General features: G+C 58.3%; 5 protein-coding genes across 31 annotated transcripts; 3 read left to right on the top strand and 2 right to left on the bottom strand.

The window, feature by feature from the left end:
- The first annotated feature begins 741 nt into the window (after nucleotides 1-741).
- On the top strand, nucleotides 742-17107 carry MBD3 (methyl-CpG binding domain protein 3). Of its 3 annotated transcripts, none has more exons than XM_048288040.1 (8): nucleotides 742-812; nucleotides 5095-5151; nucleotides 7143-7302; nucleotides 9399-9536; nucleotides 11545-11635; nucleotides 12528-12705; nucleotides 13905-14102; nucleotides 15250-17107. In XM_048288040.1, the coding sequence occupies exons 1-7, from the start codon at nucleotides 757-759 to the stop codon at nucleotides 14095-14097; spliced, it is 873 nt and encodes a 290-aa protein (XP_048143997.1). In that variant the 5' UTR covers nucleotides 742-756; the 3' UTR covers nucleotides 14098-14102; nucleotides 15250-17107. The 3 variants fall into 3 exon arrangements, with proteins under 3 accessions (XP_048143997.1, XP_048143998.1, XP_048143999.1); XM_048288041.1 differs by lacking the exon at nucleotides 742-812 and adding an exon at nucleotides 1132-1235; XM_048288042.1 differs by lacking the exons at nucleotides 742-812; nucleotides 5095-5151 and adding an exon at nucleotides 1140-1235.
- An 8712-nt stretch (nucleotides 17108-25819) lies between these two features.
- Nucleotides 25820-37749, top strand: MEX3D (mex-3 RNA binding family member D). Its single transcript, XM_048287537.1, has 3 exons — nucleotides 25820-26105; nucleotides 26151-26305; nucleotides 36336-37749. The coding sequence occupies exons 1-3, from the start codon at nucleotides 25846-25848 to the stop codon at nucleotides 37586-37588; spliced, it is 1668 nt and encodes a 555-aa protein (XP_048143494.1). The 5' UTR covers nucleotides 25820-25845; the 3' UTR covers nucleotides 37589-37749.
- A 9330-nt stretch (nucleotides 37750-47079) lies between these two features.
- Nucleotides 47080-52319, bottom strand: LOC125318006. 5 transcript variants are annotated; one of them, XM_048288340.1, is made up of 4 exons: nucleotides 50638-52319; nucleotides 49867-49926; nucleotides 48607-48696; nucleotides 47080-47795 (listed from the first exon to the last, which is right to left on the bottom strand). In XM_048288340.1, exons 2-4 carry the CDS (start codon nucleotides 49884-49886, stop codon nucleotides 47093-47095), a joined length of 813 nt encoding a protein of 270 aa, XP_048144297.1. In that variant the 5' UTR covers nucleotides 49887-49926; nucleotides 50638-52319; the 3' UTR covers nucleotides 47080-47092. The 5 variants fall into 5 exon arrangements, with proteins under 5 accessions (XP_048144297.1, XP_048144298.1, XP_048144299.1 ...); XM_048288341.1 differs by having other exon boundaries at nucleotides 49867-50742; nucleotides 52211-52319; XM_048288342.1 differs by having other exon boundaries at nucleotides 49867-50723; nucleotides 52211-52319.
- Nucleotides 52320-57343: 5024 nt separating this feature from the next.
- On the top strand, nucleotides 57344-61717 carry LOC125317652. The gene is made up of 8 exons (XM_048287535.1): nucleotides 57344-57355; nucleotides 57438-57617; nucleotides 57720-57814; nucleotides 58343-58520; nucleotides 58723-58998; nucleotides 59079-59255; nucleotides 59387-59444; nucleotides 59522-61717. Exons 1-8 carry the CDS (start codon nucleotides 57344-57346, stop codon nucleotides 59866-59868), a joined length of 1323 nt encoding a protein of 440 aa, XP_048143492.1. The 3' UTR covers nucleotides 59869-61717.
- UNC13A (unc-13 homolog A) lies at nucleotides 61455-100698 on the bottom strand. Of its 21 annotated transcripts, XR_007200178.1 has the most exons (47): nucleotides 97375-97420; nucleotides 95687-95716; nucleotides 95261-95360; nucleotides 94912-95029; nucleotides 94607-94730; nucleotides 94360-94433; nucleotides 94226-94280; nucleotides 93472-93507; nucleotides 92730-92940; nucleotides 92147-92272; nucleotides 90131-90736; nucleotides 88442-88535; nucleotides 87431-87474; nucleotides 86026-86113; nucleotides 85009-85014; nucleotides 84650-84721; nucleotides 83781-84000; nucleotides 83023-83250; nucleotides 82707-82848; nucleotides 82152-82321; nucleotides 81598-81713; nucleotides 81331-81494; nucleotides 80436-80598; nucleotides 78301-78369; nucleotides 78100-78189; nucleotides 77813-77947; nucleotides 77404-77537; nucleotides 76878-76963; nucleotides 76517-76643; nucleotides 76339-76435; nucleotides 76083-76226; nucleotides 74862-74945; nucleotides 74554-74631; nucleotides 74190-74278; nucleotides 73909-74061; nucleotides 73653-73776; nucleotides 72211-72216; nucleotides 70512-70550; nucleotides 69505-69534; nucleotides 68347-68403; nucleotides 68085-68165; nucleotides 67816-67963; nucleotides 66696-66752; nucleotides 65349-65441; nucleotides 65112-65271; nucleotides 64367-64836; nucleotides 61455-61465 (listed from the first exon to the last, which is right to left on the bottom strand). XR_007200178.1 is itself a non-coding variant. In XM_048287772.1 (46 exons), the coding sequence occupies exons 1-46, from the start codon at nucleotides 100597-100599 to the stop codon at nucleotides 64548-64550; spliced, it is 5379 nt and encodes a 1792-aa protein (XP_048143729.1). In that variant the 5' UTR covers nucleotides 100600-100698; the 3' UTR covers nucleotides 63022-64547. The 21 variants fall into 21 exon arrangements, 20 of the variants coding, with proteins under 20 accessions (XP_048143729.1, XP_048143723.1, XP_048143725.1 ...); XM_048287772.1 differs by lacking the exons at nucleotides 61455-61465; nucleotides 97375-97420 and adding an exon at nucleotides 100578-100698 and having other exon boundaries at nucleotides 63022-64836; XM_048287766.1 differs by lacking the exons at nucleotides 61455-61465; nucleotides 86026-86113 and adding an exon at nucleotides 86273-86351 and having other exon boundaries at nucleotides 63022-64836.
- Nucleotides 100699-110224: the final 9526 nt, after the last annotated feature.

Below are 110224 nucleotides of genomic sequence, written 5' to 3'. Positions count from 1 at the left end.
TGATCCCTGAGGGTCCCTTCCAGCTCAGGATATTCCAGGATTCTAAGTTACTGCCAACTGAGGACTGGAGGAATCACTGGCTATTGACGCAAACCAAGTTTAATGTCAGACCACAGCAGTGGCTGGAGAGAGCAGACGCACTCCTGTGTGGACACCCCTGCTGTAAAGTCCGACACTGATCCCTTCCCGGCTGCTGCTCTAAGCAGGATTCTTAACAAAAATCTAACATATCATTCATTAAAGGAGAATTGATTCCTCTGACTTGCTTTGGGAAGGAGGCTGCCTTGCGGTGCTTGGTGTTTTCCAGCATGTGGATACTGGAATGGCGAGGAACACGAGCTGCCGGAATTCAGCTGCTGGGTGGTGCCTCATTCCCAAAGCTGGGGTTCCCAGGTGGGTATTCCTTGGCAGCGGGAGGCAGACACCTCTCCTGTCGGTACCACAGTGGGCAATTTGGCCACTGCAGCTGCAGTAGCTGTTGGTTTACACGCTTTCCTGAAGAACTTTTCATTGCTTTGTCTTCACTCCAGCTCCTCGTGTGCAGATTTTCCCCTTTTTTTGGGTTTTTTTTGGGGGGGGTGGTTTTTTGGTACGCTGCTGTTGCGCGGCACGAAGCCCGCGGACCCCCCGGGGGCAGCCCCAAAGGCGAGGGGCCGGTTCTCCCCCGGGGCTCCGGGCGGGTCCGCGTCCCCGGGGCGCGGGGCGGGGCCGGGGGTCGCGGGGCCGCCAGTGCGGCCGGGGCGGGCGCGGGGGAAGATGCCCAAAGCGGCGCTGCCGGGACACCGGGGGGGCCCGCGGCGCTCAGCGCTGGGGTAAGGCCGGGACCGCGGGGGTTCGCCGGGGGGAGCGGGGCTGAGAAAGGGGGGGTCCCACGTGGGGGTGGCGGGGGGAGGGACTATATGCGGGCGGAGGGATCCGGGCGCGGCGGGCGGTGGGAGGCGGGCGGTGGGTGGAAGGGGCGGGCGCGGAGCGGCGGGGGCGGGCGGAGGGAGCGGCGCGCACCGGGCGGCGGGAGCGGGGCCAGGGTCCGGCGGCGCCCGCGGGAACGGGACCGGGAGCGGGACCGGGACCGGGACCGGGAGCGGGACGAGCCGGGGCCGCGGCGCCGCCTCCCGGGGGCAGCGGGGAGCGCGGAAGAGCCGGCGGCGGGAGGAGAGCGCGGCGGCCGGGAAGAGCGGGAGGCGGCCGGAGCCAGGCGGGAGCGGGCCGGGAGGAGCCGCCATGGAGCGGAAGAGGTGGGAGCGCTCGGCGGGGCCGCCCCGGGCGCGGGGGGGGCCGCGGGAGGCCGGGCCGGGGCTGCAGCCACAGGTGGAGGGGAAGGGAGCGGGGAGCTGCCCCGGCGTAGCCGCGGGGGGGTCGGGGATGCTCGGCCCCCCCTCAGTGATGGGGGAGCGCCGTGAGGAGCCCCCGCGTCCCCTCAGAGCGGCTCATGCCCTGCGAACGCCCGGGGTTCTTTATTCTCAAATGAGCAGCCGGGGTGTTGTTTCTTCTTTCTCGGGGCTCGCTCTGCTGCTTTTTGGGTGTACTTAGGAATTTTGGGGAGGGAGCGTCGGCTGCTCGCGGTGGTGGCCCCGGGGGCTCGGGATGCGCCTTCCCGGGAGTGTGGCTGTGGGGGAGCACATGGCCCGGGAGCTGGAGGGTTTCTATTTATAGCCCTGCATGGCTCATATGGCTGTAGGTGGCCATATGGATCCTCCCCGCACCCGCGGGCTGAGGTGTGAAACTCGGGTCCAGCGGGAGCTGGGAACGCAGCAGGAGTTGTCCCTGTGTCCTCACCTGGCCCTGCTTGTCGGGAAAATCCATGCCATCAACTTCTGCATCTGTCACAGAATCCTCACAGGATGGCATCTCATTCCACCCCCTGCCATGGGCGGGGACACCTTCCACTGTCCCAGGCTGCTCCAAACCCGGTCCAGCCTGGCCTTGGACACTGCCAGGGATCCAGGGGCAGCCACAGCTTTAGCTTCAGGTTTCATTTTTAGAATCAGATTATGGTTGTGAGAAAAGGGTGAGTGAACCAGAAAATGCCATTTTCGAGAGCGTGAAGCTGATTCCGCTGCTGCAGCTCGGAGGCTGAGGGCAGGATGAGACCACCACCAGCAGCAGCTGAAAGCTTCCAAGATCCCTGTTTTTCCCAGAACTTGTTTGTAAAGTTGTAGTGTCAGAGCTGAACTTTAAAAAAAAAGGGGAGAGAGGAGAAGTAGCATGTTTTTATTCCCAAATTATTATGGGTTTTCCCTTTGTATCAATTTGGACAGAGATCAAAGGTAGACTAGAGCTTTATTGCGCTAGTTTTTGGTTTCTGTTGCATTTTGCATTACCTCAGAGTGGCAAATACAGGTGTGGCAGTTCAGTAATGCCTGTGCAAGTTCTGCCTGTTGTTTACCTGGGTGATTGTTCTGTCCAGCTCCCGGGGATCTACAGACACAGGGGGGGTTTGTGGAAAGCCCCCTGTGAGATGTGTGTGTGAGCCAGTCTCTGGCTGGAAATTACACCTTCCTCGAGGTGTGAGTACCTGGGCAGGTTTTTAAAACCAGTCCTCGAACCTCATCCTTAGGAGGGTTTCTGACTGATTTGGTGGGACTTGTGGGTTGGATTCAGAGTGAGCAGGAAAAATGCAGGATTTCAGGAAGAAAACTGTGTCAGGGATTTTGTCAAAGTGGCAGAGTTGTCTTTGAGAGAGTTTTGGCTCTCTTCAAACTCAGGGTTCCACACGGAGGAAGGAGAATTTAGTGCTGCTATGTGGGGCTCTTTTCTTCAGAGTGTTTTTCTCCTGAAGGTTTGATGACCAAGTGTCAGAAATTTGGGATCGCTGCTTGTCTCTGCCTCAGGTTGTTGACATCACTGTGCTGGGAAACTTCACACTCTTGTGTGAAACTTATTTTGTTGAGAATTCCTTACCTTTGCAGCACAAATGTAAGAAGTTGGAAGGGAATGTTTTTAACACTCCCCCAAGGATATTTTGATCTTTTCCAAAAAAAATTGTGGAGCAGAATGCTTTTACTGAGTCTGTACTTTGCTTTTCCTCTGGTGCTCTGGTTTGCCTGCAGGGAAGCTCATGATTTCTTCTCATGAGAAGGAAACGGCCTCAAGTTGCACCAGGAGGCGTTTACGTTGGGTATTAGGGAAATTTTTTTCATGGAAAGGATTGTAAAGGATTAGGACAGGCTGCCCAGGACAGTGGTAGAGTCATCATCCCTGGAAATGTTCACAAAACAAGTGGATGTGGCACTCGGGGACGTGGTTTAGTGGTGAACACGGTGGTGATGCTGGGGTGATGGTTGGATTTGATGATCTTAAAGGTCTTTTCCATCTGTAACAATTCCATGATGCCTGAGTTGAGCCCTACAGAATCATCTGGTTGTATTTGTGTTTGTCCCTGCATTACAGAGCTGCCACTTGGGCTCTTCTTTAGGGGTGTGATGCTTCTGGAAATTTGGGAGATTCTGTGTGTCTCGAAGTGCTTTGGGATTTTTGGGTTTTTTTTTTTGGTATGGTTGGAGTCCAAGTTGCTGAACGAAGACCCCCGCACCCCGTTGCCCTGCGGGGCAGGGAGCATCATCCCTTGGGAGCGTCATCCCTGCCACGTGCTTGGGACAGCCCCGGTGGGAAGGGGCAGGTCGGGTCCGAGGCTGCTCCAAGCGGAGCCCCGGGATGGGGCTGTGCATGTGTGAGGGTGTGGGGTGGGCTGTGGCAGCTGGAGGTGTCGCCCACCTGGTCTGGCATGGTTTTATGGCTGTGCCAGCCCATCCCAGCATAACCCAGCTGGAGTGTGGGACCCCGAGGCAGGGCTGGGTGTGGATGCTGCATCCAGGGATAACGTGAGGATGCTGCGAGAGAGACGCTGACAGTGGTGGGTTGTGCAGTGTCCTGGGGTCCCCATCTCCCTCGGAGCACTGTCGGGGGGTCCTGCAGCCCTCCAGGAACCCCTGGTGCCGGGATTTGCCTGGAGCAGAGCTGGGGAGAGAAGTGAGAGGAGGGAGCAATGGAAAGCAAGAAGGAGAATCACTTTGTGTTCTTCCCCTGCCCCATCCAGCGAGGAAACGAGGCTCTGAGTGTCTGCTTTCCATGACCCTTTTCCCCTGGGTTATTCCTGCCTCCGTTTCTTCCAGAGGAAGGCCGTGGCTGGGTTTGCTCGGGGTTTTTTTTTGTCTTTTGTCCCTTGCTTCCCAAGTTGTGCAGATCCTGTGCAGGCTAAATGGGAGAGCGGAGGGGAGGAGACTGTGATGAGGGAGGAGGGGAGAGGGCCTGGGCAGCCGCTCTCTCCTTAAGGATATAAGGCAGGAAACAAAGGGTGAGCTGCACATGGAGAGCAGGGGCACCTGGCAGGCCTGGCCCTTCAATGGGCTGCCCCGAACGCGGCTTAATCCGCACGGAGAAGTCTGGGAATGAGAGCCGGGGGTGGCTCGGGGTGGGTCCCAGCAGCCAGGTCTGTTTTGTTAGCGGGAGCCAGGCGGGCCGAGCGATAAAGCCCCGGAGCTGGTGATGGACGAGCATGTAAAATCCTTTGCAACTTGTAAACTCCTTTGCAACTTGGCCGTGTCCTTGTCTTTCACACTCGGGGAACTGTGACAGACCCTAATTTGGGAGCCCAGGATCAATCTAGGCTCGAAGCGTCGCTGCCTGGGGGGATGTTCCAGAGCAGAGGTTGGGGTTTGCAGCTTTGTACCAATATGTCTCATTTCTGGGCCTCTTTAAAATCTCTGTGCAAAACCAGGAGTTCAGGAGGAGTGGCAGGAGGTAAATTCTGTGTTTTGTGACATTTGAAGGGCGCCTTAACAGGGCTCAGAGTTCCGTGATGTTGGGGGAGTTTCTGTGTGTCCTGGTGTGCAGCCGGAATCCTGCTCGAGGTTTGGGTTCCTCTGGCTCCCCCCACACCTCTGACCCTCCCAGGTGTGTGTGGGTGCCCCAATGTCCTGCATGGTCCTGCCAGGGGGTCCCCAGGAGCTCCAGGGCACCCCACCCCTTCCTTTCTCTGTCACCTTTTGGTCATAGCTTTGCTCCCTGATCTGCTGTTGTCCCAGAGAGCCTGGGGATGATCCTGCCTTTTGCAAGACCTAATCAGAATAAAAGTTTTTCTTCTGAACATTTCAGTGCTTTTCCTTTGGGCCAAGCTTCCCCAGGAAGAGACAGGACTCTCAGTCACTTCAGGTGGGTTTTTTGAGACTCTGAGCAGCTTTTCAGTTCTTCATTGCAAAATGACCACAGCACATACTAAACACACAGAGATGGAGGGCTCTGTTCACTTAAAATCCTGTCTTTGACTGTACTGACTGTTCTGGAAGTTACTCTGCACTTAAATGCATTATTTTTAAACCTGCTAAGACACTAAACCCTAAATTGGAGCAGCAGATCTTGGAAGAGGAAGCAGTGCCATGTTCTTCATGCAGCAGGAGTTTCTCTTCCTGGCTTCACTGGCAGTGACAGCTCTGTCCTAAAGCTGCTGGAGTTGGTTATTCCTCTCTCTGGATTGAGGCAAATAACTCCCTTTATAGTTTGAAAAAGTGATTCACAAATCTGAGGCTGGACACAGGCTCTGTTCCTGGCTCCTTGGTCCTACTCTGTGTTGTCTCCTGACCCAAGTGCAGCTCCACAGGGTCCAGCTGAGGAATAACCAGTGAGGGAGTGTTTCCTCCTCTCCCTGCCCTCCAAAGATGGATTATTTTCCTCAGCTGGTTCGTTTGCATGAGCACTGGGCTGTGTGAGCAGTGGTGGTGGCAGGGAGGAGATCCAGGCAGGATAAGCAGCTTGGGAGCACTTGGAGCCAGGAGCTTCCTAAGCAGATGCTGTGTGGGATGACCACAACCTTTCAGTCTTAAGTCCTTTGAGAGACTTCTCCAAATTTCAGTTTTAGTATAATTTATATGAAATTTATCTCAGTTTTTGGAGAGCTTTTAATACTTTGATTCTTTCTGGGTTTAAGGGTTTTTTTAATGTATTTTTTTTTTCATGCACAGTCTTGACTTGGCCTAATTGCTTTGTCACTGTCCTATACCAGAAATTCTCTGCTTATGCTGGTTTTCCCCAAACAAAGCTTCAGGGCAGCAGACAAGATGTGAAAATAGACTTTTCTTCTGTTTTGTTTTGTCTCTGTTACGACCCTGGTGAGGTTGTCAGTATCTCACCAGTGTGAGATAAGGTGGTAACTGTCATTTTTGGTCTTAAAATGCCTTCCAGCCCATTAACCTGTGATAGTGTGATGGATATACAGGGAATGAGCTTCTCCTGGATGGGAGCTAGGATTGAATATGCAAGTTGCAAGGTGGAGCAAACCAGAAGTGAGAGTAATTGAGGGAATAAAGAGGTGTTATGATGCTCACTGAGAAGGTGAAGAATACTTGGTGCGTACTATCTGTACAGTCCTACACTGCAGCCATAGCACACTGGCTTATTTTTGCTTTATGAATAAAAAAATAGCTTATGATGTTGGATTACTTAAAAACACCCACAAAAAAACTCCAAACGAAACACCAATAAAGAGTTGGAATAATTTGTGCCTACTCTCCAGGTTGAGTCTTTGTGGAAACCCAGGTGTTACAGAAGAAACTCTTCCCTTTTGCCATTAAAGGAAAATTTTCCAGGTTTTGACCTTTATCTTTGCATCACTTTGTAATTCTTTGTTTTGCAGCTTGTCAGCAGTTAACTTCTGCTTTTCTCCTTTCCTGAAGTCTTCAGGACGCTACAAAAGACATAGAATCAAACCTGAATGTGCTGTTCAAGAGGCAGGGAGAGGAGACAAGGAGCATTTGTGGTGCTGGTCAAATGCAGCAGTCCTGGGAGAAGAAATTATACTTGAAAATGGGCATTTGCTATGAGAAACAACTGAATGAAAAGTGCATATGTGCTGAGATCCCCCCTGATGGTTATTGTGTGAATTATGCTACATGTGTTTACCTGATCTGAGTCTTCCTCTTGACATATAAAAACATTTTAACTTAATTTGTCTGTTCCACACGAGGAGGAGTTAATATGAAAGCAAAACCACGCATTTTAGAGTTGAATGTGAGCTTCATTCTTGAAAGTTCAGCACGTGTTTTTCAGGAAGGAAATAAAAATTCTCTCTCCTGAGTTGCACAGGCGCTGCTGTGGAAGTGCAGAGGGTTCTGGTTTCCCTCCATGGCTCTTTGGTGTGTTTTTTCCAGCCCCAGTGGGAAGAAGTTCCGGAGCAAGCCACAGCTGGCACGTTACCTGGGCAGCTCCATGGACCTGGGCACCTTCGACTTCCGCACAGGGAAAATGCTGATGAACAAGATGAACAAGAACAGGCAGAGGATGCGCTACGACTGCTCCAACCAAGCCAAAGTAAGACTGAGAGGCAGTGGCGCTTCCCCTCCCTGCTGTGGGACTGCCAGAGCAGTGTCTGGGAGAGAGGGAAAGTGAAGCATTTCATAACTGAAGTGTGAACTTGGAGTTGTGTCAGAACAGCTCTGTTGGTGGGGGTTGGACAAATCCCAGGGGGTTGGTGCCATGGAGGAGAGTTGTGGTACTGCTCAGCCTTCTGTGTAGAAGGGCAGGGAAGAGACTGTCACCTTCCTCAGTTGCCAGCACAAGGAAGGCATTGACCTCTGGGAATGAGTCCAGAGGAGCCCCTCTGCTCTGGAGCCAGGCTGGGAGAGCTGGGGGTGCTCACCTGGAGAGGAGAAGGCTCCAGGGAGAGCTCCGAGCCCCTTGCAGGGCCTAAAGGGGCTCCAGGAGAGCTGCAGAGGGACTGGGGACAAGGCACGGAGGGCCAGGACCCAGGGAATGGCTTCCCAGTGCCAGAGGGAAGGGCTGGATGGGATCTTGGGCAGGAATTGTTCCCTGGGAGGGTGGGCAGGCCCTGGCCCAGGGTGCCCAGAGCAGCTGGGGCTGCCCCTGGATCCCTGGCAGTGCCCAAGGCCAGGCTGGACATTGGGGCTTGGAGCAGCCTGGGACAGTGGGAGGTGTCCCTGCCCATGGCAGGGGTGGCACTGGATGGGCTTTGAGGTCCCTCCCAACCTAAACTGTTCCAGGATTCCCTGATCCCCCTCCTTGCAGTGTGAGCTCACCTCTAGCATGATCTCCTCTAGATCCCCACATCTCCTGGGGCTGTGCAGCGGCTCTGCCCTGCCCTGGCCTTTGGTTTAAGAGGAGAGGAGGGATGTGGGTCCGCAGGGATGAGGAGATGCTGCAGCTCCTGCCAGTGACTCCTTGGAGCTCTCCCAGGCTGTGCTGGTGACTCAGCTTTGGAATTGATGGAAGGGGAGGTGGCATTTGGGGCAAAAAACGGGAGAGGGAAGAGGACTGTGAGGCCTATTTGTAGAACAAAATAAAAGATTCTCTAGCTGGTAATTCAGATTGTTGAGGTGTAGTCAGGGTGGCAGTGGCAGGCTCCCTGTCTGGATTGATTGTCCCAAGTCATTCCTAAGCATCTTCATCGGATGCTAAAATCTTTCTCAGAACCCCAAAGCTGCTGTCCATGCACCTAAACACCAAATGTGGAAAAGGTACAATGCTCATTTTTGAAATACATCAGCCAGTCAAGAATCATCATCACGAGAGTGCTGGGAACATTTCTTGCAGCCCTGGGTGCTGCAGTGATATTTTGAGACCTGCCTTGAGGCAGAGACCAGCAGCTCACACACCTCTCAGGCTAAAAATTCTGCCCAAAACTCTCAATAAATGTACAAATGTTATCACTGGCTTCTGAATGGATTAGCACCCAGATGGTTCAGAATTATATTTGTCCTGAATACATCTTTTCTGCATCTCATGAATAAATCTGTGAAGCAGAAGTGGTGTTTGCATCCCCGAGAACAAAGTGTGTCCTACAGCCATTCCAAGAGTTGTGTGTTAGATTTTGGGGATGAGGAGCAGTCTTCCTATGCTCTCCCTAACAGAAAATGCAGTTGTGTAGTGCAAAATTGATCATGAGCTTCATTAAAAGCTGAGCTTTGTTCAGAACCAAAGGTAAAAAAAGGGATTCAGCCTCCAGCTGTGTTGGTTTGTTTATTGGTCACAAGTGGATTTAAAAGGAATGGTTTGGAGTGGTTTCTGGATTCAGAAAGCAGCCTCTAAATTCCTGTCTGTAATGTTTTTATTTTTTAAAAAATACTGTGTTGTAATCCTCTGTTTTAGTGATTACACGTGGCTTCTTCTGACTCCTAAAGTCATTAAAAATGGGAGTAAAACTGATGGGTATGAACTAGAATGGGAGGAGGCTGCTATGTTAAACAGAATGAGTGGAAAACTTTGATAGGTCTAGGGCAAGATTTGAATTTAGTTATGCATTTTTAGCAGCCTAACTTGTATAACTTGAGATCAGACAAGATTTCAAGCCCAGGAACTGTTCCTTGCTGCACATCTTCGTGGCTGTAGTAGCATTTCAGCAAATTGAAACTATTTTTGTGGGCTTTTCCTTTTCTTTTTGCTTGAAACAGGGCAAGCCTGATTTGAACACAGCCCTGCCTGTGAGACAGACAGCCTCTATCTTCAAGCAGCCCGTCACAAAGATCACAAACCACCCCAGCAACAAGGTGAAGAGTGACCCCCAGAAAGCTGTGGACCAGCCCAGGCAGGTAAGGCTGAGAAACTCCTGGATTTGCTACTGGGAGGATCCCAAAATAATCTGCTTCAATTGTGTGATGCTGAACAAATACTTCCTGGCAGTTCCTGATCTCTGACACTTCAGAAAAACCTGGTCTTTCAGAAGCAGTGGCTTGCAGGGCCCCCAGCTCGTACATCAGAACAAGCCCCATTGCCAGTCTCTAGCTATGGGCTCTGTGCCCTGGGATTTATAAACTCCAGCCTTTGGCTAGATCACAGTTCTGGGGTAGCTAAACTTGAATTTCCTTAATGCTGAAATTAAATGTTATCTACAAAATTATTCAGACATTGTAACCACTTCAGGGGACACTTAGGTTTAGAATCACTGTCAAACGTTGTGATTGTGTAAGAATTGCGTGTTCCATTAAATCCATGTTCCTGCGCAGACCCCATCCAATGTGGTGTTACTCTGCCAGTAGAAGATCATAAATTCACTTAGAATGTCATTATTAATACAAAATCAAAGCGTTTTTCTTACCGTAATGTGTATTTGCAAGCAAGAGTACACACCAAAATTAAAGGCAAGGGTGCTCAGGACAAGGAGAGGCCCTGGTAAAATAAGCTGTACTGGTTGGAACACTGGCAGCCTTTTCTGAAAACTTCAAGAACCACATTTTGAAGGCAGTTTTTAAGAATTACATAAACCTAGTTCAACTTGAACCTCCAGGTGTGAGGTAGAATTTACCTGAAATGGACTTGGGTGGGATTTTTTGGTGGTTGGGGTGGGTTTTTCTCTGTTTTTTAAGCAGGCTGGCAGGGACTTACCATGGTTTCCTAGGGAAGTAGAACCTGTATGTTCACAGTGTTGTTATTCCTGCAGTTTTTATAGTTAAGGCAGCAAAAGAGAACACTCAAGATAAAATTCCCTCTCCAAATTCTGAGCTGGATTTGTGTTCCTGTTTAAGATACTTTACTGGACTGCAGAATATTTCAACTTTTGCTCAGCAGACTCCGGATGTTTCTGCAAAACTTGAAAGCAGTGCCAAGTCCCATCATGCACTGGCTTAAAAATCCCAGAATCCCAGAATTCTTGGGGGCTCGAAGGGATCTTAAAAATTATCCCATTCCACCCTCCTGCCATGGGCAGGGATACCTTCCACTATCCCAGGTTGCTCCAAGCCCCGGCCAGCCCGGCCTTGGGCACTGCCAGGGCGGGGGCAGCCCCAGCTGCTCTGGGTAACAAAAAAAAATCACCTGTTTGAAAGGCTAGAGAACAGGCAGCCTGTGCTTGGGCTGTGCCCTCATTCTCCTTTTTGGAAAAGTCACGTGGGGTCAGTTGCACTTGGATTTTGACAGGCAGGAAAAGGGGGTGGGATGTGCCTGGAGTGTTTGAGGTGAATTCTTGATTTCTCAAAACCTTGATAAAAATGTGGTTTTTTGCAAGATAGTTGATCCTCCAGCTATTCAGTGATCACCCTCCTGCACCAGGTGCAGAGTTGAAGGTGTAGCAAGGTGATGTATTTGGCTTTCTACCAAACCAGACATTCAGGTGCCTTTAAGCTTGGGGAGAGCCTGTGACTCAAAATCTGGTAAAGAACAGACACAGGGGAAAGGACTAAACTGATGGAGAAGAAGAAAATAATAATTTACCTTGAACAGAGTTCTTGCATTCCTTAACTTTCTGTGGGCTATGTAGGAGAGAAATAGGGTGTAAAAAAGGCTGTCTCACACTGTGGGCTCGTAGCTGAGGTCAGCAAGCCTGGCCTTGATGCTGCAGCTCAGAGCAGGGAAGGTACCAGGCCCTGGAAGAAAAGAGAGTTTTTCAAGGCAGCAGACTGGTACAGAGGAGTTGTGGGGCTGATTGGCAACGAGGATTGTTCCTGCTGTTGGATGTGGCACGTCCCTTCTGTGGTAAATCCACACTAAACTGTCCCCAGCACTGCTGTTCCCTCTCTGCACAGGAGCAGGGATTTTGTGGAGTTGTCAGTTCTGTTTCTGGTTGTGCCAACAACCACCAGTAACCACCTGCTTTGACTGCAGCTCTTCTGGGAGAAGAAGCTGAGTGGACTGAATGCCTTTGACATTGCAGAAGAGCTGGTGAAAACAATGGACCTTCCCAAAGGGCTGCAAGGTAATCAGAGGGTGCCCCTCACTTAGGGCTGGCATTTTGGCACCTGGCAGCAGTGAGTGAAGGTGCTGAGGATGAGCTCCCTGTTCCCAGAGCCTGGCAGGGCCGTGGCCATTCCTGCTGCAGCAGGAGCTGTAGTGCTTTGCCTGGGGGCCCCAGTGCCCTTTGTTCTGAGGAAACACTGAAGCAAAGCTTCTCAGCTTTTGGGGGGATTCACCTTCCAGAAACAGCAGAGTGTCCCAGAATGCTGTTTGGGTTTGGGTTGGAAGGGACCCTGAATCTCATCCAGTGCCACCCCTGCCATGGGCAGGGACACCTCCCACTGTCCCAGGCTGCTCCCAGCCCCAATGTCCAGCCTGGCCTTGGGCACTGCCAGGGATCCAGGGGCAGCCCCAGCTGCTCTGGGCACCCTGGGCCAGGGCCTGCCCACCCTCCCAGGGAACAATTCCTGCCCAAGATCCCATCCAGCCCTGCCCTCTGGCACTGGGAAGCCATTCCCTGGGTCCTGGCCCTCTGAGCCCTTGTCCAAAGTCCTTTTCCAGCTCTCTTGGAGCCCTTTAGGCTCTGGAAGGGGCTTTGAGGTCTCCCTGGAGCCTTCTCTTCTCCAGGTGAGCACCCCCAGCTCTGAGCCTTGTTCGAGCAGAATGGAAGCATCTCCCCAATGTGGTGGTTTTTATTATCTTCTGGTTGTAACAGAACGAGGAACTGCTCTAAGTTTAAATACCCTTGGAGAGCTGCACAGGTGCTGTTGGAAGCATTTAGGTCTGGGATTTATGTCGTGTGAGCTTTCAAACTGACAGCCTGTGCTTTGCCATTAAAATTTCATTCCCATTGTCCTGATTTCCCACTCCCTGCCTGGGGCAGTGCTGCTTATGGATTTCCCTCCCCCTCGCAGGGGTTGGCCCCGGCTGCACGGACGAGACTCTGCTCTCTGCCATCGCCAGTGCCCTGCACACCAGCACCATGCCCATTACTGGCCAGCTCTCTGCAGCCGTGGAGAAGAACCCTGGGGTGTGGCTGAACACCTCGCAGCCTCTCTGCAAAGCCTTCATGGTGACAGATGAAGATATCAGGTATGAACTGGAAGTAGCACTTGCTGTCCTGGAACCAGGTTCCTTATGCTCAAACAGTGCTTTGCTTTTCTTTCTAAAGGTCTGATGGAGCGCTGTGGCTTGGGAATTAATTTGAATGGCTCTCTAGCAATAGAGTAGACAAAAGTTGTCACATTAAGCTGTCATGTGCTTAAAGCCCATTTTTTTTCATTTTGGCCATGCTCAGGTACTCTGGAGTTTCAGGCTCACGATTGTTTTTCATGTCAAAGTTTCCTTTTATTGACAAAAGTGTCTGAGTTGGGGTAGCCTTGACTGAGGCACCTCAGAGCAGAGATGGGATTGGAGAAATCCTCAACAGTGGGATTGGGTTCTCTTCACCTTCCTCTGTGTCAGTAAATGAATTAAATAAAATTTATGGATTGACCAAAGGCAAGCCCTGCCTGCTGTGGCGGCAGGGAACAAAGATGCAGTTTATTCTGCTATAGGTTGCTTTAGTAGTGAAATATTGTTAAATCAGGACTGGTCAAACTCAGCTTTAAGTTTTTGATGGAGAACTGAACATACCAAGGGCCTGCAGCATGCAATTTGCATTCATTAAGTGTTTAAAGGCAGTCCTTGCTTTGACTGCTTGATAAATCTTTTGGAATTGCAGGATGACTTTTCTGTGCTTGATTTAGACATAAATGACCAGGAAAAACAGTCAGTTTATAACTTTGATGTCCTGTGGCTGAGCTGAAATAGGAGCCCCATGAGCCACTGATTGTTGATCACTTCTTTGCTGTGACTTTGACTTCTTAGGGTTGGGGCTCAAAAGGAAAATGAGCAGAAAGAAGTGGCCTGAAACTTAATCTTCTCCAGTCTTATTTTTGAAAGCCTGTGCAGGGTAGGCTGACTTGTTAGATATTAGTACTCGGAGTTAAAAATTAGCAATAGGCTAAAGAAAAAAAAGTCAGTTGCTAGATGAGCCAAACTTCAGCCAGAAATCAACAGATGCAGGACTCAGGATAGAGAATACTGGACAAATTTTTAAAGTGTTTTTCATCTTCACTTCCAGTGCAATGCCAGGCGGGGTTTCTTTGGGGTTTTTTTTGTTTTACAATGGAGTTCTTAGAGGCCTTTTGCAGTCCGTGCTTGTCTGGTGCTGGAGGGGACTGGAGACTCTTTTCCCTTGGCAAAGGCAGCCTTGGGGGCTGATGCTGGGTGTCCCTTGTGTTGGGCAGGAAGCAGGAGGAGCTGGTGCAGCAGGTGAGGAAGAGGCTGGAGGAGGCCCTGATGGCCGACATGCTGGCCCACGTGGAGGAGATCGCCAGGGATGGGGAGCCTCCCTCGGAGAAAGAAGGAGCAGAGGAGGAAGGAGAAGAAGAGGAGGAGGAGGAGGAGCAGGACCATGACCAGGAGATGGAGAATGTATAGTCCAGGTAAGGTGATAGTGCTGTGTCTCACCTTAAACACTGGGGACAGGGAGATTTTGGGAGGAATCTTAAATATTGATGAATCTTTGCTTTTTAGCCTGTGCTTTGAAAGGTGTGGTGGCCTTGGGTCAGGAATGGGGAGGTGGGTGTGAGACCCCACCTGCAGAGCTGCCCCAGCCCTGGGGAACAACATCAGGAGCACGGGGAGCTGCTGGAGCCACTCCAGAGGAGGCCACGGAGCTGCCCCAAGGGCTGGAGCCCCTCTGCTCTGGAGCCAGGCTGGGAGAGCTGGGGGTGCTCACCTGGAGAGGAGAAGGCTCCAGGGAGAGCTCCGAGTCCCTTGCAGGGCCTAAAGGGGCTCCAGGAGAGCTGCAGAGGGACTGGGGACAAGGCATGGAGGGCCAGGACCCAGGGAATGGCTTCCCAGTGCCAGAGGGCAGGGCTGGATGGGATCTTGGGCAGGAATTGTTCCCTGGGAGGGTGGGCAGGTCCTGGCACAGGGTGCCCAGAGCAGCTGGGGCTGCCCCTGGATCCCTGGCAGTGCCCAAGGCCAGGCTGGACATTGGGGCTGGGAAGGGTCTGGAGCACCAGGAGTGGCTGAGGGAGCTGGGAAAGGGGCTCAGCCTGGAGAAAAGGAGGCTCAGAGTTCAGCCCCAGCTGTCTCAGCCTGTCTCCATAGGAAGGGTTCTCCAGCCCTAGGATCAGCTTAGTGCCCTCCTCTGGAGGCTCTGAGACAAGAATCAAGAATGTGGTGGGGGGGAAAAAAGGGACTTTTTAGGATGAATAGCAGAAGAGCTCCTTTGGAGGGAATGGGGATTTCAGGTAGGAGGAAGATTGATTTTTTTAAGCAATCCTTGGAGCCTGAAGGTTCATTATAATGTGTGATCTGCTTGGCTTTTGGGAGATCCCATCTTACACCTGGGCCCTTTTTTCCCCATTTTCCTGTATCACCAACAGTAGCTTTATTTGGACAGTGAATACCTTGAATTCCTTTCTGCTATCGAGGTCTGTCAACAGGCAGGAGCAGAACAGACTGCTGCAGGTGAAATCCAGGAGATAAGGACATGGATGTGTTGTGACAGGGGGATTTCTTCTTATAAGAAAAGATATAAAAATTCTTTTTGACTTGCAAGTTATTTTTTTCCTCTTTCAGGGAGTTCCATCAGAGAATTCCCAGTATAAACCCACTCAGCAGGGTCAGCACAACCATTCACAGAGCCAGGAGTGCACCACCAGTCCAGCTGTACCCCAGAGCCTTTGGATGGACTTCAGGAAACGTGGAAGCTGAGGGTTCATTCATTGCTGGGGACTTTGGCAGATGGAACTTGACTAAACTCTACTCCCTTTCCTTTTTCTAAAGGGGTAGGGTGATTGGCAATGCAAAAGTGGGAGGGGATAAAGGAATATCACATGGTGGGAGGGAAAATCCTAGGAACTGAATTTGCTGGCTCTTTTTTTATTTCTTTTTTTTTGGTGTTATTTTTTGTGGGTCAGTGCTGGGTGATACGTTTTTAAGCTTTTCTATCAAAGTACTTTTAATGACCCACAGAAACAATTTTCTCTCTAACCTGAGGGAGGGAGATGCTGTTTCACTCCTTGGCTACTCTGCTGTGGGCTACCTGTTTGTACCTGACTGTAGGGAGGTCATTTCATGTCGTCAGTGGTTCATTCCATGTGTGAATTCCAGTCACTGAATTGCCATTTCCTCACAAGACCACATTGGTCTTGGAAGTGTAGTCTCAGAGCTGAGCTGCCAATGCCTCTGCCACCTGAGCTTGGGTGAGGAGGGGAAGTTGCACTCGAGGACTTGGGCTGCCAGCTCTGGGAATTGGGGATTTTGGTTATTCCACACCACGGTTTGGATACAGAGCTGTGTGTGTCCAGACATCCTGAACAGAGTCTTGGAGGCAAATATACCCAACCTGAGGTATATTTTACTTGGGTTTAAGTCCAGTCAGAAGGACTTTCTCAACTGGGGATGGAAGGATGACTCATTTCTGACTGATAATGAGGAAAACTTCCTCCTTTTTCTCTTCTGGTGCCAAGAACCTGCCCTCTGTTCCTCTGTGTGGAGGGAAGGGGATCCATTCCAACAGGTGTGGCTACACACCTGCTTTTGTGTGCAGTAATGTTCTGACCTCTTTAAAAAAAAAAAAAGGAAAGGAAAAAGGTTGATTTTTCTATGATTGATATCTAAAAAACGAATTTAAAGCTTTTTATTAAGTATTGAATCTTTCTTATTTGCATGTGCAGTGAAGTGACCAGCATTTTGTGTCAAAAATTGGACTGATGTGAAACCTGCCTTAATGTGTTTATAAGTATTTGGCTTCACCATGGGTACCTTGATTGATTCCTCAGTCTCTTCCAGTACATCTTTGAGCATATTGGGGTAACTTGTGGCTAAAAATGGATTTCTCTGGGAAGGGAGACAAGGAGAGGGGAGAAGATGAGAGTTGGTAGCTTGGGGAATGTGTTGACTGGGTTGCAAAATTTATTTTAGTCTTAGGGTATCCATTGCATAATCTGTGTGTGGACGTCTTGGCTGAGAGAACACTACAAAGTGGTGGATTAAATATTGTGCCACCAACCAATTGTACAAGTTGTTGGTATCCCATAACTTGGGGAAGAAAGTAGCTCCCAGAGCCTTTATTGTGTGAGAAAGATTAGCAGGAACAGCCAGGGGCCAGGGAATTGCCTTGGGGAGTAGTGCAGCTTCGTGATCCCTGAAAAATATCCCTTGCCAAAGTGATTGATCCTGTTCGCACTCTTTTCTTAAAGGTTTGAAAACACAGACTTGGTTGATATTGCTCATTTGAGTACTGCAAGGAGACTGAATTGTACTCTGCTGCTGCTCTGCCAGGTGCTGCTTTGGGGAGCTTTACCTGGCACTGCAGGCAGCAACCATTATTTTCCTTTCTGAACAGTCTGTTACAGTTATTACTCTGTAAATCTGTCCTCTTGTAAGTCATGGTGTTGAATTAAATGTTTCTCACAAAGAAAAGGTTCTTCTAGTCTGCCTCAAGCCCTTACCTGGAGTTTTGTGCTCTGCCCTTTCCACTTCTCCCAGTGGAGATGCTCTGGGGGTTCTGTTGAAGTCCATGCTGAGATTTGGATCTTGAATCTGGGGAATGCGGAGGAAAACTTGAAGAAAGCAGTTCATTCTTGCTGCAGAATCCTCTCCTGTGCCCTCAGCAAGGGAGAGGCTGCCAGGGTGTCCCATCTCTTGGGCAGGTTGGTGATAGAGTCACAGAATTGTTAAGGTGGGAAAAGATCTTTAAGATAATAAAGTCCAACCATCAGCCCAGCACCACCACATTCACCACTAAACCGTGTCCCCAGGTGCCACATCCACACTGCTTTTGAACGCTGCCAGGGGTGGTGACTCCACCACTGCCCTGGGCAGGGTAACTCTGTCTGTGAAAAAACTAAATAAATAAAATTCCTACTATCCAATGTAAAGCTCTCCTGACTCAACTTGAGTCTATTCCCATATGGCCCTTTGAAGCTCAGTGCCAGCAGTTCACATCCCACACCAGAGGTGTCCTTGTGGCCAGAGCAATCTTGTTCAGATGCTGTGTCTTTTTTAAAATTTGTTTCATATCTGGTGGTGTCTTCATCTACTTTTACTTGAATCTAAACCTACCCTAAGTGTAGGTAGAACCAAACACCAGTGATTGAGATCTTGACACTCATATTTTGACACACTGAATATCAGGTTTAAATTGCTGCCAACTCTCTTGTTTTCCCCCCCACTGCTTTCCCTGTCCAGCTCTCTTCCCTTCAGTTTACAAAGTTTATTTATGTTTTCATTGATATGGAGGAGTTGCTTGTGCAAAGTGCCAGAAAGGGGCTCAGGACTCCTCTCACAGCCAAACAAAGTGAAGTAACTTTGCCTGCTCACCAAGGTAAGGAAAACAAGCGTTTCTTTTCACTGACCGTGATGTCATTTTCACGTTGCTGCAATAACAACTGGATTAGTTTGTCTTAGCTCTGGACATAACTGACAGGCCGAAAGTGTCTGCCATCATCAAATCTATCCCCAGGGTGGAGAAAGCAGCTTGCTTGAGATATAACTTGTTAAGCATGTGATCAGTAAATAATGTACTTAAAAGCAGGTGAGTGGAATTGAGGCAAAGCTTGTATTTCATTAATTAATATCCTCTTCTGCATAGGATGTTGGTGGCTACAGTTTTTTCCTCTCCACTTTGTTTTACAAACTTAAAGATTTAAAGGGAATGTCATTTTCCTGCTGTTTGGGGAGTGTTATTTCTACTGAATTCTAGCTGGATGAAATTTTGTGCAAGCCATAGGATGAATTGGAATGGATATTGGTGCAGTCTGGATTTGGCCAGCAGAGCTCTTGGAGGTGGTTCTGCCCAGGAAAAGTTGGCTCGATTCACATCTGAAATTGAACTTGCTGAACTGGCTGTTGAGCAAGGAAAGGGAGGAGTTGTGTTGCTTGTAAACTGAGCACACCAGGAAGGGAAGACAGTCGGGGATGCCCTGGCTGGACTCTGGGAATGCAGGCATGTTAAACCCTGCCTCGGGGGCTCTGATGTCATGGCTGAGAGTTTGGGTTGGAAAGGACCTTAAAGCCCATCCCATCCCACCCCTGCCATGGGCAGGGACACCTCCCACTGTCCCAGGCTGCTCCAAGCCCCAATGTCCAGCCTGGCCTGGGACACTGCCAGGGATCCAGGGGCAGCCCCAGCTGCTCTGGGCACCCTGGGCCAGGGCCTGCCCACCCTCACAACCAAGAATTCCTTCCCAGTATCCCATCTAAATACTCGTTGCTGCTCTGTGGGATATGAATGAAGCAGGACGCCTGGAAGGACTCCTGAGTCATGTGCTTTTGTCTTGCTTTAAGGAGGGACCATTCTGTCTGGACTGATACTCCTGGTCCTTGGAAAGAGCGTGGGATAATGTGTTTAAAGGGGGAGGAGGCAGGAGAATGTTTAATGAAGAAAAAGTATTTTTGGTAATAACTCTCCAGTCAGGAAATCCTAGTTAATTGGGATTATGTCCATGAGAACAATCTCCAAGAGTCCAGATGCCCATGCAAATACTTGGATAATACCACTTCTTCCCTATCACATAAAATGCATATTCCTAGCTGTTGTCATTTGGAACAGGAATTTCTGCATCCCCTGGAGCTGCTCCAGACTTTGGGGTCGGTTGAGGTTCCCGGTGTTGCCTATTTTACCTCCCTGCTTTAATGAAACACAGACACGGGAAGGTGGTGTCCTAATTCTGCAGCACAGAAAATAATGTCCTCTATGGGCTGTAGTGAGCTAAAAACTCGGATTTGTTCTCAGATTAGCAGGGATCAACTTGAATTAATGAGGGAAAACCTTTCTCCCCCTCCTCCCCAGGCTGATCCCGTGAGTAGCTGGAGTGTAGGAGAGAACAGCACAGAACAGTGTGTGCTACATGGTATTTACAGTGACAGAACATTTGGGAGGGTGGGGAGAGAAAAACGTTTTGAACTCCAGAATGACCCACCAAATGCACTTGGAATTGTCAGGGCATTGCTTAGCAATCCCATTTACTATTGCTAATTTGTTACCAATACCCGTAATTGCTGCTGACTAACTAACAACACTAACTACTAGTAAGGAATAATACTGACCTCCAATGGGAAAGCTTTTGGTCAATTCATTAAATAAATCTCTGAGTGGGTTTTTCTTACCTCGCAGAGTCACAAATGGCAGTAGTTGGAGACTGCACGGATTTGGGCAATGAGTGACCTGAAGTGGTTTGGCTTCAGTGGCAAAATTCAGAAAAGCTTCACTGTAGGAATCTGGTTTCATTTGCTTATACAAATGAATAGAATCCCAGAATGGTTTGTGTTGGAAGGGACCTCAAAGCCCATCCAGGGCCACCCCTGCCATGGGCAGGGACACCTCCCACTGTCCCAGGCTGCTCCCAGCCCCAGTGTCCAGCCTGGCCTTGGGCACTGCCAGGGATCCAGGGGCAGCCCCAGCTGCTCTGGGCACCCTGTGCCAGGGCCTGCCCACCCTCCCAGGGAACAATTCCTGCCCAAGATCCCATCCAGCCCTGCCCTCTGGCACTGGGAAGCCATTCCCTGGCTCCTGGCCCTCCGTGCCTTGTCCCCAGTCCCTCTGCAGCTCCCCTGGAGCCCCTTTAGGCCCTGCAAGGGGCTCGGAGCTCTCCCTGGAGCCTTCTCCTCTCCAGGTGAGCACCCGCAGCTCTCCCAGCCTGGCTCCAGAGCAGAGGGGCTCCAGCCCTTGGGGCATCTCCGTGGCCGCCTCTGGAGTGGCTCCAGCAGCCCCAGGCCCTCCTGATGTTGGGGTCTCAGAGCTGGACACAGTGCTCCAGGTGGGGCAGAATCCCCCAAGCTTGAGCTTTTGGAAAAAGGTGAATCCTAAAAAGTTCCTGCATGTTTTTGTTTGCAAGATGAGTGCGCTTCCATGTCCTGGATTAGCCTCCTGGGCACATTTGGTGGGGTTTAGTGATCTGAAGGGCTGTAAAACCTGAAAGTGTGGTGTACCAGCTTTTATTATTTCATGCTTTTGTCTGATCTGCAATTAATTCTTAGCTTTCCATCAAGTTGGCTTCTCCACAACTCCAAAGTCATTACCTGACAGCTCAATTCTTCATTCATCTAATGCATGAAAAAGAGCCCTTTGCTAATGGCTTCCCCCAAGGTGCCTCTTTCATGTCCTGCTGTAGGGAGGGAATCTCTGAAGGTGCTGTGATGGGGATGCCAAGAGGAACAGAGGAAAGGCTGCTCGGCCTGAGGGATCACAGTGGGCCAGGCTTTGGTGACCTCAGTTGGAGCTTGTGCCTCTACTGCAGCTGTGGCACATCACGGTGACATTGAGCCTCATCACCTTGAGCTGTCCCCATATGCTGTTCCCTCAGTCAGCGACTTTGTGGGATGATTGATCTCAGGCTGAGGTCATCTTTCAAGTTCCAGATCTTGTCAATCCGTCTGGCTCCACCCACATGCAGTGATTCAGCTCCTGATGTGCTGAAATATTCCCTTAAGCCTTCCCACACAGAGTAAGGGCTTTTTTGTGGTTCTGCTCGGAGCTGCAGCACCTCTTCTGTGCTGTGCTCCAAGCCTGTGCTTTCTGCACGGTATTTGCATGGCTTGGAGAGCTGCAGAAAGTAGAGATTGACCTCCTAAAGAGGAGGAGAGCAGCTACAATCGTTCTTTAAAAGTATTTTTCCCTCTAAACTTTGGATGTAATTTTATAGAATTTGGCTAATATGCTGTGATTTAGGCAAATGTTAAAATACAGAGAGCAGCCCTGGGGAGAAGGACTTGGGGGTGTTGGTGGGTGAGAGGCTCAACCTGCCCCGGCCATGGGCACTGACCCCAGAAACCCCCCCTGTGCTGGGCTGAGCCCCAGCGTGGGCAGCAGGGGAGGGGGGATTCTGCCCCTCTGCCCCGCTCAGCTGAGACCCCACCTGCAGAGCTGCCCCAGCCCTGGGGAACAACATCAGGAGCACGGGGAGCTGCTGGAGCCACTCCAGAGGAGGCCACGGAGCTGCCCCAAGGGCTGGAGCCCCTCTGCTCTGGAGCCAGGCTGGGAGAGCTGCGGGTGCTCACCTGGAGAGGAGAAGGCTCCAGGGAGAGCTCCGAGCCCCTTGCAGGGCCTAAAGGGGCTCCAGGGGAGCTGCAGAGGGACTGGGGACAAGGCATGGAGGGACAGGACCCAGGGAATGGCTTCCCAGTGCCAGAGGGCAGGGCTGGATGGGATCTTGGGCAGGAATTGTTCCCTGGGAGGGTGGGCAGGCCCTGGCCCAGGGTGCCCAGAGCAGCTGGGGCTGCCCCTGGATCCCTGGCAGTGCCCAAGGCCAGGCTGGACATTGGGGCTTGGAGCAGCCTGGGACAGTGGGAGGTGTCCCTGCCCATGGCAGGGGTGGCCCTGGATGGGCTTTACCATCCCTTCCAACCCCAATCAGTCTGGGATAATTCTATGAGAACTGTGGGGGTTTTTGGTGGGTGAGCAGGAGGGTTTCCCTGTCTGTGTTCACTAATCCCATCTTTAGGGGTTGATCTACAAAGGTTGGTCTCTATTGCAGAACAAATATTCCAGCTTGGATCTTGCCACTTCTGCCACTGCACACTTGACCTGGAATCAGCAGCAATTGCAGAGTTGTTCCTGGGGGAGTTGGGCTCATGGATCTGTGGTGGCACTGATGCTCTGCTGAACCTCTGCTGCTGTTTCTCCATGTAGGAGACACCTGAATGAGCTGTGACACCTGTTGTGCTTTAGTTCTGTAATTCCCTCTCTGTACATGGAATTGTGTTGTTCTTTTTGGGGACATCTTCTGTAGATTACAGAATCCCAGACTGGTTTGGGTTGGAAAGGACCTTAAAGCCCATCCCATTCCACCCCCTGCCATGGGCAGGGGCACCTTCCACTAGCCCAGGTTGCTCCAAGCCCCGTCCAGCCTGGCCTTGGACACTGCCAGGGATGGGGCAGCCATGGTTTTAATGGTCAGACATAAATGATTACAGGCAGTATAAACAGCTGGGAATGCTGGGACATGGGGAAAGCACCTGGACCGATGGGCTTGGAAGCAGCAAGCAAGTGCCTTCTCTGGGTTTAGCAAAGTTGGTTCTTCTGCATGGTCATGTTTTGATAATGAAATAGAGTTGTGCTGAACAACTTCCCTGGTTTGTAGACTCATTTCCTCTGTTAATGAGAGACACAAGTCTCTTTAAGAACTGCTAATTGCTCAGGTTAAAAAAACCCCAAAGGCCACTTGGTGTCATGCCTGGAATTAAGACTCTCAGAAGAAAGTGTGAGCTAGTTCTGCTGAAAATGGAACAGATCAGAGGCACAACATCTACAAACCAGGTTTGCCAAAGTGCTTAAAATAACAACTGGCAGTTTCCCTGGGTGTTGTTGGACTTGACGTAGAAATTTCCCAAAAGGACTGAGAAAGCACAGAGAGACAAAAATGGCAGTGTTGGGAGTGCAGCTCCCGAGGGGACTTGGAAAGCCCACGTAAATCACACATCAGAGCTGGTGATGTGGTGGCCTGTGGTGGCCAGGAGTGTGTTTAGTGTTGGAGCTGCAGCAAGGACATCCCTAAGGAGCCGTTCAGGCACAAGTGCACTCCTCTTGTATTGCTCGAGGTTGCCAGAGCTGGTGTCAGGCATGCCTGAGTTTCCTCCATTATCTGGAAACAGAAGGAGCTTAGAGAGGAGGGGTTGTACTCTTCTGTCTCAAGTTATGGAAACCCCACTATTTTGTTTCAACTTACTATGTTAAATATTCTGGGAAGTGGAGGGGCAAAGGGGGGGATGTCTCAAGATCAGACCTGGATTTCCTGTGTCTTTCCCTGGAAGAGAAGCTTCTCTCCTCAGTGGGTGCAAACCCTCATGCCAAAATTGGCTGGAGCTGTGTCAGGGCTGGGCATGGATCTCAAGGAAAGGTTCTTCCCCCCGAGGCTGCTGGGCACTGCCCAGGCTCCCCAGGGAATGGGCCCGGCCCCGAGGCTGCCAGAGCTGCAGGAGCGTTTGGACAGCGCTCTCAGGGATGCCCAGGCTGGGGTTGTTGGGGTGTCTGTGCAGGGCCAGGGGCTGCACTGGATCATCCCTGAGGGTCCCTTCCAAGCTGGGATATTCAAGGATTCCATGCAATAATCCTGGAGCCTGGCAGCTCTCTGAACAGCTCATGGCATGGAGAAGGCAGGTCTGTAGTGGGAGGATTCCCGGAGCTGAGCTGATGCTGTTGGATGTGTGTAAGCACAGGAACTGGGATGGATATGGACACATCTCTGTGAAATTGAGCTGTTTGGGGAGAAAACAGAAGTTGCTCCAGCTTTCTCTGCAGCAACCAGACAGAAGGAAAGGGCTGGTGGGAGTTCACAGCTGAGTCCTCTGGAAAGAAAGCAGGAGGAGAGGAAGAAAAGGCAAATCAGGAGGAGAAGCAGCTTGTTAACTGTTTTCATTAAACTTTTTAGCAGCTGGAAGACGCTGGGTTTAGTTGTCAGGTGAAAGGAGGGGAAAGAATTAAGGAGACAGTTCCTGGTGGCTGTTGCCTTGCTGGAAAGATCCCACAGAAGTTTCAGGTTTCTTTTTCAAAGTATCAGAATGTGAAAGTCTCTGTCCGTAGAAGAGTCACCAGCTGAAGGGCAAAGCTTGGAAGCACAGGGCCAGCCCATGTGCCTTGTTTTGGGGCCATGGAGCAGCAGGAGTTAACGTTTCCTGGGATCTGAAATGGGAACAGAGTGGGTGGATTGAAGGGGGGGTTTCTAGCCCAGACACTGATGGTTCTTGCAATTAAAAACAATCCCAAGACAAATGGTTGAATTAATCCCAAAGACAGTGATTGGGAAAGACAATTATGTGTAAATGGAGAAAATTAAACTTGAGTGTAGAGCTGTGGAATGGGAATGTCTGGGCAGGTGCGTGAGCTGGGAATTGCTCTATGTTTTTCTAGGGAAGGAGTGCAAGTCCTGGCTGTGGAAGGGCCCTGTAAAGCCGTGGCCCAGCTGAGACAAAGGGTTTGGAGGCAGCAGCTTGGCAGTGAGCCGTGGGGGGGACATCCATGGCAGCAGGGCCCTGCTGTGGTGGTGTGATGTGGAAGGGGAGTGGGAGCCCTGGTCTCGGCGCATCCAGGCTGCCGAGGTGTTTGTGGCTCTGTCAGGCACAACCAGGTGACGCTGCTGCTGCTGAGCGTGAACGGCAAAACGGGGCTGGAACCGGACGGTGCCTTCCACCCCAAAGTGCTCCGGGACTCTGTGCAATAACCCTGTGAAACAGAAGCGCAACATCCAAGGGGAAATGGTGGGGGGAAAGACAGCGATTTTATGTTTTCTTAAGTTTAGTAACTCGGGGAGAAGGAGGAATCCAGCGGTCGCGGAGCGGGGCTGTGCCACAGCTCTGTCCCCGAGTGCGCGGAAGGGGCGGAGGGAGCGGCTGCCCGGTACCGGGAGGCGCTGCCGCTGCTGCGGCGCTGGCGGCTCCGCTCCCTGCGGGGCCGAGCGGTACCCACTGACCTGCTCGGTCCTTTCTGCCGAGGGGCGGTGGCACTGCCGGGCTGTCCCCTCCGAGCCGGTTGCCTCCCGCCTCCCTCGGTTTCGGCGGCGTTTTCCAGGCAGCTCAGCCCCGGCTCCGCGATGGGAGCAGTCGTGTCTGAGCTGCGGATGGGGGGAGGGTGACGGTGCCGTGCGCCGGAGATGCTCGTGGCCCCCGGGGATGCTCGAACCCCTCGGGATGTTCGATAGCCCCCCCTCGGTGGTCGGGGTCCCCTTCGGATGTTCGGAACCTCTCGATGCTCAGAACCATCTGCGATGCCGGAGTGCCTCTGGGATGCTCAGTACCCCCTGCAATTTTAGGAAACCCTTCCGGGGATGCTCGGAACCCTCCGGGAGGTTCGCAGCTCCCCGGGGGGTGCTCAGAACGCCGCTCCGATGCTCGGACCCCTCCCATCCCCCTGCGATGCTCAGGGCCCCCTTACCCCACACTCGGACCCCCCCCGGGATGCTCAGACCCCCCCAAACGCTCGGAGCCCCCGGGCTGGGGCGGGCCGGGGTCGCGGCTCCGCGGGGAGGGCGGGGCCCCAAGGGCGTGGCCCGGTGGGCGGGGCTCCGGCGGGGAGGGGCCGGCCCGGTGGGCGGGGCCGTGGCGCGCATGCGCGCGGCGGGCGCGGCCCGGCCCATCGCCGGGCGGGGCGGGGGGCGCAGGGAGGCGGCGGCGGCGGTCCCGGGCAGCGGCACCGCCCCGGCCCCGGCCCGCTGCGCTCCGCGCCCGCTCCGCGCCATGCCCGGCTCCATGTACCAGCCCGAGCCCGGGCAGCCGGCCCGCGGCCCGCCGCGCTGCCTCACCCTGCTCAGCCCGCCGCCGCCCGCCGGGCAGGACCCGCCGCCGGAGCCCGAGCCCGGCCGGGAGCGGGAGGGGCCGCCGGCGCAGGGCGAAGCCGCCGCGCTCAGGTTCGCCCTGGACCAGCTCTCGCTGCTGGGGCTGGAGGGCGCGGAGGAGCCGGCGGGGGGCGCGGGGCCGGGCGGCCTAAGGGAGCGGGAGCGCGGCGGCGGCGGCGGCGGCGGCTCCCCGGTGCCGGCCCCCGCCCCGGCCGCGGGCGCCTTCGGCAGCCTGGCCCCGCCGCTGGGGCCGCCCGCGCTGCTGCCCGAGCCGCCGGCGAGCAGGAAGAAGAGCGTGAACATGACCGAGTGCGTGCCCGTGCCCAGCTCCGAGCACGTCGCCGAGATCGTGGGCCGGCAAGGTAACGCGGCGTGGGGACCCGGCGGGACACGGCGACCCCCCTTTCCCTCGCGCCGGACCCCGCGATTCGGGGCAATTTCGGGGCTTTGTCTCCGTGCGGAGGCGGAAACTTAACGGCGGCAGATCCCACGGCCCCGAAAGTCGGCCGCGGGTCCCGGGAGCTGCGCTCCGCGCTAGTCCCACCGAACTGCCTGGAAATAGCAATTAAACTCCATCGGCCCGGGTGGGATCACGCCGGGTGCCCACGGAGAGTTCCCGGGAGCCACGCGAGTCCATGGGAGCTGCCAGGACACGGAGCGAGGCGAGAGCTTTGGTTTCATTGTAGTTGTGCCTCTGCCCACTCCCCTCCAGCTCCCTATCTCAGACCCGGCGTGTAAACGGTGCCCCTTATCTCAGACTTCGTTTACAAATCCTACTGATAAATCCGATATAAATGGTCATTAACGCGCTCGTTTGTAGGTGGCCGGAGCTCCGCAGGCGGCCGAGGAGCCCCTCGCACCCAGCTGTCACAAAAGGACGCCCCAGCCCTCGCCGGGTGGGTGTGCCTGGAGTGGGCTTTGTCTCCAGGACATACCAAATAAACCAAACTTTCACCTTAAAAAATCAAAAAGAAAAGACCCCAGGGCGGAGGAATTAAGGAAAAGGAAAGGAGCTGCTGCCCGCAGGGATCCCGGCAGGAATCCCCTCGCAGGGAGCGTGACCTCCGGGGTGTTTTGCCCTTGTGGGGTCTGGCACCCCAGCCGTGCCCTCGCCCCGCGGCTCCCACTCCTCCCTGTCCGGGGGGCTGCGAGCCGGGGGTCGGGGGGCTTTTTTTCCAGGGGGGAAGCGGGGAACTGGGCAGCCTCATTGTTCTCTTTGTTAGCCAGAGCCATGCTGTGATGAGCGCGGTGACATCATGCTCGGCGCTTCCCATTGGCCTGCGCCGCCTCCCAGCCGGCCCCGCTTCCCGGCCTCCCAACTTTCCGAGCACCCCTCTCCGGTCCCACCGCCCCGGCCGGGGGTCCCCCCGGGCTGCCGGACCCCGCCGGGCCGGGCGGGCGGCGGGGCAGAGCCGGAGGAGCGGAGCGTGGCACCGCGCCCTGCTCCCGAGGATTCTCCTCCTCTTCCTCCCGGGCTGGATGGAGACCTGGATTTGGTGGCCTCGCCGCCGGGCTCTGCGGAGCCACGGGCTCCGGCAGCGTGAAACCGAACCTGTGCCGGAGGCTGGGCTCTGCTGAGAAGCCCTGGTTCTGCCAGGGGAGGAGGCCGGGGGAATGGCTGCGTTGGCCCGGGAGCTGCCGGTCGGTGCCTTTCCCTGGGCGTTTCGGTGTGGTGAGACCCCGGTGCTGCACCTCCCGCGCCCCGAGGAGTTGGGTGCACAGCCAGGTACCTGCCCAAGCACCCTGGCGGAGTTTGGCTGCTCGCTGAGCTCCACGGGCTCGTGAAACTTTTGCAAAAATTATTACACCAGCTTGAGGAGGGGTGCTTGGGGGGCACCGTGTGGGGTTGGAGGTGACCTGGGGCCGGCTGTGAGCTGGAGCTCCGTGCTGCAGCCCCAGCCCGTGGGCAGGAACAGCCCTCTCCAGGGGTTTCCTCTTGTGTGTCCTGCCCCTCTCCTGGTCTTGGCCTGCTGGGATGCAGCGTGGTGGCCTTGCACTGGATTTTTGGTGAGGAGGGGCACTCAGCACCCTCGATCACACGGTGGGGTGGGATGGTTGGGCAGCACGGGGCTGGCAGCAGTGTGTTTGTGCTCCAGCTGCTCTCCAGTGCCACTGGCCGCTGGATTACACCAAGGATGCTCAGGTGTAGCCTGAGCAGGGGCAATACCAAGGTTGTTCCCCAGGGCTCACACCCAGCAGAGCCCTTCTCACTCACCCTGTGCTGCCTCCCGGGTCCTTCTGGTTCCCAGATCCCCCCTGCGAGTCTCCCTCAGTTTTGGCAGCCCCGTGGCAGCGGGGTCTGGCTGTAGAGCTGAGCCTTGGGGTGTTTGGCTGGACCATCATCATCGTGGTGACCAAATGTGCCCTGCTGGTGACACTGCAGGGCTGGGTTGGGTCACCCAGACCATGTCCCTGTCGCTCTTGTCTTTCCCTCACTGCCCAGCCTGGCTGTGACCCAGGGAGCAGAAGTTTGTGGTGCCGCCACGCCTGGAACACAGGAGGGGATGAAGATGTGCACCTCAAGTGCCCTGGAAGGGGCTGGAGGTGGGGCAAGGCTCAGGATCTCTCCCCACACACCGTGTGCTGAGGAGCAGCTCCTGGGGCACTTTGGGACCCGCCCTGCTTTGCCCAGACCCAGCTGCTGTGGCAAGTGGGGACCAGGGAGGTCCTGGCAGCCAGGACCGACACACGGATGTCCTGTCCTATGCAGGCTGAGGTGGGACACAGGCAGCTGGACACAACTTCTCCTACTTCTCCTTTTCTTCAGTTTCTCTCCTCCAGATCCCCTAATTTCACCCTTTCACAAAGAGCAGCAGCAGCCCATCAGGTAAATCTTTGTTCTCTAAAGCAAACTGGTATTTTCTTGCCTGAGCTGGAGGAGTGTTTGTCATGACCCCATGTCCAGATTGGCATTGGTGACACCACAGAGCAGCATCTGCCCACTGGCATCCGTGGCTCCTCTTGCAGCCGGGATCTGTGGCTCCTCTCCCACACGGCTGCGTGGCCGGGCGGGATTCCCTGGCCATGCCTTCGCCTGCAAGCCCAGTCATGACTCCTGCCGTGGGAGGGACCATCTCCAAAAGGTGCTGTGGGCACCGATTGCAGCGGCGTGGGCTCCTCTTGCCATCCAGCAGCGAGAGCCATGGGGATAACGGGAATCAGCAGGAGCAGGGGGCAGGTGTTGGAGCTGCCCTGGCTCTGGCACGTGGGCGCTGTGCTGGTGTGGATTCCTGCTGTCCCAGCAGCGTCTGCTCTGCCCTCCCACACCAGGTGCCTCCCATGGGATGGAGCCACAGCTCCTCTCCCCATCTGTGACACTCAGGGACTGTCACAGCTCTACAAAAGGAAAGTTGCTGTTTATAGAAGATGCTGGGATGCTCGAAGGGGAGATCCTGGGAAGGATGGCACATGGCACTTCTCGCTGCTAGAGGATGGCTGGCATTCCAGTGCTGGGAGGATGCACAGGGTGACCGTGGGCCTCTCTGGGCCAGCCTGGGCACCTGTAACCTTGCCATGGATCACAGGGGTGCAAGGAGTCCTCTCATTTCAGAGCCCTGGGTTGCTGCTCTGTTGTCTCCTGCCCACGGTGCCACGTCCTTGGAGGCACCTGGCACATCCTCCTGGCTGCCTCCTCCCAGCTGGGTTGTAGCAGAGCTGGGAACTCCTGAGCTTGGTCACACAGATGGGTCTGGTTGCTGCAGGATCTGCCTGTACGTCTGAGAGCTGGCACTGGCTGCACACTGTGTCCCGAGGAGAAGAGCCCAGCCTCCCTGCCCCGCTCTTCCCAGTGTCTGGAGAAGAAGCCAAAGTGTGCTGTGCTGGCTTCCCGCAGCAGGGTGAGGGATGAGCTCGTTCCTGTGTGCAGAGCTGGGAGGGAGCGCTCAGCATGAGGGAGAGGAGCTGTGATGGAGGTGCAGCATTTTCTCCTCCACGCCTGGCCCCAGTCTGGGCCCATCCTGTGTCATTTGCCGGTAGCAAAGAGGACCGGGAGCTCCAGAACTCTGGGTCAGAGGCCAGGAGATGCTGCAGAGCTGGGGAAGACGAAGACCCATGGCTAGAGCACTCCAGGGGTGAGGCACCAGTGGGTTCCCAAGTCTGGGACAGAGCCATCCTCCTGCGTGGTGCCACCAGAGGCTCCTCCAGAAAAGCTCTGCTGGTGCTTTTTGGGTTTTACCAGCTCAGAGCTGGGCACTGCCAGCACAGACCTCCTCGGGCAAGCAGAGATGTGGTCTCGGCAAGGGGATGAGCTGGCTCTGTCCTTGTGTGCAGGAGGCACCTGATGTGGGAGCAGAGGCTGCCTGGGCCATGCCAGGATCAGGGCGTGGATGAGCTGCGCAGGATTCGTCACCTCCAGCGTGGTTTTTGGAGCACAGAGGATCTTCCCAGCCCTCTCCCCCAGTGTTGTGCTGGTTTTCAAGGGCTCTTGCAGTGGTCTCAGCCCTGATCTGTCTGGGGCTTCTCGCAGAGGGCCAAGTTTTCTTTGGTGATGCCAAGTGAGGATGTTCAGGGAGAGCAGCTGCCTTTTCTGGGGTGCTGCCTCCATCACCACATTACCCGGGGAGAACCCCCTGGGATTCTGTTCCTTGTCAGAAGCTGCCAATGTCCCATCCCAGGGCAGGTGGGATGGGTGCAGGCAGGGCAGTTTTGCAGAGTGGAGTGTCATGGGAGCCATGTGGGATGGGGAGAGGGTGAAAGAGGAGGGTGTGGAGTTGGGACAGAAGGTTTGGGAGGAGTGTCCTGCTCACCCCCCGTCGGGGCTGTCCCTGCAGGCAGAGCTGGGTGTGGTGGCACGGGGGGGGGCTGTGATTTGGGGGGTGGGGTGAGACCTCTGGAACGCAGGGATTTGCTGGCAGCTGAGCGTGAATGAGTTTGTGCCCACAGGGACTCAGAGCTCCACCAGAGAGCTGTAACACAGCAGCTGAGCCGCTCTCGGGCTCTGGTGTTCAAAAGGGCTGTTGGGGCTGAAGCATCCCTGGGTCTGTCCCCTCCATCCTGCCCCTGGATTTGGGGTGTTTTTATTTGGATCTTTAAAGCTGCTGTGGTGGGGACTTGCAGCAAAGTCAGGCACTTTGTTCTGCTCTGTTGCCTTTGGTGCTGTGCAGCAGCCCTTGGCTGGGGGAATGTGTGGGTGCCACCTGGTGCTGCTGGGCTGAGGTCTGGCACTGCCTGGGCTGGGGGCTCGGCAGCACTGCCAGGCAGCTCCAGGTCCTTTCCACAGCCCCCTCCAGCCTGACCCTGATCCTGCAGCAGCTTCACAGGGATGTGGCCGTCCCGGATGGTGTCACAGCGTGCTGGGGTGGAGGTTTGCAGGGACTCATCTGAAATGGCTTGTACTGGTCTGGGTCATTCTGAGCACAGGAAAGATGTGGAGCTGCTGGAGCCACTCCAGAGGAGGCCACGGAGATGCCCCAAGGGCTGGAGCCCCTCTGCTCTGGAGCCAGGCTGGGAGAGCTGCGGGTGCTCACCTGGAGAGGAGAAGGCTCCAGGGAGAGCTCAGAGTCCCTTGCAGGGCCTAAAGGGGCTCCAGGAGAGCTGCAGAGGGACTGGGGACAGGGAATGGAGGGCCAGGACCCAGGGAATGGCTTCCCAGTGCCAGAGGGCAGGGCTGGATGGGATCTTGGGCAGGAATTGTTCCCTGGGAGGGTGGGCAGGCCCTGGCACAGGGTGCCCAGAGCAGCTGGGGCTGCCCCTGGATCCCTGGCAGTGCCCAAGGCCAGGCTGGACATTGGGGCTTGGAGCATCCTGGGACAGTGGGAGGTGTCCCTGCCTTGGCAGGGGGTGGCACAAGATCAACACTAAGGTCCCTTCCAAACCAAACCATTCCATGACTCCCCCAGTTGCAGTTGCTGGTTAAAGCACCAGTTTGCACTTCAAGTTCCTGTGTCTCTTGGGGGCTCAGCCACGAGGTGCCATCCCCCCTCCTGAGCACGGGCAGGGGCAGCCCTGGCTCAGCCGCCTCGGGGGGTGCAGGTGTGCTGGGGGACAGCAGTGTCCTGCTGTGAGGTTGTGTCTGCCACCAGTTCCCGGTGTCCCGGAGCCACTGCTCACTGTGCCGGGCGGGGTTCAACACTCCCTGGATCCCAGCCTGGGGAGGCTGCTCATCCTGCCCCTCCTGCCCCTCCTGCCCCTCCTGCTCACTCCGGGCTTTGGGACCTTTGCCCGGGAGTCCCTGTGGCCAAGGGGTGTCTCAGGAGGAGTTCAGGCCTGGGGACAGGGCAGGACAGATTGGTGCCCTGCTGTGTCCCGGTGCTGGAGGCTCCTCGCAGGCAGAGTTCCTGGTGCTGGTGCCAGCACATGGCCTCAGGCTGTGGCTTCCCTGGCCACTGCCTCCCTTCCCAGTGTTTCCTGGTGTGGTTCTGGGACAGGCAGGGGGTGACCCCACATCCCCATCCTCCCAGATCTGCCATCCTCTTCTCCTACCCCTCCCCTGGGAAAACCAGCTCCCACCCCGGCTGTGTTTGGTGCCATCCATGGCCCTGGCATCATCCAGCAGCCACGGGTTGGGGGCATTTTTCCTGCACTGCTGGTTTGAGGAGGGTGGAACTGGCCAAGCCAGGCACCCTTTGATTTTTATCCAAGGTTTCTGCCTTTGTCCCTGTGAAGAGCTCATGGGAGCAGCCAGACAAACTCTTCCTCTCTGTGGTGCTGCCGTGGCATCATTTGGGTGCTGCTGGTGTGAGGGAGTGGGGTGAGGAAGAGCCTCACTGGGCCATGTCCCCCGTGGGATGTAGCTCTTGAGCAGCTCCTGTGTGCAGCTCCTGGAGCTGCCAGTGCCTTTGCATCCTGAAATTGCCACTTGATAAGGGTTGGGATGGATGTCAGGGAAAGGTTCTTCCCCCTGAGGCTGCTGGGCACTGCCCAGGCTCCCCAGGGAACGGGCCCGGCCCCGAGGCTGCCAGAGCTGCAGGAGCGTTTGGACAGCGCTCTCAGGGATGCCCAGGCTGGGGTTGTTGGGGTGTCTGTGCAGGGCCAGGGGCTGCACTGATGATCCCTGAGGGTCCCTTCTAACTCAGGATATTCCATGGTTCTGTGATGCTGCAAAGGATGAATTTGGGACCTTGGGCATGAGGCTGGTGCCCATGGGAGGCACCAGCAGAGCCTCTTCCCACTGCCCTTGGCTTGTCCTGGTTTGCCAGGCGCTGGAGCGCGGGCAGATCTTACAGCAGGTACCAGGATAAATCTGGGAGGGGAACATGGGAGGTGCAGGTGCCTCTCCCAGGACAGCCCTGTAGGAGCTGGCACCTGATAATGGCTTCAGTAAATGTCACATTTGATGGTTCTGCCCTGCCCCAGTCCCTGGGCTGTTGCTTTACCATGTGCCCCAGCCATAAATCCACCTGCCAGGGGTCAGTGGTGCTGAAGAGCCTGGCTGTGGCAGCCAGGGCAGCTCCTGCTGCTCACTGACTGAAGTTTTTCACTTCTGGTCATCCACGAGGTGGAAGCACAGCACAGCTCCTGTTCTCCCTCTGCTCTCCGGGTGCTGCTGCAGAGCCTGGATTGATTTACCTGCTTGGGACAGAGCTGGCTCAACTTCTTGTGCCATTCCAGCCCTGGCTGAGTCACAGAATCCCAGAATGGTTTGGGTTGCAGGGGGTATTAAAGCTCATCCAGTCCCACCCCTGCCAAGGCAGGGACACCTTCCACTGTCCCAGGCAGCTCCAAAGCCCCAGTGTCCAGCCTGGCCTTGGACACTGCCAGGGATCCAGGGGCAGCCCCAGCTGCTCTGGGCACCCTGTTTCACTGTGACTCTGGCTGGTTCCAGGCACCTACCAAGGCTGCTCCATCACTGCCCTCCACAAGTGGTCAGGGGAGAGAAAATACAGCAAAGGGTTCATGGGTTGAGATGAGGGCAGGGAGAGATCCCTCACCCAATGTTGTCAGGGGCAAAACAGACTCAACTTGGAGATACTAATTGAATTTATTATTAACAAAATCAGAGCAGGACCGTGAGAAGTAAAATAAATCTTAAAAATACCTTCCCCTTACCCCTCCCTCCTTCCTGGGCTCTCCCTCTTCCCTCCAGCAGCACAGGGAGATGGGAATGGGGATCACAGTCAGTTCATCCCACGTTGTTCCTGCTGCTGGAGCCCTTCCCCTGCCCCAGTGTGAGGTCCCTCCCACGGGACCCAGTTCTCCACACACTGTCCCAGCCTGGGTGCCCCTCAGTGTCACAAGTCCTTCCAGCAAACCTGCTGCAGCGTGGGCTCCTCTCTCCATGGGTCTGCAGCTCCCTGCCAGGACCCTGCTCCAGCTCAGGCTTCCCTCAGGGTCACAGCCTTCATTGGGCATGCCCCTGCTCCAATGTGGGCTCCTCCTGGGGCTGCAGGTGCCTCTCTGCACCCCTGTGGACTTCCACAGCCTTCACCATGGTTTTCCCTGCAGGGAATCTCAGCTCGGGCGCCTGGAGCAGCTCCTGCCCCTCCTCCTGCCCTGCCCTGGCTGTCTGCAGAGCTGCTCCTCTCACATGTTCTAACCCTGCTCTTCTCTAGACCCAAGGACAGCTGCACAACACCTTTTTTCCTTCTTAAATCCCTGATCCTGAGGCGTCTCTACCGTCTCTGCTGGGCTGGGCCTTGGCCAGTGCCGGCTCCATCCCGCAGCCGGCTGGAATTGGCTCTGCCAGACGTGGGGGAAGCTTCTGGCAGCTGCTCACAGAAGCCACCCCTGTAACCTCCCTGCTACCGACACCTGGCTACAGAAACCCAATATCCCCACCCTCCCAGGGAACAATTCCTGCCCAAGATCCCATCCAGCCCTGCCCTCTGGCACTGGGAAGCCATTCCCTGGGTCCTGGCCCTCCGTGCCTTGTCCCCAGTCCCTCTGCAGCTCTCCTGGAGCCCCTTTAGGCCCTGCAAGGGGCTCGGAGCTCTCCCTGGAGCCTTCTCCTCTCCAGGTGAGCACCCGCAGCTCTCCCAGCCTGGCTCCAGAGGGGCTCCAGCCCTTGGGGCATCTCCGTGCCCTCCTCTGGAGTGGCTCCAGCAGCTCCACATCTTTCATGTGCTGAGGCCCTTCAGCCTTCTAGGCCGCTCCTTCCCCAGCCTCACAGCTGGAAGAGCAGCCCTGCCCTTCCTCAGGGAGCGTCTGGGAAGAGGAGGAGGAGGGGAAGGAGTGCCCTGAGCCGTTCACAGAGGAGCCAACCAGGCACTGGCAGCTGCTTGGCTGTGCCCGGAGGAGTCGAGCTGTTTATCCACAGGGATCTGCAGCAGCATTTGCCAGGGACAGGGACAGGCTCAGGGCTCCGAGTGAGCACCCTCCATCCCTGCTGGCCCCCAGCTTTGTGTTGGATGCCCTGCAAAGCTCAGGGGTGGGAGGGGACAGGCGGGGGTCACTCTCTGCTGTGTGCCAGTGGCCGGTGAGCTCCGGTCGCATTGTGCCTGGTTCGCAGGGACTTAATGAAGAGTGGATGCAATTAGGGCTGGGGGTGCAGGGAGTGGGGCTGGGCTGGCAGCCACAGACTGCTCCTCAGTGGAGCCGAGCAAAGTGACCCTGGAGGAGACTTGGGGCCTTTTGCAGCCCCGGAGGAGAGCGGGAGCCTTCATCTGGATGATGCTGCCAGGACCTGCAGCCGGAGCCCGGCAGGGCCGTGCCCGGGGCCGTGCCTGGGGCTGTATGGGGCGAAGGCAGAGCTGGCAGCACCATCCTGCAATCCCACATCCGGCCATGCTCTGCCTGCTGAATCACGTTCCTCCTGCGGGGGAAGCAGGACTCTGCAGAACAGGGAGAGCAGGAGCCCCGGGAGCACCCCTGCCCCGGGAGCACCCCTGCCCCGGGAGCAGCCCTGCCCCAGGAGCACCCCTGCCTCAGCCCAGGCACTGGGGATCCCTCCCTGGGGACAAGGAGGGGAGGGGGTGGGTGGCTGTGCCCCCTGCCTTGGGGAGCTCCGGCTCCCCTCTCACTCCAGGAGTGCATTCCAGGGCTGTTGCTCAGGTTCAGCTGCTGGCTCAGGGGTGTCAGTGCACCTGCAGGATACAAGCAGCTTTTCCTTCCTTTCCATCTTGACGTCTTTTTTTCCTTGTACCTCCTTGAACACCTCTGGAGTGAATCCAGCTTCTCACCCACTCAGTGGCCCCTCTGGCTGCCTGCCCTGGCACCTCTGCCCATGCCTGTCCCAGCCCTCTGGCTGCATCCTGCTGATCCTCAACCCCTGAGAGTCAGAGCAGTGCCAGGAGCCAGGAGAAGCCAGGGCAGCCCCCCAGCACGGAGCCATGAGCCCCATCTGCCTCAGAGGCAGGAGGGACTCCTCTCTCCAAGGGTGTCCATGCTGCAGGTGCAGAGCCAAAGGGGCCTGCTGGTTCCTGCTGGTCCTTTGTGTCCCCATCCTGGGTGAGCAGAGGGTCACTGTGAGATCTCAGCGTTGATGTGTCATTTTCCCCCCTTCTCGTTGCCCTGCAGGCTGCAAAATCAAAGCCCTGCGTGCCAAGACCAACACGTACATCAAGACCCCAGTCAGGGGCGAGGAGCCCGTGTTCATCGTCACCGGGAGGAAGGAGGACGTGGAGATGGCCAAGCGGGAGATCCTGTCAGCCGCCGAGCACTTCTCCATGATCCGGGCCACGCGCAACAAGGTCAACGGGCTGACAGGGGCCCTGCAGGGGCCCCCCAACCTGCCGGGCCAGACCACCATCCAGGTGAGGGTCCCCTACCGCGTGGTGGGGCTGGTGGTGGGGCCCAAGGGCGCCACCATCAAGCGCATCCAGCAGCAGACGCACACCTACATCGTGACGCCCAGCCGGGACAAGGAGCCCGTGTTCGAGGTGACGGGGATGCCCGAGAACGTGGACCGGGCGCGCGAGGAGATCGAGGCACACATCACCATGCGGACAGGCTCCTTCATCGACGTCAACGCCGACAACGACTTCCACTCCAACGGCACCGACGTCTGCCTCGACCTGCAGGGCAGCGCGGCCGCCCCGTGGGCCAAGGCCCCCCACCCTGCCCAGCGCCCCTCGGCCACGCTGCGCAACGACAGCCTCAGCTCCCTGGGCAGCGGCTCCACCGAGTCCTTCTACAGCGGGCGCGTGGCGGCCGCCAGCCCCACCAGCCCCTACAGCACCTTCAGCGAGCCCCCAGCCCCGCTGGGCTCCGACGAGTGCGACTTCGGCTTCGACTTCTTGGCCCTCGACCTCACCACGCCCACCACCACCATCTGGTCGCCCTTCGAGCGCTCGGGCAACCCCCTGCAAGCCTTCAGCAGCTGCTCCTCCATCAACAGCTCGCAGAGACGCAACAGCGGCCCGGCCACGCCGCGCCACTCGCCCACCCTGCCCGAGAGCGGGGCGGCGGGGCTGGAGCACCCCTCGGCGCGGCGCATCCCCAGCGACCCCGCCGGCGCCCTGGCCTGGCTGCCCGCCCAGGGCTCACTCTCCTCCTTCTCCAACAGCACCGGCTACTCCTCCTCCTCCTCGCTGCCCGGCAGCATCTCGGCCGCCTCGGGCTCGCCCACCGACTCCAGCAGCTCGGATGGGCACCGCAAGAGCTCCCGGGAGTGCATGGTGTGCCTGGAGAGCGAGGTGATGGCCGCGCTGGTGCCCTGCGGCCACAACCTGTTCTGCATGGAGTGTGCCCTGCGCATCTGCGGCCGGGCGCAGCCGCAGTGCCCCGCGTGCCACGTGCCCGCCACCCAAGCCATCCACATCTTCTCCTAGCCCGGGGGCTCGCCCGGCGGCCCCCCCCTCCTCCACCCCAACACCACGGCGTTTTAAGGACTTCAAACTGTTTAAATCGAGCTTTTTATTTAATACCAGATCCGATGGGCGCACGGGGCGGGGAGGGGGGAGAGGCGGCGGCGAGGAGCTGGAGAGGCGCAGAGGGCACGGCGGGGGCGGGGGGAGGCCGAATCCGGGGGGTCGGGAGGGTGGGGGCGAAGGGGCCGAAGAAGAAGACGAGGATGAGGATGAGGAAAGAGGGGCGTGAATTCTGCAAGGAGGAAACTCCGATGTTTACAGAATAGCTTTAACTCTTCACCTGGCTGTGGGGCTGGGGAGGGAGCCCGGCTGTTCTCCACCAGTCCTTCCCAAATACCAGTATTCTGTTTGCAAACTGAAATAACCAGAAAGAAAAGGTCCGGTTGCACTTTTTATTTTAGGACACGCAAGGGTTGTCTTTTATTTTTTTAAAATCATTCTATTATTATTGTAATAATTTTTTTTTTGTGGTTCTTTTTGTATGTAGTTATTTTTTTGGATGATTCTCAGTGGTTCTATAAATATATATATATATATTTTTTTTTTTTTTTTTTGTAATGCAGGTCTATCTTGTATTTTGCCAATGTGAAAACTGCCCAAAAATGTGTGATGTGAGGTCAGGAGGACAAGATGGAGGGGGCACAGTTAACACACCACGTCACAAAAACCAGACAGATTTCTATCTCCATTTTATTTTGTGGTTGGTTTGGGGGTTTTATTTTTTTGTTTTGGTTTTTTTTTGTTTTGTTTTCTTTTTTTTTTTCTTTTTTTTTTATTTTTTACCTCTTTATGTATATGTAGGGAATTTATAGGAAAATATGTACTTTATTGAATAAATTTTAAAAACTAAAATATATTTTATTTTAAAAAGAAAATAACGGACCTTTAACCTTACATGGCTAAAGTACTGATTATATATTTGCTGAGCTGACTTGACGGTTATGAAAATTGTATCAAGAGTTTTATTTTTTGACTTCAAAGCCTTCTTAATAAAGACTTTTTACTATATATGAATTCTTGTGCTACCCACGGTGTCTCCCTGCCTGGAGCCTCTTGGTGCCCGTTCCCATGTCCTTGGGCCCAGGGAGAAGAACAGGTGCCAGCCTGGGGGCCGGAGCAGGAACCAACGGGGACATCTGCCACCTCCCACAGGTGGATCTGTCCCTGCCCAGGCTGGGTGACCCTGCTCTGGGTCTGCCCTTCTCCTTGTCCCCACAGAAAAGCTCCTGTTCCAGCCACTGTGGTGCTGCTGGACAGGTCCCTGTCCCAAAATCCATTGGTGCCCTGGGCTGAGCCCCAGCGTGGGCAGCAAGGGAGGGGGCATTCTGCCCCTCCGCCCCGCTCAGCTGAGACCCCACCTGCAGAGCTGCCCCAGCCCTGGGGAACAACATCAGGAGCACGGGGAGCTGCTGGAGCCACTCCAGAGGAGGCCACGGAGATGCCCCAAGGGCTGGAGCCCCTCTGCTCTGGAGCCAGGCTGGGAGAGCTGCGGGTGCTCACCTGGAGAGGAGAAGGCTCCAGGGAGAGCTCCGAGCCCCTTGCAGGGCCTAAAGGGGCTCCAGGAGAGCTGCAGAGGGACTGGGGACAAGGCATGGAGGGCCAGGACCCAGGGAATGGCTTCCCAGTGCCAGAGGGCAGGGATGGATGGGATCTTGGGAAGGAATTGTTCCCTGGAAGGGTGGGCAGGCCCTGGCCCAGGGTGCCCAGAGCAGCTGGGGCTGCCCCTGGATCCCTGGCAGTGCCCAAGGCCAGGCTGGACATTGGGGCTTGGAGCAGCCTGGGACAGTGGGAGGTGTCCCTGCCCATGGCAGGGGTGGCACTGGATGGGCTTTGAGGTCCCTCCCAACCCAAACCCTTCTCCATGCTCATCATCCTTCACCTCACTTGGGCACCCCGTTGTCGCTCTGTGCCCAGCTGCACCCACTCTCCGTGTGGCACCCGGTCACCAGGGTTTCATTCTGCCCCTGCAGGGCTGGTCAGGCCACTCAGGCGAGCGGGAACAGCAGGGATCCAGGGCTGTGGGGACACGCGAGCAGTTGGGGGCTGTGGAAAACGGGGAGCTACAGACAGGGGCACCCCTGGAGAGCAGCACCCATGGGCAGTGGGGGCCCAGGCAGTGGCACCTGTGGGCAGTGGGGACACCCAGAGGTGTCAGAGCACCACCAGTGCAATAGCCACTGGTTTCCATCATTACTGGGGTCCCTGTAATGAGGAGAGTGGGGGCTCTGCTGTGGGGCTGCGGTGGCGTGGGGGTCCTTGGGGTGCCTTGTGTGAGGGACCTGGAGGGGCCCTAGGTGCCCTTGAGTGAGGACAGTTTTGGGGTATCCTAACCAGGAGAGGCGTTGGCTGCCCTCGAGGGGCTCTTGGGGCATCCCAGGTGGGAGGAGAGTGAGAGTTTGGGGTGTCCCGTGTCGGGGGTGCCTTATGAGGCTTCTTTGGATGCCCCAAGTGGGGTCTTGGGGTGCCTCTAATGGGGACCCTTGGCTTGTCCCGAATAGAGGTACCGGAGCTGGGAGGGGTCTCGGGGTGCTGCAGCAGGGGGGGACCAGCCCCAGCACCCCCAGGAGTTCCTCTGGCCTGGGGAGGGGCTGGGGGACAGAACGGGGGGTAAAGAGGGGCGGGGAACATAATCCCCGCCGCCTCCAATTAGCGGCAATTAACGGCCATAAAGGGCTGCAGGCGGGGCAGGAGGAGGACTGGCAGCGGCAGTGGCGGGGGCGAGGGTCGTGCTCTGGCTACGGGGGACCCCATGGCTGCGAGGGACCTGTACCAGGGGCCCGGGGGTCCCACCCGCGGGGCTGTGAAGGGAGCTGGGGGGGCTTCACCCCCTTCCCGCGGGTCTAGGGGGCTCAGTGCTGACCTGAGGGGCTCCACACCCTGCAGCCGTAGGGGCTGTGGTGGCTTGGGTGTCCCCTGGGTCACCTCTGTGCTGGTGCTCAGCCTGGTGGCCACAGGTGATGACAGGGTTTGGTGTCACCTGGGCACCCAGCTGTGCTGCTGCTGGCCCCACTCACCCTGCTGCTCATCCCCTGCCCCCGGCCCCATCCTCTGCCCTGGGAGCTGCTCCAGCAGCATCAAGGACCGTGGGCTGGCAGCAGGATGGGCCTTGGCTCTTTCCTCGTGCTGCTGTGTCACACATGATCGCCACAGCCACGGGACAGCCCCAAAACACGGCCCTTCCTCCCGGTGTGTACAGCATGAGCCTGGGGCTGGGCGGTGCTGGAATCTCTTCCCCATCCATCCTCACAGAGTGAGTGGGATCCTCATGTCCTGTCCCTGAAATGTCCAAGGCCAGGTTGGACAGGACTTGGAGCACCCTGGGATAGTGGGAGGTGGCCTTGCCCATGGCAGGGAGCAGAATGGGATGGTTTTTAAGGTGCCTTTCAGCCCAAACTATTCTGGGATTCTGTGGGGATTTCTTGGACATGAACCCAAAGTTCAGCCCTTCCTTCTCCCTTCCCGGCCTACTCAGTGCTTGGGGATGGCGCTGAGGACCTGGAAATGTTTGCTGCAGCCAAATTTGCAATCCCTGAATTTGCAAAACCAGCAAAGAGGGGCGGTTCTTCAGGGGCTGAGCTCTGCTCTGGACAGGGACAGGAGCCCAGGGAACGGCTGGAGCTGGGTCAGGGCTGGGCATGGAGCTCAGGGAAAGGTTCTTCTCCCCGAGGCTGCTGGGCACTGCCCAGGCTCCCCAGGGAATGGGCCCGGCCCCGAGGCTGCCAGAGCTGCAGGAGCGTTTGGACAGCGCTCTCAGGGATGCCCAGGGTGGGATCGTGGGCACCTCTGCCAGGAACAGGGGCGGCAGGAGCAGGTTCCCTGTCCCCAGAGCTCAGGTCATCCCTTGCCAGCTTGGGGCCAGGTGCTCACCCTCTTGCCAGCTGACCGGGTGTCTGTACCAGGGTTTGGAGGTTTTTTTGGGCCAGTTTTCACCTCTCTTCCCCTGTGGTTTTGTGCTGCTTTGTTTGTGCTGAGTGTGGGATCCTGCTCCCTGTGGGGTGGCTCCAGAGAGGATTGTTCCAGGTGTGAGGGAAGTGTGAAGTCCTTCAGGAGCTGGGGGGACACACCCGGGTGCTGGGTCCCGTGGCTTGCCCTGCCCCTGGGCTGCCTGTCCCAGGTGAGAGCTGTGGGAAGGGCTGTGGCACTTGGCTCCAAGGCTGGTGGCCAGATGCTTTCCTGGCTCGTGGCCGTGGCTCTCTGCAGATCCCTCTCCCCTCTGTGTCCCACAGGGTGCCCGGGTGTGGATCTCCAAGCCCCTGGAAGTCTGGAGGGCGGCAGAAATAACCAGCGGCTACAGGGAAGGAGACGCCGTTCTCCACCTCTGCCTGGAAGATGGCTCCGTAAGGGTGGAGCTGTGCAGTCCTGTGGGTCCTTCCTGTGCTCTCCACAGAGTCAGGAATCCCCAGGAGTGGGAGATGGCTCACTCTGCATCCCAAACTAGCCTGGGCTACTCAGCAGGCCTGGGGGGCTCACACACTGACTGGACATGGCCCACCTGGTACCTGAGCAGGTGCCCAGAGCCTGCAGCGTGTGTGGTGCCCCTTGTCCCCTGGCCGCCTGGGGAGCTGCTCCTCACTCCTGCTCCTCCCTGGCTTCGCAAAAGGCCTCCAGCTCAGCTGAGGCTGGCTGGGGAGGGATTCCTGGTGACCACCAGCCCAAGTGTGGCCTGTAGACGGAAGCCCTCTGGCTGTGCTGCTCCCACAGCCCCATCCTGCTTTTGTGGGGCCACCTGTCTCTGTTCAGCCCTCCTTCTGCTCCATCACCATCCCTGCAGGCACTGGCCCACCCCATCAAGCTCCAGCTGCCTTCTCTCTGCAACCCCGACTGCCTCTCGGGTGCCAATGACCCAGTGGCCCTGAGCGACGTGCACGAGCCAGCCGTGCTGCACTCGCTCTGCCGGCGCTTCCTGGAGGCCAATTCCATCTACACCTACTGTGGTGAGCCCTGAGCCCCCTCCTGCTCCCTGCCCTGGGCACATGCCCTGCTCTATGTCTTGGTTTGAAAGACAGGATTCTGCTAAGGAAGGCAGAAGTCTCCCTTGGAATGGCAGATGCGACCCCCCTTCCCTCTGAGTTATTATAATTTTTAAATCAAGGGGCTTTTAGGCAAAGATGTGGGAAATAGGAATAACAGTTCTTTACTGTTATATATCTCTATGTGTATAACCAGTCAAACAAACAGCAATAACTCTGGCAGTAACAGCGAACAATCACAAACCCAGTGCCAGCCTTCTCGGCTGTCGGGCCCTTTCCCCTCGGGTGCAGTTCCGCTCGCAGCCGGCAGGGGCGCTGGCGGCTCCCGGTGAGCAGGGCAGGTGCGATGGTTCCCCCGCGGCTGCAGGGGGCGCTCCGGAGCGAGCTCGGGGAGCACGCGGCACCGGTGCCCCGGGATCCCGGGAAGGGATGGAGCAAAGGCTTCACAAACCCTGGGCAGCCGATCCCGGTGTCCGGCCAGACCCTCGGGAACAGCAGGCTGGAACGGCAGGGACGAGCACAAATCCCGGGTGGCAGACGAGATGTATCCAAACTGCGGTGGGAACCCCCCGGAGGTCTGGGCAGGCAGGGTGAGCAGGGCTACAACGCAGCGAAGGCTCGAAACAACGGCAGGGGCAGGGCGGCCACGGCCCAGCTCCCAGCGGGGCAGGGAAGGTGGGCTTGGGATCCCAGGGTTTCTCTGGCAGAAGGAAAAGCAGCTGAAGAAAGCAGCTTCCTTCTCCACCCAAACGCTGGGGACTGAACTGTCCACACACCCAGGTGAAACAAAAGAGCAGCCAGATGCACCCCACTGCAATGGCTAGCTCTTTTGTTTTTCTGAAGTACTCAGAAGTTTGTCCCCCTAGCAACACGTATGGGGAAAATTCCTTTAACAGAAAAAAAAACCAGGAGAGTTCCTGAAACCCCAACAATATCAAAGACTGCTTTTTTAATATCCCCCTTCATCCTTGAGATGCACCCTGGTTTGCCTTCTCAGTCCCATTCTGAAACAGGCAGGCCCCTCTGAAAAGGTACCACTGGCGAGTCCTCCCTCAGGGAATGAAAAACTCACCTTCCATCTGCCAGTGGTACGCGGCCCACATCCTCTCACCCATCAGAAAGACTTTTCCAGATGCCATCATCCTGCACTACATGGATGATATACTAGTTTGTTCCTGAGATCAGTCCTATTTAGACACTGTCCTAACTAAGACAATAAAGGCTATTGAAGACACCGGATTTGAAATCCGTGAAGACACGATCCAGTGAACCTGCCCTTGGACCTACCTGGGACCCTGAATTGGCGAGTGGACCGTCGTACCCCAACATCTCACCGTCAAAGATAACCCAGAGACCCTCCGCGACCTCCACCAGCTCTGCGGGTCCATCAGCTGCCTGCGTCCACTGCTGAGGATCACGACAGCGGACCTCGCACCGCTCTTCTATCTCCTCCGAGGCAGCGATGACCTTGACTCACCCCGTGCCATCACTCATGAGGCCAGGAATTCCTGGACGAACGTCCAGGAAGTGTTATCTTCCTGGCAGACACATAGGACTGACCCCACTCTCCCGTTCCAGCTCATTGTCCTGGGTGAGTCACCCAGGTTCAGTGCGTTAATTTTTCAGTGGGACGCTGCACAGAAAGATCCACTCCTTACCATCGAGTGGGTCTTCCTACACCATGAGCCTATTAAGACCATTACAACACGTCAAGAGCTGATGGCTCAGCTCATTATAAAAGCCAGGGCGCACCTCCGCACCCTTGTGGGGTGTGATTTCACACACATTGACCTCCCATTGACCACTGGGGTTCTGGACCATTTTTTCCAGAACAATGAGCACCTCCAGTTTGCCCTTGACAGCCACACATGGCCAAATTTCCATTCACCAGCCTAGTCATAAGCTGTTTAATTTGGCTTTCCATTTGGCCCTTGGCAGCCACACATGGCCAAATTTCCATTCACCAGCCTAGTCATAAGCTGTTTAATTTGGCTTTCCATTTGGCCCTTGGCAGCCACACATGGCCAAATTTCCATTCACCAACCCAGTCATAAGCTGTTTAATTTGGCTTTCCATTTGGCCCCAAAATCACTCCAAAGTCAAACACCCCTAAAGACCCTGACCATTTTCACAGATGGCTCAGGGGCATCACAGAACTCTGTTATGACTTTGAAAGGTTCAAAGACGCAGAAGTGGGAGTCTGACATCGATTGTTCAAGGATTCCCGCAGATTGCAGAGCTAGCAGCTGTTGTCAGGGCTTTTGAGAGATTCGAAGAGCCAATTCATCTGGTCACTGATTCGGCATATGTGACCGGTGTAGTTGCTAGGGCTGAACACTCCTTGCTAAAGGAGGTGTCAAACCCAAATTTACACAGGTTGCTTTCAAATTTAATTTACCTCTTCTCCCACCGAAAGCCACCATTTCATATAATGCATGTGAGGTCACACACCGACACCCATTGCAGAGGGCAGTAGAAGAGCAGATGCCCTGGCCATGCCTGTGCAGACTGCTAACGTACCTGACATCTTTGCACAGGCCAAGAGGAGCCACGGCTTTTACCATCAGAATGTGCCAGCCCTCATGCACATCTTCCACCTACCACGCGACCAGGTGAGGGCCATAGTGGCCACATGCCCCAGCTGCCAGCAGCACTGAGTTCCATCACTGGGCTCCAGGGTTAACCCCTGAGGACTCAACAGCCGCCAGTTGTGGCAGACAGATGTGACCCACTATCCGGCATTTGGCAGGCAGAAATACATGCACGTGTCCATTGACACATTTTCAGGAGCAGTGTTTGCTTCAGCTCATGCAGGAGAGAAGGCCAAAGATGTCACCAGGCACTTTCTCCTGGCATTTGCCACCTTAGGTGTCCCGGAACAAATTAAAACTGACAATGGCCCTGCCTACACCTCCCACAAACTCAGGGATTTTTTCAGTCAGTGGGGGGTGAAGCATGGCGCAGGCATACCAAGCTCCCCTACAGGACAGTCAATTGTTGAAGGGGCCCACGGCACCATTAAGCGGGTCCTAGATCAGCAGCAAGGAGGGACAGAGATCAGTTCTCCTATTGAGAGGCTCTGTAAAGCCCTTTTCACGATAAATTTCCTAAACTGCTCATCCACAGAGCCAAACCCCCCTGTATTCTGGCACTTCTCCAATTAGGCCCGAGCTAAGCTGGATGAGAAGCCGCTGGTGCTGATCAAAGATCCTGAAAGCCAACAAATACTGGGCCCTTTCCCTTTGATAACCTGGGGGAAGGGGTATGCCTGCATATCAACACCATCAGGCCTGAGGTGGCTCCCAGGCAAGAACATAAAGCCTTACACTGGCCCAGCAAACACTGCTCCCAAAGACACAGCCGTGCCTGGAGCCGATGCAGAACAACCCAAGGACCAAAGAAACACAGCCCGGAGACGGAGACAATGCAAATCTTCACCGCAGACACTGACCTGCCATCCCACAACCAGAGCTGTGACCGGATAAGCTTACAGCACTGACATGTTCCCATACCCCTGTTACCATTCCCCTTTTGTTCCTAGCTTCTTAGCTAATAAAGAAGGGGGAATGTAAAGAGGGAGGGAATGGAAGGCCGCCCCCCAAAATTGCAAATTTTTAACTCTGTTTAAAACTCTAGCAGAAACACCTGCCAACCCATACTCCATCAGGAAACCCAGCATTTGTCCCACCACCACCCTCTAGATGTTCTTGGTACCACTGGCAGCAGAGGCTTGAACTGTACTGCAGCCAAAAAGAGACCCTGGCAAAGACTACCCCCTCCATGAGAAAATCCATACCAGTGTCCAGAGAAAAAATCCCCTGAAGGATTTGAGGACCTGTTGGGATGATGGGTTGTGGGTGTTTCTGATTGGTTTTGTTGTTTAATGTATAATTGGTTGTTTGGGGTGTTTGGTTCTGGGATCTCTGGGAGAGGCCTCTTTAATTAATACAGAAAAGAGGAGTTGTGATGGCAGATTGACCAGTGGTACAAGAGACAGAGCGAGTTCTTGGTAAGACAGTCTCTGGTGCCAAACACTTAGCGGTTATGGTGAGGGAAAGGAGCCTCTCCCAGGATGTTCTGTTATGGTAGTGTACCCCAGTTCTGCTTCCCCAGCCGGCTCCTGGTGTTGGCCACACCCCTGTACTTAAGCCTGAGCTGCCACGTGTTCGGGGTCATTTGCCTCTGGAAACCTTCACAAGTTGTAGCAATAATCTGCTTTCTGTGGAACTCTACGCAAGGACCCTTCTCAACTCCTTGCCGTCGGCTTAATATTACTGGGGCCATCCCTGCGTCTGTGTGCTCACACATGAGAGCCATGGGGCTGGCTGGGACCCCAGTAATACCGTGTCACCTTCCAGGTGGGTCTGTGGGGTGGCACAGGGATGGGGCTGCGTGGGAGCCCCAGTCCTGGGAGTGGGAGGTTGTTCTTTCTGAGCATCCCCAGGGGATGTGACCCCAGTGCTGACGAAAATCTCTGCTCGCTCAGTTGGCAGATTTACCGGTCTCTGCTCTGGAAAGCCTCGGGCTGCCTAGAGATGGCACGGGCAATCCAGCGGCTCGGCAGCTCCGATACGCGACAAGTGACAGCTGTAAAGCTGTCATCAAAGCAGAAGCAAACAGTAGAAATATAGCCCAGACTCCGTGCCTGTATTCCTGTTTTCTTTGTTCCTCCTGTCCCAGGAGAGACGGGAGAGTCTGTTCGCAGAACGAGAGGCAGGAGCAAGAGGGGCAGGGCCAGCTGGGATCGCTGCTTTATTCGGGGGAAGGGAAAGGGGAGAGCAGGGGGTGGACCCGTGGTAACCAGCCAATCGGACTCTGCTTCGGGGGAGTCTGTGCTACTTTCAAGTCTTACCCGCGCTTGGAACAAAGGGGATTCAGAGCACATGGCAGGGACAAGTCCGGACATGCCTGGGCAGTCCCGGGGCCGGGCTGCACTTCTGGGCAGGCAGCGACAGGCGTGGGCAAGGGTCACCCACACATTGTTTTCTGGCATCAGGGGTAACATGGTAAGTCCTTGCTCTGTCTCAGCTTGAGTCAGGACCATCCACCAAATGATCCACACCATCATCATCTTCTGAAGGTTGCCCGTTGGTTTGTTGGTCCACACCGTTGTCATCTTCTGAAGGTTGCCTGTTGGCGCTTTTAATGTCGCAAATCCGGGCGAACACACCTTACAGGTACCCACCGCACAGCGGTATCTGTGGAAACACAAGCATACCCGCATACGTGACAAGGTCCCATGGGCCTTCCCACTCGTTAGTGAGCAAATCTCGTACCCAGACTTTCGCTCAGGGCAGGTGCGTTTCGCCTGAAGACTGCAACGAGAAGGAATGATTCAAAAGAACAGGATTATCAGAATTTGGTGGCACTGTAAGACAATTAATTGTGTATAAAGCTTTTGCCAACCGGCTCTGTGGGGATTCTCCAGTCATTCCCCCTTTTTGTTTTTCCAAAACACGCTTCAAAGAGCCATGAGCACGTTCAGTAATAGCTTGACCAGTGGGAAAATGGGGAATACCAAATTTATGGGTTACACCCCACTGTTGTAAAAACCTCTGCATCTTCTGTGAGACGTAGGCAGGACCATTGTCAGTTTTTACAGAGGAAGACACGCTCAAAACAGCAAAAGCCATTTGCCAGTGGGCGATAGCATCACGACTTTTCTCTCCTGTATGTATGGACGCCCACATGGCAGAGGAGAAGGTAGCGACAGAAACACGTACATATTTGTATTGACCGAATTCAGCAATATGGGTAATATCTGCCTGCCCAATTTGCAAGGCTTGCAGACCTCTGGGGTTAACACCTGCCGGTAACGGCGCAGCGAACCCTTGACAATCAGGACAAGAACTGATAATATTACGAGCCTCAGCAGAAGTTAATGAAAATTCTTTCTGCAAGGCATGAGAGCCTTGGTGAAAGAAATCATGCGAGGCTTTAGCTTGTGCTAATTTGTCAGGTTGAGGCGTCCTCCATGCAGGGTTGGCCAATTAACAGCTCTGGCATTACCTTCCACTATAAATCCTGGCAAACTGGTGTGGCTCCTTATATGTAGAACATAATGGGGAGGGACTCAGTTCTGAATTGCACACCACAAAGCTTTCAACAGTGAAAAAAGAACAGCATTATTAACTTCCTTCAAAAGAGAGCAATCAAGACGCTGTGTAGTATCTGCAACATAAGCAGAATCAGTAACGAGATTCAATGGTACATGAGAGAATTGCTGGAATGCCATGGTCACAGCCCTTAATTCGACAAGCTGGGCAGAGCCTGACTCGTGGCCTTCCAGCATCTGCCACCCAGACTCATCCTTCCAGGTAAGGCCTTTCCTGTTCTTCCTGATCCATCAGTAAAGACAGTGGGTCCTTGCAGCGGTACACGGCTGTTTTTTGGCCGCAAGGACAAACTGGTTGATTTTGCCAATCGTAATAACTTGTGGCTGGGCAAATGGTAAGCAATCTGCCCAGAAAAGTTTTGCAATGCACTCTGCAAAGGAGCACAAATTGCAGAACTCCATTCAAAATATTCTTGCTGAATAGGAATTACAATTTTTGCAGGATCTTTGGCCATCAACTGCAGGCACCTCTGCCGGCACTTGATAATCAGTTGGGCAATGAGCTCAAACAGCGTAGATGCTGTTTTCTTAGGCTGGTGAGGCAAAAAGACCCATTCTAAAATGTGCAAAGGATCAGGCCATTGATCACCCCGCTGTGCAATGATGCCTGTAGGATGGAAATCTGGAGCGACAAGAAACACAAGGATATCAATGGTGAGGTCCACCCAGTAGACCTGACGCTTTGAAATCACTTGCTGCACTTCTTCCAGTGCTTGTTCTGCTTCAGGGGTTAACTTCCTTGTCGAAGTTAACTCTGGGTTCCCTTTAAGGATGTTAAACAATGGGGATAATTGTGCTGTGGTCAGTTCCAAATAGGGTCTCAGACAATTTATGGTACCCAAAAGTTTCTGTGCATCATTCAAAGTCCAGATTGATTTTTCAAACTGAAGATTTTGTGGCTGCACAAAAGTATTTTCACTTCCAGATATCTCCAGGGTGCCTGACGTTGCACCTTTTCTGGAGCTATCTGCAAGGATAATTTTGCAGTGCTTTGAGCAGATGTGGTTGGATTTGCAACAGCTCATCTTTTGTAGGAGTTGCTACCAGTATATCGTCCATATAGTGATAGCAACAGGCTCCAGGGAACTGTTCCCTAATACCAGACAAGGCTTGTGCAACATACCATTGACAATTGATTGGGTTCTTTTTCATACCTTGTGGCAACACTTTCCATTGATATCGTTCCACGGGTTTTGCATGATTAACAGATGGCACTGTAAATGCAAATTTTGGAATATCTTTTGGATGCAGTGGAATGGTAAAAAAACAATCCTTCAGATCAACAATCAATATGTCCCACTTAGCAGGTATCATTGTGGGGGATGGCATTCCAGGCTTTAAAGCACCCACACTCTCTATTACTGCGTTAATTTGACGCAGGTCATGGAGCAATCTCCATTTCCCTGATTTCTTTTTGATCACAAAGACAGGTGTATTCCAAGGGCTCATAGAAGGTTCAATGCGCCCTTGTTTTAATTGTTCCTGGACCAATTCATGAAGGGCAACTCATTTTTCTTTTGGTGGGGGCTACTGGGTTTCCCAGATAGGTTGTTCTGTAAGCTACCGTAGCAGCGGTGTAGGGTGCTTCATGCCCTTCTGCACAGTGGCCCCAGTCAAAAATTCATCCCCACTTTCACCCCCCAGGCTGCCAGATCATCTCATCCCCACACACTGAGGGGTGCTGCAGTGATGTAGGGACGGACAGCGGCTATTTGTCCTTCTGGGTTTGTGATCAACACAGGTTTAGTACTCAAGTAGCTTTGTGTAGAGCCCCCAAGGCCAGCAACAGCAGACCCCACTGGCATTGTAGGCCACAAGGGAGGCCATGCAGTGGCAGATTTGACAGTGACATTGGCTCCTGTGTCTATCAATCCCTTGATGGTTATATGTGATGGAGCCATGCCTTGCACTTCCAAAGTACAAACCATTCTCTGGTCAGAGATGTTTTGAGTCCAATACACTTGAGGTAGCCCCGTTGATCCGAAGCCTTGATCCCCTCGTAGTCTGGAATCTGGTTTTGGGACACAAGACTTAAAAGGCACAAGTTGAGCAGTACGAGTCTGAGCAGGTATGGTAACAGGAGGACTGGGGGTTGACACCATAGCATATATTTGTCCCATGTAATCAGCATCCACAACCCCCAGATGTACAAAGATACCTTGCACTGTCACACTCGAGCTCCCTATTAGCAACGCACTGAGCCCCTGACCCATGGCTCCATGCGCTGCTAGGGAGGCTTTGTGTACCTGCTGCGAGTCTAAGATGACTGTGCTGGCAGTGGAAGCATCCATGCCAGCAGCTCCTCTTGTCCACCCGGTGGGGTGGTTGCATAAGCTCGCATGGGGTGTGGCCCCTGGGAATTGTTTCTGTCAGTGCGTGCTTCCCTTTCGCGCTCTTCTTCCCGCTTCCCTGGTGTGTGAGGGGCTGCCCATTCGCATGGAATTTAGATTTGCAGTGCTCTGTATAACGTCCTGGCTTTGCGCACTTAGTACAAAGTTCCACCCCAGGTGTTCCTTTCGGGTTTTTTGGCACACTTGATAATTGGTTCTTGTGGGGACACTGAGCTTTGGTGTGACCTTGTTGTCCGCAGCTATAGCAATGATGCTGTACCTCCACTGCAGCTGCAAGAGAGTCTGCTAGCATGGCCACATGGTAGGGAGCACTTCCTACCTTGGAACAAGCATGTATAATCTCCTCCAAAGAAGGAGAGTCACTCGGCAAGAGATCTATGGCTTTCCAACACTCACCATTCGCATTATCCTTTGCTAACTGCAAGAACATCTGCTCCCTTGCTGTCGGATCCGCTATCTGTTTGCCTAAGGCATCCTGCAGGCGATCCAAAAATTGCATATACGGCTCATGTGCACCCTGCTTTATCGAGGTGTATCGTTGTGTTGGTGAGGACATATATGCAACCTTCGTAAGAGCCTGCATACCCAAATCACGAGACTGAGCTAAGATAGAAGGATGCAGACGAGCGTGTAGCTGTGGGTTATCCAAAGGAGGGAATCCCAGCAGCTGAGTCACGCCTGCTCCGAAACGAGGATCATACGGAGATAATTTAAAATTGCTCATTGTCATTGCTTCAGCAAATTGACACCAAACAGACTCAAATGTTAAGTACTGAATTGGAGAGCAAAACAATCTTGTTATTAGTTTCACATCAAAGGGAGTCAGATCTTGTGCAGCTAAAAACGACAGCATCTTTGCTACGGCTGGGGATGCCAAACCATGCTTTGTAGCTATTTTGCCCAGTTCCGAAAGCACTTGCCAATTAAACTCAACGTATTGATTTGGTCCCTGACCTCCGCTTCTAATGACAGGGAACGCTCCCATTGCCCCCTCAGAACTCATTTGATTGTTCAGAGCAAAAGGATGCCCAGGCATAGGAATACAGTCTGCCAGTTCGAAGTCTCCTCTGAGACTTGTTAGTGCTTTGATCTGGTTCCAAAAGCTTTCCGGGTCATAAGCAGATACTGTTAGTGAGACTGGTTGTACCGTGAGCACGTGTTCCGGAGGATTTGCGGGTGTCACGGAGGGAGTATTTCCCTTGCTGGGGTCCCGTCCCAGCGTCTTGCCCGTATCGGTCACCGGGCGCCTGCGCCAAGGGCTGAAGGCTGATCGGCGCATGCGCGAGAGGCGCAGCGCAGGCAAAGGCCGGTCCATTGCAGGAAAAGCGGGGGAATCCACAGCAGGGGGAGCCTCTGGCTTCGGCTCGCCCTCTCCGTCGGACCAGAGGTCATCGGGCAGGGGTGTATAGAACGGAGCTGCCAGACCAGCGGGACCGGGACAGTCGGCCCCAAGGTCCGTCCTTCCTTCCGCCGCTTCAAGTGAGGGCGCGGTGCCGCCACGCCCCACCGAGCTATTGGAGATGGTAGCGCCCGGCGCGGCCCCGCCCCACCCCGCCGCCAGTACCGGCGCGGAGCGGCGGTGGAAGCGACCGGCCGGGACGGGGTGCACCTGGCGCGGAGCCGTGTGGCACTGCTGCCCCGTGTGGCGCTGCTGCCCCGCCGTGTGGCGCTGCTGCCCCGCCGTGTGGCACTGCTGCCCCGCCCCGTGTGGCACTGCTGCCCCGCCCCGTGTGGCACTGCTGCCCCGCCGCCCCGTGTGGCGCTGCTGCCCCGCCGCCCCGTGTGGCGCTGCTGCTCCGTGTGGCATTGCTACCCCGCCGCCGCCCTTGTGCGGGAGCGGCTGCCCCGGCGCCGCGGACAGGGCGGGTGGCTCTCGGGGCAGGGGAGCGGCGGGCTGGGGTTGCTGGTTGCTGATCGCTGTTGCGGTTCCGGGGCAGGGGTCGGTCTGTTGTAGGACTCATTAGCGGCTCGCAGTTCGATGACTCAGGACACGGCCCAAAGGCGGTTTCTGCCGGCGCCTTTGTCTCTGTGCCCGGGTTCTCACCGGCCCCAGCGGCTTCCCCTGTTCCCTCCTGTCTCTTCTGCGCCTTCGCTTTATCCTCCGCATCCGCGGGGTCCCGCGGTTCTAAGTCCCGTTCCTTTTCTACCGCTTTTAAAGTCTCCAACACCGCCCTCCAGGTTGTGAGCCGAGTTTTTGCAGCCTCATCACCCCGGGAAGCGAAATCAAGAATTCGCAGTCCAACTTTTTCCCAGGTTGCCACCTTAAAGGCACCCACAGCAATAAAGTTTTTAGCATTTGTTTATCATACTTAATGCCTCGTTTGTTTAGCATGAGCGTCCATACATTTACTGTAGCTTTTTCTTCTTGGGATATTTGATTCCCCATGGTCCCCTGTAGCCTACCTAGTCGTCCCAAGGCTTTTGGCACTTCTCCCCAGTGCTCTTTGGCTGCAGAGCTCCGTCCCCTCCGCTCTCTCCCGGCGCTCAATTTTCTTGCAGTTCCTCGCACGCCGCACCGGGTGTCGATGTTGGGGCAGTCACGACACGCGCGGACAGTGCCTCGCATAAAGTGCAGAAGAGGCTTTTATTAAACAAAGCAGCCCCTTTTGTACACTTTTTGTATGTTGTCATTTGTGTTACAGATTCATTGGGTGCTAAACTACTACAATAGACTTACGGGCTACTATCAACTAAAACATATAGTCATTGGCTACCTGTGGCATGAGCATTCAAGCATTCAGAAAAATAACAGGTGTGGATATGTTGCTGTTTTTCTCCTGTTTTTTAACTTTCATGCTTCTGTTTATACTATATCCTCATGGATAAAAACTAACTGCTTTTCTTCTCACGGGCTTTTCTCACGAGTAGAAGTTACCCATGTCCAAATGAAGGTCTGTGAAGGCTGCAGACCTGCTGTTGGCCTCAGCACTGAAGGGCACCATCGTGAAGCAGATCTGCAGCACTGCCCTTGGGAGACTGCTTCAAGTAAGGGTCCTGCTTTGGGGATGCAGCTGTGATACCAGAGTGTCCCTTGCAGGTGCTTTTCCCCGTGTTTTGGTGCCCACTGAGGCACAGAAATGGGTGAGCTGGGGATGAGCTCCGCCTCAAGGGAGGCGGGATGGGAAGGATCCCTCCTGGAGGAGCCTGGGCAGTGCTCTGTCCTGGGACTGACTCTCCCTTTGCTGCAGGACCCCAGCAGGTACGAGTATGGGCAGACCAAGGTGTTTTTCCGGGCTGGCCAGGTGTCCGTGCTGGAGGAGCTGCGTGTCCGGAGCCCGCGGGCAGCCGGCACCCAGCTCCAGCGGCACCGCCGGGGCCGCGCTGTGCCCGCAGCGGAGCGGGGACACGGCTGGGGACAGACGGCAGCGCTGCCGGCTCTGGGCTGGGCTCTGACACGGGTGTCCCCATGGGGTGGGGCGCAGGCTCTGCCACCCCCTGCCCAGGGCTTTGTCCTCCCTCTGCCTAAGGAGCCCCCCCTTGCCCTGCTCTCTGCCCTCTCTTTCAGGCTTTGCTGTCCCTTCTCTGGGCTCTGCCACCCCTTGCTCAGCTCTGTTTCCTCTATAGGCTCTGCCACCTCCTGTCTAGGCTCTGCCACCCCTTGCTCAGCTCTATTACCGCTGGCCTGAGCCCTAGGGTATATCACCATGTCCCGCAGCCATAGGGAGGAGGAGGAGAGAAGATCCAGCAGGCAGGAATTGTGCAGCAAGATTGATTTATTTAATTCTTTTACAAACTCTTTTATAGACTTTTTTCTTCATAGTCTAATTGGACAAAGGATCAGCCACCCCTTGGGGTGATTGGCCAAAATCCTAAAACATCCATTGTCAAAATATTTTTCTAGTATACCATAAACAAGACTTTTCAAGGTTGCAGGTGTTTGGTTGTTTACAGAACTCTGCTACCTCTTCTGCGTGAGAGAAAAGTCTCTCACGGACTTAGAAAATGGCAAGAAAATCCTTGCTAGCAGCATTTTTGTATCTACACAGCTCTGTCCCCCCTCCAGGCTCTGCCACCTCCTGCCCAGCTCCCTGTTCCCCCTCTTGGCTCCCTGCCCAGCTCCCTGCCATCCCCACAGGTTTGTGAGGATGCTGCGGAGGACCAGGGCTGCCGTGGTGCTGCAGAAGACCCTGAGGATGGTCCTGGCCCGACGCTCGTTCCTGCACCTGCGCCAGGCCGCCGTCACCATCCAGGCCTTCGCCCGGGGCCCATTTGCCCGGTGCCGGTACCGAGAGGTGGGAGCCCAGCAGGGCGGGGGGTGCCTGACTCCCCTCCGGGGGTGCCGGTGGTGCCACCGCCCTGTCTCTGCCCCTGCGGGTGGTGTGGCACCACCAGGCCGTGCTGATCCAGAGGCTGGCTGGCCCGGAGGTGCTATGGCCACGTGTGCAGGGCTGTGCTGCTCCTGCAGAGCTGCTGCCGCCGGGCCCGGGTGCGACGGGAGCTGAGCCGGCTGCGGCTCAAGGTGCGCTCGGTCAGGCACTACAAGCAGCTGCACAAGGGCATGGAGAGCAAGGTGATCCAGCTGCAGTGCAGGCTGGACAAGCAGGTGGGTCCCAGGGGGGTCCCAGGGGCAGGGTTTTGTGCTGACCACCTCTTACCTGGCCCTGGCCCAGCTGTGTCCTGGGCCTGGGGCAGGAGCTGATTGCCTGACGTGGGTCCCCAGGAGAAGCGGTGCCTCTGGGCTTTGTTCCCAGGTTTCTGTGCTCCTTGGGACGGGTGGGGCACTCCCCTGGGTGCAGCCTCACAGCAGTGTCAAGTGCTGGGGACAGTCCTGGTGTGACATGTTCCACTCTGCTGCTGGCAGCATCCCTTTTCGCCATCTGGGTTTCTCTGCTCTGACTGTGGCTGCTCCAGTTCTGGGGGTGTCTCTGGAGGACGAGGGAGGTGGTGTGATCCTGTCTGGGAGTTGGAGGAAACAGGGCAGGGTAATCCCGCTGTGAGGACCAGCCTGGTGGCGGGGAAGGGACCCACACGTGAGCTTTGCCATGGCTTTAGAGCCCATGGGGGTGGCAGGTCAGGGACAGCTGCTCTCCCAAGGCCTGAGCTCTGGAGGGGGAGGATTCTATGGCTCAGGGCTCCAAGGAGATGATGGGAAATGGGGTCTCATTACAGAGGGGCAGCCTGAGTGCACGGGGCTCTCAGTGCTGTGACACGTGGCGATGTGTCCCTGCCCCTGTTCCTGACCCTGCCCCTGTTCCCAACCCTGCCTGGTGCTCTGTCCCTCGCCCCACGCCCAGGAGAAGCAGCAGCTGGTGGAGCAGCTCTCAGGGCTCAGGGCTGCCCACGCCAAGGAGCTGCAGCGCCTGCAGGATGAGTTCTGGTGGCTGCAGGAGGACACAGCTGGCAATGCCCAGGTCGAGCAGCTGGAGCAGCTGGAGAGGCACAGCTGCCTGGGCCTGGAGGTCGAGGAGCTTAGGGAGGTCTGTTGGGGGATGCTCCTGCTCCTCTGGGGCTCCATAGGGCTCTCCTGGGAACATGCAGTGGGAGTCCACTGGGCAGGGCTCAGGCTGTACCTCCCTTCTGCCTTCCCGCAGCGCTTGGTGGAGATGGAGGCTGTGCAGCTGCAGCTGGGGGAGGAGAGAGATGCCCTGATCCAGCACACGTTGGAGCAGTCAGGATCTGGAAGGCAAAAGGGGTGCTCTGACCCCCTCATCGCCCGGGGTATGAGCAGGTCCTGCAGGCAGAGGCACATCCCCTCTCCGAGGGGTCACGGCGTGGTTGTCCCCACTCCCCTCTGTGTCTGTCCCCACAGAGCTGCACCAGCAAATGGCACGGGAGAGCCAGGGGCTGCTGTGGGAGCTGGAGGAGGAGCAGGAGCGCTACCGGAGCCTGGAGCAGGAATACGCCCACCTGGAGCAGGACTATGAGACCCTTCCACAGGGTGAGGGCCCGGCCCGGAAATGGGAGCCTCCCGGCAACCCCTTCCCTGGCTCCTCATGCGGAGTGGGCAGTGCTGGCTGCTCTGCTCTGGGAGAAGTGGATTCCCCAGTTCATCTGCTGGGGGTCCCCAGCCCAGGTGCCCTCCCGAGGCTGTCACTCCTCCAGGGGATGTGGCAGCAGAGGATCAACCTCGTCCTTCTCTTCCCCACTTAGCAAAGCACCTGGAGACGATCCCCTTCCTCAGAGAGCTTCCAGGGCTCCGAGAGCAGCTTCTTGTCCTCCTCTGTGTCCACGGCTCCCTTGAGAGACGGCTCTGACCTGCAGGCTGAGGCCAGTGGGGACACTGGGGACAGTGTGGTGGGGGTGACAAGTGGGCTGTGCCTTCCCTTGGCTGTGAGGACAGATGTGCCCCAAGGCAGCTGGCTGGGGGCTGGTCCCCTCGGGAGGGCTGTCCCCAGGATTCACTGGCTGCTCTTTCAAGCCCTGTCTCTGCACAGGGGCTGGAGGAGCCACAGCCTGGTAGTGAGACCCTGAGTGGTGTGGGGAGCCAGGACCCCTTGGAGAAGTCGTATCTCCTCCCCAAGGAGGAGCTGGCTCGGACCTGGGAGGAGCTGCCGAGGTTCAAGGGCTCATTGCAGCTGGAGGAGAAGAAATGCTTGGAACTCCTCAAGTGCAGGGTGAGCTGCTGCCCCGATGCCATGAGCAGGGCTGGGTCCAGGCTGTGTCCACGCTGGCAGGGCTGGGTCTGGACTGGTCTCACCCCGTTTTCCCCTGCACAGAACACAGCGGAGATGCCGGGACCGGGCAGGAGCTCGGGGCAGGTGGTGGGCGATGACCTGAGATACGCCTACGATGCAGTGCAGGTTGCCAACAGGTGAGTGTGCTCCCAGGGAGATGGTCTCAGCTGAGGCTGGCTCCCCCATGCTGCTGGTGGGGCTTTTCCTGGTGTTTAACCAGCTGTGGCCCAGCTTGTGGTGCTGAGCAGCTGCAAATCCTCTTTGGAGCAGCCCCATCCTCCCTCGTGAGAGGCAGGCACCCAGCTGGGAGTGGGGCACCCCTGACTCCCCTTCCATCCGCCCTACCCAGCTGTGTTTTCCTGGATGGGGCTGGGGCATCCCACCATGCTCAGAGCATCTCTGTGAGCAGGTGGGATGTCCTGGACTCCACAAGAACCTCCTGAGCGCTGGTGGAGCCCGTTCCTGGGCTGTGCCACATGTGCTCCGTGCTCAGAGGGGAAAGGCTGGGGCTATGCTGCCTCAGGGTGCCTGGGCAGGGGCTGAACCCCAGTTCTGCAGCTTCTGGGGGGAAAGCAGCTGCTGCTTCTGCAGTTCTGCCTCCTCGGCAGCCTCCCAAGGGCTGGGGTGGGGCTGTAGTGCCTCAGTTTCCCTGTGCTGGTGTGCAGGCTGCTGGTGAGCCAGCTGAGGGAGGAGAAGCAGCAGAACGAAGAGGAGGTCCAGGGGCTGCACCTCGACATCTGCTCCCTGAAGCAGCTGAGCCAGCAGCAGGCAGCCCTGAGCCAGGAGCTGCAGGGCCAGGAGGGGCTGCAGTACCACGTGCTGCAGCTCGAGAAGCAGAACTGGGTAAGAGGGGCTGGGGGACAGGAGTGGGTTTGGGGCTGACCCCTTCCTTGCCGTGGGATGAGCTGCAGTGACTCCTTAGGGAGCGATGTGGGAGCCCTGCTGTACCCCCAGCTGGGACACAGAGCCCCAGAGCAGAGCCTGGCTGCTTGAGGCACCACCCAGGGTTTGTGAGCCTCTGCGATGAGCTTTTTGTACCCTTTAGTTGCTGCCATGCTGGAGAGCGAGCCCATCCAGGGCTTGTCCTCCCCCTGACCCCTGGCCATCACTGCTCCTCCTCAGCCTCAGCCCCTGCCCACTCCCTGTCCGAGCTGCTGCAGTGCCTGGGCTCTTTCCACGCCACTCTGGACCGCCATGGGCTGGCCCCCAGAGTGGGCCACCAGGCCCTGTGCCAGCTCCCCTTCCTCATCAGTGGCACCACCCTCAACTGCCTGCTCCTGAGGAAGGACGCGTGCTCGTGGAGCTGTGGCATCCAGCTCAGGTCAGTCCCCGAGTGGGGCACGTGTCCCTGGGGGTGGCGGGAGGTGGCCCATGCCCTGCCCTGAGCCGTGTCCCTGGCAGGTACAACACCAGCCAGGTGGAGCAGTGGCTGTGGGCGCAGGGGCTGCAGCAGAGCAGGAGCTCTGTGAGGAGCTGGAGCCCCTGGTCCAGGCTGCCCAGCTGCTGCAGGGGAAGAAGGTGACAGAGGAGGACGCCGGAGCTCTGTGCAGCCTCTGCACGGTGCTGACGCCCCAGCAGGTACTGGGAGGGTTGGAGCTCTTGCCTGCTGGGCATCCACCTTACCCTGGGGCTCCTGGGACCAGGCTGTGCCCAGAAATGCCAGGATGTGCCCAGCCCTGCCCTGTTGACGTCCCCGCCCTCTCGTGCAGGTTGTGAAGCTCCTCCGGGCGTACACCCCAGCCGTGGGGCTTCAGCAGCAGCGTGGAGGTGAGCGGGGCCCGGGGGCTGCCCTGCATGGACACCCCCACGCTGGGGCAGTCCTGATGTGACCATTGTCCCCACAGAGGTGGCTGCAGGACCAGTACAGTCCAGCTCCTGGTGGACACCAGCCACCTCTTCCCTGCTCGCCTGCCTTTCACTGCCTCCCCGCTGCACCTGGATGAGCTCCACATCCCTGAGACCCTCAGCCTGGCCTTCCTTGGCCACTGCTGAGCCTGGGGCTGCCCCTGGGCTGCTGCCAGTGCCCCATTTCAAGGTGTCTGCACCCTCTGAAGTTTGGGAAGGCCGTGAGGGCAGGGGTTCAGCATCTTTTGACTGTGAAGTTGTTTATTTATTGAAATTTGTGTGCCTTGTTTGTGACACAGGCAGGGCCCCTGACAGTCCTGCACTGGGGGAGTTGGCCACGTTTTAATCCTTTGGAGTTAAGAAAAGTCTTTGCAGGTAACTCTGGCATTGAGGCTGTTTGCAGGGCGGTGGGAGGGAGCTCTTTTGGCCCCAGAGAAGGGGTGGGCAGCAGGCTTGGAACAGACTTACCTGCTTCCTGTGAAGACAGGGAGCATTTATTTGAATGACCTGGCTTAGCTGATGTCACACAGACTTTAACTCCTCAGCCTGTTCGGGTTAGGAGTGTTGGCAGGAGTCATGGAGGAGCAGGAGCCTTTCTAGAGAGGTTTGGGCTCCTCTTGAGAAGGAGTCAGTAATTGTACACTGCTCCCTGAACCACCCGTGCAGTTCCAGTTAAACACTGCCCCTCAGCCTCCTGTCTCAAGGAATTCCTCTGAGGAATTGCAGTATCTCCTGAACACAAGCCTCCCCTTTCTCCATAAACAGGATCCATTTCAGGAGTAGATGAACCAATCCCATGAAAATGCTGTGTCCTGGTCTTGAGTTACAATGGCTTTGGGAACATGAGGACTGGGAGGTGCATGAAGGTGGTAGGATGAAGTGGCATGAGCATCAGGGCTCAGAGGGACTTGAATTTAAGTTCAAGAATCCAACTGTTTTCCATTCTGTGACTGAGGTGAGATCTGGTGGTGGGAAGATGGACCAGTAATACCCAGTCCTGCTCTCTGGCAGTGGAAGCCATTCACCCTTGTCCAAAGTCCCTCTCCAGCTCTCCTGGGGCCCCTCAAAGCACTGAAAGGAGCTCTGAGGTCTCCCTAGAGCCTTCTCCAGGCTTAAAGGAGTCTGGTTACACCCAGTCCGTTTTCCCACTCGAGGTGGGTTTGGGTTTTCCAGTGCCCAGCATCACATCCCAGAGCTCACAGACCAAGTGGCCACCAGGCTTGCTCAGAGCTTCACTTGGACTTCCTGAACAGGGTTTGAGGGCAACTCTCTCATTATCGTCCTGCTCACAGTGGGCAGCTGGTGCATAAATTATTACATTTTAAAAATCCCCTTTTTGTCTTTACTCTTAAATATATTGTAATACAAATACTAACTTGCCATGACTTCAGCAGGCCATATTCTAAAATAACTGATTTTTATGTACCTCAGGTCCTAATTAGTTCATAGAATCATGGTTGGAAAAGACTCAAGTCCAGCTCTCAACCCATGTTCACCACTCAGCCACATCCTCCAGTGCCCCATCTTTGCAGTGTTTGAATGCTTCCAGGGATGTTGATTCCACTCTGGCCCTGGGCACCAAGGCCTGACCCTGCTTTCAGTGAAGAAATTTCCCTAATATCCAATATAAATCTGTCCTGGTGCAACTTCAGGCCATTTCCTCTCATCCTGAAGCTCCCTGAAGCCTGGTACTGAGAGCCGGTGTGTCCATCCCTGCGTTTCAGAGCCTTTTGGTTTTATTGAGGTACAGATCCCAAAAATTAGTGCCTTTTACGGCTTGCAGGGAGCCCTCGGGGATGGGAGTGAAGGGCAGCACTTGGTTTCAAACTCCCCATGATATTTATATAGCTGCCAAAAGGCCCCCAGGGTCACGATTCTGCCCTCCAAAAGGCTCCTGGATCAAGGTCCAGTCAGGAAGATCACTCAGCATTTACCCTCCCAGCCTCAGCTGGGGGGAACTTGTTTAAATTGTTGTTAATTGACTCCTATGAAGATAATGGCAAATAGAAATAAACCTTAAAATAACTTCCTTCCACCTCTCCTTTCTCCTCAGGCTCAACTTCCCTCCCAAATTCTCTACCTCCTCCCCCAGAGCTGTGTAGGGGGATGGGCAATGGAGCTTGTGGTCAGTTCATCACCCCTTGTCCCTGCTGCTCCTTCCTCCTCCTTCTCTTCCCCCGCTGTAGTGTGGGGTTCCTCCCGTGGGTGCCAGCCCTCCATGAACCCACCCTGGCTGGATCCCTGAGCTTCTGCCCCAGCACAGCCTCTCCACGGGGTCAGAGCCACCGTAGGGCAGATCCCCCTCTCTGGGCAGGCTCCTCCAGGGGCTGCAGGTGCAGCTCTGCTCCCCAGGCACCTCCGGGGCTGCAAGGGCACAGCCTGTGCTACCGTGGCCTCCCAGGGAACCTCTGCTCTCTTTTCACATAGGCACAGGAGCCCCATGTGAAATTATGATGATTAAAGCTAATTAATTAATCCAGGAACCCTCAAGAAATGTTGTATCCACCATGGATCACTGGAAAGGGATGAGCCCAAGAGCCAGGATGGGGTTGGACTTGGGCTTTAAAGGTCCCTTTCAGCCTAAGTCATTCCACAATTCTAGCAAAGCCTGGTGGCAGCCCCACAATTCTCAAGGGTGAAGCAGGACTGTGCCAGACCCCAGGAACAGCCCCAGCTCTCTCTGTAGGTCATCAGGGCCCTGCATTCATCAAATTACATCAATCCAATTTAGTGAGAAAGTGTTTCGAGGGACTGTGCCAAAAGCCTCACAGAAGTCCAGGGAGGTGCCAGCCACAGCTCATCCCTTCTCTGCTGAAAGAGTCACCCCAGCATGGAAGGCCACGAGAGCAGCAAGGGATGGGTTTGCCCTCAGTGAGGCTGTGCTGGCTGTCCCTGATCACCTCCCAGGACAGGTCTGTCCCAGCTCTGCAGCTCCTCCCGAGGGGAGGCGGAGGGGCAGGGGCTGAGCTCTGCTCTGGGACAGGGACAGGAGCCCAGGGAACGGCTGGAGCTGGGTCAGGGCTGGGCATGGAGCTCAGGGAAAGGTTCTTCCCCCCGAGGCTGCTGGGCACTGCCCAGGCTCCCCAGGGAATGGGCCCGGCCCCGAGGCTGCCAGAGCTGCAGGAGCGTTTGGACAGCGCTCTCAGGGATGCCCAGGCTGGGGTTGTTGGGGTGTCTGTGCAGGGCCAGGGGTTGGATCAATGATCCCTGAGGGTCGCTTCCAACTCAGGATATTCCAGGATTCTGTGTTCTGTGATTCCATTTAACACCTATCCTTGGTGCAAAGGCACCCTCATGGAGCAGCAGCAGGGACCATCCCTGGGCTATTGGTCCTTGGAGCTGGTTAATCTTGGAGCTGGTTAATCTTGGAGCTGGTTATCCTTGGGGTTGGATATGCCTGGTTTTCACTTTAAAGGTGGAAGTGCTGCACTGGGATGGGAGTGGGGCTGGGGGGGCCCCCAGGTGCCTGTCCCCTCCCAACTCCCCACAGGAGCCACAGTGAAGGGTGTGCTTTTTAATGTCAGTTATAATAAAATATTTTTACAGAGCCCAAAAAATTCAAAATAGTGCAAAACATCTCACTGTCATGCATCCATGGGAGCCGCCGCCGCCGGCGGGACAGACACACAGGCATCGGTGACACCGTGCTACAGGAGCAGAATTGGTCAGTTCAATCACATGCCAAACAGGACAGTCTGGGGAGGGGGCACAGGGCCAGGGGCACCACGGTCGGGGTGCGGGGCCGAGCCCCAGCCTGGCCGTGCAGGAGCAGCCGGTAGAAAAAGGGTGTAAACATTGAACAGAAACGAGAGAGGAAAGTGAAACCCTTTGGTCCCAGGCAAACCCTCTAGAAAAAGGAGCGTGGGGGCCGGTTGGGGTACCCTGTTTTGGGACGGGAGGGGGCTGAGAGAGCTGTATTGACTTGTGGGGTCATGAGGCCGCTGCCTGCCCCAGGACTCGGGGCAAACTGGCCGGCTGGGGTGGCCACCCCACCACCACACACCCAGGCCTCCCAGGCACTCGCACGAGACATGCACACCACTTACCACACAGAAATGGTGCTCACTGGGGAACTGGGGGCACAGAACTGGTGCTTACTGGGGGACTGGAGGGAGGGGGTCTCTGGGGCGGGCTGGGACGGGTTTTGCTTGGGCCAAGGAGATCCCGTGGGCTGCACTGCTCAGGGATGCTGGTCCCCACCGGCCAGAGCAAAGAGGAATGAGTCCCTCTGCCCTGGTGCCCCCAGCCCTTGCCTCCCCCCAGCCCTGGCACCTTGTGGGGGGCAGTGGGGCAGCCCACGGTGGCAGCAAGGCAGGGAAGACAGGATATGGGCCGGGGGCTGCTCCCTGCTGCTCCCGACCCTGGTGATGCTGCTGCCAGCCAGGGAGGGGGGGACCCTGTGCAGGGCACGTGGGGGCTGCACCCGCCAACCCAACAGCCCCAATAGCCCTTCCGGGTGCAGGACACAGCCTGTCCAGCTGCCCTGTATGTACAGGTATTTACATATGTACAGGTGCTCAGGGCTGGGAGCCGCCCTGCCCTCAGGGCACACCAGGGATGGCGACAAGGGGCCATCGAGCTGTGCCAGCCACTCACCAACACCCGCACATGGCACGAGACACACACACCCTCCCCAACCCTTTCCTTGCGTCACTCGGTGAGGTTTGGGGCTGGGTGGGACAGTGGAGGTTCAGGGATGGGCCACTGGGGTTCCTCCATCTCAGACAGGCTGGGGAAGGGCGAATCGCGCCCCTCACCCAGGCTCGGGTCCAGCCCTTTCCTGCAGCCCCCCAGCCCCAGCACCTTCCTGCGAGGCAGGACGGGGGCCTGGCTGTGCCCGGCACCGCGGTCACCCAGCCAGCATGGCCAGGGAGGGAGGGGAGGGTCTGTCACTGCAGCCACGGCACGCCCTCCCCAGGGCCGCGACGGCGACTCCTCTGTGGCCACTCCTATGGCTTATACACGGCTGGAGGATTCTGTCAGGGGGCCGGGAGCAGGGGGCGAGGGCTGGGGGGCCCGAGGAGTTTAACTGCTGCCCTCCTCGGCCGAGCGCGTGTCCGACTTGAGCTTGACGAACTCCTTGGCCACCTCGTCGTTGTTGCGCTGGGACAGGATGCGCAGCACGGTGAGCCCAGTGTCGTCCATGTGGATGCGGCGGCCCAGGGGCAGCCAGCAGGCGCAGCCAGGGCGCTGCAGGATGTCCCGCAGCTGCAGCACGGCGATGCCCACGGTGCGGTCCTCCCGGGCGAAGCAGTAATCCTTCACACACACCTGCAGCTCGTAGCACTCGGGGCCCGTCTCCGTCCCCAGCGTGCTGAGGGGGGACAAGGGATGGGCAGTGTTGGGGTCACACTCCACCCCTATCCCAGCCCTCTAACAGCCCCTACATGGCTGCTGTCCCCACCCATACCCCTAAAAAAGCCTTTTCCTTTTTACTCCTTCCCCCCCTCCCTGCTTTTACCAATGAGAAAATACCTAAATCATCCCATTGAGGATTAGCAAACTCACTGGGAGACCCCAGAGGTGCCCACATGCGGGGGACACGTCCCCCAGCCTGTCCCCACGTCCCCAGCCCGCGGTGCCACTCACAACTGGAAGCTCTCGTTGTACTTGGGGGCCCAGCTGTTGTTCTTGGATTTGGTGGCGAATTTCCTCTTCTTGTCACTGAGGTGGGGCCCGATGATGTTGACCTCGATGAAGGGCCGGAAGATGCCCGACGTCTGCCACTTGAGGTCATTTGCGGCCACCACTGCGAGGAGGGGACAGGTGAGGCTCACGGAGCACTGTCACCTGCCAGAGCCCAGCACCCTGGCCAGCAGAACTCACCTTTGACGGTGACTTTGTGCTCGCCACTGCTGGGGTGGGTCAAGAGCTCCACATGGATGGACACCTCCCCAACGGGGTCATCCACGCCAGAGCCTGTGACAGAGGGAGGAGATGTAAGCGCCTGTTCTCCCCGTGCTCCTGACATCCCCTGCCCAACGCTAACCCCACTGAGGAGGCAGGTCACCCACCGCGGGGTGTGGCCCAAAGGGCTGTAGGCACAGCAGTGTGGGTGCAGCAGCTGTGACGGACATGGCAGGACACTCTCAGCACCAGGCTGACTCTGCCATCCCACCGCTGTGAACGCCCCCTTGCCCAGGCAGGGCTGAGGGGCCTGTCTGGAATGGAGCAGAGGACAGTGGCCCAGCTCCCCCTGCTCTTGCCACAGAGGGGTGACAGTGTCATGGGCACAGCACTGGGCAGGAGGGATCCGGCCAGGGAAGCCACAGCCCTACCAGTGTCTCGAGGCTGACCTGCCCCCTCGTACCCCTCCACCCCAGGGACCACATCAAGCCCAGGGGTCCCCGAGCCTGGGGACCTTGGGTGACCTGTGACCAACAGGTCAGCTGCCCCCCACGCCACCCCAGAGCTGTGCATGCACCCATGGTGAAGGATGGGGTGCAAGGCAGAGGGACAGAGGCTCTGATGGGGCCACGGAGATCCGGCTCAGTGGAAAGCCCTCAGGGTGGGAAGGAGGACGTGTCCCTGTGTATCACCGAGGGTGCCAGGCCGGAGCGAGGCTGGCGATGGCACATTCCCCTCCATGCCCCTGGCCCCCGCCCCCCATGCTGAGCTGGGATGGAGGCGATGGCGGCTGGGGAGGGGGGCTGGGCATGGAAGGCCAAGCGGGGGTGCAGCCCCGGCCCCCAGCGGGGTGTGATGGAGGTCAAGCAGGGCCCGTGGGGGGCTCATTCCCTGCACCCCAGGACAGGCAGACGGAGCCAGAGCAGGGCTAGTAATGGTCCTTAGGGCAGCAGGGTGGGCAGGAAGGGGACAGGATGTGGCATGGCCCTCCTTAGGGCCACATGTGCCACGGGGAGGTCACGGTGGGTGCCCACCCCCAGGCAGCAGTGCTGGAGACAATGTGGGGTGCCCAGAGCACGTGGGCAGACACCCCTACTCCCAAGGGGACAGCCCCCGACCCGCTCTGGGGGTGGTCAATACAGCTGAGCACAGTTCCTCCAAATGCCCCCCAAAGCAGCCCTGGGAGCGGGAGTTTGCCCGTTCTGGGGGTCCCCGAGGCTGGCGATGCTGAGGGGTCCCCAGGCCCCCCCAGCCCGTGGTGCCGGGACTGTTACTGGCCCAGGCCGGCGGCAGGCAGGTGCAGGGGCGGGCGAGTAGCACACGTACCCTTCTCAGGATAAACCTCTTCACTAAGGGTAAACCTAATCCCTTTCCCACCATGAACTAGTGGGAAGGAGAGAGAAAGAGACAGAGACACGGCACAGAGTACACAGAGAGGAGGAAGGAGATGAAGGAGGAAGGAGATGACAACAGAGAGAGGAGGGAGGAGATGGAAAAGAAGGGAGGAGGGAAGAGATGAAGAAGAGAGGAGGAAGGAGATGAGGTGTGTGGGGAACGGGAACAGTGAGGGAGGGGGGGAAACAAAGAGAAAGAGAGATCAGATCTCGCAGACAGACTGACGGCCAAGCACCCGGACAACACTGCAGCGACACAGGAGTGCCAGGCACCCCCAGCTCCAAGTGTGGGGTCCTGGGGACAGGGTACACCCAGGGGTGCTGGCACCCACCAGACCCAACCCCACGCCCCCGACATGGCTGGCACAGGAGGCACAGACAGGACAGACGTCCCTTGAAGGAGACTCACGGACAGCAAACGCACGTCCCACTCCCCGAGGACGCAGACAAGCCTGGCTGGGGCACCCTGCAGTGGCCCCTGACCACCACCGAGCATCTCAGGGCCCTCCTCAAGCAGCCAAGGGACAGAATAAAGGGCAGCATTTAGAGCTGAGGGCTGATCCTGCCCTGGAAGGTGCCCAGCATCCTGCACTGCACCCCAGCACCCTGGAGCCCAAATCAGGGGGTTGGACACTCAGCATGCCCAGGACAGGCCCTGGCACCACACCCGGATCCAGTGGACCCTGTGACTGGTCTGTGTTGGGTGCCTGGGGCCAACACAGAGGGGACAAACACTGTGACACTTGGCCAGAGGGTGACCTTCCCCCCACCCACAGGCCCCACTTCCATGCCAGTCCAGCAATGCCCTGGCACTGGGGACCCACTGTTCTTGCTGGGGGCTGGGGAGTGCCAGGCTGCTGCTGGGCACCCACGGCCCCTCTTCACCTGCAAACCATGGGAGGAAAAAGCCCTTCCTTCCCCACCCATCTCTCCCCCGCCGTGAGCCTGGCTGGGACCCCCAGCCCCACTGGGACAGAGCCAAGGTGGGTCCTGGCCATGGGGCAGCTGAGCCCCTGGGGAGGACGAGGGCCCGGGGGGCCAGGGAGTCCTACCCTGCGACGACTGGGTCTGCACGAAGGTTTTGATGAGCAGATCCGTGGCCTGGGTGTAGAGGGACAGGGCGTAGCGCAGCGACTGCAGGTCGGGGCTCTTCTCCAGGAATGTTTTCTTCAGCCCCACGCCGCCAGCATGGAAGTATTGCTGGAGGGGGAAAGGCCTCAGGCTGCTCAGCAGCTCTGCCAGGGTCCCCCTGGTGCTCCCCGTGTCTGTGCCTCGGGGTCAGAGCCCCAGGGGCACCCGAAGCGCCCCAGAGTGCCCTCACCTTGATGGTGTCCAGCGCCAGCTCCACCACAGCACACTGCTTCGGGGTCAGGCTCTTGGCTTCCTCACGCACCATGTGGTCCTGGGGGGCACAAATCCTGCTCTCAGCACAGGGCCAGGACCCTGCTGCCCCCACCCCAGCCAAGCCAGCAAGGGGGCAGTGGTGGGGTCCTGGCAGCAGTGGCACTGGCACCCACCCTTGAACAGAGAGCACCCCAGCACCCCCAGTTCTCAGCTTCAGCTCGGTGACCCCCAGCCCTCACCTTCAGCTTGGAGAGCTGCCCCAGCTCCTTGGCCGCGTTGAAAATCATCTGTGTGCCCTGCAGAGAGCAAAGAGACAGGGAGGGCCCTGGTGAGCAGCCAGGCTGGGGGTGGCACGGGCAGGCTGGGCACATCATGCCAGAAGCTTGTTGCAGTTCCAGGGGCTCCCCCAGGCTCCAGGGGACGGCAGCCAGGAAGGTGACACAGGTACCAGGCTGGCAGCCCCCATCTCAGCCCGAGCTCTCAGCACAGGTGTGAGGCTGCAGGCTTGGGGACCCCAGGGCAGGACGTCACCCCGGCATCAGGGACTTCATGCCCTGCTCAGCACAAGCAGCTCATCCCAAGAGTCCCATCCTGCTGCCTGTGCTCCAAGCACCCGCTCCTGCGTCCAGCAGGGCCTGGCACAGCACAGCACTGACCACTCGGACATCGGACGTGGTGGGAGCAGAGAGCGAGTGCGAGGGACAGCGGGCACGGGGAGGATGTGGCCTGTACCCCACGGCCACCAAACAGCCCCTGCCACACGGAGCCCCCGGTCTCAGGGAGGTTCCCAGCCCCTTGGTACTCCAGGGAGCCCCCCAGGTGGGAGACCCGGGCTGCCTCTGCCTGCCCCGTGCCCCCATCATGGCTGGGGCCATGGAGCCATTCCGTGGTGCCCACGGGAACAGCAGCCCCCTGGATGGGCAGATCTTGCTCACTGCCCTGGGCTGGCACCTCTCACCGGGCTGAGCACACGCTCCTCCAGCGTGCAAATGTAACTGGATAAACTGGGGCCCAGAGACCTCCGCCACCTTCCCTCTCCCAGCACCAGTAGTTCCAGTCCTTCCCAACACAGAAACCTCAGCATCTCTCCCATTAACCATTACCCTCTGCAGGGGTCTGCCCCCTCCATGCCCTCATTTTGTATCCCCCCATTAACCCTTTGTTCCCACCCCTCTGCCCACCCAGTTCTGTCCCATTAACTCCACCCTCACTGTTCCCATCTCCCCCAGTCCGTGGACAGGCTGGGAGCTGGGGACACTGGTGTCCCCAAAACAGAGCACGACAGGACACTGTACTGAGCTGGGAGCCCCCAACCCAGAGCACAAGGGACAAGGGACAGGGAGGAGGGACGGGGAGAGAGCAGTGCCAAGTGGGGAGCAGAAGAGCCATGTCCTTACTTCAGTGTGACTGGGCAGCTTCACCCTGCTCTGGAAGAGAACAGCAAGGGACAGTTACTGGTGGCCCCAGCAGCATTCGGCCGCGGCTCCAGGCCCCCCACATCCCCCAGCCGTGAGGGCTCTGGCCCTGTACTCTCCTCTGGCTGTGCCCAGTTCTCCGCTGGTGTCTCTGGTTTGGCACCAGTGCACAGCTGCAAAGGCTCAGCCCAATGCTGGTGCTGGTGAAGCTGTGATGAGTGTGGCAGGTCTCTTCTGAGGGGGGGCACGTTTGCTCCCCACCCCGTCTGGGGCTGGGAGATCAGAGGGAATCAGCTCCCCCAGCACACTCAGCAAACTGGGCAGGAGCCAGTGTCCCCCAGGAGAGGAGGGGGAGCCGCAGGCCTTGCCCAGACGGATGCTGGCATGGCTCTTCCCAAGAACCAGGATTTGGGGAGCAGGCTGGGGTCACTGCTGGGCCCCCACCCTGTCGTGATGAGCCCCCAGACAGGGCAAGAGCCCATGTACTGGAGAAAGCCCTCGGGGCAGGGCTGGGGCTCAGCAAGGAAGGGGGAGCAGGCTCAGAGATCCAGGGGATCTCAGCAGCCCCAGGGCCCCCACTGTGCCCAGCAGGGCCCAGCATGGGGGGTCCCCCTCTTCCTGAGCCCCTCACAGTGGGTTGTGGGAGGGTCTCCCATGCAGGGGGTCTCAACCCCTCGCTGTCCCAGCCAGGCAGCTGGGGCTGAGGGCTGTGGGGCAGTGTCCCCCGTGGGCACGGGTGACACCCCACATCCGCCCCACGGGGCCTGAACACCACAGAGCCCCCGCTCCCTGCCCCGGGGACACACAGAACTGGGACTGTCCCCAGCACACAGCACAGCACACCTCACCACGACACCACGCAGGCAACAGCACATCCAGACAGCACAACAGAGGAAGCACGGACAAGCCGGGACCTCCACAGCAGGCGGGTGAGAGACCACGAGTGTGGCCCCGGGGCAGTGACACACACGGAGCCCACAGCTATTTACCTTCTCTGTCCCCTTGCCATGTTTTCTCAAGAGCGTGCCCTGTAGAAGCAATGTCAGAGGTTGAGTGTGGGGTGGGGGGACAGCGTGGGACAGGACACAGGGGCACAGGTGGCAGAGACATCACGAGCTCCTGAAGGACAGCCAGTGGGGGACTGGTCCCCACCAAGATACTCAGTGAGGGCCTGGTGTCATCGGGGTGCTGGATCCCCACTGGAAAGCAGGAAGCTGCACTGCTGGAGAACTTGTCCTCACACTGGGAAACTGCTGGGATGCAGGGATGCTGAATCCATGAGGGATGATCCTCGCTGGAATACAGGATCCAGCTGTGTGTGGGCAGGCTCTGGTGCCCCCACACATCCTGCTCCAGCTCTGGCAGGTGCTCCCAGCGCTGGGGAGGGAGCAGGGAGGGAGTATCTGGGATTTGGGTTTAGCACACAGAGCTCTGGTTTGTGCAGGGCTGGGCCCAGTGACAACCCCACACTGATCCAGGAAAGAGAAACTGTGTGAAATGAGGCAGCAGTGCCATGGGGGGGGACGAACTCAGCTCTCAGGGTGGACCGGGGCTTGTTGGAATCAGGAGAGGGGAGCAGGGAGTCAGCTGGCCAGGAAGCCTCAGAAGGAACAAGCAGCACAGGGAGGGCCAAGCAGGGCTGCCAGGAGGGGTTCTGGCCCTGGCACGGGGTGATGGGTGAACAAGAGGAGCTTGTACCACACAGAGCTGACACTGCTCTGTCCTCAGAGCCTCAGCAAGGCTGGGACCTGGGGTCCCCATGAGGTCCCCATGAGGTCCCCGTGAGGTCTCAGGCTGCCCCCAAGGCCTCCCCAAATGCTGCTGTTGGACACAAAAGGTGTTGGGAGACAGCAGAGGGGTGTTTGTTCGCGCAGGGATGGCACCAGCACCCGACAGCTCACTCCCACTGCTCTTCCTGCATGGGTGCCTGAGTCCCAGCAGGGGTGGGCAGAGGACTGGGGGGGAATTGCCCTTTCCTTGCCCCCAGGGGCATAAACCCACAGCCACAGACTGGTCAGAAGAGGACAGAAGGAAACTGCTCAGTCAAAGCCATGCAAGGACCCAGCAGCGATGCCGAGAAGGGAACCAGGAGTCCAGGCTCCCAAGGTCGTATCCCGACCAGGGAAGGAGCCTCACAACCCATGCTAGCAGCCTGCCCCACCACCGAGCACCGGGGCCAGGGACCGCCGTGTCCCCCCGAGAGACTCCTCCTCCTCCTGGCAGGGACAGCCTCTGCCCTCACCCCCAGCACAGCCAGACCCCAGCCAGGGCCTTGAGGGGAAACTGAGGCACGAGGGAAAGGAAGAGCAGCCCTGACTCCAGGCACGCACCGCTCCCTGCTCGTGCCTCCCGCGGCATTTCTCCCCTCAGCACGAGCCCTGGTTTGGCACTGCCATCACCGTCCCCTCCCACCCCACCACTTGCCCTTGTCCCTCCCCACATCCCGGCACTGCCGATCTGTCCAAGACCTCTCCACCCACCACATCCCGGAGGGGCCGCTGGCATGTGCCAGCCAGGAGCCAGTGCCAGGCGGGCAGCACAGGGGTGGGGACCAGGAGCTGGACCAGGTCAGGAGCCGAAGGAGGGTGTGGGCAGGGCACGGGCAGCCACACAAGACAAGAACCGGCGAGGCCAGGACCGACACAGAGCGGACAGACAGACAGACAGACAGGGAGCTGCCGTACTTACAATCATCTGCCATTGAGAGGCGAGAGGAGCAATTGGAGAGAACAACCGTGACGTGAGTGTCGGTCCCCGCCTCCTCCATCCTCCCCAGTGCCAGCCCTGGCTGCCCCCCACCCCCAACAGGGCCATGGGTGTCCCCCATCCACAGCACTCGGTGTCACTGCCCTGTCACTGAAGGCCTCCACAGCCCCCGAGGGGCCCCATCCCCACCTGCCCGGTCCCTCTTGACTGGGGGGACTTTGCCCCAGGAGGGCTCAGCTCCAGGGACCCCACTCAACACTCAGCTCTGACATGGACCCCCAAACCACCAACCTGTCCGGCCACCCTGCAGGCTGGCACCCAGGGACACCTAGGCAGGCTGTCCCCTGCCTGAGGGACCAGTCCCAGCACAGCTTTCTCCAGGAACTGTCTGCCCTCAGGAGAATCACCCAACAGAGCCACGTGTCCATGCCCCTTCCTCTGCCCTAGCACAAGCCCCAGTGTCTCCAGAGCACGGCTGGGAAGGGACTGGGATGGGGACTGGGACGGGGACTGGGTCTCAGTGGCACCAGCATTCCTATGAGATTTGGCCACCTTTGGCCAAGGGTGTGTGAGCCCGGTCAGGAGTGATGTGGGGCTGACCCGAGCCAGGCTCAGGGCTGTGACACGGTGCCAGTGAGGTGGCACCACTGGGGGTTGACATGTCACCACTGTGCTGCCCCTCGTAGACACAGCACAGGAGCTCCACAGCCCCAGCATGTGAGATAAAGGCTGACAGCTCCAGGAACTCCAAGGAAGAGCCTGAGCCCAGCTTTGTAACAGTGACAAAAGCCACCAAGGAGTGACAGGAGCAGGTGTGTGCTGGTCCTTTCCTGCCTGACTTCGAGGGAACCACCCCAGGAAGCTTCAGGTGCGGGGGGAGCAGACAAACAGCGATGTGATACAGAGCCTCAGAGTGGGACCATTCCCTGGGTTTGCTCTGCTTCCCTAAAATCCCCAGGAGCAAGCAACAGCTCAGCCCTGCTGGGGAATATGCCCCCATCCTCATGAAACCCCCAGCCCTCAGCAAGACCGACAGGCAGCGTATCCCAGCATTCCAGGAGCCTCTGGATTCACCTCCTGGCACAGGGAGCATGCCCACAGCCAGTGTGGGTGAGTGTGGCATGGGATGCTGCCCCAGCTCTGAGGGAAGGATGGATAGGAAAGGGCCAGTGTCCCCTCTTGATGCCACAGCGGAGGTGGCAGGAAGGTTCTTTGGCAAAGCCATCCAAGAAGGTCCTGGGGCAAGGATGACCTATCTCTCTTCCATCCTTTCCTCAGCCAGGAGCTGGACACAGGTTTGGAGATGTCAGTGAAGTCCCCACCCTCTCAGGTGCCGGTGAGGGCACCTGGCCAGCAATGTCCCACACTGGTTCCAGTCAGTCACCCGTGTCTCAAGGTCCCTGGTCCCTCTCCCCATCACTCACCGTCTGGTCCGTGAGTGGGGGCAGGACAATGGTCTTCTCCATGGTGTTCATCACCAGCTTCCAGAGCTCCTTCAGCACCCGCTTCAGCACCGTCTTCTCGCAGATCTTGGCGAAGAGCGTCAGGCTGTGCAGAGGAGACAGCGCTGGAGGACCCCACGTGTCACCCCTTCTGTGTCACCCTGACCCTGCAGGTCCCTCACACTCCCTGACGAGGCCAGGAGGGGCAGGGTGGGGTTCCAGTTGCCCCCCCACTCACTTGCTGTCCAGCAGGTCCATGATGGGCTGCAGGACGTTGTCAGCATCCTGTGCGACGCTGCTGCAGGTGCTGGCGGGGACGTTGCCGGTGCCCTTCACCTGGCTCAGGATGTCACCCATCTGCTTCACGCACTCCTCGATGTGTGGCTGGAAACTGGGGACCACAACACACAGGCAGCTCAGCACCTCCTCCCCAGAGCCCCCAGCCTGGCCCCAGCCACAGCTTCTGGACCCCCAGACCTCTCCTTTGCCCGCTGCCCCTGCCCTCCCACCCAGCTGTACCTGGTGGCAAAGACTCGGCTCAGATCATCCAGGACGTTGTTGAGTTTCACCTGCAGCTCCTTGAGGATATCACTGGCTTCTGTGTCCAGCTGGAGGAGGGACAGGTTGGGGAAGCTGACAGGGTCCCTGAACCAGCCCTCAGAGAGGTTTCTGCACCCCAAATGCATCTCTGGGCAGGGTGAAGCCCTTCCCAGTCCGACATGGTGGGAGAGCAGCGTGCCATGGGGTGGGACGGCGTGATCCCACACAGGAGTGAGGAAGGGGTCTGCTCCCAGCACCGGGAACTGGGGAAGGGGCTACTTCTGGGGGAAGGGAATGATCCAACCTCCCACAGGGCTCCCTCCTGGAACCCCCCCACACTCACGTCCTTCCCACCCATGGCTTCAAACATCTTCTCAAGCTGGACACGGAGCTGCTGGATGTTGTTCATCAGGATGCAGGGCTGGAGGGGTGGGATGGAGAGGGGCGTCAGCACCAATAAATATGGCTGGGACAGCTGCCCACAGCCCCAGGACCCTCCCGCCCTGCACTGGGGGACATCAGGACAGGGATGGCATGGAAGCCACCCTGGCAGCATGTCAGGAACTGCCATGAGGAAGGGACCAACCCGCCCTGGAGCTGAGGTGACAGCTGGGGCCACCGTGTGGGGACAGCAGAAGTGAGATACATCACCACTTTCTCCTTCTCCTTGGAGCAGTACGAGGCAAAATCCTTGGAGATGATCTCAGCATACTGGAGCAGCACATTGCTGATGGTCTGCAGCCAAACAGGGCACCAACGAAGACACCCAGACAGCAGCAACAGAGGGGAAGGAGGGAGAGAAGGAAACCATGAGTCCCACAGCAGCGAAACAACCTCGTATCTGGATACATACAGGGACCCCCAGACCCTCTGGCCTCATGAATCATAGAATCATGGAAGGATGGAAAAGCCCTATCAATTCAAGTCCAACCATCAGCTCAGCATCACCACCAGGTTCATCACTGAACCATATCCTCAAATGCCACATCCACGTTTTCTGAACACTTCCAGGGATGGTGACTCCACCACTGCCCTAGGCAGCCTGTGCCAGGGCTGGACAAACCTTTCAGTGAAGAAATTTTCCCAATATCCAGCCCAAACCTCCCCTGGCCCAGCCTGAGGCTGTTCCCTCTCCTCCTGTCCCTGTTCCCTGCGAGCAGAGCCCGACCCCCCCGGCTGCCCCCTCCTGACAGGGAGTTCTGCAGAGCCACAAGGTCCCCCCTGAGCCTCCTTTGCTCCAGGCTGAGCCCCTCCAGCTTCCCCAGTTGCTCCTGGTGCTCCAGCCCCTTCCCCATCTCTGTTCCCTTCTCTGGACATGCTCCAGCCCCTCGATGTCTTTCTTGTCGTGAGGGGTCCAGAACTGACCCCAGGATTTGAGGAGGGGCCTCAGCAGTGCCCAGCACAGGGGACAGGCACTGCCCTGGTCCTGCTGGCCACACCACTGCTGGTACAAACCAGGTGCCATTGGCCTCCTTGCCCACCTGGGCACACCTGCCTCACGTTCATGCACCAGGAGCTACATGGGCACAGTCACTGGAAGCCAGATCCAGCACAACTGGTCTCCATGGGCAGCTCCACCACCAGCACAGCTGCGAAGGCAACAGCCACCAAGCCTGCATGCAACTCCTTCCTATACTGCAGCAAGCCAGTTTTAATTAATCTATATTAATTAAGCAAATAACGAATCAATTAGCTCATAATTAATTAAATAATCTCCTGTGCTAGCAAAGCTGGGAGTGTCCCAGGGTGTGCTGGTGGTATATTGGCTACCCACAGCCGGATGGAGGGGGCACAGAGAGCCCAGGAGCCCCAGCCAGGGCTGGGACTGGGGTCCCAGGGGTGGTGCTGACCCCTGCCCTGGGAGGTGCCCACCTTGGCAAACCGGCGCATGTAGTGCCCCACGATCTGGGGGTCGGGGCACTCCAGCTTCTTGATGATCTCAAAGCTCTGGTTGAGCTGGGAGAAAACGTCCACCACGGAGCAGGAGAAGAGCGCGTGCTCCGAGGTCTGCTGGAACTGTGGGAGTGAGACGAGGTGTCAGCAGGGCGTGTGGGGGAGATATTGGCCCCAGCCAGGACATACTGGGCATACTGGGCCCCCGAGACTGCGTCCCCAGTCCTGTTCATACCCCATCCTTCTTGTCCCGCTCCAGCGCTCCGTGCAGGAAATCCCGTGACACCTCTTCATTCTCATCCAGCCACTGGATGACGAAGGGCTCGAACCAGCTGGAAGAGAGACCCATCCGTGGTGAGGCCAGCAGCCCTCGTGGTGCCCATCCCCCTCCCCGGCCCCAGGGCTGCACTCACGCGGGGTACTCGGGCACGCGGCTCTTGAAGGAGGGCAGCTCGGTGACGTACTCGTTGTACAGCCACTTCACCTTGAAGTGCAGGTTCATGTAGTCTGCACTCTTGCACAGGCGGTGCTTCTCGTGCTCTGCACAGGGAAAGGGCGTGGGGGTCACTTGGAGTCCCAAATCTGGGGGTTGGGCTCCCCAGGGGCAGCTCCAGGGTAACACGGTGAAGGTGGAAGTGCTTCTAGGGGGGGTTAAGCTAGGCATGGACGATGAGGAGATGAAATGGGTTTGCCCAGGGAACAGGTGAGGTGTGAGCTGAGGACAGCTCCTGCCTGGCTCCCCCTCTCCGGCTCAGGGTGGCAGGCAGGACTCACCCTCCATCGCGTACTTCATGTCCTGAGCAAAGAGGTTCCACATCACCTCAGCGCTGATCTTCCCCACGTTCAGTTCCTGGGGGAACCTGAGGCGAGGGGAGAGTGTGAATCACAGAATCATTCAGGGTGGAAAAGACCTCCAAGGTCATCAAGTCCAAGCTGTGCCCAATCCCCACCTTGTCACCAGACCAGAGTACTGAGTGCCACGTCCAGTCATTCCTTGGACACCTCCAGGGATGGGGACTGCAAACCTCCCTGGGCAGCCCCTTCCAATACTTGACCACCCTTTCCATGAATTCTTCCTGAAGTTCAACCTGAGCCTCTCCTGGCACAGCTCGAGGCTATGAACACGGGGTGAACCGGCCCTCCACATGGACAGCATCCCTCACACACCTCCCAGCAGCCTCAGCCTTCCCATCTGTAGAATGGATGTTACAACCACTTCCAAAGGCCTCAAGATCCCACTGCCTCCACCTGGGCACCCCCTGCGGGCACAGCAGCATCCCCCTCCCCAGCACCTACTCACTGGTTCAGGCAGGGTGTGTAGGAGTTCTTGTCCTCCTCGATAATAGAGACAATCAGGGTGATGAGCTTGGACCAGAAATCCAGGTTTTTGATGCTGGGGCCCTGCTCCTCGGGGGGCACCTCGCCTTTCTTAGTCTGGAGGGATGGGGACACAGTGGAGACTCCGGTCACCCCAGTGCAGGGCTCAACTTTGTGTCAGGGCTAACAAGGGGGCAAGAGGGAACACCCTGGAGTCCCCATGCAGCCCCCTCGTCTGTCCTGGTCTCAACCCCACAGCTCAAAGCCTGCCCAAGCCTTGGGGCTTGTTCTGCACAGGACTGAGCACTCTGGAGAGGGAGCAGGAGCACGAGAAAAAGGAGAAGGGCGGGGGATGGGGAGGTCAGTGCCCGGCACCCCCCTGCCCCACGCACCGGGTCTGTCTGGTACTCGCGGCTGTAGAGCTCGTGGCAGTTGTTGAAGATGTACTCGTAGGTGGAGTTGAGACAGGCCTTCACACAGTCCTTCACCACCTGGCTGGCTCGAGGAGGGCTCTGCAGCTCCTGGACCTGGTGTGCAGGGAGGGTGTGGTGTTCAGAGCACCCCAGACAGACACCCAGCCAGGAGCACCATGGGCCAGTTCAACCCCAACCCCCAGAGAACCAGGCCCAAAGAGAGCCAGGCTCCCTGAGGGGCTGGGTGAGTGAGGCCCCAGCAGTACCTTCATCCGAAAGAAGGTGATACTGGTCAGCAAATCCACCGTGGACTTGAGATCCTGCAGCCGTTCGGGGCTGCTGGCAGGGAAGTTGTTCTGGGAAGGAAAGAGGGGAGCTGCCCTCAAAACTCACAGGGGCAAGTGAGGGTAAGGGAACAGCCACCTGCTGCTTCGGGTGGGGACACTGAGGCAGGGCAGGCACCTTACCCGGTACATGGAGAGGTCGATGCGCAGGGAGTTGTGCAGCTGGTCCAGGAGTTTGACAAAGCGATCTTTCTGCGGAGAAACGCCCCGGGGGCAGGTGAACAGGGGAAAAGGGGGAGGGACCCACCCCCTCCCCCATCCCTTGTCTCTCTCTGCTCTCAGCCCAGTCCTTGCTCATCCCTCTCCTTCCTTCCTTCCTTCCTTCCTTCCTTCCTTCGAGCCCTGCCTGCAGAGAAGAGCATCTCCTTGCTGGTGGCTGGGGCTCACTTGAAGGCCTCAGCAACTCCTGGGGCACATGTGGCCGTGCCAGGTGTGGTTCAGGATGGAGAGGTGGCACCACGTGTCCCCTGTCATTGCTGGGAGGCTGACAGGCTGCTCTGTCTGCCCTGCCCACTGGAACAGCTCTGAGCCTGGGCTCAGGGCAAGAGTTGGGAGAGAGGGTGCAGGATCAGTAGCCACTCAATTGGGGCTTTCCAAGAGCTCAGGAGAAAGGGTAGGGAAAGGATGTACAGTGGTTGCCCATCTTCAGGGTGGCCCCAGGAGTTGAACATTTCCATGGACTCCTCACTTGTCCCACTGGGCTGCATCGAGGGACGTGGGCAAGGAACACCCCGTGGGGGGGGTCTCCATCAGGGCTGAGGGGCTGTAGTTCAGCTCAGCCCAGCTCCCACCCAGAGAGCACAGGGCAGAAGGATGCAAATCCCATCTGGGGTTGTGGATTGGATCAGGGGTCAGAGCTGATGGCAAAGCAACTGGTCACAGAACCCCAGACTGGTTTGGGTTGGATGAGACCTAAGGACCACCTTGTTCCATGCCCTGCCAGGGGCAGGGACACCTTCCACTAGACCAGGATGCTCTAAGCCCTGTCCAACCTGGCCTTGAACACTTCCAGGGATGAGGCAGCCATAGCTCCTCTGGGCAACCTCAGTCCTCACTCCCTCACAGGGAAAAATTTCTTCCCAATATTGGCCCCAAAACGTTGTTGGGGAGCATTTCCCTTTGCGTTCCTGCTGGTGGGGAGGCTTTGGGCAGCCATGTGGGCCCCCCATGAGAGCCCTGGGTTCCCCCTCAGCACTGGCTGTACCGGGTCAGGGCTGACCCGCAGGGCTCCGGGGAGCCCGGAACAGCGTCTGAGTCCTGGGTAAGGACACGGGGGCGGGACGGGGCAGCGAGTCCATGGCTCGGCCACACCCACAGCCTGTGCTGGCCACCGCAAACCTTCGGCGCTCGCCGGGATGGCCCAGCCGGGCCCTGGGCCGGACCGTGCGTCCCCGACACCCAAGGAACGGCTGCAGCACTCTAACACTGGACACGACGGGTACTCAGGGTTAAAGCGGCATGGCCGGGCACTTTAGGACCCAACCTTAGGCTCTCTAAAAAAGAGAAAAAGACAAGTTTTTAAAATCCTCCATGTTAGAGAAAAGGCGGGTTTCTGGTACGGCTTCCTCCTCCTGCGTGATCCGGAGGCACAGCTCGCTCGGCTCTAGCTACCCCCTGCGAGGTGAGCCAAAGCTGCCCGGAGCTGTGCTCGGCCCTGGCTGTGTCCCTGGCTACCCAGCTCCTTGCTGCACCCGGGGCTGGGCACTGACCCTGGCTCGACCCGTGCGCATCCAGAGCGACCATGTCCTGCCTCTGGGATGGCACGGGGGGAGCCGAGGCGAGGGCTCAGCCCCTCCTCGCCCATGTCCCCGAGGGGCACCCGGCCCTGCCGCAAACTCGCCCCACTCGGCACCCAGCGGTGCTGGCACAACCGGCTGAGTTTGCAGCAGGCCAGGGTCCCCCAAAGCACACGAGGCTGTGCAAGACTCCCCACAAACTGCAGGGGTGGCTCATGGCCACATGCTTCTGATTTTGCCACCAAGGTGTCCCCTCTCCTGGCATGCTGTCACCCAGCGTCCCACTTTGCTCAGGCTCCCACAGTAATTAGGGGAGCAAATTGAGCCCTTCTCCTGGCAAGGTGGTGGCCCTTTTCCTTCCTGAGAAACAAGAGCGGGATGATTTTTGGGGCAAGCAGAGGCTGACACCACTGCTGCCTGGCTGCAGTTTGGAGTGGGGTGTTTTGCACAGCTCGTTTTGCTCCCCGAGCCCCCCACCCCCTCCCACAGAAAGGAGAGAAAAAGAAAAGAATGTTTACGCACCATGGGACTTACCCCGAAATTGGAGGCGGCAAAGCGGTCGGAGGCGTTGACGTTGCTGGAGGCGGTGGTGTGGGCATAGTAGGCATTGATGTTGGCCAGCAGGGTGCTCATCACCGCCGGCACCCCGGGGCACATGTACTTGGAGGAGAGGCAGGCAAAATGCCTACGGAGAGAAGTGCCAGGTGAGGGCTTTGGGCCATGGGAGGGGATGCAGGGTTTGGGGTGCATGAGTCATTGAATCCAAAAGTATCCCAAGTTGGAAGGGACCCTCAGGGATCATCAGTGCAGCCCCTGGCCCTGCACAGACACCCCAACAACCCCAGCCTGGGCATCCCTGAGAGCGCTGTCCAAACGCTCCTGCAGCTCTGGCAGCCTCGGGGCCGGGCCCATTCCCTGGGGAGCCCGGGCAGTGCCCAGCAGCCTCGGGGGGAAGAACCTTTCCCTGAGATCCATGCCCAGCCCTGACCCAGCTCCAGCCGTTCCCTGGGCTCCTGTCCCTGTCCCAGAGCAGAGCTCAGCCCCTGCCCCTCCGCCTCCCCTCGGGAGGAGCTGCAGCCCCCAGGAGCCTCCCCTCAGTCTCCTCTGCTCCAGCTGAACGAGCCAAGTGCCCTCAGCTGCTCCTCAGACCCTTCCCCAGCTCCGTGTCCCTCCTTTGGACACTCTCCAACAGCTTTGGATCCTTCTGATCTTGTGGTGACCAAACTGGACACAGGACTTGAGACGAGGCTGTGCCAGAGGGTGTTGGGAAGGGGAGGGATGGGTGCACAGGTTTGGGGCAAGTCCTGGGGCAGGAAGGTGGGTGCCAATGGCAGCAGGGGAGGATGATGGGGACAGTAACCCTCCACCTAGGGGGTGGGTGCAGCCCCTCTGAACCAGTTGGGAGTAGGGGACTCACGTCATGGCCTGGTAGATGGACTCCACCCCATAGCGCATGGCAAACTCATCCACAATCTCCTGTGCTGTCTCATCAAAGTACACCTTCCAGGCATCATCCCCCTTGGCATCGGGGATCTTCACCACCCCGTTGTTTTGCAAATCCGTCACAAAGTGGAACAGGTTCTGGAGGTACAAATGAGTCCTGTGAGCTCCCCAGGGCATGTGGTAGCAGGGTGGCATTGCTGGGGAGTGGGCCGTGCCCCCTGTGCCTGCCTGGGCTGCTCACCTCGTGCAGGCAGGTGTACTGAACATGGTAGGGAGCCACCTTCTCCTCGCCCTTGATCTCCACGCTGATGTGCAGCCGGATGGCTCCTGACACTGCTGACTTGTCTGTGCGCTTGTCTGTGGGTGCAGGGAGAGGGACAAGGCGTGAGGCTTCCCTGGAGTAACCCTGCTCACTGCCAGCCCCAAAGAGGGGCACAATGCTCTGGTACAGGGCCAGGGCTGAGGGGACACTCGGCACCACGTGCAACCAGGCTGAGCTGGGATTTGCCCACATGTCCAGCCACTGGAGACGTGGCCTTTCTGTGCCTCAGTTTCCCCTCTGCAGGGGGCTGGTGTTCTAGAACCTCCTGGGTAAAGGGTTCTGAAAATGACCCTGGGAAAACACTTGTTCCTGATGGCTTTTGATATTAAGTGTTTCTAAGAGCAGACCCTGCTGCATCAGCCATCAGCCTATGGCTGGCAGCACATCCCCCCTGGAGCCCAGCACCGGGGGTCCCATCCCCAGCAGGATGTGTCACCCCCCTGAGCCCAGGGCGGGGGTGGGGAGCTGGTTACCGAGGTTGTACCAGACGTCCATCTCCCCGCTCAGGGTCCGGACCTCGATGATGGTCTGGCCCAGGAAGTCGTCGGATTCCCTCTTGAAGCGCTGCTTGACGCGGGACTTGATGTCATCGTCCTCGTCCCACACACGGACCTTGATGCGGTCAGAGGAGTTATGGCACTCGCTGGGGAGGCGAGAAAGGGCAAGCCCCAGGATGAGCAGGGAAATCTTTCCAGCTACTCCCCATCACTGCTTCCCTAAACAAAAGGGACCAGCCCAGCACGGAGCAGGAACTGGGGAAGAGAGCAGATGCGGGGGCACCAACCCTCCCCGGTGGGCTCTGTGCCACACCCAGGCAGCCCAGCACAGCCTGGATCAGCCCCTGGAGTCACACCCCCATGGCACAAAACAGCACCCCAAGGGTCCCCAGCACCCCCTCCACCCTCAATGGGGGCAGGACGAGGCCCAGCTGGCTCCCCCACCCTACAGGGACATGGCAAGAGCCAGCACAGCCTGGCACAACCATGAGTGGCCAGGGAGGGGAATGGGGAGACTGGGGGTGAACTTACAAATGGAAATTCTCCTCCCAGACTGGGTTGAGATTGCCGTAGATAGTTTTAGTCCTTTTTTTTGTCTTTCCAACCTGGACAGTGACATAGGGATCACTGGAACCTGTCTTATCCTTTGCTTGCAGGCCCTGGGCACAAACCACTGCAGCACAGCAGAGAGAACAGACAGAGAGAGAAGTCAGTGCCACAGCCTCACCAAGACCCCCAAAACAGACACCTGTGTCCCCACAGGGGCTGAAGCTGCCTGGCAGAATGAGGGGTTGAGCAGTGGGGACATCCCCATGGTCCCCAAGGCTGAAGGTGACAGGTTGCCTACCCGTGATGCTGATCTTGGCTGACCATTTGGAGGTGCCATCCAGGACGCTCTGCTTGACCGCCTTCATCTGCTGCGTGTGCGTGGTCTTGTTGACCCCAAACACCTCCTGGATCAGCTCAAATATCTCTGGCTTGTTGCGCTCCCGGATCTTCATGCGGTCCTTGAGCACCATGATGATGTTCTGGGTCCGATCCTCTGCTCCATGCTTGGAGCTCTTCTCCGCTGCCCCTGGGAGAGGACAGGCATGGGTGAGATGGGGTGGGGGGGCTGGTGGTACCCAGGAGAGAGACAAGAGCTCTCACAGGTTGGAGTGGTGGGCTTGGGGAGAGGACAAGAGGAAACGGCCTCAAGTTGCACCAGGGAAGGTTTAGGTTGGGTATTAGGGGAAACTTCTTCCCCGAAAGTTTTGTCCAGCCCTGGCATGCTGCCCAGGGCAGTGGTGGAATCACCCCTGGAAGTGTTCAAAAAACGTGTCTCTGTGGCACTTGAGGACATTGTTTAGTGGTGACCACAAGGGTGCTGAGTTGATGGTTGGACCTGATAATCTTAAAGGTCTTTTCCAGCCTTAACAATTCCACAATTCTACAATTCCATGCATTCATTAATTCAAACCTGGAGGGATCTATCCCCTGCCCAGGATGAGTCTGCCCTGCCCAACACTTCTCCCATGCCCACGTCAGGAGCGGAGCTCTCCCGGGCTGCTCCCTCCTCCCTCTCCAAGGTGAGAAGGGACGAGGCTGTGGGCCCCAGGTCCTTACTCTGCAGGCAGTCGGCGTTGAGCAGGTCCTGGCATTTCTCGTGGCACTTGACGCCGCACTCGGCACAGCGCATGCCCTGCCGGGCGATGCCCCACAGCAGCCCCTCGCACTCGTAGCAGTAGGTGGGGGTGGTGGCCGTCCACACCTCGAAGTTGTGGGGGGTTGTGCAGGAGATGGGGTACACTAAGGCTTGCAGGGTCTTCTTGTAAACATGGTTTTTCTGTGCAGGGACAGGGGAGGGGGGGGGAGAAATGCTGAAGCAGAGGATGCACTTGGGGACATGGTTTAATGGTGGTGGTGCTGGGTTGACAGTTGGACTTGACGATCTTACAGGTCCTTTCCAACCTCAATGATTGTGGATACAATATTGCTGCTAGCAAGAATTTTCTTGCTTCTTTCTAAGCCCCTGGGATATTTTTCTCTCTCACCAAGAGATTAGCAGAAGTTCTATAAACTATGAACACCTGTGACCTTGCAAAACTATGTTTATGGTACAGTAGAAAAATATTTTGACAATGGATGTTTTAGGATTTCTAGCCAATCCACCCAGGGGGTGGCTGATCCTTGTCCAATTAGACTATGAAGAAAAAAGTCTATAAAACAGTTTGTAAAATAACTAAATAAATCAATCTTGCTGCACAATTCCAGCCTGCTGGATCTTCTCTCCTCTCCTCCCTACGGCTGCAGGGTACAGTAATAAATGATCCCACAATTCTATCCCTGGATGCATCCATGAGCATCCTGGATACTCAGGCATCACCAGAGGATGCTGATGGGGCACAGACTCTGCACCTCCACTGCTGGCCTGGCCCTCGAGGCTCAGTTCCCCCCTCCCAGCCATCCTCAACCCAGCCCACCCCAGCACCTACCAGCTCCTCATTGTTCAAGGTGCTCGAGGCCAGCGCGGATGTGATGCCCGCTTTCCTGGACTGGACCAGGGACTGTGGGAAAGAAAGAGAGTTCCCAGATCCAGCAGACCATGAGAGGTCCCTCCTCCACCCCCAGCTGGCTGTGAAACACCCAGGACAGACCCCAGTCCCAGACAGGGAGGGGTCCTGGCTGCACGGGAGGCAGTGGGGACAGCCCAGCCCCCACTGATGCCAGCACCGCTGTGCAGTGGGACTGGAACCAGTTCGGCAACCCGTGGCATTCCCAGTTCAGCTCCAGTGTGGCAGAGCCTCTCACCACATGTCTGAGACCCGGGGAAGATGGGGTAGGGGGCACTTACCATGGCCTGTGGGCAGCCAGGGCCAGCGAGGGGAGAATAAAGAGCAATTAGTGCAAACACTTCCCAGGAGAGCCCCTTCCCTGCCAGAACCGGTGGGAATTGGGGCAACACCCCCGCCTCCAGCACTGAGCAGTCCCTGGTGGGGGGGACTGTGTCCCCAAGCCACAGCACTGGTTGCAGCCTGCAAATCCCAGCAGGGAAAGGCAGCAGCCCTCCCAAAACCCCACACGTTGCCCACCCCATCACCCCCCACCCCCAAAACACCGACACAGCACAGTGCAGAAGCATCAGCGGCTGCCCAAGAGGGCTGGGTGGGGGCACCGGGTTGGGGGCAGCAAGGGGGCAGGGGGATGGCTGGGAGGCAGGTTGGGAACAGGAGGGTGGCACCCCAGGGAGGGCACACAGTGGAGCTGACAAGGTGTGAAGAGAGGGGGAAGGAGGAGAAGGACACCTGATTCCGGAGGCAAAAGGTGTCTGGTTTCCAAAATTGCTGTCTCTTATCATCAGGGGCGGGAGGGGACCAGCAGAGTGACCCTGTGCAACAGAGCTCAGGGGCTGGAGGGGACCCCATCATGGGGGACCCATACACTGGGGGTCTCCAACCCCATAGACTGGGACAGTGGGGACAGGAGCACAGGGTCTGGGCAACTTGGAAAAGCCACTGCCAGCCCTCCCCTGGTATGGGGATCTGTCTATCCAGCACCAGCGTGGTCCAAGCTGCAGGGACCTATGGCAGCTGGGACAGGAAGGGACCAGGGACACGGCACCAGTAAAAAAATGGGAAACCAGATGCAGCCGTGGGAAACCTTAGGCTGATGCTTGGGGTAGGGACCAGAGCTCCGTTAAAGAGAAGCACCCTCGGGTAAGGGAGAGCCCAGCTCCCCACTGCAAGGAGGGCCAGGAGCCCCCCAAAGCAGCGTGGGATACCCCCGCCCCCCTTTGGCAGGGCTGGGGGCTCGAGGGCTGGCCGGCAGCCCCCAAGGGCGCTGTCTCTTTAACCCCTCGCACCGCGCTCACCAGATCGCTGACTAGAGGGAGAGATTTGCGTCCAGGCTTAATGTCGGGCATGCTGTTAATGCAGCGCAGAAACCTTACAGCCGCCCCCCTGCCGCGGGGAAGGCCCAGCCAGGCCACAGGAAAGAAAACAGAGAACACAAGCCATGTTAGAGGCAGCTGGGGAGAGGGGCACGGGCGGCGCAGTCCGGTGGGGCGCAGCGGGAGCGAAGCCGGCAGCTGTGGGGGGGTGCCTTGGGGGGAACCTCACCAAATCGCTAACTAGGGGGATGGGCTTTCGCTTGCGAATGTCCGGCATGCTGTCTATAATGATCAGCCCGCCACCAGGCCTGCAAGAGAGAGGAGAGTCAGCGGGGAAGGGGGAACTGAGGCAGGAAGGGGCCCCCTGTTGTTGCCCCGTGGTCACTCAGCGCTTTGTAGAATCACGGAATGGTTTGGGTTGGAAGGGACCTTAAAGCCCATCTCATTCCATGCCCTGCCATGGGCAGGGACACCTTCCACTAGATCAGGTTGCCAACCTGGCCTTGGACAGCTCCAGGGATCGAGGGGCAGCCACAGCTGCTCTGGACACCCTGTGCCAGGGCCTCCCCACCCTGACAGGAAAGGATTTCTTCTCAATATCTAGGACTTGGTGAATATGACTGCAAAGCAACCCCTGCGTGGTCTGGGACCCACCCATGGGATCCCCATCCCCACCACCAGCCCAGCCAGGGCAGGGATCACTGGATTAAAAACTGAGGGGGAAGGGGATTTTGGCAAAAACTGTGATTTTTCCCCACGTGAAGCGTGACAGTGAAACCCAGGAGAAAAGCTGCCCATTTGGCTTAGTCAGCTTTGGCTTTGCAGCGTGAGGCTGGGGAGCTGGGGTTCCCTCTGGGACCCCAAAGGGGAGCACTGAGCAGGTGAGCCTCGAGTTCTGCTGCAAGGGAACCCAAGGCAGGAACAGCACCTCACAGCCCTGTCGGGAAGAAATCCCTGGAGTGATCTGGGGGTTCTCAGGCAACCTACCAGGCTCTGCCCAGGTCCATGGCAGAGGGCATGTCTGCAAGGGCAAGACAGGACTGAGACCTCCAGCCTGTCCAGGTGAGACGTTCAGGATTGCCCATGACACCGCTCCATGAGGGAAGCAGGAGTTGCCACCCCACCTCATCCCCATCCCAACTCACCTCCTCGCTCTCCCCCTTGGCAGCAGCTCTTGGGGTCACAGAGCGATGTCATGTCTGCTGGCTGCTCCAAAAGCACTGACCAGCCCTAAAATTCAGCTCCAAAAATCTGGCCTCCCTGCCTGCCCACAGCTCAGCAACCCTTCCCCACACAAGCTCACTGCTGAGCTCATGAATCACATCCTAATGAGGAGGGGGCTGAGATCCCGGGGGGCAGAGTGTACCCAGCTTCCCCTTGTACTCACCCGCCTTTGAACCACAGGGATTTTTCATCACCTTCCCCGCGGGCCTGGAAAACAAGGGACAGTGTCAGGGCACAGCAGGAGCCACCAGCATGGGGACAGCCCCCCAGGGCAGTGAGTGCTCACAGCACCGCAGGAGCACGGAAGGATGAGCAGGGTGGGCAGAGAAAAGTGTGTTCCAAAACCAAGGGGGCTCTTCCCAGCGAAGAGCTGGCACTGGGAATAAATATCTTCAGGAGGCCGAGCTGGGTGAGCAGTGGGTGGGCTTCAGCGGAGGGGCTGAGGCTGGCAAAGCAGGGGGATGGTTACACTGTGCGAAAATTCGGGGCTTGTGGGATTGGAGAAGCATCATACAGGCTCAGCAGGTCCTCAGGGACCCACAGCAGTTGGAAAGAAGAGCAGGGAAAAGCTAGAGCACATGGAAGAGGGTGTGTGTCCAGGGATCATCCAGCAGTGCCACCTCCCCTGCAGGGAGGGGATTATTTTGGAGGAGAAGGGCGGAGAGAGACCATTGCCCCTCCTTCATGGGCAATCCCTGCACACACACACACACACAGGGAAGGCACACATGTGGCTGGGAGGTGCCAGGTGGACATGCTTACCTGCAGGCAGCCTACATCCCTTCCCTGCAGGAAGGGGAGACGCGGGTGCAAGGGCCATGGTGGTGGACAACTGAAAAGAGAAGCGGTGGGGAGGGGGATCGAGACCCCGGGGAGCGAATCCAGAGCCAAAACAAAAAGAAAAGATGGAGGATGGAGTCTAAAAACAAAACAAAATATTGTCAACTCAACAGAGGGGAGAGGGCGGGGGGCTCGCACCAGCACACGCATGCAGCACACACGGGGGGTCCTCAGCACTCCCGGCCCCTCCAGGATGTCCCACTTGGTGGGAATGGGGTTGTGGGCCACCACTGTTGGTACCCCCAGGTCCGTGGATGTCCCTGGAAGCTGCCCAGGTGTGGAAAGGGGCCGTGCCCCCAGCCCGGGGCCGCAGCGGTGGCCAGGGGGTCCTCACCTCCTGCAGCTGCATGCAGACCTTGTTGAAGGCTCTCAGCCAGTTGGCTTTGGCTCGTGCTTTGGGGTCCTGCACCTCCTCTTCTGCTGGCTCCCTGCAAGCACACACACCCCCTGTCACCTTCCAGCATGGCACCAGGGAGGGGGGAGCAGCCCCCACACCCCCAGCAGGCCTGAGGCTGTAATTTGGGGATCCTGATGGGCCTTGAGACAGCGTGGCCATGGCAAAACCCCCTCTTGGTACCAGGAAGGACCTGAAAAGGCAGCAGGTCCCGCTGCAAAGGGCAGCACAATCAGGGCAGGATGCCAGGGAGAAGCCAGAAGCTTTCCCACCCTCAGGAGACCCTGCCCTGGGCACTCAAGTGACACCCAGGGGACAGTTGGTGACACAAGCGTGTGAATTTAAACATCCCTTGCCCCCCACCTCCCCAGCACAACATCCTCTGGCCACTTCCTGGGGCAAAGAGCACCCAACACGCCGGTGGTTCCAAGCCCAGGGAAAATTCTGCCTGGACATGCTGGATGTTGTGGGGTTTTTTCCCCTCTCCTACAAAATCAAGACATGGAGGAAAAGAAAAGAAATCCTCCAAACATACCAGTCTCCTGGAGAGCCTGGTGTGATGTGACACTGGAGAGAGGAGCCCAGAACCACGCTAGGAAGAGGCCATGGGGTGCTCAGGAGATGAACCTGCCCAAACCTGGGGGGCTTTGTCTGCTAATCTGGGATCCTCAGTGCTAACCAGGGATCCCCAGCATTAACCTGTGGTTCCCAGCACTAATCCACAGTCCCCAGTGCTACTCTGGGGTCATCAGTGCTAATCTGAGGCCCTTAGTGCTAATCTGGGGGTCCCAACACAAGCTGGGGTTCCCAGCACAATCCACAGTCCCCAGCACTAGTCCACGGTCCCCAAATCCTAGCACAGGACCCCCTGAGCCCCCTGCCCAGTGGACACTGCAGGCAGACATGACCTGAGGCTCCTGCCAGGTCTTGGGCTTAAATATCCATTTCTTTTAAAAACAACTCATTACACACTGTTTTAAATTAGAGATTCCCCATTCCTGGTCTGTAATTTAAACTAAACAAAAGGCTGAAAGAGCCCATCACAGTTCACCTCTGCACAGAGGAGTGACACTCACTGAAAATGGAAATGGTCAATAATGATATTTGAATCCTCTGTCCCCAAGATAGGAATCATTCCCATGCTGCACCAGGAACCTGACCACCAATTAATTCACCTGTACAGCACAGGAGGCCATGGATGAGCTTTTTCCAGGCCTAGGGAGAGGATTGACTCCCATGAAGGAAATCTCCTCCTCTGACCAAGCTCCACCCAGGGTGCCAAGAGCCTGTGCCAGAGGAGAGGAATCACAGCCCCGAGACCCCATTCCCCCAGCCCCAGGTTCGTCCCAGGTTACGAACCTGCAGCCCTGGAGCCCCAGCAGCTTTAGCCATGCTTAGCATAGGGGGTGGCTGGGCCAGGGCAGTGCCCAGGGTGCTGGCTCTTGCCTGGGTAGCACAAGGTGGGCTTCCCCCATGGCTCAGGCACCTGGCAAAGCTCCAGACATAATAGAAGGTCCCTGGTCCTGCGCCAAGCACCAGCACCATCCCTGAGCCACCTCCAGAGCATCCTCAGTGCCTCCAGGCACAGTGCCATCCCAGGGACACCACAGCCCAGCTCCCCCCTCCTACCTCTCAGCTGGTTTTGGGGGCTCAGTCTCCGGGGCTGCCTCTTGCATGGGAACTTCCTCCTCTGCCCGCTGGGCCTGGAGGGCCTCAGGGGCTTCCTGGGGGGCAGAGATGTCCTTCTCCTCCTTCCTCTCCTCTTTCCTCTCCTCCTTCTTTTCCTGTTGCTGAGGCTTCTGCTGTGGGACCAGCTGGGGTGGCTGCTGCTGCTGTTGCTGCTGCGGGACCTGTTGCTGCTGCTGCTGCTGTGGCAGGGGTTTCTGTGGTGGTGGGTATGTTTCATGCTCAGGGGGTTCATAGGTGTCCTGCTCCCGCAGTTCCTCCTCCTCCTCCTCCAGTTCCTCCTCCTTGGGGTAGCCTTCCTCAGTCTCGCTGTAGTCCTCAATGAACTCTTCCTCCTCCTCCTCCAGGTAGAGATCATCATCATCCTCCTCCTCCCAGCGCGGCGAGTCCTTGCGGTAGCTGACGGAGCTGTGGCAGGAGTGGTAGGAGTCCCCGTCCCTCTCGTCCAGCTCCGAGTCCCTCAGGCTCTCATTCTCGAAGTCCTCGCTCAGCTGGGAGCTGCCCTGGCTCAGCTCGGCCGACGAGGCGTAGCGGCTGCTCCCTGTGGGGCTGAGGGGCGAGGGGACACAAGGACAGGGCTCCCGTGGGTCCGTGTCACCCCAGGCAGAGCCCCAGGGCCCCGCACCAGGGGCAGGAGGATGTGCAGCTCCCATCGGGAGCATTGGGCTCCTCAACCTGGGAGCCGAAGGCACAGAACCAGGAGAATCCTTGGGCTGGAAGCAGCCCCTCAAGCAGGTGCACTTGCAGGGTCTGACCTCCCTGCCTGCGCCTGGGCTGAGAGTGGGGATGGGGGTGACAGTGTCTGTCCCCTAGGCTCACCCCAGCCAGGGGTGGGGGCAGCAGCACCCCCAGCCAGATCCTGCCTCCTGCTGCTGCCGGACACCCTGTCCTGCCCCCGACACACAGATCTGTCACCCAACCTCTACCCTGACGTCTCAGTGCTCCCTGCAGCCCTCCCAGGCACCCCCACCCCAGGACACCCCCTCAACCCCCTCACTCCTCTTAACACCATCCCTACCCGAGGCTCCCCTCTCCACTCTTCCTGCCAGGCCAGACCCCTTCCCCCACCCCATGTGCCCCCCAGCTCTTCCAGGCCCCTCCTCTCACAGCTGCCTGCACTGGGGGGCCCACAGGGGCCCTGTGCCCCGGGAGGCTGCCAGGGACAGGGCAGCCCCATGGCTCCGTGGGGACAGGCTGACAGAAGCAGACATGCAGACAGGACAGGGACATGCCGAGGAAGAGGCCGACACCACGTCTCCAGCACTGGCAGCCAGGGCTCAGGGGCTGTGTGAGGGGACAAAGAGGAGGGGCTGGGATGGGCAGAGCCCAGAGTGGCTGAGCCAGGCTGTGGGAAGCCAGGGGACACGGCAGGGAAGAGAGTGCTGGGGGATGGCTCAGGCTAGTCCCAGCTGGGAGGGGTACTGGCATTATCCAGGTACCTTAGGAAGGAGCATTTGGGGCACAGGGATACAGGAGACACAGCTCACACCTGGAAACCCCACACCTCCCCATCCTGATCCTGGCCAGAGCTGGGAGAGGGGCCCTTGGCACATTGCAGGATCCCAAATCACTGCATGAGGCTTTTGCCCAGACAGGCACACCCTGGCAGGTGACCAGGAACAGGGGGTGGCATTTGAGTCCCCAAGGGCCCAGTCCCACACCCGCTGGCACGACAAGGAACGAGCAGCAGTGCTGCCAGACAGTCGCAGTGCCAGCAAGCGGGACCAGGATGCTGGGATGTCACCCCATGAAGTGGGGTGCAGCAGCAAGAAGGAACACCACAGGGCTGGGGGGACACCTGGAGCATCCCAATGCTGTCCCTGTAGCAGGCCGATCCGGGGCGGGGAGCGTGGCACAAGGCCGCCCTTGCCAGGACTGGTGTTGGCCTCACCATGGCTGCAAGGACCGACCACAGCACTCTGCGACGGCACACGGCACACGGCACAGGTAGCGACCCACCTATCCGATAGGTCTAGGGACCGCCTGCTCTCAAGGGAAGGCTGGCGGCTGGTCCGCCTGCTCGACTCAGAACCGGACTCAGCGTCGCTGCGTCCGTTTGCGGCAGAGTCTACGCTACCATAGCGTCTGCCAGGGGAGGAGAGGAACATGGTCAGCGAGCTCCCAGGTGCCACACCGCCACCACCCGCCACCCCCTGCTGCCGTGGGGACGCTGGCAGGGAGGCTCTGTCCACTGGATGGGGCTGGCACTTTGGCCTGGGCTCTGCCACGTCTGTGTCCCCAGCCAGCCCACACCCCACTGTCCAGCTCCCAGCAGGACCAGCCAGGGGTGGGGGGCCCCAAACCCACTGAGGACAGAGGAGGGCAGTGACCCAAAAGAGTTTGAAAACTTCCTAGTGAGAAGGAAAGGCTTGGTTGGGGCTAGCACCACCCCACTCTTCCTCACCTCAGCATCCTTCCCTCTGTCACCCACAGCACCGGGAGCGCCATCCCTGGTGTCACCCTGGGGACCTGCTGGCCTCTGTCACCTGCGGGGGGGGTTGAGAGAGCGGGTCCCAGGGTGAGCTGGCTGTGGCCACACTACCTGATGGGAGCCTGGTCCGAGTAGTCCATCTCGTAGCTCTGCATGGAGTCAGTGTAGGAGTCGCGGGAGCTCTGCTGCTGGTGCCTCATGGGGTACTGGTGCACGGAGGCGTTGGGCTGGGACGTGGTGTAGTAGGGTGGGGGGATGCTGTTGCTGGTCTCGCTGCGGTAGTCACTGTCCCGGTCGTCCACGGTACTGTCGGGGTCATCGTCTGCAAGGGGCCACAGTGAGTGGGGCAGGGGATGGCCCAAATCTTCCCCCCACGCTGCACAGACCCTTTAATGCCACCACTGTGTCCTCACCACTGTGGGACCATGCTGGGGAGGTGGGCCCAGGGCAGGGTGAGGGGGGAGCTGACGTGTTCACAGTGCAGGAAGGGTTTGGAGGGATGAGGGGAAGGCGGAGGGGGAATTTGGGACATACAGAAGGGGGAAGAGGACGGGGGCAGGGACCCTCCCTCTGCCCCATCAATGTTCCACCACAGAGGCAAAGCCCGAGCTGCTCATTGCCACTGGGACACCCCAAGGGCACAGAGCCCCATGGTGCCATGTCCCCACCAGCCCATGGGGACAGCCCTGCCCAGGACAGGGCACCTGGTGACACTGTCCTCACCCAGTACAGAGTCATGGCACAAGGCCACAGGCTAGACCTGAGCTCCAGGTCCCCTGAGCCCTGGGCCAGGCAAAGAGGGATGTGCTGGGGACCCCCAGGCTGGGAAGAGACGAGTGGGCAGGATACTTACTCTGCTGTTCTCCCCAGCCAAAATAATTCCAGTTGCCTACAAAGAAAGGGGCAGAGATAATAAAGATGGAGGCAGCTGGTTGGGAGGAGCCAGCATCTCCCCAGAGGGCACACTGGGTTGGGGACACTGCCCTGGGGACAGCATCCAGGATGGGGCACACTGGCACTGGGACAGTGCCTGGGCCTGAACATGGTGACACCAACCAGGACTGGAGACCGTGCCTGGGGTGGGCATGGTGTCACTGACCCTGGCTGAGGACAATGCTACAGCCAGGCATGGTGGCACTGACAGGGGACAGGGCCTGGGGCTGGGCACAGGGGCACTGAACCATGCATGGCCCTGGGGTGGTTACAGAAGGGGAAACTGAGGCACGGGTTGGGACAAACTGAGCTGCCACCCCAAATGCCTCTGCAGGGCCCCCATCCAGCAGCCCCCAATCACCAGCCTGCTGCCCCTCGCTGCGGGGGGACCATCCTTACCAGCCCCACTGCTCCCATGCCCTGCTCCCTCCACCCACAGGAAGGCTCACCCACTGCAGAGCAGGGAGACAGCAAAGGAACGCCAGCAAACACGGGAAGGACAACAGGAGTGGGGATGGGGACAGGGTATGGGGTGAAGCTGAGCCCCACTTAGGGTGGGGTCCAATGCCCCAAAGCAGATGTGGAGCCCACCCCTTAAAATTCCTCAGTGTGGGATTGGGGAGAAAGGAGGGTGTGGGGGTCCCACAGCGGGGCAGGGACAGGGCAGCACTTACAGCACTGCGAGCCATGCACGGGCAGAGGCTTTTCCTGCTCCTCCTGGAAGGCATACTGGGGAGAGAGGGGCTGGTGAGGGCTCCTGCTGGCAGCACTGCCCCTGCCCCCTCACCCAAGGCCTGGCTGCACTCACATCATCCTGGTCCCGCATCGCGTTGAGCTGCTCCAGCTTCTTGGCCCAGTACCTGGCCTCCTCCTCAGGGATATCTGTGAGGGCAAAGACCCCAGCTGGTGCACAGACCTCGCCCAAAACAGCCCTCGAGCTTTTGGGGCCACAGTATCAGACCCTCAGCCCCAGCTCCAAGGCTCATGAGCATCCTTGGGGCTGAGGGCAAGGAAGGACATGGGCCGGGCCTGGGGGCCAGGGATGGGGTACCCACCCAGCGGCAGCTCAAAGCGGGTGTCAAGGAGGATGCGGTGGAAAGTCGGATCCTTGGTGCCCGAAATCTCATTGTCGGTCATGATGACCTGGGAGTCGAGCGTGAGCCATTCCCCAGGGCCCTCCTGTGGGGTGGAAATGTAGTGAGGAGAGCTCCCAGACCCCCCTTTCCTGGCCCCACAACCCCAGCACACAGAGTCTGGCCTCAGGCAGAACGGGGAAGGCTCTGCTTGGCCCAAAGGACAGCTGGGGGTGGCACAGGTCTCTTGGGGTTCAGCAGGGAGATGGCTGTGCCCGGCTCCCTACCTCATTGGACTGCCGGATGGTCCGGAGGGGGATCCACACCGTGCCCACCATGGTGTCCCAGATGAGCCCCTTGTTCCACACCTCCACAGTCAGGCCCAGGTCCAGCCGATTGATCTCACTGGGGACAGGAAAGGTATCAGGTCATCCCCCATGAAGTTAAGCCCCCCCAGGTTACCCCTTCTCAGCAGCCCTCTGGGACCACCCCAGCTTCTACCTGTCCCCTCGGGCCCAGGACTCAGGTGAGCCCCCCAGACCCGGGGTCAGGGTAGTGGGGGGCTCCCTGTGTTATTTATGGGGGTGAGGGGAGCAGCAGGGATGGGGGAGCTGGAGGGGACCCCTGGACACTCACAACATGAAGTCCTGCTCCCAGGAGGGCAGGTTGCCCCGCACCGCGATAGTCGTGCTCTTGACATTTTGCACCTTCAGGGTCACGTAGGTGTTAAATTTCTCTGTGGGAACAAGCAGAGGGTGAAGTGACCCCCAGTGTGTCCCCAACCCCCGCCACTGCCCACTGCCACCCACACACGCTTCCCTCAGCACGCCAGCCCCAGGACGGATCCTACATCCAGGGCTGGTAGGATGTGAGCCCCCCGCGCCTGTCCAGGGCACCCCCATCTCTGTGTGTGTCCTCCCAGCTTGCCAAATGATGCCTCCAGAGCTAAGGGTCCCCTCGCCCCCCGTCCCCAGCCCTTCCCCTGATCCCACCACATCCGACCAGCCCAAGAGCCGCCCACCCTCTCCCCTCAGGTGGGCAGGCAGGTGGGGTCTCACTTACCTTGGGGCCCATCATACTTGGCCTTTTTAACTGTGGGGACAAAGGGAGAGAAGAGAAACAGGCTGAGACCCTGGGGGAAGGTTGGGGATCCCCACCAGGGTGTCAAGGGGGTGGGAAGACCCCAGTCCTGGTTGCCCCCCACACCCCCCCCCAGCTGCCAGGTGGGAAAAGTGTTGGGATCCCCAATGCCAAATGAGGGTGGTGGATCAGACATGAGATGCAGGTGGGCATCAGAGGGGAGCAAAGGCTCCCCCAAAAAACCTGCTACTCTGGGACAGCTTGTAACCCCAAATGACCAGCCTTCCTCTGCTGAAGGAATGTTACACCCACCCCCCCCCCCCTTTTGATTTGGGATTTATTTGGAGAAACAGATGATGTTACCATCCATATCCAGAGGGAAAACCTGTGGTCTGGGGGGCCCTGTCCCCCATTCCAGGCCCAGTTGGGTGGCACTGGCCCAGCAGGACCAGGGTTAAGGCTCTCCCAAACCACTGACCAGGATTTCCCACAGGAAACCTGGTGGGTCGGGGGCCTGCCCAAAACCAGCCCCAGGGGTGGTGGAGACAGCCCCTCAAAATCTTATACGGCCCCAAAACATTGCCACTGCACCGCAGCCCTGTCTGCCCCCGGGGGCACTGTGGGGCTGGTTCCCATCCTGCCCATTGGGGTGTGCAGGGGGCCCTCCGATCCTGCTCAGCTCCAGGGGAAAACCCCCCCAGTCCTGGCTGTCCCCCCCCAGCTTTACCCAGTCGGGTAGGGGTCAGTCCCCAACTTTTGGCTGCAGTGGGGGGGGAGGGGGGGGCACAAGGAGCTGAGCACAGCCAGGTAGGGACGCTGCCAATGCCGGGGGGGGTGGCGGGGCCGAGGGGTGTCCTCGGGGCTGCCAGGAGGGGACCGGGCGGGGAGGGAATGACACAGCACCCGGAGAACGGCTAAATGACGCGGGTGCCAGCGGGTGCAGGACCAACGTGACCGAGGAGGGATGAAAATAGCCCTGGCGACATCAAAGGTAATTTGATTTCGGAGACGTGCCACTCGCCAGCCGCTTATCAGCCGCCACCAGCGCCGGAGGGGACGCGGGGCTGCCGCCAGAGCCACGTGCCCGGCAGGGCTGGGAGGTGGCACCAGCGGCCTCGGGGAAACTGAGGCAGGGGGAATCATCGCCTCGGAAAACAACTGGGGACCCTTGGACTCGGCTGCCTGCCCTGTGCCACCGAGAGCTGGGTGACACGCTGGGTGGCTTTTTGTCCGAAGGAAGGCCACCAGCCACGTCACCGGCAGCCATGTTCCCAGGGAATCACAGGGCTCCAGGAGCTGCAGCTGCACTCAGGGATGGGGAATTCACACCTGGGGGGTGGCACAAGGCGCCAGGATCCCAAAGATCCTCGAGTGACACCAGGTTGGGAGCCTGGGGGCTGTCTGGGGATGGCTGGCATCACTGAGTGTAATAATGATGTAAATTAAATATAAGGTATTTATACATTATATGATACATATTATAAATTGATATTATTCTATTCTAATAGAGCATTTGGAGCCAAAACCTGCCTGTGGCTGACAGGGATCCCCTTCCTCCGGGCCCAGGGGCACCCACTACTCCTCACCAGCTGCTGCTTCCAAAAAGGAATGGGAGAGCAGAGGAAGGAAAAGCTCCAAAAATACCCAAGATGACAAGAACAAACAATTACCCAGGGAACACGTGGCTTTCCTGGCTGTCATCTCCTGCCAGGGAGAAGTCCTGCTGTCACCATCTGCGGGATGTGCTGCCCTCACACCCATCAAAGGGTCCCCAAAGCTAGCACAGGGGTGGCGAGTCCTGGGGTGCCACCCTGGGGCTAAATTCTACCTGAGTCCCCAGGCAAGGAGTTGAGGACAGTGTGACACTTGTGTGACACCAACAAGCTGGGATCTTCCCAGGCTGGGGGGATCTGGCTCCTCTCTGGGGACATTGACCAGCTGGGGAAATTGAGGCAGGAGGCAGCTGGCAGAGATTGGACTGGGAATGGCAGGAAAACTGGGCTGGGCTGTTGGCATGCCACAACAAGCCTGTCTGTCTGTCCACCCCCTATCCACCCCCTGTCCACCCATCCTGCTGTCTGTCCATTTACCTGTCTCTCCACCCACCCGTCCCTCCGTCCATCCACCCATCCATCTGTCATCCCTCTTGCTGTCCATCCATCCACTCACCCCTCTGTCCATCCAGCCGCCCCTCTGTCCATCCAGCCACCCCTCTGTCCATTTACCTGCCTCTCCATTCACCCAATCTTCTGTCTATCCATCCATTCACCTGTCTGTCCATCTACCCGCCCCACCACCCACCATGTCTGTCTCCTGTGTGTCCACCCATTTACCTGTCTCTCCATCCACTCCCCTATCTGTTCATCCACCCATGCCTCTGCCCGCCCACCCCACTATCTGTCCACACACCCATCCCTATGTCCATCCCCCGATACATCTATCTGTCCATCCCTCTGTCTGTCCATCCAACCCTCTGTCCATCCCTCTGTGCACTCCTCTGTCCATCCTTCCATCTGTCCGTCCATCCATCCACCCCTCTGTCTGTCCTCTCCCTCTGTTCCTCCACCCCTCTGTCACTCCCTCCACCCACCCCTCAGCCTCCGTGCTCGCGTCTCCCATCCCCTCCATCCATCTGTCCCTCCGTCTCTCCATCTGTCTCTCCGGATGCCCGTCCGCCCGCCTGTCCATCTGTCCGTCTGCCTCACGCCACTCCAGACACCCCCTCCTGTCCCCACTCACCCCACAGTCCCAGGTCACTCCAGTGCCTGTCACCCAGGGACACCCCATGGCACGAAGCCCCCAGGGGCTGCACGTGGCCGCAGCCCCCCAGGAGGGGCAGGGAAAGCTTGGGGGAGGCTCTGGGGTGGCACCCCCGCCCCCGGGACCCCCAGAAATAGCATGAGAAGCGTGACCAGCGAGTGGTGACGGGGCACTGGGGGAAGCCCCAACCCACTCGGAGCTGTTTCTCAGCAGCCACCCCCAGCGCCGCCGAGGGTGTCACCACATGTGACAGTCCTTTACGTGGGAGTAAAGAGGCGCCCCCCCCGCCAGAGGATGGTACCCCAAATCTAGGGCTGGCTGGGGGGCACACGGGGGCATGCCAGTTGTGACACTGCCAGGGGAGAGGGGGCTGTGACAGCACCTAAAGGACAAGGACATGGCAGGGGGTGGGAGGGGGCACAGCCCCCATCCTGAGGAACTCAGGCAGCACCAGGAGAGCCCCATATTCCTCCAGATTTCACCTGGGGTGGGGAAATCCCAGACACCCTATGCCCCACCTTGTCCCAGATGTCACTCTGCCACCTCCATCCTATGACCCCATGACACACAAGTGCTACCCCATCCCCATCAGGGCCTTGGGAAGAGGGTAGAGGGATCCCCTTCCGACTTCTACTCCTCCCTTACTGAGCATTCAATCCAGAGTGACCAGCGGGGCTGAGGCCCAGCCAGCAGGACTCATCTGTGCATCGAGCTGGGCAAGGCTCAGTGTGCTGGGTGCGGGGATCCCCTCCCTGTGCACTCCCCCCAGTTCATCCCAGTATAGGGTGACCAGCACCAGATCCCCTAACTGGGCAGCAGATCCCCTAACACACCAGCACCAGACCCCCAGGCTCCTACCCTGACCCCCCCAGCTGCCCTGGCTTCCACCAGCATCACCATGCCCAGGTGGGGCAACACCTGCAGGGGCATAGGGGGCTGCAGGAGGTGGGGCTGGGGCTCGGGGTGTAATTTGAGGTGGGTATTTAGGGGTTCACAGAGGGACGTGGGGAGAGATTGTGGGATTTGGGGTGCATGGGGTCTGTTTGGGGGAGTGAAAATGTAGAGATACATAGATGGGGAAAGATGATGTTTGGGGTTGGAGGGATTTTAGGGGTCGAGGGTGCTTGAGGTTGGAATTTTGGGGTTGGGGATAGATGTGGGGTGCTGGGGGCACATATGGGGTGTTTTTCATGAGGGGGTGTTTGGGAATGCAGAGGGCTGTGTCTGCAGGATGGGGGTGCCTGAGGATAGGCGTGAGGGGTGGGGTCCTGGGGGGGTTGACTAGGGGGGTATTTGGGGAGAGATGGGATGGTGAGGGTGTACGGGCAGGGGTGTTTGGGAGGTGAGCACGTGGGGGTCTGCGTTTGAGGGGGGTGTGGGAAGAGACGCGGGGGGGGGGGGGGGCGGGGTGGGAAAAAGGGGGCTCCGAGGGGGCGGGAAGCTGGAGATTGATAGCCAGGAGCGGCTGGGGTGGGCGGCACGGGGGGATCCCCCTCCCCACGGCGGGGGAGGGCTACGGAGGGAGCCCGAGGGGGGCTTATAGGGGAGCCCCCTCCGTCCCCGGCAGTGGGAAGTTATGGGGGGAGCTCCCTCGCCACGGCGGTGGGAGGTTATGGGGGAAGCCCGGGAGTTGTTACAGGGGGAGCCCCCTTCCCAGGGCGGGGTGGGAAGCGGCGGGGGGAGAGCCAGGGAGGGTTATGGGGGAGTCCCGTCCCTCCCCTGCCGTCCCCATGGGGCGGGGGGAGGCGCAGGGGGAGCCCCGTCCCTCCCGGCAGGGGTCTAGAGTCAGGGTCAGGGTTCGGGGGGATCCCGGGGGGTTCCGGGGGGATCCCTGTGCGGGCAGGGCGCGCCCACAGCCCCGTCCCTCCCCCACCCCCACTCCCGGCTCCCGCGCCGCGCGCGCGCGCCCCCGCCGGTTCATTCATAAATCCACGCGCCGGGTGCTTGTGAATGGAGCCGTTCCCACGACCCCCCCCGCCCCCCTGCTGCCCACACTCCCCTCAGCCCCGCCGGCCCCGCCGGCCCCGCGCTGCCCCCTCCCCGCCCCGAGCAGAGGGGCTGCGGGACGCGCCCCCCGCCCGGTCCCCGCGGCCCGTGCCCTGTGCCCCGGTACCTCCGACGCAGAGCAGCGACATGGCGGCGGTGTGGGTGCCGGGGGGCGCGGGGGGCGCGGGGGGCCCTGGCCGCCGCCCGGCTCTAGCGCGCCGCCATCTTCCCTCAGCACCGCGGACAGCGCCTGACGTCACCCCCGCCCCCGCCCGCGCGGCGCCGCCCCCCGAGCCCCCCCGAGCCCCCCCGAGCCGGGGCCGCGGCGGGTCCGGGGTCCGGCGGGGCGGGACGGAGCGCGGCCACACCCGCACCGCCCGCGGCACGGCCGGAGGCTCCTGCCCGAATCGGAGGGACTGTGCTGCCGGGAGGGTGGGGTCTGGCTGGCTCGTACAGCCTTGGGGGGCTGTCGTGCTCTCCTTTCCCTGGGAGGGTGGGGTCGTCTGGCTTGTGCAGCTCGGGGCGGGGGGGGGGGGGGGGGGGGGGGGTGTTGTGTCCTGCTTGCACAGTCTTAAAGGGGGGGTGGTTTTGGGGTGCAAAATTTACCTCACCCCCCCTGGGCAGCGCTGTGCATGTCCAGGGATGGGTCTGAGCAGGTGGGGGCACACTGTCGTTGTCACTCCCCCATTGTTGTCCCCTCTCTCGTCTCGGCCACCAAATGTGACATCCCAAAGAGATGCTCAGCTCTGGGAAGTGATCCCAGCTCAGGGGCTGCAGAAGCTGCCGTGGTCCCAGACAGGGACCAGCACCCAGCTCCGGATGCTGACCCTCATGGAAGGGGTCCCACATGAGGGTAAAGCAGAGACCTTCACCTCCATCGCTGGAGGCACGAGCTCAGACAGGGTTTCATCCTGTCCCCGCCTGCTTCCTCTTGCCGTGGAGCCACGTGATGGACTCACGCTCCCATCCTGCTGGTCCTGGTGGCTTTGTGGCACAAGCAAAGGTGTCACCATGTCACTCCCATGGGATCATCGCATCTTGCAGGGAGCCGCAGGAAGTGGGGTCAGGAACACCAGGGGCAAAAGAAGATGCCAAGGGGCACTGAGGCACGGAGCAGCAAGGGAAGATGTGCACACAGGGTACCTGTGCGACTGGGTGCCCCGGCCTGACCCTGCTCACTGGTCTCGCAACACTAATGAGGGGTCCCAAAAGAGCAGCAGGGCCTGACCTTCCCAAAGCAGTCCCAGGCCTGGGGTGGGTCAGGCCCCTTGACAGTGCAGGACGGGAGCCACCGGTGGCAGGGAACATGGGAGCTGGACATCCGTGTGTGCCCTCACACACCTGCACACCCCTTGTCCCCCACACGTGTGCACACAGCCCCTCCTGAGGTGACAGCCCAGGCAGGGTGACCCAGTTTGGGCAGCAGGGAGGCCCACGGGGCCGGGCTGCAAACAGCCCCGCTGCCATCTCCCTCCCTTTTCCCTGGGGGACACTGCAGCGACGCCGGGTACGGTGGGTAGCAATGGGCAGAGCCCTTCCTGCCAGGGAAACTGAGGCACGGAGAGCTGGGCTCGCACCAATGACAGGCCAGAGGAGGCAGGATCACCCTGGGCAATGCTGAGATGCCAAGGCAGGGCCCCCAGGTGCCCAGGCTGCAGCAGCTGGCTCAGCCCTGCCCCTTCCCCACCACATCCATCCTCCGGCTCTCTGCTTCCCAACAGCCCTGCCCCAGGAATGGCAGAGCGGGCACATGCCAGGGTGAGTGCCAGCACTGAGGCTACCTCCCCCCACTCCTCACTCTGGGGGGCTCTCTCCCTTCTGCCCCCCATTGCCTGTCAAAGCCCTCCCAGACTCCCCTGACGATGGACCAGGACTGCATGGCACCCCAGCCCCAGCACACGGCATTTCCACAGCGCCCACCCTCGCAACCGCATCCTGGCAGGAGGTTCAGGGTCCCCCAGATACCCCCAGAGCCCTTCCCCACAGGCAGGGATGTGCCAGAGGCTCTTCCCAACCCCACCAAGGCCTCTCGATGTATTTTTGGGTGCCAGCTCATAGCATCTCCTCCTACTTTCTGCCAGCGCCGCGGCCCTGGGGCAGCAGAGCTGCTTCCAGCAGGACATGTCTGCTCCGCTCACCATCAGTGCATGGTCCACGTGTGCTGGCACACGTGTGACACCGACACACGCGCGCGTGTCACTCACACACACACACGTGTGACACCGACACCCGCACTCATGTCATACACGCACACACGTGTGACACCGACACGCGCTCGTGTCACACACAGACACACGTGTGACACCGACACGCGCTTGTGTCGCACACACACACACGTGACACACACACACGTGACACTGACACGCACACACACACGTGTGACTCCGACAGACGCGCTCGTGTCACGCACACAGATACACAGACGTGTGACACTGACACACACACTCCTGTCACACACACGTGCTCATGTCACACACACACACACGTGTGACACTGACATGCACTCCTGTCTCACACATACACGTGTGTGACACTGACACACGCACTCCTGTCACACACACGCACTCGTGTCACAGACACAGACACACAGATGTGTGACACTGACACACACTCCTGTCACACACACGCGCGCACACACACACACACACGTGTGACACTGATACACGTGCTTGTGTCACACACACACACACACACACACACACACATGCCTGCCTGCGTACACACACCAGTAGTGCAGGCACACACACACACTCACATTCTCACACACCACCCTTTCCAATCCAAACAGCAATTCTGGAAGATTCCAAGCAGAAAGATTTTCCTTACTCAGCTCAATCCATCTGACCCCCCCTGCACCCACTGCTGCCCAATGCCACCCTCCTGCCTCAGTACCCAGCTCTGAGCTGCAACCACGGCTCAACTTTGGGTTTATTTTCTGCCCCAAACCCTTGTTCGGATAAAAAAAGTCTCATTGGAAAGGGAAGTGTTCGTGAGAAGCTCCAGAGTTCTTTTCCCAAGAAAAGGCCTGGCTTTTGATCAAAAATAAGGATTAAAAAACTGGTAGTTAGAAAAAAAAAAGTAAATCAGGAAGTAATCTCCGTGCCTTGAAATTAATTATTTCCAGGAGCTGAATTCCTGCAACTTGCCCCTCATGCTGCTTCCCTTCCCACACAGCCATCTCACCCATCCCAAAATCCTTTGGCACTGTGTCTGTAGCGGTGCCCGAGCCCCCTGGACCCCAGGCAGCAGGCTGGCTCCATCCCCAGAAGCTTCTTGTCTGAATATCCCCAAATGTCATCAAATCTCCAGCTCAGCACAAACCCAGCTTCTCCTGTGACTCCTGGGCCTTGAAAGCCAAAAAAAAACCCCCAAACCTCCTCAAAAACTTCCTCAATCCCTGCAGCAAAACCCTGGGGTTGGAAAGTCTGCAAGCAGCGGGGAGGAGGGCAGGGGGCACAGGGGGGAGGCAGGGCACCCAGCAGGGACCAGCTTGTCCCACTGCACAGCACTGGGAAGGATCTGACTGTCCCTGAGGATAACAAAGCCAGAGCCAGCTGTTCAGCCACTCATGGGGGTGGTCAGCCCACAACCCCCAATCTCCAAATCAAATCACAATTCCTGGGAGAACGGATGATAAATGGACATGATGACGTGGACAACTGAGAGCCTTGAGCACTCACCGGGGTCAGAATTGCCTGTGGCAAGCCCAAAATCCAGGATGGCTCATCCCTGGGTGGGGAGCAGGCTCAGAGGGAAGGGAGCAGACGTGATCCCCACTGGGATCCTTTGGAGAATCCCACAGTGCACGTGGAAACAGTAGGGCCAGAAGGATGCCACACCCTGAGGCACCTCTGACTTCCTTGGGCCAGGTCATGCTGAGACCAGGGTGACAGGGCCAGGAACCGCCAGTGCCCAGATCCTGCCCCCACACTGGGAGCAGAGATCAGCCCACACCACCCTGCTGGTGCCTGGCTCCCCCAGACCCTCAGGTGAGATACCCACACACCCCGTTTTCATCCCTGAGTTTGTACAGAGCCGGAGGGGAGAAGGAGAAGGAGAGGGAGAAGGAGAAGGAGAAGGAGAAGGAGAAGGAGAAGGAGAAGGAGAAGGAGAAGGAGAAGGAGAAGGAGAAGGAGAAGGGCCCCTCCATCTGAGCACACGTGTGTTGGGGGACACAGGACAGCTCTGGAACAGGTGACATGGGAGCCCATCACCCACACAGGGATGTGTCAGGGTCCCTGGAGGGGGGCTGGCGGGTTGTAGGGGGTACCTGCAGCAGCCCCTTCCCTGGGCAGACAGAGCCAAAGCAACTCCCAAATCCTCCAAGACCCGGCACATCCCTTTGCTGTCCCACCCTCCAGGATCCCTCCGTCCCGCTGACGTGGGTGCTGTCCCTCCGGCGTGTCCAGCCGCTGGCACAGCCTCTGCCCGGCAGTGGCCACCCACCAGCCCACCCAGAGCAGCCGACCCGCCTCCCCGGGGGCAGCCCAGGAACTCCGGGACTGGGATTATTCCTCGCCTCCATCCAGCTGCTTTTCCCCAGGGCTGGGAGCTGCTCTGAGTGCTTTTTGAGGGAAAAAGGGTCTGTGATGGCACTGGGAGCAGGGCATCATGCCAGCCACCTCCTGGAGTAGCCGGTGGGGATGGAGGTGCCAGGCATGGCAGCAGCACCGGCGGCCGGGGGCTCGGTGAGGTGGCAGCTCTGCTACGACGTGAGGGCCAAGACCTGGTGGATGGTGAGTGAGGGCGGCCGGGTCAGGGGTGCAGGGTCAGCTCTTGGCTGTTTGATTTTGGAGGGGGGAAGCTGATCTTGGGCAGAAGAAGGACTTGGGGCCAAGGACAGGGAGGTTGTGCCACGGCCCTGGCTGGGACCAAGGGAGGGAGGGTTGGGGTGGAACCCACTCGCCCACCCACGTGTGTTCAGGGATCATCTCCCTGTTTCAGGGGTTTGGATTTCTATTGTTTCCCACTGATCTCAGCCTTGCCCTGGCTCCCAACCTGGCTGTCCTTGCCCCAGCTCACTCCAGGTGCTTGGCTCACGTGTTTTTGGAGAAATCTTTGCTGCTGGCAGGAAACAGCATCTCGCTGCTTGGCAGTGAAGGGCTCTGCTGGTGTGAGCCCCATCCCACCTCTGCCAGCCCCATCCAGTCCCTTCAGTTCCTGTCCTTGAGATGGTGCCAGCAAGGGGGCCTGGGTGTCTGTCTGTCTGTCCATCCCCCAGCACCCACCCTGGCCCAAGGCAGGGGCTGTGAATGGCCTTAAACTGGATTTAAGACTGCTTTGGGCACAGCCCTGGACTGGTTTTGGGAAGCAGAGAAATCTTTCTGCAGCTTCACAGCAAAACCTTGAGCCGGGGGATTCACTCCCCAAGCTCCCGAGAAGCCATCACCCTCTGCAAGGGACCCCACAGCTCTCCCAGGACAGGATAACTGGGAAGCAGACATGCTGAGCAGACTCCTGCTGGGAAGCACGAGCTGACACTCAGGCTTGCAAGGGAACCCCGCAAACCCACTCAGAGACAAACCCTGGGGACACTGGAGTGTCCCCCTCCTCATGCAGGGATGGTGCCTGGCATCACGCCAGCTCTGCTGCTGCTCAGGCACGGAGCACAGGGAGAGGAGACCAGATCCTGCCCTGCACGACCCTGCCGTGGGCAGCTGCAGTTTCCAGGGCAAGAGGCTGAGCCGGAATCAAAGGGCTGGAGGTGGGGGGCACTGGCAGCGCCCGTGCCCAGCGGGAACGCGGTGCCCCTTCCCTCGGGATCACCCACGCTGCCCCAGCATCCCACTGCCCTGCCCGACGCCGAACAGAGCCGGGGCTTCAGAGCAAGAAAATCGGGCCTTTGAGGCAGCCCCCGCAGCCCCGCGCTGCCTCCGGCCGCAGCCGCTGGCGCGGGGAAGCTGGGTCGCGCCAGGACACGGGGGCGGTGGGTGACGCTCGGCCGGCCGGAAGAGGGACTGGCAGCAGCCCAGGGCCTCTGCGGGGTGTCAGGGTGACCCCACTGCTGCGTGCCCCGTGGTGCACCCACAAACGCTGGGTCCTACCCGGGTAGCTGGTGCCGTGGCGCTGCAGAGTTTGTGAGGGCTCAGAAGGGGGGATGGGTGCAGGCGCAAACGGGAGCCTAAAGCCCAGACTGGACCCAAATTAATCGCTCAGCTCACATTTCCCAACGAGGGACAAGCACATCAGCTGCCTGACCCACCTTCTGTGCCCGCACCCCTGGGAGATGCCGGCAGCCCGCAGGACTGTGTGTCCTCATCCTGGGTGCAGCAGCAATTGGAAAAACACTGTTTTGCTGAATCAGGCCTGAGTGGAAATGCTTTCACCAGAGACGACAGATGTGGGATCCTGCAGCCTCTCCCTGACTCCAATTTTGACATCTCTGGCTGGGAAAGTGCCCTGGGAAAGGCTGGAGCATCCCAGGAGCTGGTCCAGGTCAGCACACAGTCCCAGAACCAATTTTGCCCCACAGATGCTCACCGCTGCACCCACCCTGGCCTGCTGGGGGGCACCTGAGAAGGGTTTTCTCAGCATTTGGGGTCCCCTGTACAGGTGTTTTGTGTTACTCCGTGGAAAACAGAATCAAATGAACCTTTCTTAAATGGCCCCAGCATCCAGCATCCAGGTTTTGCCTCAGCCCCTCCCAGCACACCCAGCTCCCAGCACGCATCCATCCACCGGGAAAGAATGTGTGATGAATTGACCAAAGGGGAAAAAAATTAATCAGGCTGGAGGTAGCTATGAATTACGTGGCTAAAAATACCTCTGCGGCATCTCCTGCCGAGACGTCCCTGAGCAAAGCCCCAAGGAGCCTGAATCTCTGCTGACACCCCATCGATCACCCCCTCCTCGCTGGGCAGGGCCAGCATCCACACACGAGCGCTCCGTGGGCTCGGCTGGCTCCGGCACAGCCGATTTACTGCTGAGCCCCGGCAGCGATGCAGAGGTTGATCCGTCAATGCTGGCGCACGAGTCCCTGAGTCAGCAGGTATCGAGCGCAGGGCGAGGCCGTCCATCCATCTCAGGGATGAGAGGCGCGGGAGAGAGGCAGGAAAGCTGCTCTCCAGCATCCTTCATGGAATGGCTCTGTCGGGGACGGCTGCGGTGGGGTCTGCAGGTCGGGCGTTCACGGCCGCAGCGGCAGCGAGGTGGCTGGTGGTGCCTGGGGTTGGTGCCAGCCATGGCCCCTCCATGGCACTGTCCGTTTCAGGGACAGAGAGCACCAGGATAGTCACTGGTGGGTAAAACCAGGATCCTGCACCCCTCCATCACAACCTGTGCCCGGTGAGATGGGGGTGGCGGGATTTGGTGGGACATCCAAGTGCCATCGCAGCAACCCATGCCACTGACCTCTTCCCAGGCACCGTGGTTCGGCTGGATTTCTCCCAGTTTCCAGGGGGAATGGTGCTCCCCGTCCCCCCGGAGCCAAGGGCCCACCCCCACAGGGTCCAAAGCCATGGGGCTCAGCCCACCGGCACCTCCCCAGAGAGAGCACCAAGATGTCCCCAAGGCGCGGGTGGCTTCTCCAGGGCAGACCGAGCCGGGGCACTGCCCAGGCGGGAAACGCCACGAGCCACAGGCACCCTGCGGGGACTCGCCCGTGGGTGGGCACTAGATGGCAGCAGAAGAGCGCGCACGGCAGCAGGCACCGGCACGGGCACGAGCACCGGCACGGGCACCGGCACCGGCACCGGCATCGGCACCGGCATCGGCACCGGCACCGGCACCGGCACCGGCACGGCAACGGGAATGGGCAGGGCAATGGGCACCGGCACCGGCACCTGCACGGGCACGGGCACCGCCACCGGCACCGGCACGGGCAGGGGAACGGGCATGGGCATGGGAACTGGCACTAGCACGGGCACGGGAATGGGCACGGGCACCGGCACCGGCACAGACACGGGCACCGGCACAGACACGGGCACCGGCACAGACACGGGCACGGGCACAGGCACGGGCACCGGCACAGGCACGGGCACGGGCACAGGCACGGGCACGGGCACAGGCACGGCACGGGCACACTCAACCCCGGCGCCGGGCGGCAGCGCAGCTGCGTCCTGCGGGACTCGGGGCTCCCCGCGGGGCGCTGCGGGGACAGTCCGGGATGAGCCCGGGGACATCGGGGGGTTCCCGCCGGCCGTCCCCGGGGTGGGACGCTCTGCCGTGGGACGCTCGGAGCAATTTGGGGCAGCTGAGGAGGGGAGTCGAGGTTTGCGGGCGACGGTGGGAGGGCATGAGGACAGGGGACATGGCAACCCTGTGGCACCGGACACGCGGCGTGTCAGGACCCCACGGCGGCTCTGTGGCGGGGGGACACGTGAGGTTCCAGGGGACACGGCAGCCCTCGGTGCCGGGGGCGGGGTGTGGGGGTGCTTGGGGAGGGTGCGGGGGGGACACGGGCGCCCTAGCCAGTTGGCACCCAGTGTGTCCTGTGGCACACTGACACCTCCTGCCTGGGTGCCACAGCTTTTGAGGGCGCTCCCCTCACACCCCAACAAACGCACCTCCCAGGGGCTGCTCCAAAAGGCAGGGAAGAAACGAAATGGTTTAGCAGGAACACCCCAGCACCCAGGAAGAACCCAGAGCTGTGGGAGAAAGGTGCTTTCCTGAGCAGAGAGGGGAAAACCACCCGTGCTTGTGCACAGAGGTGCATACACACACACGTGTGCACACGCACACCACACACAGAGGCACACGCATGTGCCAGCCCCCGTGCACACAAACACGAAAATACACGTGCATGCACACACTGTGCACCCACACACGCAGCCCCTTGCACACACACCAACCTGCTCTGGCACACCTGGGCACGGGCAGGTGCCCGCACAGAGCCGTGTGCCCTCCCGTGCACGTTTGCAGAGCTCACACATGCACACACATCCCTGCAAGCACTCGCACACCCGTGCACACGCACGCACAGCCCTTCCCAAGGTTTCTCGTTAAAAAGTACCCGGGTAGGTAAATAGGGGGCAAGGCTGGGGGCCACCGGCGGGGGCTGGGGCCGGGGCGGCCGCGCTGGGGGGGCTCAGCCCAGCTGCTAATGACCCACGGCTGGTGCCAGCTCTCTAATCCGTGCAGAGGTTCAGGACAAACTGTACCAGCGATTATATAAACCGACTCGCCTCTATTTATTTAATTCCCTTTTATTTATTTACCGCTCAGCCAATTGAAGGCAGGGGAGTGTTGCATCCCCCAGCCCTCTCCCGCCCGGGCCACCCGCCAGCCGGCACCGAGGGCTGCCGTGTCCCCTGGAACCTCACGTGTCCCCCCGCCACAGAGCCGCTGTGGGGTCCTGACACGCTGCGTGTCCCCTGCCACAGGGTTGCCGTGTCCCCCGGCACTCGGCGTTGCCACAGGGCTGCCGTGGGTCCCAGACGCCGCGTGTGCACGCGCGGTGCTCAGCGTGTGCGTGGCGGTGGCCACGGAGTGTGCCGAGAGCACAGCGAGGTGCCCGTGTGCACACACACCTAACAGCGCACCTGCGTGTGCACACACATCTGCACACGCACAGGCATGTGCACGTGCCCACGTGGCCACACGTGCACTTCCATCCACATGTGCATCCGTGCACAAACACCCCCGTGTTTGCACACCAGCACCACGCAGGCGGCAGCTGCTCTGCAAGCTCCTGTCCCCCGACCCAGGAGGTGACACGAGGACACGAGGCCCCAGCCATGTCAACAGCCTGCCGGGGCCCAGACTGAGAACTGGGGGGGCGGGGAGGAGGAAGTCCCATGGGGAAGGCACAGGATTCTCTCAGGGTCCCCCATGCTC

This window comes from Corvus hawaiiensis, chromosome 28 (genome assembly GCF_020740725.1).
Source record: "Corvus hawaiiensis isolate bCorHaw1 chromosome 28, bCorHaw1.pri.cur, whole genome shotgun sequence".
Taxonomy (NCBI): domain Eukaryota; kingdom Metazoa; phylum Chordata; class Aves; order Passeriformes; family Corvidae; genus Corvus; species Corvus hawaiiensis.
This window is presented reverse-complemented; position numbering and strand designations above follow the sequence as displayed.

Excerpts from the sequence above, each read along its gene's own strand:
- MBD3 (XM_048288040.1), top strand. The coding sequence starts at position 757 with ATGCCCAAAGCGGCGCTGCCGGGACACCGGGGGGGCCCGCGGCGCTCA. Across the intron at positions 813-5,094 it reads CCGCGGCGCTCAGCGCTGGG|TGCTTTTCCTTTGGGCCAAG; the intron begins GTAAGGCCGGGA and ends TGAACATTTCAG. Across the intron at positions 11,636-12,527 it reads CCTTCCCAAAGGGCTGCAAG|GGGTTGGCCCCGGCTGCACG; the intron begins GTAATCAGAGGG and ends TCCCCCTCGCAG.
- MEX3D (XM_048287537.1), top strand. The coding sequence starts at position 25,846 with ATGCCCGGCTCCATGTACCAGCCCGAGCCCGGGCAGCCGGCCCGCGGC. Across the intron at positions 26,106-26,150 it reads GGCGGCCTAAGGGAGCGGGA|CCCGGCCGCGGGCGCCTTCG; the intron begins GCGCGGCGGCGG and ends GCCGGCCCCCGC. Across the intron at positions 26,306-36,335 it reads CGAGATCGTGGGCCGGCAAG|GCTGCAAAATCAAAGCCCTG; the intron begins GTAACGCGGCGT and ends GTTGCCCTGCAG.
- LOC125318006 (XM_048288340.1), bottom strand. The coding sequence starts at position 49,886 with ATGGAAAGTGTTGCCACAAG. Across the intron at positions 48,697-49,866 it reads ATGGAAAGTGTTGCCACAAG|CTTTGTGGTGTGCAATTCAG; the intron begins GTATGAAAAAGA and ends CACTGTTGAAAG. Across the intron at positions 47,796-48,606 it reads GCCAGGATTTATAGTGGAAG|ATACCGCTGTGCGGTGGGTA; the intron begins GTAATGCCAGAG and ends GTGTTTCCACAG.
- LOC125317652 (XM_048287535.1), top strand. Across the intron at positions 58,999-59,078 it reads AGCTGTGGCATCCAGCTCAG|GTACAACACCAGCCAGGTGG; the intron begins GTCAGTCCCCGA and ends TGTCCCTGGCAG. Across the intron at positions 59,445-59,521 it reads GCTTCAGCAGCAGCGTGGAG|AGGTGGCTGCAGGACCAGTA; the intron begins GTGAGCGGGGCC and ends TTGTCCCCACAG.
- UNC13A (XM_048287765.1), bottom strand. The coding sequence starts at position 97,405 with ATGACAGCCAGGAAAGCCACGTGTTCCCTGG. Across the intron at positions 76,644-76,877 it reads CATGAAGTACGCGATGGAGG|AGCACGAGAAGCACCGCCTG; the intron begins GTGAGTCCTGCC and ends TTCCCTGTGCAG. Across the intron at positions 68,404-69,504 it reads AGCTGCCCAGTCACACTGAA|GGCACACAGATGATTTTCAA; the intron begins GTAAGGACATGG and ends TGCTCTCTGCAG.